Below are 121,896 nucleotides of genomic sequence, written 5' to 3' on the forward strand. Positions count from 1 at the left end.
AAACAGTTCAACAGACTGTTGGGTTCAAGCAACACATAATTACCAGCTTAAACCAGGATGAAGCCACCCAATTTCACCATTCCCCCCACAATGAAATCCCCCAGGGATGAGCTCTCGGCACAGAGCCATCAGTCAGGGCCAATCTGGAGCAAAGAGGATCTAAAACCTGCAATAAGCAAAGCCCAGAATAAAACCCAGTAAAACCCAGTAAAACAGGGTGGGCATTTTATTCACTAAGGAGGAGGAATGTGTTTGTTACGCCGTGCTCCTCTGTTTTCATTGCATTTTGCTTTGCCACTTAATGAGCACTAAAGAGTATATGCATATATATATGGGATTATTATGGGATAGGATATATATATATAAAGCTGCCTTCCTTATAAACACCACCATGGGTCTGAAGAGGTGGTGGTGGTGGAAGTTGGAAATGTCCGCTGACCTGATGGGGTGGGAGGGATGGAGAAGGGGTGCTTCCAACTTCAGATCCCCTTGTAATTCAAAAAAGTGAGATTTGGGGTTTTTTCCTTGCTAAATCCCAAGTCCCTACTTTAACAAAACACAGCCTCCCCTTCTCTGCTTTTTGGTTTGGGTTTTTTGTGTGTGTGTGTGTGTGTGTAAAAGCAGAGAAGCCTGGCTTTTATCAAAGGCCTGAATGTGCCTTTGTGTCACTATAACCAAGGGGAACCAAACCAGGGGGGTGATTGTGCTGTTGTTCCTCCAGATACTCCAGACCTCATGTGTCTGATCATCTCCAGCACGGCCGTCTGCCCCCAGCACCGGGGCACGACCGAGCGCCCAGGGATGCTGCGAGGCACTGATGCACTCTGACCTTATGTCTGTGTGAAGAAATAGTTTAAGGACTGTGAATCTTTTCACTCTGAAATGAAACGGAGTTCCTTAAAGTTTGGCTTAATTCACATTAAAACCACCTTCAAGAAGCTAAAATACAGTGCTTTTATCGTTAAAGTCAAAAGTGGTCTGCATAAACTCCTGAGTCAGAGTTGAACACCCCTTCTTGGGGAATTTAACCATGTCTTTGGAATTAAAATAAGACTTTTATACAGTCCTGATCTACAAAATGGATAGATCCAAAAAACAAAAAAAAAAAGAAAAGGTAGCAGAAAAGAAAAGCATATGAATCTTCTTGCCAGGGTCAGGGCATCTCTGCCTTCACATCATGCTCCAGCACGGGATTGACCTGTGCCCAGGACGAGGGCAGGGGCAGGCCCACACAGAGCAGTCACCCCAATAATGAGGATGACCCCTGATTCAAGCCTTTCAGGGGTGGAAAAGCTGTGGTTTAGGATGCAAAGTTTAGAACACAAATTTAAAGAAGCAAATGAACACAAGAAATCCCTGCATCTGGGGCACAAACGAGCATCATCGCCCACACCAACAGCACACAACTCACTATCAACAGCATGTTTCCCATCTAATCCCTCTCCGATACATAACCAGCCATTTTCAGACAAGCTAACAGCAGCTGCCAGTAGCCAAAAAGTCAGGCTTTCTCTTAAGAAATGGGACATACTTTCCTTACAATTCCTTATCAGGACCTGGTTTTGCCCTCAAGTGCCCCAGGGATGGCACATTAGTCTCTTGACAGGGTCTCTGCGCAACACAGTTGAACATATTTAAATGTTTGCACAATAGGGACACAGAAGCATGATTATTTGGTAGTAGTTACTGCCAAAGCTTCCCAAAATATGAAGCAGATCATATCAATACCAACTGTTCTCATCTTCCAGACAGATCCGCTGGGGGGGAAAAAAAAAAGAAAAAGAAAAAATCTGTTCAACATCTCATCCAAGCTCTTCAATCTCTCTTAGCAGTGAAGCAGCACAAACCTGCTCTATCCTCCTGCACCAAGTGCGCCGCGCACTGGAGTAGCACAAATGGGGACTGCTCAGAGACAGCACAAAACGGGGAGAAAACCCAGACAAACTCGAGCCAGAAACATTTCCAGATGTATTGTACTGATAGACCTCATCTCTACTAGTGTTGTTTTTTTAGAAGTCTGACCACAAGCATACAGATGGTTGGGAACTCCATCGAACCTGTTTAATTTTTCTTTGTAAATACTTCCCTCTCCACGACATACTTGCTGGGAAGCCGCCCAAGAGCCGGGGGCATGAGGGGTAAAATTCTTCTGTGGTGCACAGGGCTTGAGTTTAAGAGGTCCACCCAGGGGCCACTGGCCTCCACGTGCTGCTTGTACAGACATCGACCATGTTCATGCTACGAAGAGCCAGAAGCAAAGGGAGAAATGTGGGACTTCTTGCAAGTGCATAGGAAACATCAGACGTGGGCTGGAGCCAAGTCCATCACTGGAGTTGTCTTGACATAAATGGTCCCAGTCAACTTGTACCAAAGGGGACCTTCTGATGAATGAAGTCCCATGCCGTCGGGGGTCGGTTGCTCTTGCCATAGGGTCACTCAGGGAGGTTAAAAAGTAATTTGTGTTACCCAACCATCCCCAGGTTTTTCTTGGCCTTCAAGTCTTGTCATGACTGCAATAATTTTGAAAAAATAAACCATAAAGGGCAGCTGCCATTCAGCAGAAGCCAAGTTCTCTTAATGTCTTCAATAGTTACATAAATACACCAAATTTAAAAGTGTGCCTGAAACATGAACAACATTTTCATATGCAACCAGCGCAGCCCCAGATCCCTACCCCAAAATTCAGTATGGCCTGCAAGACGAATGTGAGGTCTTTCACAAATACCTCCCCAACTCCAATTTGTAGAAAAAGATGGACTTCTGGCACCAAATTAAGCATTTAACCCAGTGACAGGCTCCCTGGAGCCCCCTTGGTGAGCCCCATGGCTGCACTCAATTCATCCTGCACATGCAGTTTCTTCTCTTTCTTGCCCCACTAGGTCACCTGAAAAAAAACAAATGAGCACATACTGGGGGGGGCAGGGGGACATTCAGGACCTGCCATCCCCTGCATGTCTATCAGCTCTTTGCCTCGCTTGTACAAAAGGCTGTGAGCTCAATCCATCTGCCGCAGGGATGAAACCCAAGAAGCACGTTGTATTTGCACAGGCTGCCAAATCCGAGTGTCCAGGCGTATCTTGGCACCAGCGATTCTTCTGCCACACGATAAAACAAAGACTGATGGTGACAAACGAAGAACAGGTGGAGGTTTAATTAGGTCACTAAACCACATGAATGCAACCTGCAAGGCGGCATTAACGCAAACGCGTGTGCCCACCATACTCGTGCTCAGGGTGGAAAGCCACAGCCTGCAGAGATGGTCGCCTCCCCCCAGGGCTGGGCGCTGCGTACAAGTGGTGGGATTACCATGGGTTCATAGCTGGGAAATGACGAGAATTGTTGTCTCTTGGGTCTGATTTAGAAAAGCAGAAAGAAATCCAGCCTTTTCACTGTCTAGTTTATCATGGCAGGACAGGTGCAATTAAAAAAAGATCAGCAACTGAATCTGTCTGCTCATGCTCCTTCTCCTTGTAGTGTGTCACCACGAGGACCCGTCACTCAGAGACTGGTTGGTGTACCTTGTGCACGTGCGTGGCGGGGTCAGTGCCATGGTGGGTTCCTGCACATCCAGCACCAACTCCAGCCAGGTACAGCCACCACGGCTCTGCCCCCCCCCACCCCAGCACCCCAGGGCCAAGGGACCCCAGGGACACCACTGCAGCAACGCTGTCTCCAGACTCCTCACAACCATGGATGGACAAACCCGTAGCCAAATCCTCCCCACTGGCTGCTTTTAAAATAGCTTTTCAGTGATTTCCTACAGCCAGACTGGCTTCATGAAAAATGGAGGTATAGGAGTACTCACTCACACGGCTGCAGGAGAACTGCCACCTCCTTAACACACCTGGGGACAAACCTGCTGGTGTCACACTGCCTTCCCATAGAGCAAGGTCTGGGTGCTCGGCGTATCAGACATGATACGTTAAATAATTTCACTGCTGATCTAGTTGCTGCAGTAAAGGTAAACTCTGGATTAAGACTGGGATGCACCAAGATCAGCAGCTACTAAAGACTCTGACAAAAATTTTCATGCTGTGAAATTCCCACTCACCTGGGTTATTGCAGCTTCAGCAATGAAACCCTTTGGAAAAAGAAAATCCTGCCTCCTTCCTTCTCAAGCCAACATCCCAAGAAGTTGTGTTATAGAAATGTTTCATGATCTAAACACATTTTTTCCCAAACTTTTTGGAGGTGTGACCCACTCTCATTCTTTGCCTTCACTGACTCCAAGCTGTGCCTGGAAGTTATTCACTGTATTTACAGGTTTCCCCCTTTAACCTCTTTGCATCTTCCCAGTGAACTGTGACACATATTTTGAGAAAATAGACAAAAGTTTCCTGCTCTCTCTTTGTTTTTATGTCCAAAATAACACCTGTGGCCTTAAGTATGATCCCAGCCTTCTGTTTTAGGTTGGTGGTGGAGGGGCAAGAGAACTGCAGTGACCCATGCTCATGGCTGGTATTTGGATTCACACTCTGATCCTCATAAGCCAGGCAAGCCACACTTCTCAGTGAGCAACTGTTCCAACATAATTACTTGGTTAAAATCCTACTAGACTCTCAGCTACAGCCAGCTGTGGGTCTCACTCTCCAATTCACTTTCCCCTGAAAATATGATGGTCAACGGATGAGCAAATTTGGCAACATAAAGGTATGCTATTCAGGTGCTGGAGTTCAGAGGAATACTTTCCTTTAAGGAAACTATTTAACAAGAGCTGAAAGGGACTCTCTTGCCCAGAATTCTGTAAAATAACCCAAAAGCTACTGATAGATTTGACCCTTGGGGATTAATTTCAGCCTTTGTTGCAGTGACACAAGTGATGGAGATTTGGCTTAAAGTGCACTACACCTACTGCCCCTGCAACCCTACAAAGTAAAACAAATGACCGCGTCTTAGAGCAACAAAACTGGAGCAAACAAGGAGCACCAGGGTAAGAGCAATGCTTCTGGTCTTTGAATGGCAAAACAAGAGATAACACCGGGTTTATGGATAGTCCAGGACTTCTCAAGTGGGAAGCCAAGGGCAGAGGTTGATGGGGCAGATGGGGCTGTTTGTCCAGCCTTTGCCTGGGCTGGTGCTCCCAGAGAGAGGCCAGAGGGATGGTTATCTAACAGTATCTGTTGAGGAATGAAGCAACACCCACCCAGTGCAGTAAGAGCAGAGGCGTAACAGTCATACGGCCCCTCTGCTCCGGTCTGATTTTGACTGCTGTTATCTACACGCTCCCAGACGCATGTGCAGGTGATCGTGCTTACAGTGCAGTGTGTATTTGTGGAACGCAAGTCATGAAACATCAGTCTGGAGCTTCTTGGTGGCAGAGAAATCAGGCAGCTCTTGCTTCGGGAATACCTCAGTGGTAGCTGACTGCCCAAAAATCATTTCTGTGCTAAAACCTGCTTCTATCAACACTGCATGAATGATAAGATCAACCTAAAGCATGCTGGGTTTGAAACACATTCCCATCCTGTTACACTCAGGATAGACAGGAGACAACAGCACTGCCAGCTCAATGAGACAGCATGGACGTAGGTACCATGCCAAGTGCAATCTATTTTCAATAATCAGTTCTGCAAAGCCAAGTCGCTGCTCACGTGGGTGACATTAATCCATCATTTGAACAAGAAAGAGGAGGAAACCAACTGGAAGCTGATGGGAAACTCCCAGGTGAGTCAGTCCATGAGCACTGAACCAACCTGCTTCAGAGTTTCCTCTCTGGAAAGGCAGCGCTGAAGGGGCTGGCAGCAAAAAATATCTGTGCCTAGATAAATGACTTCATATGTCGAGACAAAGATAAAGTTACACAGAGCCTCTCGCAGAGGATATGGTCATCAGGTTTATTTTTGTAGTTTTCATTACACTCAAAATAACTTTGGCAGACTTAGAAAAAATAAATTTTCAAAGCCTTCTGCCATTGATGTCACCAGTTTTAATTAATTTTTGCTGAAGTGGTCTAAAGATGAATGCTGCTGGGAAAGGGCTGGTTCCTGGTGTACTGCTCTGGGCCTCCGTGTTCAAATGCCAGAGCTGCACCAAACGCCACCAGGATAAATACTGCCGCAGTCTCACTGGGAGATGGCTCCAGCCCATTTTCCTGCGCCAGTGGTTTTGAGGCCAGACTGCTTTGTAGCTCACACCTCTGACTCCGTGTCAGAGGCGCTGCCAGCTCTGGGAATAACACTGGTACCACACTATTTCCTGCCTCGGAATGTCCTGGCCACATCCAGCATTTAATGTCACCTCAGTAGGACATTAAATGTCACTGCTGGCTGACACAGCAGCTGATCTGGTAGGGTATTGTTTGGATGGGTGTTGAGCAGAGGACATGCCTTCCCTCGGATGCCAACGTGCTGGGGAGCTCGGTTTGAGAGCAGTCCCCAAATTCCCAGACTCAAACCTCCCCTTTGCTGCACACCTGGCTGCCGCTTGCCGCTCCCTCCACGACCATGAGCTCCTCAACAGGGGTGCAGAGCAGTGCCAAAAGTGGCTTTGTAATAGAGAAAAGCAAGCCAGCGTGAACAGAAGTCCCCCTGCCACTGCCATGACACACCTGGCTGCTGCCACAGCACCAGCAATCCTCTCTGGGCACTCGGCAACCCACAGGGCCATGAGAAATCATTCTTCTACTTTCAAGAGGGACTTTGGGCTCCTTCCCCCTTGCTGGCTGGCACCCTCCAGTACACAACACATACATGAGTCATGTGGCTGGGAGGAGATGCCAAACCAAGCAAGACTCCCTCTCCTCCATTTATCTCCATCTATTGCAACCCCCTGACCCATAGGTTTCGATTAACAGAGAGTCCTGAAGCCACAAAATCAGGGCTCCCAAGGATGAGATGGGGGCCCACCACGCTGCAGCAGCTGCTTTCCGGGACCTTCTAGTAAGAAGGTGGAGGGTATCGTGCCCATCCCAGGTAGCTCCCGGGAGAAGGCGGCTGGCGGCTCCCGCACATGTGGCGTGCAGACACAGCTCCAGATGTCCTCGGGGCCTTCCACAAATATCCAAAAGGGACTGGAGAGCGGTCACCAGGAAGGAGCTGATGGAAGGTAGCCAGCAGTGATTTCTATGCTCAAAGAGCATTTTTCCAAAAGCTGCTAAGATCTGCAATCAGTTCGCGTTATTGAAGGGGTAAGATTCAAAAACATGTTAAACAGAAAAGTAAGTACCTGCATTTAAATGGCACCATTTGTCAAAAGTCCTTCCCCGCCAGTTGTTCTTCATTATTTAGATGCTTTAATGCTTGGCTTCTGGCTCATTTTTTAAAATCTGGGCACAGGTTTTTCTGTGCAGGAGATAATTCTGATTGTGTTTGTAAGTTTCGCGCAAAAAAATCCTGTTTATACTAATACTGTAATTATAAAGTCCGAGCCTCCTGCGGGCAAAGTCAGACTGAGAAAGTAAACCCTGCTGAAGCAAAGTGACTGTCAGGGTATGGGAAAGTGAGGCAAGGAGGATTTAGGAAACATTTTAAATCTTGAAGAAGTTGTAAAGCTCTTTGTCTCCTAAATCATAGAAATTACAGAAAAATACTGAGTTTTAATGGCTTCAGTAGGCAGAAAAGCATCTCTTGAGGTGACAGTAAGGAATACCTCAGACGTTTAAGCTCAGTAGATGCAAAGCAACTCAGAAAAGCAGAGATCACCACTAACTTAAAAAATAAATACTTGCTTTCATTTGATATTTTTCCATATCTATTTAACTATTTTGAAGGACTCATGACTCAGATACGCAGCACTACAGACCCAGATAGTGAAGATGTAAAAAGAGAGCAATAATAGAGAGCTGCTATCATGCAAGAGCACGAAACAAAGAGCCAGCATTAACAGAGCTCAGCGCATCCCATTTGGCCTGCTGGAAAACATCTGCCGTTTGTCAGGACTACAAAGCAAGCAGAGCCCTCTCCTCCTTGATCTCTAGCAATTAGGGAAATTCTGTTGTGCTAATTACCTGGGGAGACAACGTGGGGAGAAGGCAGATAGCGAGTGACACTTGAAGACAACATTTACACCAATAAAAATTAGGTAGATATTTCAAGTTGCTAGGAACCACAAAAAGTACCGTGCCAAACTTCCACAGCAAGCTGGAGAAAGCAAATCCCTGTGTATAAAGTTAGGGCCAAAATAATAATAATAATAATAATAATAATAATAATAATAATAATAATAATAATAATAATAATAATATATAATATATAAATAATAATAAGCACAGCAAGAGAACTTCTGGAGTTGCTGAGTCTGCAGAGGTAGGGAGGATTTCAAATGATCGGCTTCCCCAACTACACATGGTTTGAATTGCTGAGAAATGGAGCAATCCGCCGTCCTGCAGGCTGGAGTACCACTCCGCTCTTCCCACTGCCAAGCCATTATTGGGAAATATTTGTCACATATTAACTGGAACATCAGATTACTACACTGAACATTTAACACTGTTTTGTAATATATATACGTTCAAAAGCATATGACACTGTCTCGGTGTGAATTCAAGATGAAGACAGGGGCATGCATCATCCAGCAGCCAGGAAATTTGGAGTTAAGGCTCTGGAGCGCAAAGCCTGTGGAGGTGCTGTTAAATAAAAAAGCACATGGAAACACAATGCGTACGTTGAAATACACACTGCAAGAGCAGCCGAAAAAGATGGAGATTTTCACACCCTCTGTCTGCAATATAGCAAGGACCAGCTGCTGGGCAGGGCATTTTCTGCGGACTGGGGCTTGTTTTAAGCCTTTTAAAACTGGATTTAAGAGGAAACATTTGCTCTCAGGCTCTAGCACGGTGCAACCAGCACCTCGAGCTCTTGAGGGACCTCCTCATAGACCCTGAAGACTTCTGGCATGGCAAATACTGTATTTAACGAAAGCCTTTTGCACCTCAGGTTTCAAAAGACTGTGCGTAAAAATACAAGGGGGAAAATAAAAAAGACTCCTTAAAAAAAATAAGAAGGCAGCCAGAGCCACCCAAATGAAAAAGTGTTTTCAAGTGTGGAGTTTTAGTCTTGCTTTCAACCCATCTCCTAGTGCTCATCAGCTGAAGGCTGTCCTAAATGCCATATAAACAAGTGTTCCTGCACCTGCTGGATTTTATCTTGCAGCGAAGGCTGTGCGAGGATCCCACCAGAGAAAGAGGCTGAACATAAGGGGACGAGGTGCCTCCACGCAAAATATTACAGGCCTGTCTCAGGGAATGACAATAATAAAAATATTGAGCTGCTGTTTCACAGCGAGCCAACATATGGGGACAGCCTGTCCTGGGCCTGCCCAGTGCCAGCAGCACGCAACCGCTGCAGCCCCATCCCAAATAGCTGGGGGGGCCAAAAGGCCACGTCCTCACCGGAGCGGGGTCACCACCCCCCCCCCCCCCATCACAGCATTCTGGAGCCCAACCCGCACCTGGTCCAGCTGCTCCAGATCCCCGAGGATGCTTTCCTCTCCCTCAGCCACAGAAATGCCCAAACCACAAAGGAACCAAAGTGACACAAAGTTGTTGTCATCATCTCCCCCATCGCTTTGGTTAAATAAATAAAGCAAAACAACTCAACTCCAAGCAGCACACAGATGCCGAGAGCAACTACGGCGACACCTTTTTGCAGTATCTCCCACATCAGAGCCAGAGCAGCAATTTTTTAAGCTTTTTAAAAAAATTATTAGTATTTTTCTTGGCAATTGAGATACCTCCATCGCCCTGACGAAATGGCTGGGCCCCCTCTGCCGGCCACCACCCCTCTGCCAGCTCTGCGGCGGCTCTCCGCAGTCCTGCCTGCCCCAAAAAGCCCTGAGTGTCCCATTTTAGAAGTCAGTGCTGCTTTGTAACAACCCAGTTGAGCCCTATAGCCAAATAGGTGATTTACTGCAGAGCACAAAACTATGGGTCAGTTTTGGGTTTTTTGGGGGGATATTTGTTTTGTTTGTGTGTTTTACAAACACTGATTTAGGACTTCGCTGTAGTCAAAATAACTTGAGCCTCATTTAACTTTTAAATGGATCATAGTCATCTTGTCCCAAACTGCTTTTAATGTGTAGCAAGTCAATTTTATCAAAGCAGACCCCTAAAAACAACCCCCACCCCCTCAGGCTCCCAATAAACCCCAAATTGACTCACTTCAAGGAAAAACAGGTCTTGTTTAGCACAAGCCCAGCTCGCAGGGCAAGCTCTGAGCACGCGGTTTGCTCCTGCCACTGCCTGTGGGTCTGCAGGGCAGCGAGTTCCCCTCTGCCCAAAGAGGCACCGAGGGAGGGACCACACCGGCCTGATGATGCCCACAGCACCACTGACAGCTCTTCGGTGGGCTTGCTTTAAATCCAGTGATAAGAAGGAAGTCTGCTTAAGCTTATCAGGGTTTCTGTGGGAGGAAAGACCCCCAGCCCAGGCGTTTGGGATACCCACCAGCTTCCAGCTGCCCCTGAGGAGCAGGAGAGGGGCTGCAGGAAGGGCTGCCAATGTTGGCCATGCTCCCTGCCTCCCCCTGCCCGTGGGCAGGGCTGGCAGGATCTCCCCATTTCCCCGTCCCCTCCACGGGGGGATTTTCTTTTCTCCAGGGGCTGCTTTTTTTGGTGCATGGAGGCAAACTGAAGCTTAGCTGTTAGTTTGCAGTCTGGCGTAGCTCTGCAGCAAATGCCAGTGAGGGCCACAAGCTCTCAGGATGTTCCTGAACCAAGCTCTTTAACTACAGACCAGAAGGCAATTCAGCCTTCTTCAGGAGAAAGAGGAAAAAAAAAAAAAAAAAGAAACACATGTAAAGATCCCTTTGATTTGCTCAAATCTAGCTGAAAGGCTTCACAACAGCTTGGCAGCACATCCTCGCCTTAGCACAGCACTCAGCTCCCCAACGGTGGTAGCCAGGAGCAGCCACTGATGCCACAACATTTCCTACCCACCGGGAAATCACTTTTCCTTCCTTTGGCTCACAAATTACTTTGACGTTCATTACTAATGACTGTAACAAGTATTTCAGCAGCACGTGGGAAAACCTCCCCTCTTCTCTCTTCCCCCCCCATGCAGCAACCGGCAAACCCAATGACCCAGAACAGAATTGGGACTTTCCTGGCCACAAAGGAGCCTCTTCAATCCCAATTGCTTTCTGCAGAGCCTCTTGACACTTAAGCACACCAGTAGTGCCCCAGTTGCACAGACCGGAGCAAGATGCAGCCCACAGAGCCCCGTGAGGCTGATGGACTTGGTTGGGTCTGCGCATCAGAAGGGAGAAAACTGATTTGACCAGTGGTGTCCGAAGAGCTGAAAATAAGCATGATTTGTGTCTCAGCTGATGGGGTTTGGTTACAAGGCAACGAAGCACACAGGGCACCCGTAGGAGCCTTCCAGTAGAAAACCAGCGAGTACAACTACAGCATGTAATGTAAGAGCATCGTTACTGAAATGTTTCCAAGGTTATTGCACATAATCTTATGGAGAAAAAGTCCATCTTTTTTGTCCTGTGAGTATGGACTAACGATGTGTGTTCTGGTAGGATTCATATCCAGCATGGCAGGAAAAATTGAGAATGTCCATTTGCCTATTATGCATCTACATGTAGCATTTAAGGTTTGTTTTTTTTTTTTCTTTAAAACCAGAATTGAACTATTGGCTGCCTGCAAGGCTTTGTAACATGCCTAGGCATTCTCCCTCATCAAAGTACTGCACATCTTTCACCCATCTTTGCTACTTCTGTGAAAAGAAAAAAAAAGAAAAGAAAAGGCTTCAAGTGCCTCTGCCCAAAGTCATTCATGCTGTTCAGTATGACAGCAGAGCACTTAATGGAGCATTTTTATAAATGAGATTCCTTTACAAACTAATCTAAGCTGTTTATTGTTTCCAAGGAGCATGCACTTCCACAGCAGAACAGGAAGTTTTGACAGTTTAAGAAGTTCATTAAACTCTGGGAGGAAATTTAAACAATCAGTGACAGCTTTCATACAGCAAGGCAGCGCTGGAGAAGTCGCTACCCTCCTAAAAGGCAGAGAGGCTGCAGCTTTTAATTATCACACTTGCATTAAGCCCCAGTGATTTTGTTACTACTTCTAAATTGTTTTGGCCCAACACCCAGGGCTCACAACCGAGTAAAGCTATTCACTCTTTTATTCTTATAGCCAAACATCGCTTTTGTCCAAACCTCAAACTCCTTTATCTGTAACCAGGCCAAAGCAAGGCAATGGAAGAAGTTAACAGTCTCAAGCACAACAGAGTGCTTCAGCTTGGAAAAAAACACTTATTAAGACATTTTCCTTGATACGGAGGAATATATAAAACAGGAGAGGAGGGGCTCAGTGTCATCGGTCCAGCGAGCAGGTGGCTTCTGGGCAGTCTGGTGTTGGCCATGCCGGTACGTTTGCACCTACCTGGGGGGCACATGCAGTCTGACGGAGCCTCTCTCACTGTCCGCAGCTTTGCTAGTCCTTCACCCAGTTTCTGTTTAGAGGAGGAATAAAAATAGCCATTTAGAGAGTACATTATATCTAAATGCGGATTGCACATGCATGCCAACAGCCAAACCATCCAGCACGCTTCCTTCCAGTGAGAGGTAATAGTTTCATCGTGTTGCGTTCAGCCTCTTTGAATAATGCCCCACGCACACAAAATATTAAATGATTCTTAGCAAGTGGCCAGTCTACAACCCTCACACGGGGCAGGCAGAGACTCCTGCACATCCCAAAAGTCCCTGGAGCCAAGCACCGTGGGCTGGATTCATCCTGAGCAGCCATTACGAGTCCCATATTCAGATGTCAGCATCATCTCGGCAGCCCCTCTGCTCCGCCACGGCGGCCCCGACAGTGAGGCAAACGCCCCGGGGAAGCCCCACTGCAACCAGCAGCAAAGCTGCTTCCAAACACCCTGGAGTTTACGTAGCAGGGGGGTATTTTCACAACAGATGTGACCTGATTTGGCTGACTTTGTACTTAAAATCCATGCTATGTGGAGTAATACAGGTTTCCCTAGAAGATGGATGAGGAGGTGAAGGACAGTGGGGTGGGCACTGCCAGCGAGACTGGGGTGCTCACCCGTCCCCAAGTCCACCCAAAACCCAGTGCTTCAATCTCCGAGGTGAAAAACTTACCAGTGGGACAACTAGAAGATGTAAAAATTCACAAAACTAAAGTAATGTCTACGTGGCATATTGCAGACAGATGTGAGCGCACTCTGCCTGCTCTCTAAGCCAACCGAAATGTTCGTGCCTGCATTTAGGACACTGCCAAGCCCAAGTTAATAAGCCCCGATGACAGGTAAGTTGTATGAGCTCAGGCATAGCGTGTCGTGGCTGGGGCAGCCCAGCAAGGATGGGAACATCCCATCTTCACCCGCAATCATTGCTCTCTCAGTCCTCCAGGAATGCCCTGTCTCACCTAAAGTATTACCAAGAGAGAAACCAATAATCTGATAACTGGAGCCCCCACATTTCAAAGAGAGAAAATTCAAAGTACTTATTGAATTCAGGGTGTTCAGACTTGAATTTTATACAGCTGACGACCTGGTCTGTGTTTAAATATTTGAACACTGTAGACTATTCAGGAATTAGGCTACCTGTGAATTAGGTTATTTTCCTTTTATCCAGGGGATTAATTCCCCCAGACTGTTGTTGAAATCCTATGCATTCCTTTCTAGCTGCTCAGATGCGATGCAAAGAGGTCCTGAAAGTATCAACATGGTTTCATAGCACCTGACAGAGAAGTTGTCCTAAGGGAAGTATAAATACCAGAGCAATCCAGCTGCCTTCTGCAAAACATATGCTTTCCTTGAGAAAAAGTGGCAAGAAAGTATCTAAAGAGACTTTTCTGACAGCCACTTGCAATCTACATGTTAGAGTCACTCAATTTTTATCTGTTTATTTTTAAAGTAATTTGGATGATGAAGATGCTCGAGGAAATGAAAATAAAATAAGCTCTTCCATCCTTTTAGTTCAGCAGGCATCACTGGGAACAGCAGAGGAGATCTGAATCCTGGAGTGAGTCCTCTGTTCTCCCATTGAATTGTTCTTGTCATGAAACTGATTAATCTGGACACTCTCTGCCTACTGCGGACAATAAATCCTTTGTGAACAAAATGGTCCAGCTTTGTTTACAACAACTGGATGATTCTATAATCCTCCCATTAACATTTTCCCTCCAGTATGAAAACTACACGCTTCGAATTGGGGCTTTTGATGTAGAGCAAGTGGAGATGCTGCCACGTTTGGACCACGCTGTTGGAAATGTTTGGAAGAGCATCACAGCAGGACCCTGCAGCACGTCCCGCTAAAGGAACAGCCAAGGGAAGGGCAAGGTCCCGCCATATTAAAATCTGCAATTTTTCCAAAGTTAGATGGATGCTTGTCACAGGGCCAAAAACTAAATCCTAGTTGTCCAAATTGGCTTTCACTGCCTTAACTACACACTCACCCTTCCTTTATTATTTCCTATCCTCTTTTACTTGCCAAATGTTTAAACAACGCTAAAAGGAACAGAGCCAGCATGTTGGTGTTGTATTTGCTGCTCTTTATAGGCAGCTCTGCCATAAATTACACCAGCAAACCCCTAGGTTGGTATATGGTGTAATGCTCTTTGGGCAGTGACAGAGAACAAAGTATGCTGGGTCATGCACAGAGAGCGTATGGAGCTTTGGTTTCGCTTCTGAAATATTGTGGTAAACTTCAAAGGAGGACCAACACAGAATTTAACAAAAAAACTGACCCCAGGCATCAGTTGATGTTCATGATGATGGAAATATTCTCTTGCTCTCCAGAAACTCAGGCACAGAAAGGGCAGAAGCTGCCTGATGAGCGAGCGGTCTTATGTAATGGAGTTTGGTCAAGAAACAGACACTTTCTGAAACTTTAACATAAATAAGTTCATTTGAAATAACTATTAATAGATAGCACAATCACTGCCATGCATTCCTTGAATCTGTTACTTGTTTCAATATTTGCTTTCGGTATTGACAAAACTTTGGTCATACTAAACGTTTCAACAAGCTCACTCTTGCATTAGAGACCCAATTATGTGGTTTTGCTTTATTTTCCCCTGTACCATCTCCATCTGAGCGTTCCCAGTACAAAACAAGCTTTCCACACTTAACTAAATCTCAGCAAGAGGTTGCACATGATCTTAGGCAGTGCCACAGAGACCCGTCCCATTGCTAAGCACATTTATTGGAGTAATTGGAACAGAACCACTGCCACGACTGGCAGGCTAATTCCTGCCTGGAGAAAAGACGTTCACTAGATTTGGTGATTACGCCTCACAGGCACCCCTCTGCTCTGGTATTCAGGGTTTTCACAGAAATATTTTTTCACATTTCTCTTTTATCGAGGCACATCAATGCAACCAAGTTTCCAGGAGAACGGCCACGCTGCGGCGGTGCCAGCAATACCCTCGCCGTGACTCCAACGGCCCCGCGCGGCACCACGAACTGTCTCGCCATCCCCCCAGTGCCGCCTCCATCCCCCCCTCGCACCCCTCACAGCTGGAAAGCACTGCACACAAAATACATTTGGGCATGACTGAGGCTCCGTGGCTGTTAATGATTTTAATGCAGCACCGTGTTTTGCACCCCAGTCAGGCCATTAATAAAATCCCAGTGTAAAACCTTCCCCAGATGTCAGAATCGATCACTCGGGAGCGTCCTGCGGCAGCCCCGTAAGCTGAGTTGAATCTTGCTGCAAATCCTGAACTCCTGTTTACACAAATCCAGCAAACCAACTGTGGGGTCTTCAAGCGTTTCCTATGAGTGATGGGAGCCCTCCCCGTTCCCCTTGCCTGTAAAATCCCCAAACCTAAACACCAGAGTTTGGGGAAAAAAAACAGAACCCTGGGATCAAGTGTAACTTCTCCCAGAGATTTGGTTTAGTTATGCAGAAGGGCATCACTGTGGATAATTGTTCTCTAAGTAGGACAAATCTTTTAGCACAGCAATCTTTAATGAGTAATTTCGGAAAATCCTGGAATTGAAAGTGAAATAACTAGTTGCTAGTCTTCTCTACCCGCCATAAATCAGTTCAGCACTGCTGGACCACATGATACTCTGTGAGGGACAGTCCAGGTAAGAGGGATGATGTTCATAAATTCATAACGAGGAAATTATCGTCCGTTACATCCAAAGATAAATTGTAATTAAGTACTCGGTTACCTTTACCAGTGAATGGCATGAGGGAAAAGCCGCGTGTTCGCAACCGCTGAACTGCTCGTCTTCCCACCTGGGGCGTTTTATTTTTGTTTTTCTAAATCAGAAAGGCTGCGCCTCGCCCTACAGCCCGATCCACGGAAACGGCCAGAAAAAGGGGAGAAGTTTGGCAAAAGGGAGGAAGTCTGTCCGAAGGGGAAGAGGAGCCGCTGACACACGGAGCGGGGCCCGAAGCGCCCTCCTCGCCCCGGCGCGGCCGGTCGGTCCGGGACAGCCGGTCTGTGGGTCCTGCTCCCCCCCGCCCGCCCGCGGGCGCTGCGCGGCCGCGCAGCCAACTCACCTCGCGGAAGAGCTGCTCCACGCGCGGCCGCAGCGCGTCCAGCAGCGGCCCGGGGCCGGCGGAGCCCCGCTCCTCCAGCGCGGCCAGCCGGCCCTGCAGCTCCGCCGTCTTGGCGCCCAGCAGCAGGCAGACGGCCACGGCGGTGAGCGAGAGGAGCAGGCACAGGGCGGAGGTGGCGGTGCCCGCCGCGGCGCCGGCGCCGCTGCCCGCGCTCATCGCGCCGCGCTCCGCGCCGCTGCGCGGGGTCCCGCTCGGCTGCCGCCCGCCTTCCCCCGGCGGCGCATCCAGCGCCCGCCCCGTGCGCTGCGCGCCCCGCCGCGGAAGTGGGGCCGGCAGCTGCGGAGCGGCCGCTCTCCTCCGCTCGCCCCGCCGGCCCCGGGTCTTAAACGGAGGAAGCGGGGCGGGGGGGGGGGGGGGGGGGGGGGGTGGCGGCTCCCCCCGCCGCCTCCCCCGCGCTGGGGAAGGGGGGATGCTCCGAGCGCGGTCCGCCGCCCCCCATGGGGGGGATTACGCGCAGCAGATCCCACCCCGCTGCCCGGCCCCCCGCGGAGACCGCTCCCCCCCCACCTTCCGACCCTCCCCTCACCCCCCCCCTCCGGGGTCCCGGCGGTGCGGGGCAGGGCAAGAGCCGCTCCGGGGTGCGGGGAGCTTCGCAGAGGCTCGGGGGGGGGGGGGGGCGGGGGGCAGCCCCGCTCCAGCAGCCGCGCAGGGCAGCGCTGCGGCGGTGGCGGCCGCGGAGCGGGCGCCCTCCAGCGGGACCGGGACCAGGACCGGGACCGGGACCGGTCCCCCCACCCGCCGGGCCAGCGGGCACCGGGCTCCGGCCCAACACCCCCACCCCGGGGCATCGCGTGGGAAACGGCCTCTCCTCGCCCAACGAGAGCGACCTGTAAGATCGCACCGCTGGGGATTTTTGGGGCCCCGCCAGGACTGGGACCTGCTTTGGGGAAGAGGCCTCAGCCGCCAAGCCCAGCCGTGCCTTGTAACGCACCGATTTTATCACGGTAAGGTGCCCCATCTGCTTTAGGGAGGCTTTGAATGAGAGCAACTACCCACATCTAGAAGTACTTAAGTACCCCCAGACTTTGCCCAACAGCCTTGCTTTTTCCTCGCTGTTAGAGATTCCATCACGTCAACTCTTAACGCACCTATAAAACATCCTCGGATAACTCAATGCCTGCCTAGACTCCAAGGACATAGTCCACAAACCCATGGGTACTCTTTGCCTCCTGGCCATAGACCCTGCCCTTATAGGAATAATTCTGACTTCTAGGACGAGTTCTTACTTCTAGAATAGATGAGTGAAGCCCAGGACAGAGATAGAAAATGTTACCAGGAGGGGTGCCAGTGTGTTAATAAAACACACGCACACAGCTAGACTGCCACGCTGGGTACATACGCTGCTTTTTTGTAGCTGCTATTTCCAAACCAGCTTACCAGGCAACTCTATCACAAAGCTTTCCTGCTCTGCTTCACGTGCCTGAAAATAAAACTTCAGGTTTTCATGAGCAACCTTTTCCTTACCTTTTTCTCTCCCTCTCCTTGCTATGAGGCTGCTAAGACTTTGCTGACAAGCTCTAGATCGATCTGCGTGCGCACGGTACCATCACTGTGGGGGAGCTTCTAGGGCGCAAAACATCTTGTCCTAAAATGTGTCCACGGGCCCTGAGCCTGCCTTGCAGCCCAGATACCCGGAACCGTGACAAGAGGAAGGACTGAGCACCACTGTGACAGCCGAGCGCCCTGCCCTACAATTCCAAACCCCTGTCTTGACAAGTTTAACCCGCAGCTCAACTCTTCCCCTGCCCTGCTCAGCTTCCAAAGTTCTGGATCTTGTACGTTCTGTGCACTTCAGAGATAAAGCCTGCTCTGTTCCCTTAAAAAACAGCTTTATTTTGTCCTACCATCCATGTTTAGTTAAAAGTGTATAACTGACCTGTTATGGAAAAGCAGACCCTTGGTTTGCCTGGCCAAACCATTCACAGATTTATTTAGGTTACAATAGCTAAAAATCTGAAACACAAAGATGCGAACAGATCTTTCAAGTCATTTACCAACAGCTATAGGCACTTAATATTAGCTTGATCCAAACACATAAAGATGACAAACCACCCTGCTCACATCCATGTGTTAACAAGACAACGGAGGGGGGTGTGTGCGCGTGTGTGTGTAAAAATCTCTTCCCTTGTAAAGCCAAAACCACTGAGGGCAGCTCAGAGCAGGAGGAATCGGATCCGTTGGCACCTGGCGGCTGCTCAGCTGCCAGCAGCGCTGGGCTGCTTCACCGGGAGCCCGGGGATGCTGGACATGTGCCCCTTCCAACTAGAACTTCTTTTGTACATACTCTAAGGCCTGCAAAACCACTTGGCACCTCCCTGCAGATGCTGTATTAATCTTCAGATTGTGTTTTTTTAAAGTTTACTGGGAGAAGGAAAGTGTATTTAAACAGGCTTTTATAATACATTTCTTTTTTCCTAGCAAGTATCTTCTTTAGGCAGTGCATTTTAGTAACATTAACAAAGGCTAGAAGTACTCCTTAAACGGGAGAACACAACCTTTCCCCTTCTAATTTTGATCAAACTGTTTTATAGTTACAGTTTTATAGTTATAGCAGCACATAAACTTTTTTCCCCCCCATCTGCCTTTGATTTGCATAGCTCAGCTGATACGCTCAGCCAAGCCCTGGCTTTGCCTCTGAAGGTGTGGAAAGTACCACGGGGAGGAGCAGAGGAAAGAATTCACTCCTGTCCTCCTCAGATCTGCCGAGCTGACCTGGATGGTACCAACTGTTACGTTTTTCTGTCATGCAGAGAAGAAACAATGATGTGAACATCAACATCTGAGGGAGGGGGGTGTCTATTATGAGATATAATCAAGCCCAGGAGGTGGCACTGGTTACAGAAGATAAGCTTTCAAAGCCTCTCCCAGCTCTATTCCACCCTCAAGTCAGAGATAGGCATGTCTGGAGCCTCTTGCAAATTAAGCCTCCTCCACATCACTGGAACAAGGACATCAGTTTAAAATCTTCCTGTGCATTAGGACTTACTCAGCAAGCACAAAAACTGAAGCCAGGCTCCTGTGGAGTTGAAACAATTCCGTTTCCTTCCTTAAAGGCTTGCATGGTAAAGTCAGGACTGAAACAAATGGCCAGAACTTGCTTACTGCATCTACACCGAGAGCCTGAATGAACCCTTCCATGGAAGCTTCCCATCCTCCTGCTCCACAAACCATCCGCTGCGCCAAATGGATTAAAAAGCATTGAACAAGACTGAGAAAACATCAACATGGGAGAGCAAAAACTACCCAAGTGCATTAATGGGGCTTGGAAAGTAGGACCATTATCTTCCCAGCTCAGCACCCGAGTTCAGGAGTCACAGCCGAGAACCCTCCTCCTCCCTCTTGTATTACATCCGAGAACAGTGGTTCTCAGGTGCCAAAGTTACTTATCAGTAATTAGAGATCAAGCTCCACAGAAATGTGTATTTGAAGACTTCAGAATTATCTTGTTACTATTGCAAGAGAAGGGCTTAAATACACCACAGTTCTGTGGCACGCAGTATTTATCTGCATTTTTCTCCAGGGGCAGTACAACCCTTCCAAAAGCTTTATCAAGAAAATGCTGATCTTGAATGAATCAAAATATTGTAAACATGAAATGTTACTTTTCAGACCTTACAAAAAAATTACCTATAAATACTTAACATTGAAAGCACCAGGCAAGTTTCCAGAGACTAATTAGCCAGCCAGAGCACAATGCATGCCCTTTTAACAGAAAATCTGGGAAAAAGGTGACCCACAAAAGAGATATTTAGAATATTCACTGTTTTCAACCATGTTTCAAAATGCCATCACAAGGTATTCGACAGGATGACTGGGTAGCCTTAACCCTTCAAATCTTTTCTTTATGACTAATAAAAGGAAGCTAGTTAAAAACATTTCATGTTTTCCAAACTCGTTCAGCTAGTCCAGACTCCTCACCTGAAGTCAGATGCTTAACTAGCCCCATCTGCAAAAGCAGAGGGGGTAGTTTCAAAGAGGAAACTATTTTCAAAAATGAAAATTACTTTTATTTTTCACTTTGATACCCATAAGACTACAACTGTTCAACAAGGTAAACATAACAGTTATACAAAACATATGTAAATATTTACAGACTTAACTGTACAAAATAATTTAAAGTTTACAAAAGTTTCATGCAACCTCTGATGACTGACACAGTCTAGGAAATCTCCTTGAAGAAGCATAAAAGATCTTTGAATTTATTTATTTATTGGTTCAAAAAAAGGATGCTGCAAGGCTTCATCAAGAGTAATTCTTTTGGCTGGATCATATTCCAGCATCCTGCGAACAAGGTCAAACAGACTTTGATGTTCTGTGTCTTGGCAATGCATGAATTCCTGAAAGAAACAGAAGGCAGTATTTGAGAGAGATCCTTCACAAGTGCAAATCTAACCACGTAATAGAAGTGTTGTTTCCTACCTTTAAAGGCTTACAGCGTCTCCTAACATATCGTCCCGCGGAACTGTGTTCATCCCAGTCCAATTGGTCATGGTGAAAATAATGCTTTCTGCATGACAAGGAAAATAAATTTAAGATAGTGTCAGTACATGAAGTGGGAAGATGCTTTTCTAAGAAGTTTTGAAACACCCTAAAAGCGTTCCTGCATATCCCTCTGCATTTGGGAGCTAACATCTCTTTTAGCTAATATTCATTCAGAGACACCTGTTGCTTTTATATTACCACTGTCACAATACTTAGAAAACAAGTCCTTCAGTATTCCAATCACCAAAGCAGCCACTGAAAACATATTTTCCACTACTGACATTTAAAGAGATGGATGTTTTCAGGTGTTCCAAGAGAACAACTTGGTCTCATCTGCTAGTAACAGAAAGACAGCTTGTCAATCTATCAACTTTTTAAAAACACTTCTTATAAAATCTGTAGAGTTTAAGTGGTTAACAACTATTTAACAAAATCAGATATTCCCAAGTGTCTTTAAAAAGTGTACTGGCAAATACAGGAGACTACTAGTGCAAAGAAAGTTCTGAAAAACCCACACCTCAGCATCACATTAACACTGCTTCCTAAGCAGGATTTTAGTACGTAAATACTATCTGAATCCATTCCAGTTGCAGTTTCCTAAGTTTTTTTTCTCATTTTTCAAAATGCATTGCTAATCAGTTGGACAACTGTAATAAACTAAATACATCACCCAACCCAGAATTACTGGAATGCTACCGTAACACGAGTTACAGGATTATCCAGGTCAGCTGGCAAGAGGACAACGTATTTCAGAAAAAGAATGGACTATCAAATCTCATGTGGTCTGTATTTTGGTCATACGGGGGTTAGGGGAGAACCCTGTGCTGGCTGCTTCTCCTTGCAATGGAAGTGGGAAAGTTCTGCTGCACGTAGTTATCTTTGAGGAAGAGGGAAAGATCACCGAAGCACCTGTCTGGGGGATATGATGGCACAGTGGAAGAGGCTGGCAGCTGTATTAGCAAGACAAGACCCTCTTTTTCATCTCAATATAAATCTTCTGATGACAGCAGGTTCTTTATTCTCACGGTTTATAGAAAGATGGGTGTCTGATACTGTTCTGGTGACCATACCGAACTTAGCTTTAAAGACCTAAGAACATTCATACTCAGTTACTGTTCAGGAGACTGGCATTTTGGTTGCTGGCATCCCAGACTAGAACCAGAAAAGGACTACTCACAATTATTTAATTCATGTAAATCTGACACAGTTTCTTGCAATAGACTGACAGGTAACAAGAAGCCTGGAAGTCTCTTTGTTGATCTTCAGAAGCCCACAGCTAGCAACGGAAACTTTAAAATTTCTTATAATAGGAAAATATTAGGCAACTTACTACTTCTGTAATGAACTTACCTGGATTTCTTGATCATGTGAGATGGCAGAGGCCCCAGTATTCTTTCCATCATTGCCAAGTGTTCTTTACTATCATGCGTCTGTGGAAAGAACAACAAATGCACTTAACACATTTTTCTACTCTCAGCCACTTGGTAACAACACTCATCTACAAACAAGGTGCTTGCCAAAGTACCATCACAGTATCTTTATGCATGATCACCTTAAATTATTAAAAATAAATTATGCAATGCAGTTTGTTATATAGCACTTTCCACAGTTAAAATGGCCCCTGAACAGAGTTCATACAGCAAGTTTTGTAGAAGTATGTTTTCTTTACTCTTAATTCCAGCAGTATCTTCACACTCTAGACAGGCTTCATCATACAAAAAGACAGAACAAATCATCTTAAAAAGTCTGAAGGAGGTATCAAAGACATCTTTTCATGTATGTATGCTGCCTTTGCAACCTCATCTATATAGTCCTTAAAAAGCCTGTGAGGTTATGCCTTTTACAGTAACAGTGAAGTAGATGTCATTGAAACACCAAAATCCATAGTCTGTAACAAAAACGTTCAAATTTCACTTTATGTACGTACCTGAAACACTGTAAATCCTAGGTAATACTCAATCAGAATACAACCAATACTCCAAACATCACAAGGCTGGGACCATCCCAGTGCTGCAAAATAGGAAAAGTTTAAGTTTTACTTTTTAATACGTTCTCAAAACCTGTAATCCACAAAGCATAAGCCCAGTTTCTATGCATTTACTGATCCCCATTTCCCCCCTCCACACATCTCCCCAAACCTGGTAGGAAAAAGTGGGAAAGGAACATGTTTGGACTTCTGGTTTTAGAATATTCTTTTACTGTTTACTCTCAAGAATTCTAACACCACCATCTGTGGGAGATGACTGAATTATCAGAACCATGACCAACTACTCCAGTTTAGGAAGTAAAGACATCTGGATGAACTGCAATTAACTGCCAGAAGTTTTAAAATCTTTACTGACCTAAAATAACCTCAGGAGCTCTATAATGTCGTGTAGACACTAATGTGCTGTGATGCTCATCATCAAAAGTTGCACTTCCAAAATCAACGACTTTGATGTCTGTGTTTTTTAAAGTGCGTTCATCTCGCTTCTGCAAGAAAGTCAAAATGCTGTTAGTATTTTTTAAAAGCATGCTTAGGCAAAAGGTATTCATCACACTGTATTTATCTTCAAAATACCAGTTAACATAAAATGCTAAAAATTAAAACCTATGTAACAAAATATTCTTTCCAAATACATCAATTCCTATTCAGCTCAAGCTCCAGGAAAGAGGAATTGGTAACAAAGTGATTTAATCTCAATACTCGAAACAGCTGAGTAAAGACCTTTCTCAAAGTAACAGAGCTCCTCTCCTCTTTTGTTAACCTTCAAGTTAACTTCAGTTAGTTGTTACCTCTGTCTTGTTTTTTTCTGTCTATTGGTGCACACACTCATTTATATAATTTTAGCTCTAAAATAAAAGATAAAATCAAGCCTCATGCATAAACTAGAGGCAGTGGAGTCCATACTGCCTTCCTGTCTCTAACAAGTTTTTATACTCTGAAAAAAGAGCAGCAACGTAAAAAGAAACTTGTATTTCTGCCAGCGCTAGAAGTGATTTGTGCAGACAAGTTCTGACCCTAATGCTGTGTCTCAGTGTTTTCTTAGATTTAAAAAGGAAGACACTGGTCAAGAATAGTCCTATTCAGGGCCCATGCCAATTATAACACTGCCTGATGATCAACATCACATGTTGGTGACAAACAGAAAATTCATTTTAGCTATTAAGCCAAGGACTGGAAAACTAACAGGCACTTCAGACTCCAGGGTAATCAGAAATCAAGATCTGACATTACTCTCAAAACACAGTGATGCTTTAAAGAAAGGGATTCAAATGGCTTAACAAATATGAAAGAGAAAACCTGGCTAAATTCAAAACATTAACACAATGCTCCCCATGAATGCCAGAACTTCATTAAACAGCAAAGAACTTCAGTGATCAGATGAAACAGTTTAGTTCAAATCAGAGCAAAGTTACTTACTTAGCAGAAAGTTAATACACTTCAAAGAGCACAAAAAAAATTTTAGGAAACATAACTTATCACTTGACGTTTCTATACTTTTTTTTTAAAGAAAAGTTCAGATGAAGACAGGATTATCCCAATTCAAGTTGGAAGAAACAAAGAGCAAACTTACCATTTTGGCATTGTACTTCACTATGTAATCAGACTCCACAAACAAGATATTTTCAGGCTTTAAATCCGTATGAGTTAGTTTATTATGGTGTAAAACTAGAAGGAAAAAACCAGAAGAGTATTCCATAATTAATACATTAATTTCCTAAAGGGAGAAAAAAAAGAACATATTTGATAAAAGTATTGATGTTTACTTACAGTTGATAGACTGGCAGATTTGGTAAGCCATATTTCTAATGTCATTAATATGAAATGGCAGAAAGCTGTTTTCCTTAATAAAGTCGTAAGTACTAAGTCCCAGTAGCTCAAAAACAATGCAAACATGGCCATGATGATCAAACCATTCCAGCATCTGGACACAGCGGCTTAAAGAAAAAAAAAAAACAAACCACAAATCAACCCAAATGAAAACTCAGTTGTATTGCATAATTATCTTCTGTAAATCCTTGGTATGCTGACTATTCTGATTTTATACTTACAAAGTGCTGCTTGGATCCATGGTGTTTAAGTGTTCCAACACCTGTATTTCTGAACGGGCTGCTTCCCGGTATCTACCAACATTTTTCACAATTTTAACTGCTACGTGCATTCCTCTCCTTTAAAAGAAAGTGAAGCATCACAAACTGGATCAATTATTGTTAAATACCTACAACCCCAAAGCAGCTCAATCTTAACAAAAGAAATACAGGAAGATTAAAGGTCATACCAAATTACGAGTTGGATTAGGAGAATTTGGCTTAAGCACACTGAACTTAACCAGGACTGTTTTTACAAAGAAATGTAATACCAATCTTTCCTTTATCAAATACTCATAGCATATGCAACATTAACTACTCAGTCATTATCTCATCTAAGGTAGAATAAATATCAGGAATTCACCTGCAAGATGATTAAAAAAAATTAACAAAGTTCTCATCTGAGGAAAGTACTGAAAAAATGTAACAGTTTTTCATGCAACTTGCACAACTTGTTCAGTTTTTTGTCCACTGCTTCTATGGAATCAGGGGAATTGAATAACTTATGAAGTTTAGATTCTGAGTATTTTGTACTAGTGAAAACTGACTGCACTCAGTGTAACATTCAAACTGTAAGGCTATTACTTAAATGGAACACAGATACACAGTTCGTTGCATCCCATTCGCTCTTAGGACAGTTTTTAATTGTCTCTATAGAGCTATTTTGATTCTACTGACTTAAGAATACTGTCTGCCCTCACGACACCATCTCAAGCTCCTGAACAGACTTAGCCTGTGAAACAGAATTAACAAACAAAAGGCAGAGGAAAAAAATACTAGAAGCATGTCACAGAACTGCAGATATAAAACATGGGTTAAAATAATCTGAGTTTTAGTGACTGGCTACTGGAGTACTGTGCAGTCAGAAAAACTTCAAAGGATAATTCTGATTATGGAGATTGAGGAAAAATTTACAGCTCAAGCAATGGCTTTCATAAAGAACCAAAATTACTTTCTCAGCATCTCACTGCATCATCTTTTAAAAGTCAGTCTCCCAAACCAATTCTGTACTCTTTACATACCCTCACATTCTCTAGTTATGGCAACAGCACTTCTAGAACCAACAGAAAAACATAATGAAGCAAAACATAGTTTTCCTTCTTAAAAGGGGCAGATGACATCTGCTCAGTAATTAGTAGTTTTCACTATGTGGTTATACAGCTTGCACAGAAAAAAAGTATAGTCATAAAAAGGGTTATTTTTGAAAAAACCCGCTCCAGGCAAACGTCTCCCTGGACAAATGTGGTTAAGGAAGTTTATTGTTAAAGACAGATTCTCCAAAGCTTAGAGGAAAAACAAAGTATTTCCCTATATACTATCTTGTATAAAGTCAATACCATCCCAAGGCCTTTCACAGAGCAACAGAAGGAACAAAAAGCATTTATAGTATTGGGAGAGAGGACTGAAGAACCATAAAAACAATCGGGGACACACATGGTATCACCAGAAAATCCTTAAAAATTTTAAACCAGAAATGAACTTATGAGGTAACTCTCAAAACCAGCGCAATTTTTTTCTTAAATATACTGCAATACGTTATTTGAACTGTGACTTTCTTTTAAAGTAAATGTCCATGAGCTAAGTAGTCTTTTGTCATGAGATCCACTTGAAGATAACCAACACTTACATATCATGATCTATGCACTCCACTACTTTTCCAAAAGCTCCTTCTCCTAAAGTCGCAACAATTTCATCTAAAAAGAACAAACACAAGTTAGAATTATAAAACTACTTAAACAAGAATGAATATTATTAATGTAGATTTAAAAATGTGCCATTACAAAAGCATAATTACTTTAAATCTCAGCATCTGAATGCATTATTTTATTGGAAGGTGTCATGAAAACAGTTAGCCAAAAGACTATCTCTTGTTCTAATCTCAAGTTCATTTACTAATTGGAACTTTTGAACACAGTATTTAAATTCTACAGAAAAGAAGATATGCAAAAAAACAAAAAAGCACAAAAAAAACAGAACAAAAAGAGCAATGAAGATTTCTTTAGCCCCCCTCCTCTGACATACTATTCTAAACAGATTTTTTGCTGAAAAGTTTTTAAAAAGTGTTGAAAAATGTTCTATACATCTTGCTCTTAGAACGTCTCCACTTTCACAGATCAGGTGACCCTCCTCATCATCCTCTACACTCCTGGATCTTTTCCTTCGGTGACTCTTCTGGGAACGGCACCAAGATCGTCCAGCCAATCAATATATCAGAGTGAATTCAGGGCAGAATACGCAATTCATTCAGCGGGGAGATATTCAGGCATTCAGTTACACACCAGGCCACGAACAGTTGGCAGGAGCAATTTCAAATTCAGTCCCCAGAAATTCACAGGGCACAGTTTATGTTACAGAAGAAAAACATGGCAAGGAACAGATTTTCAGATAAATACTTAAAGTGATAAAGCAACAGAAAAAACAACACAATTTTGACTCTCAAACAGTGGCTTAACTGAAGACAGATTAAGAATGCAACATCACTATTTCTAATACTTTGCTAGCAAATAGCAAAAAACAGTATTTATTTACATATCTAAGCTTTCAGTCAGGTGAAACATTTCTATTTTTAAAACACACACTTCATATAATCTAAACATAAAAAAAATCATGTAATTTTACTTCCCTCGTGTTTAGAGAGAGAAGAAAAATTATTCTGAAGTCCTTAATTTGCAGTTTATAATCTAATACAACTTGCTGTTTTCTTGCAGAAATGTGACATAAAACACCTGGAGCTGAAGATGTATCAGTGGGCATCATGCCAATACTGAGAAATTCAGAGAGCATGCCTTCAGAGAAGGCAAGCAGCAAACTTATCCCATCTTCAGTAAGACATTAGCTGCCCATAGCCAGGCATGCGGCTTATCAAAGGTTTCTGGAATCAAGTGTAGAACTGTAGAGCTTGTTCTTACCAATTTACCAGACATGCACATTTCATAGTTTCAATTAAGCTCACATTAAAAACGCATGTCACTTCAATTACTTTTACTAATAGGATGTATAACACAGTCTACCTGAAAAAGCATACTTCACTAGGCTGTAAAACTAAAGTGACAACTGTACTTTGAAATAAGAGTTACCTGTTTTTGAGATAACATTTTTCAGATTAATCCCAGTGATCTGAACCACCAGCCACCTACATTCCCATCGTATAACTAGTACTGATGATAATCCCACCCCCCACCCAACACTCTGATCCAAAAGTCTCAAGAAGACATTTATATGCTCACAAATGGACTCAACTACAAATCCTTTTTTAACATAGTATTTCTTAAAATAACTGTGACCAGGAATTGAAGTTCTAGCACTCACTTAAGTAGTCTATTACCACTAATTCATTAATAATAAAGTTAAAAATTACTCATACCGAATGTGATTGGTGACTGGAGCAATGATGCCTCTTATGCTTCCTTTTATGACTACTTTTCCTGCTCCGACCAGAGGATTTGCTATAGTGATGATGGTGACTCTTTTCATAGTCTCTGTGATAATGCCTGTGGTCATATACTTCACAGAAGTCATTTCTGTATTCCTCAACATATCTCCGGTCATGATGGTCTCTTTCATTTATGGCTCTATCGTCCAAATAATGACTGAAAATATATTTTAAGTGAATGTTCTCCACTTCAAAAACTTGAGGTTCCAACAAGATAAGTGACTTGAGCTGAGTTAGAGTTACATAGTATCTGTCTTTACACCAAGAATGTTTTCTAATTGACTCCCTCCCCAAAAATAGTGGAGCTTTTGATGTTACTTTATTAGGAATCTAACAACATTGTCAGTCTCAAATACATAGCAGCCATCCAGATGAACGATTTATAATCCATCCACAGTTTGCACAGTAAATAAGAGACTCCCTCAAAAAGGAGAAACACTCCCTAAATATAGCGAGCAACTCAATTACAATCTCCAAAGTTACATGATAAAACACTTTCAATACAGCAACAATCCCCTTCCATGCTTTCAAACTTGAAGTGTTAGAAAAGAAAAATAAACCCTGGGACTGAGAGAAATAGCACTGATTTTAATGCTCTGCATCAAACATTAAAAACCTCAGAGAGTATGTGGATCTTCTACACAGGAAAAAAAACCTTTAAGAAAGCTGCTGAGGCAAAAATCCCCCATATTGCTGTACACCTACCCCTTCCAGCATTTTATAAGCATAAGTATGAGCTCTTAAAAGAATTCCATGGGATCTTCTCAAGGAAAAAACAGAAAAACACATCTTTCCAGTGAAAGCAGTGTGGGAGAAAAAGCAAACCACCTCCAAATTAGTAAGAGAAACTCATACTTACCACTGTATTAAAAGATTAAACAAACCTTCTCCTCCTTTTGTTCACATTAAGTAAATGAAAAGGCATAGTTTTTACTTGACATTTAATACTGAATGTATTCAATACCAATACTTAACTGACAACAGTGAAACAAACTAGTAATATTTACTTGTTTTTATTAAAGACCTTCTATTTATTTGTTCAGGTACTATGTTAACAAAACCAACTACCTCATGAGCTTGTCTTAAGTGAGCCAGACTTAAAGAACTGACAATTTTGGGCACTCCAAAACTCTTACCCTGAAAACAGATTTCTTTTGGACATAAGAAACATTAGCACTACTCAATTCAGAGTCTTATACCTTTCTGAAATGTGATTGGGTTTATAGTGCTTGCTTTCTTGTCCACTGCTGTGGGACCTTTTCCTGCGTTTACGGCTGCTGCTGTGCTTTCTTTGATCCCAGCTCTTTCTGTCGTCCCATTCAGGACAATGAGATTGTTTTGAATGCCGCATCTGCCACTGAAAAAGAAACAAATCAACAAAAACACATAAAAGACGAGAGTATTACACTGCTGTTTATAGGTGCAAGTCAACTACTGTATTTTAATCCAATATGACAGAACTAGAAAGAACCAAATAATTCTTTTTCCTCAGCTTCCCTCAAATTCTTTTGCTTTGGCCAGTAGACATAGCTTTCTCATCCTAACACTGTAACAGTTACGAAACACAAATCAAGATAAAATGGGCCGACTCATCTTCACTTAATAGCTTCAAACATGTCATTAAAACCTGTTTTAAATAAACCCTCAAGTGACTAAACAGCATCATTTCCTTGAAGAGTCTTCTGTTGAACCTTAATCTTCAAACACCCTCTCCAACAAAACCTGGATTTAGTTCTTCATATTATATTGTACAAAAGTTATTACATGAAAATTTAAGTACGTACAACCAGTCTAAAAACTTCTCACAAATCTATTTATCAATCACTGTTAAACACACACTTTTTAAACTTTTAGCAACAATCACAGTGAACTCAAATATATTAACACATTATTAACACATAACTCTGGGCTACTATGAGCCAAGCCACAGTTTTTGAACCCTATTAGCATGCAAATATGTGGGTGTTTTACAATTCAGGTGATTTGCCAAAGACAAAACCCACCAGCTTCCGTTGCTGGATGTTATATGCAGGAATTCTGTGTTCAAACAGGTACATGCACAACTGAAAAAAAAAAAAAAAAGGAAAGTAAAGCACAGCTGTAGAATTAAAGAGTATAACAAAACCAACCCTTATTTGTTTACTCTTCTTTGGCAGGAGTTTTTGAAAATAAGCTTACATATCTATTTCAGTATATTCTAAAGAATTAACTAACACAGGACAAGAAAAAGTTTCCACAGTAAGCAGTAACAGCCAGAAAAGTAGTTTAGAAACAAAGCTAGCACTAAAAAAAAAAGATTGTGTAAATTTAAACAGAATTATTCCTCATTGGTTGCCTCTATACCAACTGGAGGTACTAAAAACTAAACTTTGAGAACATGTAAATGGAAAGCCTGTTCTGATAAAGAGGTTTTCCGATACTTTCATAATATTTGTGACAAGCTAGTAGTTGAAAAAACCCACAATAGACACCTGCACCTTTTTTTTACAGAAACCTATTATTAAAATACAATGCAAACAGCATGGCAAACTGCAAAAATAAGTAATTGGTGCACCCTTTGAGTCAACCATGATCTAGGTCTCACAAATATCTTATTCACTTATGATACATTAATAAGAAATAAAAATACTAATGTATCAAATGACAAACAAAAACGCCTGAGGGATCAAGACAAAATTAAAACCGATTAGTGTTTCATTTACATGCTTGAATTTCTTCTCTTCTTACCCAGCTCCAAAGCCACTTTTCCTCTATTTTCAACTTATGTAACTCAAATTATGAAACAGTCAGGTTTCAGTCACTCTACTTGGAGGTAAAGAGTTCCACACACACATTCAATTATAGGTGAATTGAGGATTTTACTTATTTCCCTTCCCCATTTGGCAGAAAGCAGGCTGCACTAAGGCTCTGTAGTGGACAAATATCTAAATAAAATCGCCATTTAAGTGCCCTACAGAGAGGTGCTTGGGGATGGAAGGATGGACATCTGACACAAAAAACTGGAGAAAAGATTCAGCTGAAGAATAACTACTGCTTAACTACACTCAAGTGCACACAGAATTACAGCAATTAAGACGAAAGTTGCCAAGTTTTGTCCCTAAAGGAGCCAAGTAACTGCAGATGAGGAGGAAATTGTTAGAATTGGTCTGTGCAAGGCCTGAAGTGGCCACAATCCATGTTACAGTAGGAGCCACCTTAAGATTTTTTTACTATTATGCACTCCCTCTAAATTTATGCATCAAAGCACTTATGTAATACTGACAGCTGACATGAACATATGCATTCCTGTAGCATGTGGTCCTAATCCATATCACAGGCCACTTTCATTCCCACATTTTGCCATAAGGTTTCTCAAACAGGAGCCATAGACCTTTTGTAAAAGATCCATACGTAAAGCGCCTCAGGAAGGCCACAAAAGTCCTGCCCTAAGCTGCCTACACAGCAATTTCTAAATGTCTCTCCTCGAAAAGTTGGCAGCTGTACGGATCGGAGGAGGTCAAAGGCATATTCTTTTGAGATGACCAAAGTCCGCCAGGCCAGGCCAGGCCTGGGGTACAAACACACAAGAGCAGATCCTACAGAAGACACCCACTACCCAACCCACGGCCACGAAGTCCACTTCCAGACCGGTCTTCCTTCGGGGGGGGGGGGGGAGGGGGGAGGAAGGGGGAGGGAGGGGGAGGAAGGGGGGGGGGGGTGTGTTAAGGAAGGGCTCATCTCTGTTGCCATCTGGGCAGGCGCCAGACACCTCCGTGCAAGCTGGGCTGAAGAGCCGCGTTGCGCGGCCCCCACCTCCAAAGTACCCACCGCACACGAGGCCCCAGTTATGCCCGGGCCAGCGCCCCCCCCACCCCTCCGCCTTCGCCATAGGACACCCTGATCGGGGGGGTTCTGTACCGAGGATCCCTTCTCCCACCCTTTTACCTCCTCAATCAACCCCTCACGCAAGGCTCTACGCTCACCCTGCTCCCTGGGCCGCAGAGACGACGCGAGCAGCCCCCCTCACCAACCCTCTACGTCCCCTCCGCTTTCACGGTGCTTCGGCCCCCCTAGAAACGTAAGGGAAAGAGGAAAATAGAAAAAAGAAAAGAGCCCGAGAAAGAAGGCCGCCTCCACCACTTACAACTGAAAAGAAAAAGGCGAGCGAGCCCCGTGTCCGCCCTGCGCACACAAACAAAATGGCGGCCGCGACCAAGCGCGGAGAAACTGCTTCCTCCTCTCTCTCCCTCTCGCGGCTTCTGTGCGGCGTGACGTCAGACGCACGGCACAATGGGCGGGCGTAGGACAAAGGCCGCCCCCTAGCGGAGGTGGGGGGAGGGGCCGAGCCCGGCCCTGATAAGCGGGGAGGGGACGGCAGAGGCCCCGCCCCCGAGCCCCGCCCCGCCCCTGAGGTGCTGCTGCCGCCACAGCCGCCATGGCGGCCGCTTTGAGGGGAGCGGGGCTCGGCCCGCCCAGCCCAGCCCAGCCCAGCCCGCACGCCTCGGCCTGGACCCTCCCCGCGCCCCTCTGGGGGGAGACTTCTAAGAAGCTTACGGCCGTGAAGGCTAAGGACCCAAATTCAAGCAGCGAGCTCGGGTTCAAAGGCTACCGCCGAGCTGCAGGGCCGCCCTCTGGTGCTGAGTGCTGCTTGGTCAAACAGGTGGAGCGGTCCTAAAACCATACCGCCAATTAATTACTCCTGATGAACTCACCAAACGTTGTGTTTAAGCAGTTCAGTGTCCAGGTTGATCACACTGTTAGGCCTGGCTTCATGCTCACAATGTTTAAGAGTAGCTTGCAGGTAAGTCTCAGGGGAGTTGTTACTCCATGTTGCTAACAGGCTGTACAGTAAAAAGCTAATAAAACTGATTATCCGCCCAAGCCCGCCAGTTGTAACCGCCCCGTTCTCCGTGAGTAATTGCTCTGACAGCTGAAAAGAGTATGTGCGTTGCTGAGAGCAAGCAAATCGATGTTTCCTAGTTTGGGGAGAGATGCAGGAGGTGCTGCTGGTGCTCCCCGCAGATTTGGGGCCGAGGAACGCAGGGTGCTGGGCCTTACGCTGCTGGTGCAAGGCCTGATTCATACCCGTAGAAATGTATTATGGTGAATCAAGCTTAGTCATATGCATCCGGTGGGGACAAATGCTTGGTTGCTCCAAGAAAAGAAAACCCTGGTGTCACAGGTCTGAATTAATGCAGTACTGTACAGTGCAAAAATATTACCAACTCCTCTAGCAGTCACTCAGAGACTTTCATAAACTCAGAGAGATTCTTTTAAAGTAAAGCAAACCCAAAATGAAGGGAAAGTGGAACTGAAACAAGTTTCAAATTTATTAACTCACAGTGTTTTATCTGGGGAAAATTGCAAATCTCTGAAGGGTAGTGGATAAATTGAAAAATTCCTGAACTCAGTGACACTTTCTCGGAATAATTTTAGCAAGTTTTACCTATAATACAGCAAGATTTTGCAACTGAAGCAAAAACCAGAGTATCTAATGTATAGCGTACTTTTTACTGAACAAGTGCTGATGTTTTTTTTAATGTCAGTCCTCCAAAGTATTAGCAAATGATACTAAAATGAAGATGTATGTTTGGTTTTGTGGTTTTAAATTTTTCATTAAAATTTGTTTGCCAGTGAGCTTAAGATAAGCATTTAAATGTGATTTGCACTAGAGTGAAAATCCTGTTTCTCTTCTTTTTTTTTTGAGAAACTAAGATATGGAGCATTAACGGCTGTTTGTTGCCACGTGGTTTTAAAAAAGCTTTTTACCTCATAGTCCTTGTTGTATACGAAATCTGTCAGTGCCAAATATGGCTTTGGTGCCAGTGGTTTACTCTTTCTCATTTAGCATGTAAATGTTTGGTTATTATTTATAAAACTAGCAATAACATCTGCAAAGTGTTAAGAGTTTTCCCAACATCTACTGATACAGCCCCTGCCTGAGAAATCCTCTCAGACTGCAAGCAGCAGAAAAGAGATAGAGGGATAAAATTACATATACAGAGAGCGAACATGCACACGTGAACATGTGTGCAGAAGTGGTGTGAACATGCAGAAAATATCTGTTGAGCTGACATTAGCCAATTGTACCAGATAATTACAGTTTCTCACTGATTTCTTATTCCAAGAGGAATGTCTAGGAAGGGTATCTGGGTTTTATGGAAAGTTTCTTGCTGAAAGGCTGATGACAAACCAGTGGCTGGTATCCCTGGCAGGGCAGAGAAGATGGGATGTGACAGGATCACATTACCTGCCTTCCTTGCCTCACTGCCTCTTCTAGGGTTTTACTAGGTCTTACCTGTGCTATTTTTGTCTTCCCATATAAATAGAAGACAGGCCCTCCGACAGTGTATAGCAGCTCAGGGACAATTTGGGGAAGTCCCATTTAATGGGAAAAAATAAGCTAATGATGAAGGCATTATCAGAACTGACTACCTTGAAGCAGGAAAATTTTGCTTCTAGGGTATGTTGGTTCTCTTCTGTCGGGAAGAAGGATCATCAGCCTGCAAAAGAAGGCATGGTAATAACTATTTTTCATTATGAAAATGCAATGAATGGGAGCTAGTAAAAATTTACCATTTTCAGTCAGAGGTTTTCAGCTGACAATTGAAAGAGGAACAAGTCTATCAGAAGTGAAGAATAATTAGCTTTTTGTTTTGAACCTTTGTGAAGAAGAAAAATGGTATATAAAGGTTATACCACCTTCACATCAAATATACATAAACTAAAGAAATTTTGCTCTGAAGCAAAAGCCTTGCAGCAGATTTTATAGAAAGTAGCCTCTATAGACAGATTGCAAAGCAGTTTCAGCTATTGCTCTTCATGCTAAAGAAAGTGCTTACAAAAATACCTCTATAGACATTAAAAGGAAAAACAGTATTGAAAGCAGTTAATTTTCCTTCCTGTTCAGGAGGTGGCAGTGGAGACCCAGCAGTAGAGGAACATCAGCTGGAATTTAAGTGGTGTCTCAGAGGAGGATAAAATCAGGAGAAATTTACTGGGCACAGCCGGGTTATATAGTGCAAACAAAGCAACAGCCCCTCTAGAAATGGCCATTTTAAAGAAAGGAATAATCTAACGGTGAAGAATCGAATTAGAGAAATTTAGTCTTTACAAAACTGGGAAGGAAACTCATTTGAGTGTAGTTATAGCTACTTCTGCTGTCAACCCTTATGGTATTTACTGTTGTTTATATGAGATATTTCCTTGTTTAATTAGACTTTAGAACACCAAATGTCTGCACAACTTGAGGAGAGAGTAACACACAATGCAACCATGTTTTAGATTGCTTTGTATAGCAGAATATGTTACAATTCAGTGTAATTATCCTGGCGGGACACATTTGTGCATGTATGAAAAGCTACATTCAAAACATTTCCTTCAAAATGCAATTTTGCATGGTCCCTCTTTCAAATGCTTTACAACAGTAGGTGATCCATCCTCACAGCTGCTATTCAGGAAATGTAAATGTCATTCAGTTTTCTTGTTGTTCAGATACAAAATTTAAAGTAGGGGTTGTCTGCCTTGCCCAAAGCCTCAGAAAGACTCAATGGCAGAGCCAAAAAATCCTGGCTTTCAGTACTTCTGGTGCTGTGCTTGCTTTCTCTTAATTAAAGATGTATTGGTTTTGTTTTCCCTCCCTCTGGTTAGTGTCAGAGGGTGGTTGAAGAGTACTTGTGTGTTGCTCTTAGTTGTTTATGGATTTCTGCACTTCCATGGTTTGGTTTTTATACTGATGGAGAGAATTTCATAGATCCCCTCAGCTGGGTGGTACCAGCTGGAGCTTTGCGTGGGAGCTCAGGGACAGAGTAATGACAATACTGGCTGTTTATAAGGGACTGAACTGAATGGGGATGGAAAAACCACCAGGAGCATTTCTAAAATGTATCAGGGAAAATATATTATTCATTTTACAAATCACTGTAACTACTGATCAAGGGACCTAGTGTCCTAGATTGTTGTGGCATATGTAAATTCAAAGAGATAACAGGAGCTTGGACGGGTGAATCAGCAGAAAGGCAAAGCAAGAACCCACTGACAGTAGTATTTCCACACCATGAGAGTTTATGTTTGAAAGGGGTAATTTTCAAACAGACTGTTTTGCAGATTATGTATTGGAATAGAAAACCACAAATATTCTGCCAGGTCGAAAAGAACAAGACATGGTTATGGCTCAGGGACACATTTTTCTTGTTAATGAGTTATTAGAATTTTTCTTGGAAGAGCAGTGACCCGGAACCTTTGTGTGGGTGTGGGCACTTGTGTTCATTCACATGTGCATTGGTGAAAAGTTGTGGCCAAATAACGTGATGGTTCACTCTGACCTGTGACCGGTGGGAGATTGGAATGGCCTACACTGCCCTCGGCAAGTCCATACATTGTATTAAGATATTAAGGGCAATCGAAACACAATCCCTTAAATGGCTGGCAGATTGCCACTCAGGCAAGATGTTTTCACTCTGGTGTTTAGACTGGTTTTTACTTCAGTAATACACAGTGTGATTGTCCAGCTGGGATCACCTTGGGCTGAGCTGACCTGATCCATTCCCTTTTATTGCAAGGCTCACAGGGACGGCTGAAACTTCAGCTCTTCTCACTCGGCGGCACAGCTGAGCTTTCTGAGGATTGAAATGTTTTAGCCTAATAAAAATTTGGGGGCTTGACACTGGTAAAGCTGAATAAGCTACAGTTTACAAGGCAGTTCAGCCAGATGACATAACAATCCCTTTTGGCAAGAGCTCCGACACTGTGAGCAAGACTGCTGTGCTGAGAAAGGGGGTTGCACGTCACACTTGTGCAAGCTTTGGAGTCAGTGGCACTACTCACATAGAGCAGAAGTCCTCACTTGGTAACAGCAGGCAGAACCAGGCTGTGCTGAATAGAAACAACACACTCACAGAAGCAATGTGGTGCAGATGCCCAATGTTACATCAAGAAAACTCCACCACTTGAGTTTCACCTCTGGGCCGCTTTCTGCTTTATTTAAAAGAATTTTAAGCTACTTGAACCAAGGATGTCTCTTACTGTACATTATTACAGAAATGGGTCCCTATCTCACTAGAAGCTCTCAGTTTACTGCCATACAAATAATAAAAGAACACATTTAAACATCAGTTGTACCACGAAGTTTTATAGGAACAGACTAAAAATACTCAGGCCCAGACTCAGCTTTTTCCTCTCATTATGAAGAATTGTTGAGTCTATGACTCGTATCTGGAAAAATACTTATTATGGGAACTGAGAGAATTTGTCTCTTTTCCTTGCAGTGTACGTGCAGTGCAATGTTCTGAATGTGTGAGGATGAAGAGAGAAGCCGTAAAGTGGAAACAAGAGGAACAGCAGAAACCACAGGTACTTTTGCAACTACATGCATATTCATGAATTGCCATGCAGTCAGGGACATCTTTGTATTTTTGGAGTTTCAAAGCAACACAAATTTCTTTACAGCCTATTCTGTAGATTTGTAGTTGTTGAAATTGCTACAACAAATAAAACCAAAGAACAAAATCCACACAGCTGAGCCTTTTTTTTTTATTATTATTATTCTTATTTGACACTCACATTACAAAATTTAGAAACCATAGACAGTTCAGGCAAACTGTTAAAACACAGTATAAATTAGGGGGGTTTAATATATAAATTCTATACATAGGTAAGTTAGCTTGAACATGACTGACAAAAGGATTTCATAACAATCTTACCACAACTGTATAAAAAGGCATGGGAATAGGATGGGCACTATAATCATGAATGCAGGTTAAGACATTTTCCACAACAGCTATAAAGCGTAACAATGACCATGCTATTCTTGCAGTGGTTATGTGGGGTACAGTATGCATATTACCATTAACATTTTGCAAGATCTATGTACAGTCACAAAATCATAACAGCCGCTTTCAAGTAACCTTACTGTTTCCTGCCTGTGCAATTAATAAAGTGTCAGTATTCGTTCCGAGGACTTCTAACAAAGCTACGTGGTTTGAGTATTATGGATGGTAGAGGGATTTCCATTTGACCTGAAAATGCTAATCATAACATGGAATTGCTTAATTTAAATAAAAAGATACAGGAAAAGCACAGCTCCTTGTTACCATCGCTCACATGATCAGTATATACCAGTCTTTTAATCTGTATTTATTTCCTAGCTTGATTCTTTTTAAAAACTAAAATGATAATTTAGTTCCCATTTTGCTAAGCACAGTTGTTAAAAGGAGTTACACCAGAAGAAATGTAGAACTAAAATTTGGATATCTTTCTGGGGTAATTTTTTGAAAGAATGTGCTTCCCAGGGAACCCTGGACATGTCATTCAACCTTTGAATTTCTCAATCTGAAAATAAGGACAGTTCTGCTTACCCATTTTTACTCTGTGTTTTTAGGTCGGTGAATAAATGTTTTAGAATAATATGTTCTTGGAGTTTAGGTTTAAGACAGCTGGTACTGTCACTAAAAGTGAAAAAAACCTTAAAATCTGATTTCTCACCTTTATAAGCTGATGAACACTTGCTAAGAGTTCTAAAACCCAGAGGATAAATTATTTTCCATCCGTGTTGCGTACTAGCAATAGTCTTCTTACAGACAGACTCCTAAGGGAAGTACTTGTACATTTGTAAGAATCATTATCTTGAAACACTTGAATGTAATAGCTCTGTGCATACACCTTTCACTAAGTTTTAATAATGAGGAGGATTCTGTCGGAACAATTCCTTCTAGTTCAACACGAGGGCAGACTGTAAGTGATAACCCAGCTTGGGCTGTTACAGAAATACACATGATGTCAACTGTCGAGACTACAACCCCCGTTTTCTAAACTCTGTTTACCCACGGGCCAAACATTAAGAAACCGTCATATGTTTAGTGGGTTCAAAAAGACTGGAATTTTAGAAGCATAATAAAATAATGAGAGCAGTGATATAGTACTGACCAGTAACAGTTCACTGAGGAAGTCACATTTCTCTGAAAGGTAGCTGGACTATGGAATTTTCTGGTCAGAAATCTGCTAAATGGGCTTTGCACATTTTAGAAGGAAGTTTCCTGTACAGATACTTAACTTATAGGACTCATGAGCTCAGAACTCAGAGTCTTCTGCATTCAGGAAGGCCTGGGAACATTGCCGTACTGCAGTATTAGTCTGGGTTGGCAGTTTTAGGGCCACAGGGATGAAGGGAGAAGGACTCCTATTCTATTATGACAGCTCTGGAGGATGATTATAGAGCCCTTGTATAGCAGAGGACTAGAAAAATGTTCCTATGGCATTCTGCAAGAGCTGTTTATGGAGCAAAATACCTCTTCTGTGGAGGGAAAGGCATCAAGGGAAGAGCAAGCAGTCTAAGCAACTCAATTTACAGCATTACAGTTTGCGTCTGGCCACAGTGCAAGGCAGGGGATCTAGACAGGAGTTACTCATACTTAGCTTTTTTCTGTAGCTGAGGTTATAGCCTGAGTTTCAGTGTCTTGCACCCGTGCAGAATGTATGAAATACCACCCACACAAGCTATTAGCTTCTTATTTACATCTTGCATAATGTAAAAATGCAGGATGTAATGCCCTGTATGAGCATTAGCTTAACGTCTAATATTTTTTGCATATCTGAAAACATGCAAAAAGAATTGTAAAAGAAATTAATACAAAACAGATTAACCTCCAGGTATGTTCCATCAAAAAAAAAGTAACTTGTTTGCTGCCTCCTCTGCTCAGCTCAGCGCTCAGCTGCTCCACAGAGAGCAGGAAAGGGACACACTAAGGCAGCGTGCTCTCCTTCCAACGTATCCAACATTAAAACAAAAGTACTGATACGGCTTTCTAGGTCAGTACTTCACTGTATTCTCTGCTGCCTTAGCCTGCCCATCTGCCATTGATAATTGGAAGATTGCACAGGTATTTTGTTCCACTCTGCTGCCATGCTCTGAAATACGAAAGTTAACAACCATCAATGTGTTTCTCATAATCTTTTTAAGTATTTACTTTTCCATGTTGCTTAGATCTTAAAATCTCTGTCAACTAAGTGACAGATTCTTCACTGTTTCAAGTCCTCTAGAGGAACGAACCTCTTTTAGTTCAAAGAATTTTCTTGTAATCATTCTGTTGGATGGATAAGGAAGTAGGCTTTGTCCCAGGTGAACTTCCAAGAACTTCCTACCTTTCAAAAGGGATGCATCCCAGCATCAGAAACCTAGGAGTGCAGGCTCAGATATGAATTTGCATGTCAGCTTTGTACAGGATCATCTAATCATCTCTGCATCCCCCTGTTAGTGTATGTGCTGCCATATGGACACCAGATACGGGTGTGCTGTTCCCCAGCCACAGTTCAATAATGCCCTGCACCAACTACTGAGGTAATTTCACTCAACAGATTATGTTAAAAAGGACAAAAGAAAAGAGAGTCTTTGGCCCACAGGTGAACCTCTGAGCAGTGGCAAAGGGGCTTTTCCCTGTTTCCTTGTCACTCCCTAATCCCATTCTGCAATTACAACAATGGAAATAATCAGTTCACAATCAAAGGGGTTTTAATTTCCAATGGAAGAGACACCTGAGACAGTAAGGCTAATTTCTACCAGTCTAAAAAGAAAAAAAAGGTTCTTAAAGCCAGAAAGTCAAATTTTGCTCTCAGACATGAACTAATTCATTGGATCAAATTCAGTCGTTGAATTTGCTGCTGAAACTTCAACAATGTCAAAGAAAACTTTTGCCTAGGCTGGATTTTCACCCTATTAAGTGAACCTGCCCATTTGAGAGCTGCACCTGGCTCAAAAGAAAGGCCAGGGACTATACCAGTTGTCAATGCAATTTAATCCCTATGAATAACTTAAAACTCTATTATAGCTAATAATTGTAGGACTGCTCCAAAGCCTATCAAAATCAATTGGAGTTTTTTCTCTGGCACGTTGCTGTGCTTGGGATCAGTCTCATTCTATGGAACAGTCATTGTTAGGTCAGATACTGTTAACTGTGTAACATTTTTACACTGATACACATAACTATCTTTTCTACTAACATTTCTTTTTATTGGTAACTCCAATTACATATTCAGTGATCTGAGCTCTGTTCTAAACTGGACTTCGTCACGTGCAAACCAGTGCTCATGTGCTTTAAAAAAAGGTGCGTAAACTATTGCAACAAAATATGATGAAGTAACCAAGGTATGAGTAAGGGACTGGCTTGATTTTAAGGGAGTGATTATCTTATCACCACTGACCACATCATAAAATATTTTCAAGCTGAGAAAAATATCTCTACGCTTAAATTGTTTCTTCTTTGAAGTGCTTTAGCAGCTGTGTCCACACTTTGTTAAAGTGCCATCTCGGCAGTGGCTGGGATCACAGTTTGCTTCCAGATCTGCATGTCCTCTATCCACATGGAGAGCTTCCAGCCAGCTGTATGACAGGATTGTGTTAACTGCCTAACAGAGGGCAGAATGATAGCCTAAGCTCAGTGTACTCTTGTGCGCAGCGGTCTTGTGTGCTAGACTCATTTCAAGAGTTTTTTGCCCTCAAAACTGTCATGCCCAGCAGACCTACATCCATCAATCTTTAATTAGGTAATGTGATTGATGCTGATGTGAAATTGAGGGCAAGATTGTATGATTAAGTGTCTTTTGAAAGGCATTGAACAAGTTCATCTACTGACTTCAACACAAGCTGAAGGCACACAATTCCCTCATTGTTTTTCACTGGACTTTTTATCTAGCCCTGCTTTGCAGAATGGCACACTCAAGAAATGAAAACATAGGACTTTTGCTACCACTCTGATTACACTAGAGGAGGTGCAGAAGTGATTTCATGTATTTGGGTCTTTTAAAATATACACAGAAGCTAAGTTAATGCTTCTGAAAGACTATCATACAGTCACATCTTACTAGCTTAGGGTTTTGATACTAACACTACAGACCTATAGGTCTAGTTTTGCTCTGTTCTCTGTGTAGCATTAATTCAAGCAGCTGTCAGGGAGGCCAATCCACTGAAAAAAGTGGAATTAGAAAGCCATGACATTACTACTAGTAACTTGTCTAGATGTTAGTCTAATAACTACATGCCTTACAGTGGCTTAGTGCTTGGTGTTAAGTGATACTGCTTTCTTTTCAGCATGGTAGGAGTTCTTTACACATTTATAGCAAGAAAACTGGAAGTGCTTTTTCTCATTTTTGTGTAATGTTAATACATTTTTGGAAGAAATCTATTCCCCAAATTGTCAGCCTTTGTTTCAGTTGTACTCGCGCTTTGTAAAACCTGTTGGTGAAGCAAGGCTCTAACCACTCTCCTGTCAGGAGTTGTACACCCTAGTCAGGCCAAATACTAATTACAAATGCAACTGAAAGCTGTAATTCAAGGCTCTACACTGCTTCTATTTAAATCAATAGGATTTTAGGTAAGAAATCATATGAAGACAAGCTATGATTCCTAAAGTCTGTTTTTTAAAAAGTGCTGTCTTCTCATTTTAAGTTGTTCTGTACTCTCATCTCCAAGCCATTTTGCAAAGAGCAGCCAGCATCTCTGGAGATCAGATGCTACGGATCAATATGCCACAAACCTCTATAAACCAATAATTGCCTCGGTAGTCACCAAGAGATGAGGATGTTTAGTACCTCTGAAAAAAGACCTTTTAACTGTGTGACTACATAAAGGCTTAAAGATAATTTGGTGCTTCTGAAAGTCCCACTAAGCCCTTAATACCTACCTAAATCTGACCTTTATGCTTCCATTTTAAGCATTGAAGTTTGAAAGTTTTGGACTATGAAAGTGGTTTAGTTTGCAACAGTGAAAAACTTTATAAGATCTACTTTAACTCATACTTACAAAATTGCCTGAATTCATGGAAGGTGCCCAAGAATATATAGTATTATCACAAGAAATCACATTTTGATTCATCTTCAGGGTGTTATAATCTCAGCTGTACCAGCCTCTATTGGCTCATTAGGAAAGGAGTGAGGGTTTGCATTTTAAGAAGCAGGTTTGAAGAAAGGGCCCATCCACTTACATTGGGTTTCAGATAAATAAAAAAATCACTTCCAGTATGAAGTCACAGTGTGCCTATTAAAAAGATGCAGACATTAAGAAAAAAAATGACCATTTAGCAAACACACTTAGGCATTAGCATTGTTGTAGATAGGTTTATGGTTATTGCTCTGGATTTGGTTGGAATTTAACAGGCTTTTAATGGAATCATTTTGGAAATGGTTCTGCTTGAAGGAATGGCTTTGTGTGCACGTTTCTCTCAATAGCTCTCAGCTCATGCACAAAAATTAACAAACAGCATATTAACAGTATCACCAGAATAGTGATCACTGCCTGACTGGAATGATATTGTACCATCCTTACACTTAGTTCTTCCATTCAAAGCTTGAATAAACACATGACATTTTTATGTTCCCCCTGCTTGAATTTATGCGCTGACAGACCTATATGAAAAGGAGAATTGAAGTTCTGCCTCAAGCCCCTACGTATGCAAATCTAGAAGAAACTGTCCTGCTCATCTCAGCAACTGCAAGAGCAGTAGATTCCAGGTGGCTATGATCCAGACTGCACAGGTTTTCACAGATCATAACCCAACGTAAGAACTGCACTGCAGACACTACAAACCTTTAAAATATCACATAGAGCATGTCTCAGGCTGCTGCACTCCCGATCACCTCAACTGTCAGAGCTGCCTTCAAACACTGGCTCACCAATGCCTCACATTTCAACAACTCACTCAGGCATGGGTAACTTTTGAGGCCTGGTGGAGGGCAGGAACAGTTCCAGTTTTCTGGCTAAATACACAGGCCAACACAGACAGGTTTTGTGATTAACCTAATTTTTCAAACCACTACAGCCACTTGGAATCCCTCTGTACTGAAATAAAACTATTACTGATCTCAAAGAGAGGGTTATGTCCTTCTGTTGTAGACAGAGAAAGACTGGAACATCTGAAAAGGCCAACATCAAATCAGTAATAAAATACAAAGTTCAGTATCATGTGGCATTTAGGTTTCATTTAAGCTTTCTGAGGTCTCTTCTGGGGCAGGTAGGAACATTCCTTGCACATAACAGTTAGTCTACTGTTAGGGCTTAGTTTTGAATCTAATATCCATATAGTTCATTATCATTTAATATAGGAGTTACAGTAGCACCTTGATTATTGTACAACTTTAAACACAAGACATAGTCCCTACTTCATATTATCTGTAAGGAAATGGTGAACATGGTTTAGATCCTAAAAATAAAGAGAAAAATGGTTATCTGCTCCTGAATGACAAATTCTTTAGTGCATTCATTCTAGTCTGAAACCCTTTGTCTTTTCAAAGCTTATAATCTAGTTCCCAAATTCAGAGCAATTAACCCCTCCTCCTACCCTCTTAGTATCATGTTGCAAAATAAACAGTACTGTATTAATTGAAACCCGACAGATTTTTTTTCAAATAGTAAAGCAGTATCTTTTTTCTTTAAGTGTGATAAAACCCTCTAAAAGATGCAACTCAGCATCAACAAAACTAGGGAACAGACTACATACATTAAATAGAGGTAAGTTGAGTCCAGAGTTATTTGCTGCTTCAGTTCAGCTTTAGATGTGGTGGTGGTGGGGTGCCTTTAAGCAATACTGTCTACACTCTGTGCCCTCCCCAGATCTGCCAAGATTCACAGTAAGAAAAGCAACAACAGTGGTGGGAAGAGTAACTAAGCAATAGTCATACTTCAGATTGTTCTCTGTAAAAATTCACGGGGTTAGTACGACTGTCCCATGCTGATGTGGTCTATACGTGACATACGCGTATACATACGAGTGAGTGATGTCAGTTTTCATCCGCTGGAAGCTTATACCTGTAGCAGTCAGTGCTTTGTTCAACAAGGCTGGGGGACTGCTAATGTAAGATTAAGTTCTTTCTTCATTCAGCAATTAACCAGATTGCTGCTGTGTCTGTGTTTGATTTAATTTTACAATCCTCAGAGGGTTTAAAGAGCTGCTGTCTGAAGCACCTGCTTCTGAAATATTCATGTGTATTTTTTGCTTTCCTTTTTTTATACTTTTCCATTTTATTTTGCAGTACCATGGTTCTCCATGCTCCTGATTTTCTTACGCTTTCCTTCAGAGGCAAAAGTTACAGTGATCCTGACGCAGTTTGGGCACAGCCACAAATAGTCTGTTTGTCCTTCCTCTTTATGTCTCATAGTTAGAAAAGCGTCATTGTGCACACAGTTCTTTTGATTTCAGTGGATGAATCCAGTTCATCCATCATGTTAGGCAGTCAAAAAACCCAACAAAAAACTCAAACAAAAAAATTGTCTAAATCCCAAACAGGCATCTTTGGAATCAGTAGTGCAAAATGTTTGCGGATTTCTTTTCCTTGACCTACTGCAATAATCTCTTAATCTTCAAGTCTTTCCTAAAATAGTGGATCTGTAAATTTAAAACAGAAGAACAATGAAAAAAACCAAACACAAAGGTAGGTTGTTTTTTTTAAAAAAAAAAAAAAAAAACACTCTCTTCAGCTTCTCACTTACACCAAACCATTATCCGGTTAACCTAGGGCATTTTCCATCTACACCAGCCTCCTTTGCATGGGTGCAGCACTGTATGAATGCACAAGTGGAGGGTATTCTTTAAACAGTGGATAATTTGAGATTACAATTAGCTTTTATCAGTGCAGCCTCAGTTCTGTAGATAAGTCTGAAATGGAAAAGACCTCTATCTGAGGTCACATTTTAAATGCCAGCACTTTACAAGCTTTGACTATCAGTGCAGCATTTTGGAGGTACTTTAGAAATGAGTTGATAAATGAGTGGTTACCTCAAGGATTTCCACCTGTCTTTTTCTGTCTGGTTTTCTGGACTTTCACTTTCATAGGAAGCCAGATACAAACCTGGAAAAAGTAAATATGTGTTATTCCAACAGCAACAGTAGCCCCCTAGCTCTCTGCATTCTTGTATGTCCTATATTATACCACACAGCAAGAGAAACTTTAAAACTTCATGGTCCCCCAGGTAGCTGGTAATCAGTAGAACACCGACGTTTAGCTCACATGTCTACCTTTGGAAAGCTGTTAAGTTAATTTTGATGGAACAGTAAAGGAGCCCAGAGTTAAATGGATACAAAGCACCCTCAAAAGGAGCCCAGAGTTAAATGGATACAAAGCAAGAATGAGTTACAGAAACCAGAGAAGGAACACAGTAGAAGAAAATAAACAGGCCTTTTTTTTCTGCAAAGCTTTGCATTGTCGGATGCATTTTATGACACCAAAATGTGTCTAGGCTATGGAGTCTCCTCTGCAAAAGCTGGCAATGCATTAATATCTCACTGTCTTCACAGAATTTTTTTTATGTAGGCTGTTATTTGTGTTCACACACATTTCCTCATTTGACTGTTTAGCAGTGCTTTATTTTTTAATGCTGGAACCATCTCAGTATTCAAGTCTGTGCTACAATTCAATTGCATTTTAATATTCAAATGTTGGCCCACTGTTCCGCCACGCTGTGACAAGCATAGTACAAGCTGCATTTCACATACCACTGCTGCATCTCTCGAATATATATTCTCCCACCTTTTACTCGGTGCAAGTCTTTCTGCTCTGCACTTCCCCTGGGTACAGGGGAGGCCTCCTGTGGCTTCTGCAAAGGGCATCTCATGAAAGCAGTATGAATATAGGGGAGGGCAGGAGAGAAAAAATCTGCAAATGATTAGTGGGTTGAGGTCACCCTTTCTTGGTCCAGCAGCCTGAAAATTGTACTTTTATCCCTGACTTCCACTTTCTGTCCATTTAGAGCCTAAAAACAGAACAAATGCCTCCATCCTATCTCCTTTTGATATGTATTACTTTAATCACATTAATTATTCTATTTTGGCAGTCATTCTTCTTAGGATTTAGGCAGGATTTTTGAAGCAGTATTTTGTGTTCTGAAGCAGTCTGTGAAATAAAACTGCCTGGTCTGATTAACTTGGATTAGTACAGAAAACTGCATATAGAATCAAGAAAAAATAAACCAATGCCAGTATAGCTTATGGGAATATAGCTACAGACAATTCTGTGCATGACAAGGTACCAAGAGGCAACTGACACAAACTAATACAAAATGACAGAGTCTGACATGCTGGATACCAAATTGAAGAGGACAGAGAAGTATAAAAAGACAATCAGAGAAATAATTTCAGAAGAGGGCTTTCATAGCTACAGCTTAAATTAATTACTAGAAAAGATTTTCTTAAAAATTCTTTTCCGTAGACAACATATTTCTTTGCCGTAGTGGAGGAGGTCAGCTGGACTACCATTGCCTTGGGCTATGTTCACTGAAGAGATGACAGTGTTGGTTTGTGGAAGAGATTAGTTCTGGCTCCATCAATCACAGAATGGGTGGCTAAGGGACAGCTGATATTCATAGCACTCCATGACATGGTTGTGTGGCCTCTTTTCATGACTACAAAAATAGGGCCACAATGGCAACTTCCAAGACAGTGCCTTATAGAGAAGTTATGGACAACAGAAAAGCAATCAGGCAGCAGCTTCATGAGCTAAATGGTTTTATTTACAAAAACACGTTGACAGACTAGGGATAAACAAGCTGCATGACAGGAAAGCTAGGAAAGAACTGGGACTGGTCAGTGAGAGAGATCACCAAAGCATGGATCAGGGTCTCAATTAGTAGTGACGAAGAGACATATTTTCAGTGATTAGAGATTGTACACAGTCTTACCATCTTCAGTAAAAATGGGAGCAGTATGCAAGTAGTGGATGATGTTAGGGTCTTGTTCAAAGGGACATTCCACTTGCTTCCATGTTATAAATTCTCCTACTTGCTTAGCCAGTTCCAGAAATTTCTGTAAAGATAAAACCACTCCACTCAGATCCAGTAAGATTATCTCACTAAAACAGCCACATCCAAGCAGAAGACCTGGATCCAGGATCCCTCGTGCCAACCACAAGGACATTAGGAGAAAATAGCCTTGTATGTTTTAGACGGATACATTTTCACAGTTCTTTCACAGGGGAAAGAGAGAGGAAAGGCTGTGCTATGTTTCTTCTTACAAGCTGCCTCTGTACCTAAATGAAAATGTATCCATGAACAAAGTTATGGGTTTCACATATGTACTTAAGAATAGGGGACATAAACCTGGTTGTGACAAGAGGGAGCAGAATTCGATATAAATTACATGAAGTGGAGTGACTCCAACGCCTCACAGCTCTTTAGGCCTTCTAACAGTTCTGATATAATTTAAGGTGATGCCAGGCTCAAGTGTTTTATGCATCACTCACTATCTCACAATGCCAATAACCAAAGGAGAAATTTAACGCAACCAAAGTGATGCTGAAGAAATGATTTGAGAGCTCAAGAACTATTTTCTCACTGATATGGGGCAGTTCTTTTGGAAGCACCCCATCTCTGCCCCTCCAGCCATCGCAATGCACAGTACGTACGGAACACCTGAGCGCTGCACACCGCCACTAGCAACAAGTTGTACTAGTGCAAAACCACCCACTCCAGCAGAGAACTGGGGTTACTCAGGATATGTGACTATACTACCTAGTGCCAGGGTTGTGGGGGAATATAAATCCTTCTACTGCATTTATCAGAAATTCTCCTGCCTGTAGGTTTAACAGAGAAGATTACACATTCAAATCCTTACACCAGTGGCACGACATTTACCTCACGGACACAGTGACTCCATACTGCATACGTAATTCTGCTTGTATTTTAATTTTTCTTTAATGACCACAAGTAATTTCTGTCTTTCTTTGCCAAACCCCTTTATTAAAAAAGAAAGGGCTAAAAAGACAGATAACAAAGTATAAAGCATTTTATACTGACTTGTTTATGTAAGTACGTAAGAAAAATAGTTTTCCATATTTCCTAAAGAGTAATTTTCCCCTCCAAACCCTAAGTATAGTCATTTATACTGCTGACACTATATTTCTAGCAGCCAACTGACATCAAGCAAGTTATGCTTGTAATGTTTATATAAAATATGCATATTAATTCTTTTAAAAAACATTCTGGGATTGGTTTAACCTTCACGCAGTCACTTCAGATCATCCATTTTGGCATATTTAGTCTTTGGTTGTCTGTACTGAAATCGCAGGCAAACGGTCTCAGATAATGCTATCAGAATGGGATAAAGACATTTTTCAGATCTTACTTCAAAGTTGACATGTCCATTTGGAAGGCGATTAGCACATCCTTCATTCAAAAAATAAATGTCTTTGATCAATAGGCTGAAGAAGGGGATCACAATCTGTGAAGAGAAATGACATACCTATTATCTTTCCAGTTCAGTATTTTCTCTGCTTGAAAGGAGAACCCAATCAGGACAGAGGAGAAGAAAGAAATACTAACTTTTCAGTGTGCTATGCACTCAAAAAGCAGTACAGTGACAGGCAAGCAAAAGTACAGTAGGTTATAGAGACACCTTCAGTCATCAGGAGAACATACGCTGAAATGAACAATGTTCACTGTGCAGAATAACATGACTAAGAAAATGCTAATAACTTATTATTGTTATTATCAACAGTATCACTGTCTGATGACATGATCAGACAGCAAAGAGCAAAATAAAATTGCAGAACTCTTCCCTTCTCTGTTGGATCTTTATAAGCAAAGGTGTTGCATATAAAAATTGAGCAATTTAAAGAAGCTGGGAACCAAAGAACCAATATTGTCCCTGAACAAGGAAAGACAGAATAAAATTTGATGAGCAAGGACTTGTCTACAAACAGTTAATCAGGAGCTGTTTCATTTTCAACAGCTCAATGCATGGTTATCTCTTGAGGCATGTAATTTACTTCCTGGTGCCTGATTAGTACAACCTGCTTCTCCAAATTAACCTGCAGACAGTAGGATTGGAAATACTAAGTTAGTTGACAGGAAACTGCCAACAGTAGCCAGAGAGATCATTGTAGCACCCAAAATAAGCCCTGGGCATCATCCAGGGCAAAGTGGCATAGAGCAGTGATCCAAGCCTTCTCTCTAACCTATCAGTCAGGTCATAATTTGCTATGGAAAAAGTCTACTTCTAGGTATGACTCTTGAAATTAATGGAATTACAGCCGGCATAAATTTGATGCCAGATGTTCTACAGCAGAACGACAGTGCTCCTGAAGTGCATCCCCAGCACTTCAGCAGAGACCCAGAGTGCAGCAGACTCCCTCCAGGTCCCCTCGTGCCACAACTGAAAGGGAAAAAAACCCCACCAACCCCAACCCAGGGCTCCGGGATTCAATATTCAAATCTGAGTCTACCCACCTCTCCAGCAGTGGCACTGTGATAGAAAAAGGCCACTTTGAGGGTTTGAGCTATAAGGTCAGCAGCAACCTCTGTGAGCATTTTTCTGTGGCAGCAACACCTTTCTTTTAAGCCACTAAGAATACAGTTAATCACCATGAATTAAAGGAAAGCACACCGCATGGTAGCGTCCAAATGCTTCCACTCGTCTATTTGTAAATTAACTGAACTGTAGCTTGTAAGTGTGCACCAAAGTTAAAGTGCCTTCATGGCATGCAAGACCAGTCAGGGGAGCTGGTGACAGCAAAGCAATCCTTTAGTTAAGTATTTAATGTTGTACTGTTACTCCATCTCATGCTGTGCATCAGCTGTAACGGGATATGAAATGGACCTAGAACAGGATTGGCAGCTGTTATTTTCCAGTCTACAGCCTTCACGATGCAACAGTGAGTGTGAGTAGGTGTGAAAACACTCACTGAGGCAAGGAGTCTACCAGTCAGTACCAACTCTTGCTGTGAAAATGGAAGTCAATTTCTGTTTCAGCTAAAACACCACATGCAGTAAACTGCTAAAGATCTGCTTCTCTGCTGGCTTTTTTAAGGGACAGCCACAGATAAACTCTGTAATGTCAGTGCAATAGCCATAAAAAAGCCTGGACTGACACTCCAAGAGCCACTGGCATTATCCTGATACATCCCACTGATATAATATAGGAATGGAAACAAAGCACAGCCTAACCCCTCAAAATCCTGAGCCTTCCTATCAGGGTGAAGTGGAGCAATTTCTAGTCAAACTGAGCTAAATGTGTTTCAGGATTCATTTTTGTATCATCCAAACTAGCCTGATCAACCTGAAATAAAGAATACAGTTCAGTCTACGTGGTTTGTTTTCTACCAAATACAATGACAACTCTGGAACCAGTGTGGTCTTATAAGGTGGAAAGATACAGAGAGCTGGAGCCAGACACTGATCCCCAGCTAGAAATTACTGCCAGGTTCTGTCTACATTATTTTTTGCAGGCAGATGCGAGCTTGTTTTGCCCTGCTCCACACTGCCTGGGAGCTAGGTCACCATCATTAGTGGTGCTAAACATAAACGAAAAGCCTTGCTGAGAGGGAACGTATATGAATGTGGGCTCAGTGCCATGCTAATACAGCTACAAAGCCACCAGTGAGCTCAGAGCATGGGTAGAGCTTGTTCTCATCTGCATCCAAAAGGCGTCAAAGACATACCCTAGGATACCAATTCTCTACACATTTCCAGCGAATTTCTGTCTTTGGGTCACTATTTCCCCAATAAAAATATGTTACCCTGTATGTTTTGTTTTCCAAATTTCTGTAGGAAGAACAACAAAAGTGTATATAGTTACACTCTGATGTTGGCTTCAATCCAGGCACTTTGCTAGCATAAAATCTGGGTTAGTGCCAGAAACTCTTATTTCACTCCCTTTTGATTCCCCCCCGCCCGCGCCATCCAACCCACCCACATGCTGAAGGACAATTGCCTCCTGCAGAAAGAAGAAAGCTAATGAGATCAGACATGTTCTTCCTCCATAGTATCAGACGGCAACAACACGCAGGACTGCACTGTACATACTCCCAACATTTCAAAGCCAGAGACATGTCATTAGCGGAACACAGGGCTTCCCAGTGGAATGACTTAATTTTGGAGGTGGTATAAGTCAGCTGACTGCGCAGATAAAACCAGACGTAGTTCCTAACAAGTACATCCCTCTGAATTCTGCATGAAACATCAGCCCTTCTTCATTACCAGTTCTCTCACCCTGCACTTTGGCAGGTTTATTTCTGCCGCTGTATAGCATCTCTCAGCTTTGAGTGCTGCCTCGCTGTGCCTTTTTACAGGCCTGCTCCTGAACAAGTAATGAGTAGTTATAACTATGCTGTTTACACACTGAGAGAAGGGCCAGATCACAACAGTGCAGTCTGAGGTCAGGGGATCCTCCATGGGTACACCGAGACCCTTCTCCTACAGCCTGTGCTGCAGTCTCGCACCAGCACCCTGAGGATGAGGGTGGAGCAGGCAGTGCTCGTTGTGCCAGAAGGCCGGTGTCCCATGGGGGATTTGGTGAGAGGTGTGCACAGAGCAGGAGGAGGGAGGGTGTCCCAGGTCACTGGTTCACCCTGTCTCCCTCTGAGGATATAATTTCCCTGAGCTGTGCTTCTGTTCAAGTGCTGTGCAAAACTCAGCAGCCAAGACACCAGCCCTGAGGAGAGAAGAAAGCAACGTTTCTGGTGAGTCTGCCAGTTAAATATTAGCTCCTCTGAGCATACGGGCAGTTTTTCTTCCTGCGAGATGTAACCCAGGGCTTAGTCTGTTGGTCTGCGACAAGAGCGCTCCTTCCAGAGCACCTTCCTTCTCAAGCAGATGGACTGAGGCCCAAAGCCTCCATCTGTGCTTCTGGGGTGGCCACTTGTCGAGAAGAGGGGCGGAGGGGATGGGGATCTCAAATGCCTGTAAGCACAATTCAGTTTGAAGATAAAAATTTTCTTCAGAGTGAGCTTTGCTACAAGTTTGCCAAGAAACAACGTAACATTTTGTATCAAAAGAGTAATCATGTTCTTTCAATTGTATTCAAACTCATTAAAACAAGTAACTGATAATCTTGTTTATAAAAAGAAACAAAATTCCTTAATTCCTACAGCAAGAATTACATGATCTGCTGTATCTAACACTGTAAAATACCCAGTATGAGCAGCTACCAAATCATATCCTTGAGCATTTTCTTGAACCAATGTTATCTACACAAGGGAAACAGAATATGGGCTTTTTCTTACATAAAATAGATTCCTTTCAATCTAATAACTTCTCTGCCCTCAAACTTAACCAGCTAGGGGTAGAGAAATGACAGAGATTGCTAACTTCCACAGGAAATGAAGTCAAACAATAAAACAACTGGTTTGAACATGTCTGATCGTCGCAGAACTAAACTGCAGAAGCATCTCAGAGTGGCCAGTCCTCATTGTGGTGTGTGAGAGTTAAAACAATTTGTCAGTCACAAAGATCCAAAGCTATCATCTCTTCTTTGCACAGAGAAGGGCTTTTCAGAGCAACTCAGAGTACTCCTGTTGCAGCTGAGTCAGCCTGTGACCAGATGCTGATCTCATTTCACTGTTAAGTGCTGTGAGATTCCATTAGCTTCAGCAGATTTACATCAAATTTACAGGGATGTGAGATTAGCATCAGGCCTGGCTCCTCCAGCAAATGAATACTAAATTCTATATTATGCTTGTTCATGTCGTATCTACTGTACCTTAGCCATGCTCTGCACAGAGATTACCTATTTATGACTACGTGCAATTGTAGTGTTAAAAACAAACCCTCTTTCATAAAACAAAAAAAGTGAGGATTGACTGGAGAAATAAGAAAATTAATAAGAAACACACTGGGGCACAAAGCAGGAGGATCCTGCATTAATCTCGTCAATCTCATTTTTGCAGCATCAGTGACATTTCAGAAAGCTACGTATCTGCCAAGAACACTGATAAAATACTTCAATTCTTGCTCACCAAGATGGCAGGAACAACCAAATGAAATGAAAATTCACGAGGACAGAATTTCACCCCAAATCTGATGCAATGGATTCAGACCAGACTTCTTTGCAGGACTTGTGGTAAGTCATCTTTCCCTAATATAAATGGAGAACAACCTCATCTCGGAGTGCTGTGCCCTTTGCTCTCTATCTCAAATCACACACTACACAATAGGGGCTTGTCTGCACAGAGGCCTGGCTGGCACAGTTGTAACAAAAGCACAGTTCCACCTGGGCCTGCCAGGCTGACGCTTCCTACCAAAATAAAAGTCATTTTAGTCTGGAATGCCTGTTCCATCAGGTTTATCATTCTAAACAATGTGAATTTTCCAGGGATATAGAGAAGCTTGCAACTGAGTCCTCCATGCTGTGTGTCCTGACCTCTCCAGCTCCCCAGTGTCTGCGAGCAAGTCCACAAAAGCCCCGTGACCCATTTCAGACTCCTTTCAGCCACAGATTTACATTTCCAGTTGCATTTAGCAGTTCTCGAGCCTCGTGCTGGTGACCCATGGAAGGGAGGAGAGCATTTGCATGAAGCCTTTGAGCCACCGACTCCCAGCAGCACACACCATCCATTTGGAGATAAAGGGATGTGGTCACACCTACCTTCTCCCTGTTGCTGTGTGCCGTGAGGGATCTGTGAGCAGCCCCCCGCAATGCTGTTCTGTAGTTATAGAAGTTACCAGTAGGGTCCATCTGGTGCTAGATACACAAAAGAGACAAGCTGGTTAGATAGAAAGCGACCTGCGTTGTCTGAAGACAACTCTACCCTCAGTTGTAGCAAACCCTGAACAGAGCTTAGCTTACAGCTTCAAAAATCCACATACACACAAAAACCCATGAACTAAAGATACAATGAGAGATCTACAGACCATTGCTGTTTGTACCTTTGATTTTTCTAGTAACAGCTTACTGAGCTTTTATGTGAAGAATAAGGACTGCACATTTTATATATGCCAAATCCTGGAATCCTCAACACAAAAAACCACCTTGGGCCTTGTTCACTCAATGTCCAAGGTATAGCTTGGGAGCTTTACACTCAGCATCATGTCTGTGGCCAAACAAAACTGTCATCAGTGGAAGCACCATGGCTTCCATATAGGTTCATCTTTTTTGTTTTTTCCCTCCTATTTGAGTGCTCCAATTCCCCTCTACATATCAGCAGCTTCACACCTTCCTCACTACACCTGGGAAACTTCAGCCAGAATCTGGCCCTCTGCCTGCGAAACATGTCTGTAAGCATCTCATACCTGGATAACAATGCGAAAATTCACAAGTAAAAAACATCCAGAATATAATTCAAGCAGTGTACCTGCACCTTTTTTTTTTTTTACCTCAAGAATGAAAAATTTGGCTGTTTTCACTTTTGACCAAGTCTTCTTTAGCCTGGAAACTGGACTCATGTTCATTCCAGCTATGAGTGAGAAAGAATAAAAGAGAACCATAGATAAGAGTTGGGTTTCCTTTTTCATCTGTGACAGCTCATGGAGAGACCTGGTCAGAAGCTGTACTTACAAATGATTGCCATCAGCGAATTAAAATTCCCTATGTTAAAGCACTCTCGGGCAACATCAATGAAGAATTCGATGACTTGTGCTCGCTGTTTCTTTTTTGCAGGCTGCAAATTAAAACAAACGAATATCAGTAATAAGCATATGCAGAACTGGAGGGCATCTTAGGTGTTTGTTGCATAAACGGCAGGGGTCCGTGCACAGCTTGGGCCATCTGCTATCAGTCACTGACCCTAATTTTGTTCCAGCAATCCAGTGGATGCTGGTGACTGGCAGTCTCTAAAATCAAAGCTTTCATTGCAGTGACACAGAAGAAATTCACGGCAATTCCCAGGCTCGCCTCAGTTAATGTCTTAGCACTGGAACAGGCAGCCCAAACAGCCCTGAAGCAGCATCTCCACTCCCTGCTGGCCTCCCTCAAGTCAGCGGGCACATCAGCACAGACTTTCCTAAGGGCAGGATTTCACACCCATATAACTGCAGCATCTTTGTCCCAGAAAGACTTTGTTTCACTGCATTAATCCCCTTCCCCTCTTCTGGCCCTCTGAGCAATATGGCCAGGCCAAATGGTAGCTTGCATTTTAAATACACATTTTAATTGAACTGGAATCACCCCACCTTTATCAAAGATGATCTTTGATAATAATGGTAATGCTTTTGAGTCACAGGCTATCTGGGCTGTTTATACTATTACTATTCCTCCCTTCCACACCCTTTTCAAAGTAGAAAACATAAATTTCATTTTGATGGGGGCCAGGTTAAATAAACAAAAACCACTACCAAGTTAAAAACCAGCTATAGTAATGGGCAGCAGGACAAAGAGCCATGCAATGGGAATTCACAAGCACAACAGAGCTTTAGGATGACAGATAACAAATACTGCTCCACTAGAATCTTTTCCAGCAGAAATCTCACAGGATAATTCAAGGCATTTTTTCCTCTCTTCTTCCCTGCAGGGTTCATTATTCCACACTGTGCTCCTACTACATCAAGAGAACAGGGTATCCCCCGTGTGTTGCCAGCTCTGTTTTGTAATATGTTTGTCATTTATCAAGTTGGTTCTGCAAATGCAATATTACTAAAACTTACCGTCAGATGCTTAGCTAGGTCATAAGAAATAAATCCCCAGGTTTGCTTATTAATGTACAAACTGGTACTTCAGGCATGTGGTAAAACACGCCACCTGCTTTTCACTTACCATGCAAATTTCTGTTGCTACCAGATAGCAGAGTCTATTGAACCATTTCACATAGGCCTCAAGGTTACTTGTCTTCTTCTGTTCACTGAAACAAGTCTGGGGAAGAGAAGAGCACAGAAAGATATGTAACTGTGTTTCAGTAGCTGCCTGATTGCCAATATAAATACTACACCAAGGTAACACATCTCTCATGCACATGGAAGACTGTGCATTAAGGGGCCATTCTGAAGTCAGTGGGTAGGTGGGTGGCTGGCAGGTGCACAGGCTCTAGCTGAGTGTTTCATGCTGCACAACTCACACTAGGCTTCAGAAAACTGCCCCATTTTGCCTGCAGCAAGTGTTCACTAACACAGTCTGCACTGACCCTTCTTCACTGAGATATTAACAGCTGGGGCATTGCAGGATTCAGACAGCAACAAGAATATGCAGAAAAAGTAAGACAAGCACAGTCTTCCATGGCATGCTCAGTTTGTGCCTTTGATTCCAGGACTTCCTTCACTTCAGTAAATGCAATCACCCACAGCCCTTTTCTGGAGGGGATAGACCATAATTTAGTGAAGCAATCAAGAGATAAGCAAGAGAAAACACAGTTCTAGTTGCTTCTTTATGGAAAAAAAATATTTCCCTTACTGAGTTTCCAGGATAATAGGCTCTCTAGTGATGAGCTCTGCCTTGATGGCAGCTCTTGAACAGGTCACTAACATACCAGAGATGTTTCACTGATAAGAGCCAGTACAAGAAGCACATTTTTCACTTTTTTATGTGAAACTTAACATAAATTCCCATAACCAATACAGGCTGTGGGAGCAGATACTTGGCTGAACTCTTCCAGTTCCTTTAACATCAACAGATAATTTGACTTCAGCAGAGTGACAGGGCAGTTCACACAGCCTGAGGATGTTGCCTGGGATTATGAGAATTCAAGTCCTTTTCCCAGCTCTAAATTCTTAGACACACTTAGACATCTAGGACACACTGCTCTCTAGAGTTCACGTGATTTCTTTGAACATTCATTAGCATCCGCTAGAGGGTATCAGAGAATACTGATTTTTTTGTTTTATTAAGATCATTTCCCAGAGCTACCATAAATACACGCCACTAAGAAGAAAATCACAATGCATAAACACAGATCCATTAGTGTTAATGGGATTACCCATATTATGTAAGTTAAACAAGTGCCTAAAACCCCTTAAGAAATGGGGCTTAACATGATTCCCAAGGTAATTCAAAGTAAGAAAATATTCACCTGTGATGTGATTCTGTATACAGGTGTGTTTAGAAACAGAAATCACAGTACCATGCTACAGAGCACATCTTAACAAGCCTGAAATTCCTAGCCACTTTATGAGACCACATATACAATTAAAAAAAATATATTTTCACAGAATCACAGAATCATCTAGGTTGGAAAAGACCTTGAAGATCATCTAGTCCAACCATTAACCTAACACTAACCATTCTCAAAAAAGAAAAAAAAAAAAGAAAAAAATAATTTAAAAGCATATTTTAAAAGCATCTCAAAAGTAAACGTCAGCAAGCACCCTGTAAATATCAAACAAAACAAAGGAAACCCAAAGCAACCCCAGTCTACCCATAGCAGTTGCTTGTCTTGCGCTCTGTAGTATTTTTTGTTCCTTGTTATAGCAAAAAGTACACGAGAGCTAGGTTTTCTTCTGAATATGGTATTTCCATCTCAACACTGCTGTCCTGTGCCAGGGCATAAGAACCACAGCTAATACCACAAAACTTGTGAAAAATGTGCAACTGTTAAAAGTTGAAACAGACTGCTTTTTAAAGGTTAAGCTTTATAAACGGCAACAATATTTAGCACCTCCCTAGCATCTTCCATCTGCAACTCAAAGTGCTTGATAAACATTCATAAATGAAGCCTTTTGAAGCCCTTGTGCAAGAAAGATGTTTAATATGATCTCCAGCTGGAGGGGATTCAGACCAGACCCAATTCCCTGTGGTTAACAAGGGTGCTCTCTACGGGTCAGGGGACGATATGTTGCTCCACGTAAGGTTTGTGCCGCTATGTACAATGTTTTGCCAGGTCCCACACGATCCCTTGGCTATACCTTGCTGTGGTGTGGAGGCTCTTCTAAATCATTGCTGGGACCTCTGCTCAGCACAGGCAAAGGGTGAAGAAAAGTTCCAGACTGCCTCTGCTTTCATCAGCCTTGCTGACTTGAAGCCCAATAATCTGTTAGTGCCATGTCTTGTGTGAAAATGTTATGGCAGTTTTGCTTTAACTAAGTAGATCCTCCCGGGGGAAGACATTGCCATGAATTTAAAAGGCAATGCAGTGGTGCATTCCTGCTTTGCGCCTCTTATTTTCTCTATTATTATGCACTTCATTGAAGTCACAGAACTGTTACTGGGCAGCACCTCCGTGTTCAGATTTGCATTTGAAGAACATGCATAACTGTCAAATAGCTCGTCATAGTCTGTCAAGATGATTTGCTCGGATTTCCCATCCTACCATTATTTTCAGGCTCTCTGCCTCTCATTTTAATCCTTCCCATCCACCTTCACTGATGTTTCTGTATGTTTACTTGGTAACCTCAGTTTCTCTTCACATCTTTGTGCTATTCTGTGCTGGCCCGGCATTTGCAATTCCAGTCACAGCTACAGCCGTTGTGAGCACATTAGTTTATTACTGAACATTTCCTTCTTCCTCTTAGCATCCCTTCCCCTCCATGGCTTTATGTAATTTGATTTCACTCACTGCTGCCTCCCTCCCACTCTTCCCAAATTCACTCAAATTTAGTGCCCTCATTTGATCTCTTTCATTTTACTTCAATACAGATAACGAGGACTGTTTATTTTCAGTCTTGTCCCTCATGTTTGCAGCAGGTTGCTGAAATCTCACTGTGGCTGGTTTGATATTTCATATTTCAGACACATCTTTGCTACCTCAGTGTTCCTTCCTAAAGAATGTGATCAATGTACAGAATACTTGAAACAGCAGCTCTGTCCACTCCCCTCTCCCTGAAACCAACTGCAGAATCTCCACAACTCCAATAAGAGAAGGAAAGAGCGCAAAATTGCCCTTTTTATCCATCCATCCATGCATCCATGCATCCATCCTTTCACCATTACAGGCTATTCTGGTGCTCTTTGGGCAGCACTATAAACAGAGGTCTTCTGTTATGTTCAGCATCCAATGATGAAATTCTGCCACTGATGTATGATCTCAGTGGGAGCCCATATGCAGTTCTGGGGAAGAATTTTCCACCCTCTTTGTTTCTGAGAGTATGTGAAATCTCCGACTCTGTCTCTCCAGCCAGGAAGTCTCTTTCCTTATTGAGGCACTCACTGAAATGCTGCTTCAAACCCCACTGGAATCAGTGGAAAGACTCCAACTGGCTTCCACAGACTTTGGATGAAGCCCTGATCAGGCACTCCATTCCCTGCGGTGCTTTGGGTTAAAAGCTATTGTGTAGAGAGAGAAGAGTATGTTGATTCATGACGCACTGACTCATTACTGTGGTGTCTGGGCACACACTACGAGCATTACATCACATCCAGAGTCCTTACGCCTTCAGTGCTGGGAACAGACATTCCCTGGTTGTGTACAGCCACAAGCCATCTGCCCTGGTCAAAGCAGGTTAGGAGGAACAAGCCAGGAAGCAGAACATCAGGGTGCTGGCCAGTCTCAGACTAGGACATACTCTCACCAGCAAGGAATGGCAATGACCTGCCAGTGCAAGCTCTACCAACAGGTCCCATCCTTGCCGTGACCATACAGGTCATCAGTTGGCCTGGCCACAGTCAACATGTGCCCCAGGCCCTGCTCTTATGGATCTCATCACATCAGTTCATCTAGAACAAACAGATTGCAGGAAACACTTTGCATGTGGACAAATCATACCTTGGTGCCATCCAGAGGGTCTTTGTGTACAAATGCCTGCACAAACTCCTCAGGTCCAATGTGACTTAGCCTTTCCTATTAGAGTGGGGGAAAAAAAGAGAGAGAGGAAGAAATAAGAAAGCACCCCAGAATCTCTTCTGTTTCTCTTGGTAAGATATCCCCATTATCTGTCAGCTCTGAATGGCGTTACTGAACTGGTAGACAGCCAGCTAGCACCAGACATTAAAATTCATAAGAACAATTAGAGTTATTTCGGCAGAAAGAAGAAAACGAGAATAAACTGTCTCATTACTGACAAGCCACAGTAAGAGCCCTCTCCACTGTGCAGAGAGAAAGGCGCTGGACACACAAGGACCCATCTGGGAGTCAGCAGACCTCAGTTCTGTGCTTGGCGCTGCCACAGACCTGCTGTGGTCCAGCATTACTCAACAGCCTTGTTTGCCAGCTGTTAAAGGCTGTGATCTGGCAACCATAGCCATCCATTGCTCATCTGCACACACAGTGCCCTGACCCTGCCTCCCTACCCAGCGAAGCCTAGGTGATGCCCTGGGGTGGTGGCTCTGTGCCGCTGGGGAAGGGAGGCACTGAAGATACATGTGCTTACATTAAAGGCGTTGCTTACACTGTAGAGTGTCCCAGGTGTTCACCAAAACAAAAGTCAATAAAGCATCCAGATCTCTCTCAGTAAAAGACAGGCCATCTCTACCAGCTCCTGAACAAACCTGGCAGTTCCAGCCCCACCACTGGCCTTCTTAATAGGCTTTTCAATTCCCTTAAACACGTTTATTAGAAAAAAAAAACATTTTCAGTAGGTTGCGGGTCACAAAGGTATTTCAGAGGAGGTATTCTGGAATTCCTACAGCCCAAACTTAGGACACTCAAGCAACAATAAAATCAATGGTAGTTTTGCTTAAGTGAAAATTTTATGGCTATTCCCATGCTATTTCTCTTGGCTTCTCACCTTGCCACCGATAACTGTACAGGACTCTTACTAACAAATAACTGTTATTAAACAAGTAGCAAATAATTCTTACTAACAAATAAGCATCAGACACTTTTAATGCAGAGGAGTTGGCGTACTGGATGCAGTAAGTGAAAGAGAAGGTAGAGACCACCAATTACAGCGAAGTGGAATGAAAACCTCTGGCTGCATCAGTTTTAGAAGTGCAGTAGTGCCCTGGTTACAGGGAATCCCCCCTTGGAAGACAGTTGTACTGTGGAGGGAAAGAAAAGCAAGAGAAGAACTCCAGGCAAAAGGATTTCTCCTCTCTGGCTTAAGCTATATAAAGCAAAGAGAGACAAAGTTACATGTTCTGAAAACTAACCAAGGTGAGATGATGATCCTAAATTTGGGGTTTCTGAGCTATTCCACTTCTTGACAAATAGAATATCAACTACCTTCAGAATTCCCAAGGCTAATTCCATGATATTCACTCCAATCCACAGTCCATTTCATAGTTGGTTTTTCCAGCCTTCCTCTCAAGGACGAACACTGTCTACAGGAGGACAGGCAGCAGGGAATCATTACAGCATCAAGAGATCTGCAGATGGCAGCAATGTTTTGTTTTCCTGTGAACATCCAGGAGGTCTACGTGGAGGACCTGAACCTGGGAGAAGGGTGTGCAGCACAACAGCCTGTCCAGCATCTTGGTGCTGCAATTGGAGCAATTACCATCAAAAGCTTGTTTGAGAGTGGACTGCAGTCCAACGAGGGAAACAGCAGGACTTCGTGTGGGTGGTATTCCCACACCCTTCTATGTCCATGCACAAAGTCCCAAAGGGAAGAATGAAAAACACATCAGACAACTCAGACGCTTTGTGTATCTGTAGGAATGGACCTGAACTGTTAAAATTTCTTCCAAATTAATAAAAGGGCTAATGACCAGCCATTTCAATAGCACCTTCAGGCTGTGGGGCTCAGAGCACCTTACAGAAGTGAGAACCCCTTGACTTTTCTGGGACTTGCATTTCACAAATAAACAAGCTGAAAAAGTGAAGTGACCCACCCCAAGATGCACAGGAACACTCTGATATACAGCTTGCTTCCCAAGCATCTCTCAACCTGTCAAACCCTGCCTCCTGTGCAGTGCTGATACAGCACAGGATGTGCTGCAGCAGTGCAGACATTTTTTGGTTATGTCTGGAATACTTAGCAGCTGATGGCTTAAAATAATATCTCTGACTGCAGAAGTTGGGAACCATTCCCACTTACCAGCTCCACATGTGTCAGCTGCTGAGCCAGAGTGTAAGGGTCACTGCAGACGCTCAGGATTTCTCTCTGAATTGACGGAGGTTTACTTTTAAAGGCAACCAGCTTATCAGAGACAGCAGCACTGATCTTGACAATCCCTTCTTGCCCATGGCTGAGGGTTGCAAGCTTCTGATTCAGGGTTTGCAAAAGCTGATTCATCTTCTTCCAGTAGGCCTGGAGAGACAGGGAGAGAAAGAAACATAAACCACTCACAAAACTTGACAAAGGAGTGTTTTTATGCTGAATTTTCCCTTCTGCAAAATACTCCTAAGCCAGCAACAGGTTACCATTTTATTTTCAACAAGCCTATTTCAGAATAACCAGTTGGCTTAATTACAGTTCTGTGCTCTGGACCACAGAAACAGACTGCAGTCAAGAGAAGAGGCAGGCAGGACTGGTGGGTTGGGCTGGCACTGATACTCACGTATTCCTGCCAACATCAGGATCAGAGGAGAGGTAATGCTACAACATGAGTTACTGCAGCTTTCTGGAGCACAGCAGCATTCGGTACCTATCCTTTATGTCAGCTATGTGTTGGCTGAGAACTCTACCTGTTAGTGGTGCCTAGTCAACTCTTATTTATTAGGAATGAGAAATGTTTCTAACACTACGCTCTCCATCCTTTTGAGCTGAAAGTAGAAGCATGCTGCTACTTGCTACCCAGTTGGAGTGGTCTGAGCATTGTGTTTGAGGATTTCGTATCCAAAATGTTAATCACTACTGAAGGAAGCTCATATCATATTCCAAGCACAGCCATGTGCTCAGCAGGATGATCATTACTAAGTTGCTCAGGTTGTTCTCAGAGCTGGAGCAGCTCTTTACAGACAATAAGTGGAGCTGCTGGCCATGGAGAATGGGCAGAAAGAAATGTCTTCAACGGTCACTTGGGAAAAGACTTTGCAGGCTGGCCTACTACCAGCTCCTCTTCCAGCACAAAGACACACAGTGGAGAGATCCTCCGGCTGCTCACAAGTGGAATAACTCCTCACTCCCCATCCAAACAGAATTTAGTAATGTCAAGTTGCCAGTAACATCAGTTTGTAATCTGTCAGTGTGAAACCAGAGCTGGCACGGAGCCCTCTTCTGTTACATCTGTACTGCGCAGCAGATGTGTACCCTGGCACCCTCCACACAGTCCTCATCATCGCAACAGGGACTTGGCCGGATTGTGCCTTCCCATGAAGGCCAACACACACCTGTGTCACATCCCAAGCTGGACACCACCCAAGTGAAGTCTTGGGAAGTACTCCTGAATCCCATGGTTTAGATCCAGCCTTCGTCTGCTTCAGACTTTTGTAGACTGTGTATAGTCTTCAGTGTCAAGCGCTGACAGCACCCATGTTTTAGGTGTTCAAGATACCAAGTGCTCTTCTCACCTACACAGGGTCCCATCTGCACACTGGAAGTAGCATCTACTACTACTTCACAGTGAAGGGTATCATGCTTATGTCTACCCTGCTTCCATTACAGTCTGAGGCTGGAAACCTTTAGAACATCCCAAGTGCTTCAACATTTGCTGCAACACTTTGTATCTTTCATACAGGTTTTCTAGCAGAAGGTTTCACATTGCTGAGGAACCTCTCATTTCACTCAAGGAAGATGCTCTCAGGCTGGGCTGGAACACGGGCCAGATAAGCAGGATGTAGTCAGACTTTTTTGCAAAATAGAGCTGATAAGTCTGAAATGAAACAAATACCTAGAAGGCTGGAGGGACTTGTCTTGAAGAATGACAACACGTGTTTTATTTGGAAGCAAATCACACAGGAGGAGTGAAAATTGAGTAAGGAAGATGTTAAAAAAAAAAAAAAAAGAAAAGAATTTTTAGAAAATAAAAAACCCATTCTTTTGGTTTTCATCTGTTCCTGATGTATACTAGCTCCAAGCAAGAGACACTACTGGCCTTCTTCATGTAAATCCTCATTCAAACAGATGGTCACACTTTTGATTTACAAAGACTGCTGTGGACCCAAACCACTGACCACCATCTAAATATTTCTCTGGTTTACATCCAGGTGTGTTTGCAAACCTCAGCATAGCTTATGAAGTGCTATGAATAGAATGTTATTTTTTAGTGGAAACTCAAACAGCAACATATTTGGTATTTTGTGAACATATTTTGTAAACAGGGGAATTAATTTTGGGAGGCTGGAGGGCGGGCACAGCACTAATATCCGAGCTTTCTACTGAAAGCATAAAACATTTAGCTAAAATCTTTTAGCTGAAAACCCAGTTCTCTTTCAAAATGGAGTTTGGATGAGAAATCTTTGGACCAGCCATGTCTGTGCAGTATCAAATTCTTCACTGTTTGGATGAAAAGCCAAAAAGCAGCATAAAATTGCTTGAAAGACATGCATATTAGCCAATCTTTTAATAAATCCTTATCACGAGATCTAGGTTCACCTAGGTTTGTAGTGAATATGACACAAAAATACAGACAGTAGTAAACAAAGACTCAGTAAGCCAAACACCTAATCAAGAATTAAATAAGAGACACACTTAATGGACACAAAAAAATGATTCAGAAATTAGAGCTCTTGAAGAGACTCACTGAAAATCAGTTGGGTACACCCTTGCCTAGAAAGCTTTTCTGTGCATGTTGGGGGAGAAATTTAAAAAAAAAATAAATCCTGCTTTTGCCCTTTTAAAACCATTTCCTGCCTATGTTCACTAAGTGAAGACAGCATCATTCATTACCTTCAACATGCTGGTAATTATCCTGCCATGAAGTGACCCCCCATTGTACAGGGGCTGCATGCTGGACTCTATCAACCAATTTCACTTCACTGCCACATTAACAGTCAAAAGAAGCATACTACTGTTCAATATTTAAAGAAAATGTTTCGTTCTTAACTGGGAAAGTTCCTCTGAAGACAGCAGGCCTCAGCAGGTGGCTTAGGAACTCAAATTTTAATTAAAATTTCTAACTCTAAATGCAAATCACAGCACTTACTAAGAAATGCTTCTCAGCATGGACACCTTTATAAGCACATCACAGAGCCTTTGGAAAGTGGACTCTACAAGGACAGGAGCATACACTGCAGGGGAAAATCCTGCATTGACCTACATGGACTAGATGACCTCACAAATCTTTCAATCTTTAATTTCTATGATTCACAACAGGAACAACTTTCTTCCAAACAACTAACAGGCATCACCACTCTTTTGTGCTGTCCCTTAAAAAAGAAAATTTGCATTTGTAGGATATGAGCTGTTTCTTAAATTACTTTACTGATTTTGTTCAGGCATAAGTGACTGTCCAAAACCAGAATACAGTGCCTAGTAATATTTGAAAAACAATGATTTGAACCTAATCTAGTCTGAGGCCCCCCGGAGCACCCGTAAGAATTGATACACAGCTGTGCACACTCCAGAGCAGAGGTGCACCACTTGCTCAGGTTAGGCAAATAAACTATTGTTTTGTATGCAAAATGTTGATTTTTAGCATTTATGGCTCTTCACCAGGACAGCCACTGCTTTTCAAGAGCACCCGCAAAGCCCCTGTTCTCTGCACTTTTGGCTGGTTCCTTCTTTCCAGCGGGCATGATTTTGGTGGGTCTGTATGGTTTCTCTCACTTCAGATGCTGAAGGGCTGCAAAGCACCTTTCTTGGTGGTTGGCAGGAGAAAGTTCATTGCCTCTTACCCTTGAGGAAGAAGTTTTATTGCTCCTGCCAATGGAATCGAGGCCACCTTGGTTCTTTCTGATAGCCCTTTGTGCTCCCCTCACCTCCATCAAAGTGTCCCCATCCCACCCCTTCTCTCACACACGCTGGCCAGCCCAGTCAGCTGATCCATTACAGCCTGAAGATACCCCAAAAGTGCCAGCCATGATGCCAGCCCAGCCCAAGAGCAGCTGTTTCCATTTCTCTTGTGTTTCCAGTGGGTAGGAGGGTCCAATTTCATTCCCATTGTGCTGCAACCCTGCTGATTCCTTCCCTCGTCTCTCCACCCCTCTCTTTCTCAGCCTCATGGGTATGTGCTGGTTGTTCCACTGAAGTGCACCCATCTGTGGCCTGAAGCCAGGCCTTGATGTAGACAACGGAACTGAATTCTTCCACATCCCATGGTTAACCTAGAAGTAATTAGAGACTCTCTACGTACTATTTGCTCTTATTCTTATTATTTTCATGGACTGTGTGGTATTTTTTCATGTTTCTGAATTAATTTATGGGGTTCACCCACCTGAATTTGCAAGCAGGTCTGAGAGACTCCATTCACTGTGTCCTACTCTGCCACACCCATGGCTCACGCATATGAACACCAAGACCATAGAGCCATCTAGACTGAGTTTCTGCCCAGCAGGCCACACACCGCTGTCTTCTGTCACTTTCATGCTCCCAGAGAGGCTACATGTCCATAAATATTTGTATTTTCTTTAAATGTAAGGACCGTCCCTTGCTATGTCACCATATCAGCCAAACAGGCTGGATTCAACAGGAGCTATCGCAGCCCACAGATCCCCCTTTGACGGGGATTCCAGTAGCATTAGTAAAACGGTGATCAGGGTCTGCTGCTCTGTGCCTGCTCGCCTCCTGTCTGGTTCCCTGCTTTACAGTAGCAACCAGCCCAAGCATAATGCCTGTGAAATCTTCTACACAGGACAGGAAGGAGTAAGCCAAACCCTTGTTAGATTCACGATGAAAAAGATGCAAAGATTGTTTCAAAAAAATTACCAGATTGAAGACATGTCAAGTAAGGAAGGGAAAATTAGATTTTGGCACAGGTGAGGAAGGACATAAACAAATAGAGGTGAGACAAAAAAGGACCATGAATGCCCTTAGAGAAAGGAAGCCATCATCAGGTACCTTCAGGCAACTGATGATCTTTTTTAGCTCCCCAATGCTTGACAACTGCCTGTCTACTCCACTGCTCATTCACTAAACACCCTGGAGCACTTCTTGAGCCACTGCTTGGCCAGGATGGTTGGTCTCAGGTCACGATACTTCACTCTGCTAGACTATAACTTGGGAGATCACAGCTCTGTTCCTATTTGAATTGTGACCACCATATACAATCTATGTTACGCCTTCAGATCTTCTGTCTGTAAAATGGGAATGTTGTTATCTTACAATTCGATATGCAGTAGATAGATTCCACTGATCACTCCGATGTGTCCCCATGTCACTGCCACAGGAGTACCAAACTGAGAGATGTGGCTTTCAGGGAAGCTACTACAGGTTTTAACCACTAGAGGAGAACAAACCTGTGAGAGTATCCACGAAAAGGCATGGAACAGAATGTGGCAAAAGGAAGAAAAGGAGGAACCAAGTGGGAAAATGAACTTAACATCTTCACACAACATCCCAGGTCAGACATCCTCACCTCATCACACGGGGCTATCCTGTGAATCATGTCTTTCAGATGGCCAATCATCCGCTCTTCCTGAAAGTCATACGGGAATGTCTCTGTCCACTCTGTCAGCAACTGTAAGATTTTGGGTCCAAATTTTCTGATCCGAGCCTGAAATGGAAACCAGAATGATGGACAGTGATTGAAATGTGTTTCCTCATTAAAGTCTCCCAGCAAATATGTATGTCACTGAAGAAGGGGCCAGATTTTCAAAGAAGGCACTTAGGGTTGCACCTGCAAAATCTGCACGCATGCAAACAAATAGTGTGGTGCACAAATGATACCTTTTGGCATGGAAAATATACCAGAACTTCAATGCATGCACAGCTGCCTGTTTTACATGCAGATTCAAGTATTTTGCACACGCAGTTGGCCAGTTTATGGTTGGATGGACATTTTGTTGGTGCAACCTTTATACCTTTTTTGAAAACATCTGGCCTTTTTGTTGATTTGAACCATATGTTCTTCCCTTACAACCCTCCTACATTTTCATCCATCCCTGAAAAACTGATTGGAATGTATTTCTTGACCAACAAAGAGGCATTTTTTGCTTCTTTGCTTTCTGGCTGTATGAAAAAACTGCTAAGTGACCAGTGGCAGATGTAACATGAGAAAGAAAAGACGGACAAAACACCAGCACTTCAGTAACTTTACCTGGGCTACTGATAATGTTGCTCTCTTCCCACATGAGCTCAAGGTCATGATAGGACAAGGACACCCACTCACATAACACACAGCTGATGCCCACTTTACTTTTGGTGTAGATTAATCTGAGGATGCAGCAGTGGGGAATAGTCAGGAAGATATGGGGCAAGGAGGGAAATGTGGGGAAAGGCACCATTGGTGCATTAGTGTTATCTCAAAAGATGGCCAGTGCAGCTGCTTCCAAAGCTTTCATCCTCCATCATCCAAGAACATGTGAAAAGGAAATTGCGTTAAACAAACTGCATTTTTATTTACAGAAAACACAGACCAAAACAAATAGCCTTCTTCTGCATCCTACGTACCGTAGCTAAAGTGTACCCTGTAATCAGGAAAAATTATACTCTTGAGCTCCACAGCTCTCTGCTTTTCAACCAAGGTGGTTAAAATGCATATTTCAGCTTTCCACCAACAACAGGTTTCAATGAACCACATCTCTAAAAATAACTGCTGTCAGCTAGCATTAAGCTCACGCTCAAAGACCAGCAGGTGGCTGCTAAAGGGAAAGCTTTATTTGAAACTACAAAGGTCTGGGGAGACATTTGCTCCAGCTGTGTAAACTGCTATTACGATTTGAAGGAGAGGACTTTGTGCAAGTCACAGGACCCAGGGGATGGGAGGTCGCTTGTGTGCAGTTTCAGTCAGCGCCACTCTCAGAAACACAAAATCAGCTGCGTCCCACCAACTCTGTGTTACTACAGGCCAGTCCAAAATGCAGATTCACTTCAGGTGACTGGGAGTTCTTCATTATAAGATAATGTTTCTCATTTCTTGCAAAGCTGATGAGCAGTGACACTTGGCAATGCTTACATTTTAATCCTCCTAAATTTGCACCTGCCATCGCATCGAAGAACAGAACTCATCACACCTTGGAAAAATTGTTTTGCATGGTGCACCTCCTACAGGTATTTCTATTAATACCGACTGTATGGACAACACAAGGATCAGATTTCTATGCAGTCTGGCTGATCGCTCTCCATAGTGAGGGCAGCACTTGTTACTTGTGCAACCAGTTGCCTGGGCAAAAGCAAGCACATGTGGTCAGATGTTGGTGATTCAGTATTTGATGCCAAAAACACTGTTTCGAAGCTGGAAAGGCTGATCTTGAGAAATATTTCAGAATTTTGGGGTTTTTTGAAAGCTGCAACTAATGCACATTCTTCTCCCCTCCCCTGCACTGAAGATGCATCTCCTGCTCCAGGTGATCTACTAGACAGGTCTTCATCAATGCACCGGGCAGAGCTTGGGTGGAATCCAGCGGGATCCATCTCCACCGCAGTGTCTGTGGGACTGCCAGAGGATGCACATGTGTTGTTACACACTGTATCAGTCTGCACAGTCCCTAGGGCAAAACAGGAGGAGTGCCGAGGCAGTAACAGCTTGGCTTTTCTCATTCTGTTAGCTTGTCACAGCCTCACTACTGCTTCAACTCGTTCCTGGTGTGCCAGAGTGCGCCGCTCTGCAGCACGGCCGTGCGGACCATCCGTCAGCGCCGGCAGCGGGAGGTTAGTGGGTAGCTGCATGCTGTTACGTAGCGTTCAAAGTGACAGGTAAGGCCAAGAGGAAATATTACTGTACCAGAAGCAAGAAAGCAAAAGGGCAGACGCATTAAGTAAAAATGGGAAAGAGAGTGGTGTGTTGACATCTGCAGTTGACAGTGTGTGAGGTTTATGTCCTACCTCCTTGCATCCCGCAGGCTTCATCAGAGCCTTAAAGAAGGAAAGTCACCTGGGAAGACTGAGGCAGGGGAAAGGGAAAATTAGAAGAAGATCTGAAGCAACTAGTGCCTGGGGCACTGCTCTTGGACATGAATACTAGGATACCTCAGTGTCAGGATCACAGCGGCAACCATCATCCTTTATGAGAAAGTTTCATTCATTCCAAAGGGAGGCAAAGGACACACCCCAGAGCCCCAGAATTCTCTGTGCATTGAAAATACCTCACATTTTTCTGCTGTAAAGATAAACTAACCTTGTCCAGCACGGGGTCGTCCAGCCGCTGCTGCTCAATGCACTTGTGACAAACTCGGGACAAAAGCTCATGGGGTTCGATGAAGAGTCTGGAACTCAGCAGGAATGTAAAGATATAGGCTTTCTGTGGGAGAAAGACAAGCAAACCTGCTGTAAGCAGCTGCACAGTGGGTAATATTAGCCATAAAAGCCTCAAACTCCACAGTTTTTACACTTTCACTGGGACAGACCTTTATGTCTAAAAGACATAAGAATTCCTGACCCTGAAAATGAAACTGGTTACAGTGGGTGCAGGAGGCAGCAGCATCTCCTTCCTCCACAGCATCCACGTCCAGCCTTCGGTTGCTCAAACCCTGTACAAACATCCAGTGAAGCCAGTGCGTAGGTCATGCTACAGGAGTGAGCCCAGGTACGGGAGACAGCACCACCAGGGCTGCATGGAGGCCAGCAAAAGCAAAACGTGTAGACACTCAGGCGTCTCTGTTGTACTGAGTTGTGAGCTGCAGACGCCCCCAGATTAGTCACATCTTGCTATACCCCTGCAGGTCTCACCCAACTGGTTTTAAGGAATATTTCTTTTATTCTACTAACTCCCCAGAATTCATTTCCATCATCCAAGCCACATCATATGCAGTCCCGCAAGTGTGAAGCTGTGGAAAGCAGGCCTGTTGGATAAATCCCTGGATTATTTAAAGTATTCCAGCAGCGAATTTAAAATATTTGCATGAATCCTCAGTTGTTTGCATCCTGACCCCTCCTGGTGCCTGAATTATCTTCTTTCCCCCAGACCTAGCCATGCTCCTGAGCAGCAGGTATAATATTACATATCACACATTGCTTGATGAAAATCTCACAGCCTTATCTGTCCATTATTTTTATTGCCTTTCTGTTCTTTCTTTTTAATTGATATGCTTCTTTATTACTTATTTTTAGCTGATCAGAAACTGAGCTGCAGGTAATTTAAAATATACTGTCTGCTCTGCATTGATAACTTTTGTAGTTTTCTGAACTGCCCAGAAGTCAATGCTTCTCTGTGCTTCGAAACACAAGCCTTTCCATAGAGATAAATTAACACTTAAAAGTCTTCCAGTCAAGCTCCGTCCTGAATTCCACCGGGATGTGCAAAATCCAGTGAAGTCAATGGTTCACAGAACCATAAATCTGCTTCCAGTTTAGATCCTCACACTGTCGGTGAAGAAACACTGCACATTCACTGATGGAGCAAGGATTAGGATCTGGACTGTGCTGTCCAGTGACTGCAAAGTTGGTGTGAACGTAAGCCCAGGTAAATGATGAACCCATCAGAAGGAGCGTCTCTGTTGTCACTGAGGGAATGCTTTGCACAGGCAGACAAACCTGGATGACTTCAGCAGCTACTGGAATTCAGCTAATTTAATGCTAGTTCAGACTTGAAGTTTTTTGCTTCAGTCTTCATCTAAACCTCTCTGGGATGCACTGCTATTTTTGAAGTGCTCCAACTGCTATATCACCAATTCATCATCACCACAGCTTCTCCTCCCCCAACCCCCTTCTCTTATTTAAAGCCAGTATCAAGTTTGGGATCTGCTTTTTCATGGGAACAATTATAGAGCAGTGAAACAGCGTTTAAAACAACGCATCAGTTTACCAAGCTTTAATTGTATGCAGCTTTTAAATTAGCCCTCTTAATTCAAAATTTAACACATTTTCACTTTTGTGTAAAGTGCTGCCCCAATTCATCAAAATTAAACTGTTTATTATACTGTGAATTGCTTACTTCAGGGTAGTAATCAGTGGTAGGTATCAGATGCTGGATTAGAGCATCCAGAGATGCTGAGGTAAGGTTTCCATCCTGGAAGATCAGTCCTCCTTGTTCATCTTCTTTTGAAGTATGTAGATGAGGGCTGAAGCCACATGGGGTAAACATGCTGGTAGAACTCAGCGTTTGGGGCATGCCTTCCTACAACAGAGAGAAACTCAGGTCAGGGACAAGATCCATCAGATTCACAGCCACATCTGTCTTCTGGTTGATTTGAAAAACACAAGCCACTAATGAGAGCTTCCTGTTCACAAAATTAAATGATCCCTTCACTATAATCTCTTTTATTGTTGTCATTCGCAGATCGTGCCTGTGCGGGAAAACACACAGGAAAACAGGACATTTTGATTTATACTTTTGGGGCAGAAAGTGATGGCAGCTACTTTGGGCTCCCACCCCAATCAGGAGTGTCTGTGATGGTTCCCTTTTTGCTGCCATCCCTGGTCAGTCCCATGTAGGAGAGGCAAGATACTCGGGACTTGAATTCAGCAGGTTCCTGAGCTGTTCGTTTGAACCTCTGTCCCCCTGAGAATGAGGCAGGGAGAATTTAGGGTGAGAGAGGGAGATAAAAAGGGGTGCCACCTAAGGCTTGCTCAGGATGGACCTTCAGAAATGCTCTGTGGCTCCCACGGGACAGAAGAAGCATCAGAGTGAGTGACAGGGTAGAAGCAGGAGCAGAAGTCAGCTGGAGGAGGATGGAAAAATGAAGGGAGTTGGAGGGAACAGAGAGCATGGGAACTGAAGAAGAGATTAAAGAGCAAGGAAAAGAGAAATGAGGAAGAGGGAGAAGGCAGACACCTGCACTATTTTTGGAGCCTGAAGTTAGTCAGTCCTAGATCTATACTTAGGTACCAAATAAATGTTTCAAAAAGATCCTGAGCTCTCATCGACTTCACTAGAGATGCAGTCCTCAGCACATTTGAAAAGGAGGCCAGGCAAACTCAAGAGCGTGTAGCCCTGTTTCAAGCTCCCCGTATTTCAGTTCTCTGGGTTCTTTGGGTTGCATTCTAGGCTCCATCTCAATTTTGTGGCTTACAATCGGCTTTAAATGTTTCTTCTGCTGCGTAAAGTTGTTTTGTTCCTGAACTGGTGCAGGGGGATGACAGATTCTGCCTTGAGAGCTTTAAAGCATCTGCAGCTGCCTCTAAAATCCCCCCTAGAAGCTGCTCCACTCTCAGCTAGAGGCAATATTATAGGATGTGGACTGGGAAAAGAACAGTGCACGCTCACTCCCAGGACAGCAAATGCATCATCCAAAGCAAGGGACCCCTCTGTGACTTCACTATTTGCTTCTAAATTTGATTTTACTTCGTGCAAGGGAGGATGGGAAAGAGATGACGGAAGGGAAGAATCCTAGAAGCAACCTCTACTCCCCTGGAAGAACTTCTCCCAGGACTCCAGCTCTCCCTCCCGAGCTTAGCCCCTCTCTGCTGGAAGAGCAAGACCTGCACCCCACAGCCTGCTGAGCTGGCACCAACCTCCCATGTAGGAAAGCACAGGGCCCCACGTTGACACTGCCTGCTGCTACGCCTTAGCCTGCTGGTGCTCAGTCACAAGCAGTCAGCAGATAGGCCTTATTTTTTGATATCTTTCTCTGCCCTTTTCTGTATCCTGTTGCGTCTGCTTTTCTGCCTCTTCACCATCCCATACAACTTCAAAAGCTGCCCCATGGATTTGGCTTAAAAATTTGTGTTTGCGTTTCTCCCTCATGTATGTCAGTAGATGCACTGTGACCCAGACAGTCAGCTTGGCTTTAGTTACACGTACAGCATGTTGTAATTACTCCTGCAAAAGCATCTCTCTGCCTGGCACAACCCATCTACTCCCCCCAAGCTCAGGCTGCTGCAATGTGCCAACTCAGATCAACCCTGGGCGGCCAAGGATGAGAAGGGCAGCGTGCCTGTAAGCCAGGCAGGGTGTGAAGCCCTGGGAGAGGCTGGGAGCCGGGTCCCAGCACTGTGGGAGATCAGGCTTTACGAGGAAAACTTGGGTGACTTCATCCTTCAAAGGAGGGACCGTTCCGCAGGAGCCAGCGGTTTGGTTACTGTGGCTTATCTCCTTCTGAGAGGCTCACACGGGCTGGGAGTGCGGGCTGCCTCCGTGATTTGCAATCAAAGGAAAAGAAACCAGAATGTCAAAACCAACAAATTCCCGTCTTGACTGAAAAATAAAATAGATGTCAGGGATTTTAGTTTAGTTTAAAGACCAGAGTATCCATCTGAACGTCATCCCGGCCAGAATGGAAGTTGAAGTATCTAGTTTTAATGAATGTGCAGATGTGCCTGTTAATAGGGCTCCAAGAGCAAGTAATTGCTGCTTTTTGTACACAGCTCAGACTCTGTGTAGTAAATGGGAAGGACTGCCAAATCCCATTTGTTACTTCTAACACACTCTATGTTACATCTTGTTTCTATGGCAATAATCCCAAGAAGGATCGTGTGTCCATATAGATCAGGAAATAAATCTCGTGGACATATATCTGTCTAGATGAGGAAAAGAAAAAGTTAAAACAGCTGTGAACTTACAGGACACATCCTGGTTTCAGCGTAAAACAGAACTCAAAGTATTAATTTATTCAGTGCAATCCCTCACCATCAATGCCAGTTTTATTATCAAATAGAAATGTATCTAAACAGGATATTGCCTGAACTTTTGTATCTCATTACATGAGAAATCTTGCCGAAATACATAGTAATGCTTCTTCAGAAAAAGTTACCTTTTTTTTTTTTTAAACTGAATAAAACCAGCTGTACAACTGTCACCGAAACATCCCTCCTGGGTATTGTTAAGAAATTAAATTTGACTTTTTATTATGAAGTTCCTGGTCTAATCTCAAGTTTTTGGGCAAGGCCCGTGTCATATCTGAGCTGGTGCTGGTTGCCACCGAAGATGACCTGAAGGTTTTAACTTCATGTCTTTTTGCTCCTTGTTAAACGATACTGTTACATTCACAGCAGGATGAAGGCCAACTGTACAGAGATTAAAAATCTCTTGCACTACTAAACTTGGTAATAACTAACATTAATATTTGGCAGACAGGAACTGAAGACAGCAAGTTCTCTGACCGCAACACCTAATTTCTTTTTCTGTTCATGCAATTTCCAAAGTACTCTTTTCAAAAGTACTAAATAGAAACAAGATCTTGTTTTAAAAGAGTTCAAATGTGTGATTGCCTGCAGTAGGTAGAAAACAAGGTTATGCTGTCAATCACTTGCAGAATACAGAAACAACAAGGGAAGCACTGAGAGAGGAAAACAAACAAGCAAACAACCTCAAGGAGATTTGTCTTACTGTACCGACAGTGGTTTGGATGATGGAAAAGGTACACAGTGTAGACAGAGCCAGACCCTTCTCAGAAGGGCACAGTGACAGGATGAGAGGCAACACCCCCAAGCTGCAGAAGGGAAATTCCAGTTGAACGCAAGAGAAAATCCTCCCCTGAGCACTGTGTGAAATTGGAAGAGGGGCCAGGAAAGGATGTACAATTTCCATCCTGGGAGATTTTTAAAACTCAACTAGACAAGGACCTGAGCAACCTCAGCAAAATCTGAAGTGAGCCCTGCTTCAAGCAGGAGCTTGGACAAATGACCACGAGAAGGTCCCTTCTGATTAACTTTTCTGTGATTCTAACACACATCTTTCTCCTACTGTTGCAGTATTGCCCCATTCTGGACTTTCTAATATAAACCATAGCAAGTAAAAACTGACTCCAGATCATTAGATATTTGTAAAGAAGTCCATGTTGGGCGTAAAAACTTTTTTCCAGTTTTTCTGGAAACAATAGCTCACATGTGGTAAAAATGGCCCAAAACCTCACTTGAAGACCACTTGGACTGAACCTGAAGTCAGTGAGATTTAAGTATGTGAAAATTCAGCAGGTAAGTGCTTCTCTGAACTTTAGTCCAATCCAACACACAATGTTTTGCTGTTCCTCTTGTTTCAGAAGGAAATCAGACGCCAATTTTAACTAAAATTTGCAGGATGATAGAGAGATCTCAAAAGCTGACTTCTTCCACATGCCATAGCGCTGAGCGGCTGGTAGAGGAGAAAGATCCAAATTAGTGACCTTCTGGGCAGAGAGCAGCAATATGAGCTGACCCGTTACTGGACTCAAGAGGACTTACATGGAGGTGAGAGACCTTACAAATACATCAGCTGAGGGAACGGCATCCACCAACCTTGCTAAGTTTGGGGAAATCTAATCATGAAAGAAAAAGCCTAACTCCCAAGTTTCACAAGTTCTGCTGCTCTTATGTGTACTAAGACCTAGAAATTTCCACGTACTGGAGGGCTGGTGCCCAGACTTTCCAAATAGATACACACTGGTCCCAAAACCAGACTTCATGCTTGTGGGTTCAGAAGGAGCAGAGATGCTTTGCTAACAGCACACAGGCTCTGGTGGCATTGACAAAGGTAAAAATATAATGTGTGCCTTGAAAAACCACTTTGATAAATGGTGCTCTGGAGAGTGCTACTGGTGAGGAGATCTCAGTGAAAGACAGGCTTCCACACCCCGCCATGCAAAATGACTGATGATACAGGTGGCTGCACACATACAGCATTTAAACTGTCTCTGTGCTCTAAAGGACTGAGACCTGGAGATGTGAAAATGTCTCTGCACCAGTTAAAAAAAAGAAAAAAGAAAATTCAAGGTCAGAGTGTTTCTGGGACTGGTCTCCATTACACAGGACCTCCCATGTGGGAGAAGGCAGGGCATGTGGCTTCTTCCTTGCCTACAGAAAACCAAGGTAATAAAATAGAAGAAAAAACAGACTGGACTCAGCAATGACATCTGCACAAAGGCAACATAAAATGCTATTGAGCTGGTACGGTAGCATTTTGCATTAATTTTACCAAAACGTTATCTCCACCAGCAGTGGCACAGTGCAATCAATAATCCCAGCTCTGTGCAGGTGGTGCTGAGCAAAAAGGCACAAGAAAGGTCCCTCCTCACTTGTTGGGGCACTTTGCAGTAAGGTGTCCTCGTGACTCTCTAGCCCCAAGAATGAGGAGGACAGCAGTGTCACACTGGATCATAGTGGGCTCCTCAATGCTCTCCCAGATCTTGGGGTTGTGCGTTCAGCCAAGGATTCTCTGGTTGGTAAATGCAACAGCTCAAGCAACAGCTTGTTCAGCTGTGGCTTTTTTGGATGATAAAGGTGGGTTTGCTGGAAGTGAGCCCATTGCCACTGCAGACAAAATGCACTTCTGGGGTGTTATGGTAATTACTGGAATAGGGAATCTTCTCCTGCCTTTATTTCTACATCTACTCTTTTTTTGCAATTCTTTCATTTAATCATTCATCATTCTTGGCTTTTATTGGCTATTACAAAGTGCCTTTTCTTGATATGTTTTTAATACATTTCATATGTTCATAAGATTGGGAAAGAAATTAAAAAATAATGGCAATACACTGCTTTTTAATCTTTCTCCACTGGCCAGGACAGCTCAGATTCCAACAGTGATGAAAACAGGCAATCCATAGACACTTCTCACTACAAATTATGCTGCTTACACAAAAACATTTAAGGACTCAGTTCCCTGAGCCAAAGCATGAAACCAAAGGATCACCAATGCTTGGGAGAAAAGCCACCCACAAACTATGCACCTATCTACATCTGCGAGTGCCCTAAAACCTCTGGAAAACCAGTGCCCAAACCTGGAAACTGAGCAGGGCATGGCTTAAAGAAAGGACTGCCTAACCATGCACATAACATGGGCCCACCAACCCTGCAGCAAGAGAGGTTCAGTGTGCTGGAGGATGGCAAACAGGCTGCCAGCTCTGCCTTCCTGGTGCCAGCCAGGTGACCTGCAGCAGAGCCACGAGGGTAAATACCCCACCAGCACTCCCCAGCTCCACTGCCTGCTGTTACAAATGTCCCCATGGCAAGTACAGTTAATGCTTACGTGGACATGAAATGTTCAGGAAACATTTAATGTGTTTTTCAGTGGCTTTGATGTGATAAGTGTTTTATCCTTTATCAAAAACTTAATCATGCTGTTTACTTTTGATCTTCATTTCATCTCTGCCTTCCATCTGCTCTGCCTCTCTCAAGGGGAAACAAGAGCTAGTACCATGTGACGAATGGAGCAGGGCTGCAGACTTATCTTCCCACCCACTTAACTTTCAGATTAACAAAATAAATAAAACCCTTCCCACTTCAGGGATGAAAGGCACAAGCTTTTGACAACCTCCCACCAGAATTACAGGAGCTAGAGAGGATGGTAAGGGAGGGTGTGGAGGCTGGGGTGTCCATCTGTGCCATGAGGGAGGTTCCAGTTTCACTCACTGTCCTGACTGTGACAGTGGGCTCCTCCGTACAAGAACTCAGGATGTGCAAGTTAGTGCTCAGTGAGCATGAGCAGGGAATAAATCAAGGGTACGGGAGACTCAAGGTCAAGCATAATTTGGCAAGTCACAGACTTCAACAAGTATACCTAATCTAGAGTGAGTTGGACTGGTTCTTACTCCCATCCAGGAACAGAGTGGGAGATGTCTCCCATCCCATCTCATCCTGTAAAAGTCTATTTTGACTGAACTTTCACCAAAACCAGAGTTCAAGGAAATTAAGATGGTTCACACTAAAACATTTTGGAAAAACATCTTGGAGAATTCTTGGCCAGTGTTAGTAACCAAACCTATTATCCAACCATCACTAATCTCTCTGTGAGACACTGGAAGAGATTTGCTGAAGGATTTGCTCTGCTCCAAAAGCATCAGGAACTAAGGGATGGAATAGCAGGAAAAGAGAAAGAATCATGAGCAACCAGCATCTTCTCTAGATGGACGTTGGCCCAAACAATCTAATTGGGCTCCAGCTCAGAGCAGACACAGATCTCTTCTCCTTCAAAGTTTAGTTGCAATACCACCAAACCCAAGGCCCTGTTTGGTCTAATTCACATACAGGTGAATCCTGCCCCAAACAAAAGTCACTACTGTGATGGACAAACAGGACAGGAAACTGGAGCCAAAGGTGATCTACTTAATGCCCCAGGTGGAAGAACCACAACTCCCAGTCTTATTCACTGGGCTTTGGGGTCCAAGCTATAACCAGAGTTACCATCTAGGTAGCCTGGAAAGGACTTTGACTCCTAAACTGAGACTTATATTTTTTTTTTAATACATTTCATATGTATTCGGTAATGACCAAAGGAGCAGAAACAACTGCGCTGTGGAGCGGGCTGCACACCAAAGGCGAGTTTTGAACCCTCCCCATTGACAAATTCACAGACAGCCTGAACACACAAACCACAGCCAGAAGGATTTAGCTGTTTGTAGATGCATTATTTGGCATGAAGACACTTTTATCAATGATGCTTCTCGTCTTTGCCACACGCTCCCTGCGGGTCAGGGCACGGTGTGAGTCCTTCAGTTGTTCCCCACGAAGCACTCACTTTCTGCCCCATCCCCTGGGGAACAAACCCGGGTCCATGCTCTCAGCCAGGACAGCATGAGACACAGTCGAGTCTCATCTGTCTCGGTACCTGCCCACTGCTGTCATATAAACCCTAAAAACCGGTGGGCTTAGCAAAAACTTCAATAACAGATGCTCATTTTTCTTTACATTACTTCCAGTAATTTTCCAGCTATTCATCTTTGCAGACAAAAAAAATTTCAGAAGATAATCATAATGAGTTAAAATTCAGATTCTTCTCTATTTCTTTTGTAGGGAGGGAAGCAGAGGAAAGAAAGAATTCTAATGTTTCAGAAAACAAAAGGAAAACCACTGCAAAGTAATTGCTTCCAGTTGTCAAGGCCATGGTTATAAACGTTTTTTTCAGCAAGAGTACCTGGCATTAACAAACTCAATGCATTTGATGCTAATGTAATTAGGAAACTGGTAGCAGATGTAACTTTCTTTTCACCTTTTCAACAGGCCATAAAACATTCAATTTACAGTCCATGAAGTTGGGAGATTGCAGAAAACTCAACCTGTCAATCCCAGTACTGTTGGAAATAGTTAAATGAGCAATATAAGGAAGCTACACAACTTAAAACCACAAAGGAATCACAGGGGAAAAGAATTGTGGGATGGGAAAGGTGGGGAAAAACACTTAACTGCAATATTCTCCAAACTCAGTAACAACGATTCCATCGCAATGCAGGCTGGCTCCCTCCCCTTTCCCACCCATTCCTTGCAGCAGCTGAGGCACTTTACTGAGATCCCCATGAACGAGTTTGCAAGAGCAAGTGAATTTAAGGGGTTTGGGTATCTAATCAGAATTAGACAATTCTATTTCTTTTGATCCCACCTCGTTCTCAGCTCTTACTCATCTCCCCTCCCAAATGACTTCCCTAAAGAATTCACCCCCACAGTCCTATCCGGTGGATGTTCCTTTGGATGTTGGAAATCAGGAGCGGAAGGAAAACTCCTGAAGAATCTAAACCAGCAATCACAAGAAGCAACTTTGGGTGCAGTAAGGAAAAGGAGAGCAGAGCAGTAGAGGGTCAGAGGACAGCTCTACGATGTGTTGTGGTGCACAGCACTCCAGAGCAGGGCAGGGATGCGGGCCAGAAGCCTCAGAGTGCCTGGAAAACATTTTTCTTTGTCTTCTGTAAAATTTCTTTTGGGGCGACAGAATTTCACTACACGCCTGGTTTGGCCCAAACTGAAGTGCTCCAAACTGTCCTGGGAGTTGCTGGAGCCTGAAGTTCAGGTGAGTGCTGCTGCCCATCCCCGTTCCTGGGGAGGAGGTGAAGCCTCAGCCCTCAACACAAGATGGGGAAGGGGATGCGTTGGGGAACTCTGACCAGGGGAGAACAGAGCAACTGAGCTGCCGCCCTCATGGGGCACTGGGGAAGCACCTAAAGCACAAAGCCTCTTCATCCAGTTTTTCAAGGAAAAACCCAAACCAAAGTGACCGCTGCTGTAAGAAGCAGCTATGAACTCACACACTAAGCAATTCTTGACAGGTTTCCAACTTCCCCATGAAAAAATATTCTAATCCAAAAGAGTAATTCCAAAGATTCAGACCAGAAAGTGGACCCAGCACCTCCAAACCAGCATTTACATTGCCCCAGAACATGCAGAGAAGCCCTCAGGTCTCCCTCCTCTCCCTGCTAGCACTTGGGCGAGTCACGGAGCAAAGGCTAATGTTCATGGCAGGCACAAAAACGATCCCGGCTTCCTCCTCTGCAGCAAACCTCCAAACCAGAAGGGCCTGGTGCAAGTGGCGCCTGCAGCGTAACTTCATTCCCCTAAAGACATTGCAATGTGACAGGAAAAAGATTCAACTCAAACCCCACAGAAATTACTGGGCTCTGCATCTCATGTATTTACTCCAGGCTAGAACAAGAGCTTTTATTCTCCGAGATATGCACATAGCTGCATTCAAAGCCAGCCAACAGGACAGGCACGTGTACATCTACCAGCTGAATTTTTTCCATCATGTCAGTAAGAATGATCACAGCTACTCTTGTACTAGAGGTTTATGAGAAATATCTTGCAGTCAAAACACTACAGTGAGAAACCAACTATGCTAACCAATTACCTTGAAATCTGACTGACATGCCACAGAAAGAGGCGCAATTTATAGGTAAGGAGGCATTAAATCAATTACCAGCACGGTGCAAGCAGGAACAAGGTCACCTTGCTGAAGGAATATTTCTGTTTATGCTCATGTCGGAGTATTTTGTTCGATAGAGAAAAATGAAAACCTGATTATCATGAATTTGGTAGACTGGTCTGAAGTAGAATATAAATCAGAAACGAGAAGATTTATGGCCAATTAAATTGAACTCCAATCAAAATCCCATTCAGGCAACAGTTCCCTGGGGGCTTCAATTTGTTAGTGCCACATTTTTTTAATAACTTTCTTTTTCATGTAACATCAGCAATAATAAAAGCCCTTCAATAACAAGCAGAGCCACAAACACATTATTTATCTTAAAATGCCATCATTGCCTGGAATCAGAAAGCATTGAAAGGACGCACCGTAATCACTCAGGAACAACTCCCCATAAAACTGCAATGGGTGTAAAGCTTTCTTCTTAGTCTCGGAACAATTTCTCTTTTCATTAATCTGGTTCAAGTTTGAAGTATTTCTCCTGAGTAAAAGCGAGTTGGCATTGACCCTGGCATGAGACTGAACGCAGCCTCTGATGTCTCAGACCCCTTCCCAATATTACGTGTGCACGTGAAGTACAGGGCCAGCAGTGTATCTGTACCTCATCATTATCAGATATTTAATATTGTTAGAAGGAGAAATGCCTACCAATATATTCCAGATGCCCTTGACAGTATTCAAATGTACGCTAAAGGCAGCAGTCTGGAGTTCTCTCACTTTAGGCTAGGAAATCTATTTTCTGCTCTAATGTGCCTCTCTCCCCTTATGCCTCCCCCCTCCTCCTGAGTTCCTGGTAAAACCCTCAGACAATATAAAAACTATTCTGGAGTAAAGGATTTTTTTTTTTTTTTAAAGAAAAATCTATCTTTTTTTTCCTCAAGGAAAAGAAGGATTTCCTTTTCCTTAAGGAAAGAAAAAGGCTAAATAGAACATAAACGGAACAAGGAAAATTAGAGTGCTTAGAGTAGGAATGAATTACTGTACCTTTTGTTAAAACACAGACTTGCAGTATTTGCCCCAAGTGAAGTCAGAGCTCAACCAGGCACGGACAGAGAGGGAAATCCCGGAACAAAACCATGCAGGCAGCGTTCCCAGAAACCACTGACATCAACAGGAGCCTTTTGGCTCAGTTCAGTCGTCACTGACGGGCCACCACTGTGACTGCCTGGAAATCAGTCAATGCTTGGATTTTCATGCTTAGACAGTAGAAGTTATTTAAGGATAACTAACAGTTGTCAACCTGAAGGGCTGTGCAGTTTTGTAGGGCATCCATGCTGCGGCATCATCAAACTCACACTTATAAACAAGAAAGCTGCTGTGGGATTTAATATCTAAATACGCAGGCATGACATCACAACTGCCTTCAGACCTCAGCAGCCGCCTCCTCTCAGGAACAGCTTCTTCCAGGCCAAACCTGGAGAAATCAGAGCTGCTTAAAAGCAGCATGGCAGAGCCTGGTCCCTGCAACACTGACAGCTTTGCATGAGCAAGGACGCCTCTCCCCATCTAAATGAATGCTGTCTCCACTGCATGCTGTCAGAATTACAATGGAAAGCCCGTAAATAAAACAAAAATGCAGACCTCAGTCCTCCTCTCATGACATCTTGGTGAGAACAAGCCCTGACAGGAATAAAAAACCTCCCACACTAAGCAAAGCAATTCTGCTATTTATGCAGAAGGAAGAAGGAAAGCTGTATATCAAACAAATAATTACAAGAGCAGCTTTATCAGTCCCTGCTGATTACTCTCAGCTCGGTTTGATGATTCTGCCAGCGCTCCGCAGGTTGTTCAGAGAGGTGCATGTCACAACATTTCATTTGCAGTTCTTTCATTTATTAGCACCTACTGCTACCTGTCTCTTAGTCAAAAATCTTGGCATACATTTAGAAATTGGTCTCCTGGAGTCTGTCAGGGAGGTTTAAAAACCTATAAATCATATTTTTATATACACACATACAACCTCAGACAGACTCCGCACACGAATATGAATGTGAAATGATGTGTTTTGGGTGTTACATATGTATATGCAGTTATACAGAAGCACACACATTTTTATGTAAGTCCACCTCCCCTCCCCAATATGTAAATACAGGAATTCAAGTTACTTGCTTATCACTGCTTCAGTTTGGGTGGGACAACATTTCATTTAACTCTTTTTTTCTTCCCAAATTTGCTAAAATATTCAATGCAAGAGGGTCTAATCTTTATTTCAGAAAACACCAGTGCCTTCTGAAGGGCAGCATAAGCTCTGACTGTCACCAATGTCAATTTATCACCACTGTTAATTACACTGTATTTGAGCAATGCTCAGTTACCAGATTAGCACAAATGCCTCTTAGATTTTGCTCCTAATTGCCATGGTCTGCAGGCATCCCTGAGATTTACATCCCACTGCAAGGCATCCTTTGTGGCAAGAACCTCTGTGCTTTGCTCTGCAGTGCCCAGCCAAGGGGATGGACAACCAAGCACCCCATTTATGGTGCTCACATCCCCTATCCTCAACTCACCTTGAAGAGCTGCACACAGGATTGCGGATGGGAAAACTGAGAGGGCAGAGCTGAGCCCATCAGTGATGGATCCGGCCACGCAGGCTCCCTAGCTAACTCCTCCCAAATACGCCCTCAGCCCCGGGCTGGAGAGGCACCGCTGATGACACTCGAACACAGGACTTCACTCCCTACCAGGGAAGACCAACAAAGCACAGGGGATACACCAGTACAGCCAGTATCAGCATCTGGTCTTAGCTACAGATTTGGGTTATTTCATCCCAGCATCCCCAGGGTGCTCCAGACTGATGAGCAGGCTCTTGTGCTCTATGGATGACATATGGACGCGTCTCCCTAAATGAAACGAGCTCATGAGTTTCTGGATTTCCCCTTCTGGAGCACCATCTGTGCCCGCTCTCAGTCCTACCACCCGCTACCGCGGCGTGACCCAAGGCAGCCAGGCACGCGCCGGCGCTGGGGCGCTCGCCAGCCCCGCGCTTCTCGCGCAAAGCGAGAAAGCAGCAACGTCATCTGTAGCTGTCCCCAAATTTAAACATGTTCACGCTGGAATATGCTCAGCCCACTCAAGTTCAGCCTTCGTTTGGGCAGGCAAGGAGACTTCTGGTGATAGATTTTCTCTGGCTGCGTTATGTATTTAAAAAAAAAAAAAAAAAAGGAAAAAAGAAGAGACTCTGCTGACATTTAGGATAACACAGCAATTCTGTAATTGGAAAATAAATCCCTCAACTCCAGAAAGAGGAAATTTCAGCTGCAGCACAAGCACCACTGCAGGTGAAGGCGCTGGGCCCACGTGGGTCCTGCTGGGGCTCCCACACCCCAGGGAAGCACCGTGCTCAACCCCGACCACCTCATCCCCAGCAGGCAAGGGGCTGGGGGGAGTCATCTCCGAGCTGACTAATTGCTCATTAGCCAAAATTAACCCTGCAAGACAATTCTGTGATCACTGCTAAAAGTCTGTCATTAAAAGGGACCGCAGACATTAGTTCTTTGCTTCCTATCAAAGCACCAGCGATGTGATGCTCTGATTTTGGGATCAACAATCTGCTCTTGGAGAAACACAGGAATCGAATCACCTGTACCAAGCTGCCCACGGCGCATCCAGCTCACCCGTCTGCCTCCGACACTGGCCACCAACGGCTGCATCACAGAAAAGGACATTGAATGACTCAAGCGTGTCCAGAGAAGGGCAATGAAGCTGGTGCAGGGTCTGGAGCACAGGTCTGATGAGGAGTAGCTGAGGGAACTGGGGGGGTTTAGTCTGGAGAAGAGGAGGCTGAGGGGAGACCTCATGGCCCTCTACAACTCCCTGACAGGAGGGTGCAGAGAGCTGTGGATGAGTCTCTTGAACCAAGGAACAAGCGATAGGACAAGAGGGAATGGGCTCAAGTTGCACCAGGGAAGGTTTAGACTAGATATTAGGAAGCATTTCTTTGCAGAATGGGTTGTTAGGTGTTGGAATGGGCTGCCCAGGGAGGTGGTGGAGTCCCCATCCCTGGAGGGGTTGAAGAGTCAGGCTGACATAGAGCTGAGGGATCTGGTAGAGTTGAGAACCGTCAATGTTAGGTTAATGGTTGGACTAGGTGATCTTCAAGGTCTTTTCCAACTGAGATGATTCTGTGATTCTGAGCAAGGGGCAAGAGCACTGCAGAGGGCAGAAGTACAATGATTTGCTCACTACAGCAGCCTCTTTCTGCTTGCAAGTAGTTAGAGCCTAGTTCATACCCTGAAGCATGAGATTTAACATCCATCCAAAATCTGCTGTTGTTAGTTATTCTTGGTGTCCATATAAAAATTATAACCTTCAGGAACCAGCAATCAGAAGACTTCCTAGAGCTGTGGTAGGGAGCTCAGTGAAATACACGTGTGTTGGAGGAGCTGACCTTAAATATTAGGAGATGAATTTTTTCTTGGCATCATTCCACTGATTTTTGTGGTATAAAACCCAGGGGTGAATATGGTCCAAGATATACACAAAATGAGCTAAATTCTGAACTGCACTTGCTGACCTCATAACTCTTCAGCAGTTGAAATGTGGGTTACAAAGCCAATTTCCATAAAGGACATGTTCAGTTAACAGTGGGAGACTGTGCTGACTCGAGCTGTGTGAGCATACTACTGAGATATTTCCCACATAATCTACATTCATTCCATACTTTTTGGAAATGCTCCTCAAAAGATGGTGTCAAGGGTGCAAATCCTATAGATCAGAAAGATATGTGACCCGTCAGAAAGCACAGAGCTTTTTTAACTCATTATTCTGGTGCTTTGAGAAGCCACAAACAACACACATGGTTTTTCTTCCTCCCTCAACCTCCGACGCTGCAGGGTAGCAGCTTGTTTAGCATACAGGCAGCCCAGACGGGGACACACCCCCCCCCCTCTGTAGTACTTGAAAAAGGACATGCTATACAGGGACACTGAAAATCCCAACTTCTGTCTATGGATAGGGCCCAACATAAAAAGTTATATTCATTTTGCATATTGCTTGAGCAACAATGGGGTTTTTAAAGCAACAACTACCATTGTTACGAAATTGTACTATTTTAATAATATAATAAGCTACCTGATACAAAATTTGAATGTACACCAGAGTTGTTACCCTGTGGCTAAATGTCTCACCCTTATTTAATCTTCTAAAACTCCAGACCTGCACAGACAGAGACATACCCAACAGGACTTAAAACACTGTAGGGGAATTTCTGGTAAAATTATGCATGTACAGATATGCAAATATGTAGGATTTGCAAACTAAGAGTCTAATGCCACCTGTAATCTCTCAGGCCCATAGATTTATACATGCAATTGAAGAAAACCCTTGACTTGCCACTCTGCATGGGAAATTGGATGAATCACATGCTCAAATTAGGTCTGTCATTACCTCATAGCTGGGGCCATATTCTAACCATCTTATTTCTGTTTGGTGGCCACAAACTCAACAAGCCCTTGAAATCAGTGTGACCATTGATAAAGTATGCTTCTGCTTCATGTGGCTAAGGGGAGTCATCTCTGCTCCCCATACATACAACTGATAGCTCATGTAAATATTTACAGCAACAGGTTAGATATCACATTTAAAAATTAAGTCTCTGGTATTTGCAAATTTTCTAGGAGTACCAATACCAAAACCAGAAATATGCAACTCGTCTTGAAACATTTATTCAGCTAAATAATAATTTCAGTTTGAATAATTCTAAAGGAGCCGAGCCAGCAGGCTGTTTCAAACAAAGAATATTGATGGGAACAAGCAAACACTGGCTTATGCTCAATTTAAGGCAATAACTAGAAGAAACATACAGCCCATTGTCAACTGGATATAAAACAAGTAGGAATATGCGATAGGAGGGAGAGGCCTCAAAGGGTACTTTAGTACCACTTAGAATTTAAGTAACAATAGAGATCAGTGGTCAAGACATCAGCAGCATGTCCAAATCTTGCACGGATGGGTTCCCAGGGTAAAACACCCTGCACGGACCCAGTCTTTGGGAATAGGACTCAGGTTGTACTCACACAAACATTTACTGTTGCGGGAGTTTGCAGAAAGATGGACACGGGACAGGTAAAGATTTCATTGCTAAACGCTTTGCTGGGATGTCCCCAGCTGCAGCTACGATGAACACAGGGTATGAGAATCTGATTCAGAAACAATCTGAACTCCATAAAGGAAAAACTGTGGAAGTGAGGAACATAATGAAGTGTGCAGCATTCAATGCAACCAAGACATGGGTTTCAATGTTGGTTTGTAAACAGTACTAATTAGACCAGAAAATATAAGAATGGCAGAGACTCACACAAGCCTTCGTTAAAGTTTTCAGCAGTACAGCTGAGTTGAATCGCCACACACAAACAGCAATGCCCCTCCTCCTGGCTGCACCACAACACTACACCTTAGACGCAGTGTATGGTTATTGTTCTCTGGGATGGCACTTTAAGATCCAGGATGCTTTCCTTGCATTTCAAATCCCCATTTCAGCAGTCCCTGCTGTACTTTTTGATGGCGCTGAAATTTCACAGTCGATATTTCCTTAGCGACACACAAAACTACTGAGAGAATCCATTTAGGAGGGAACCGGGGAGGTAACCAGCTGGAAACCCATGATGAAGGAAAGACTACTTGTTACCTCCCTGAGGGAGATGGAGGAGAGTAAAAGTTAATGGAAGGATAATCAGGAACTCTTCAGGGATATCAGTTTATAGGCCAGGAGCATATATAACTGAGACTTGTTTGCATATCAAGAGACTCCAGGAGAAGGTGTGACAGCCAAATGCAGCTTATGAAAATATGGCTATCTGTAAAGCCGATAGCTTCCTCGCATGTGAAAACACAATCCTAACGCTCAACTTGGCAAGTGAAGGCTAAATAACATCAATATGTCTGTTTTGGGCAGCCTGTACAGTGAAATCGCTTATGACATTTACAGTGTTTTCAGCAGACATGCCTGGGACTCACAGAAACAAGCTGGGTTTGTAGGGATTTCAAGGATGCCTGCTTAAAATATCTACAAAAATGAAATACTCAAGCTTTAAAAAACATGGTGGAAGTGGGTGCTTTTAAATGGTCAGTGAAGAAGAAAAAAAGCAACTCAGATTCTTCAAATCCACCACATTATGCTACAAGAACAGGACAAGATCTAATTCAGCTTTAGACAGAGCTCTGGGTATTTAAGTTCTTCAAAGAGTTTTAACATATTAAACCAGAAAAGCTGCAGTGTCCAAAAGCACAGCAGTGATTGCTATTTACCTACTCTGCAAACACCAAAAGCAGCAGGTGTCTATGGTCATACCACCTCACCTGGAGACCTCCCTGAACCTCAGCAGGGCCAAGAATCACCTGTTCATACTGGCATGGGAGCCCTGTGGGAAACACAAGGAGTTCACGCATATCTGAATTCCTCCCATACTGTAATAAGCATCTCTAGAAGATAATACTTGAACAAAGTATCTGTGAAGATCCCCCCCTTCACACCAATACTCCCCCTCGCTTCCATTCTGCACATTTAATAATCCCCCCCAGCTAGTTCCTGCAAGTGTCACCTTACCTCGGCCAGATCTGTACCCTGACCTTCCTGCCAAGGCCAGCACAAAACTCTCCTCCCCTTCCTGCTCAGGACTGGCTGGCAACATCACTACAGCCTATTAAACAGTATGAAAAGGAAGGACTGCTAAAAGCCTTTCATTGGGCTAAGCAATAAAACACAGGATTTTATTATTAGAATTTGTTTTGTCAAAAAGGAGGATATTGGCCAAGATTATCTCAGTCTGTTTTGTGATCATTTCAGTGAAATCTTTCGTGTCGGCCAAATCCAGAAATGTGTGGGAAATTACGTTATTAAGCTCATTATGTCTCTTTTACCATACTAATGACCAATATTATTCTTTATTGTCCAGGGCATTTTTAAGTGTGTGCCTGTCATTCATAAATATATAATTGCTTTCTTGTTTATAATTTTTATTAACATAGGGAGTATTTAGATGGCTACCACATAATTACCTGGAGAGAAAAAAGCAAAAAGTTCCATCTTATATATGGTACAATTCACCAACATTTTCCAGGTCTGTAGTCCATTTTACCAGCCAAGTCATTACTCAGTGGGAATTCAATTCCAAAATTCCAAAATCCTCTACTTTTAAAGCATCCCTTTTCATGTCACATTTGCTCTTCATTCCACTTCACTGCCACACCACATACGACAAGAAGATGGAGTCAACAGGTTATTCCGGAGCTCAGTCTGTCGTCATTCAATGCCCATTTCTACAAAAGCCTCCAGGAGCTTCCAATTCTAAACGACCCTCCCACAAGGAAAGGCTTTGGTCCAGCACAATGTCTCCATCCTCTCTAGAATCCTGTGATTTTTTTTTTTTTTTTTCTCTCTCACATCCACAAAACTTTGATAATTTTTACCTCCTCTAGGCAGTTCAATGACATGTTTGATTTGCAAGTGAGTTCAGGCAGGAATTTTACCACATGAGTAGTTTTGCTATCTGCATGCATTTTGCTATCACATCAGTACTGGCTTTCTTCCAACCAGGAGACTTCGAAGACTCATGAAGAGGTCTTTGTATTCAGACCAAGCCTTCTGCTGAGCTGTGGGCGCTATCTGCAAAGTGACTCTATGAAAATGACATCATTGTGTGGCAAACGTGTTCTTCCTACAGTAAATTTGTTTGGCATGCAAAGTCAAAACTGAGCTTTTTCAAATTGTCAGCATCTTGAGCTCAGTCCTGCAGCTAAATACCAAGTTGTACTCTTTCTACTTCATGTCTCGCACATCAGCAACAATACAAACTCGGCAATCAAACCTGAGCTGGCGTTTTTTGTGATGACTCACAGAGCTGCTTAAAATACAATGGCTCTCCCAGATCTGGGCTGGCTCAAAATGGCAGCAAATGTATCAAAGAGGTGTCTCTTAATTCCCCACCCTTTGTTCAGAAAATTAAACACACACAGAGGAAAGACAGATGCTGTAATGGAGTGTGTGTTTTACCCTCGTTTGTAACCGGTCGAGCTCTTAACTAATGGGGCTTAATGTAGTTGTACGTTATGATTTCAGAGGGGCGTCTTTACTCTCGCTGAGTTACGCGCTCCATGAGTAGCAGTAACAAAACTGCTCACTCACCAACGGAAGCACTAAGGCTGGAGCGAGACTCTAAGTTAAAATGACATTTAGTAGTGTAACAGCCACATCATCTCACGATAGAGGCTCTTAACCCATAGTAGGCTTATTTCTAATGCTGTGTTTGTCACAGGTGACATCAAGTTACACGCTCCCCAGACAGCAGTGACACAATAGAGAAACTTTCAGTCTCTCTGAATGCAAAAATATTTGTCCTTGTTGCCCAGCAAAAGATGGCAACCCCAGCCCAGCATGTGTTGTAATCACACCAGCACAGCGAACCAAGGGAGAGGAAAATGAAAGCAGCAAAGAGATAGTGCCTACCTTTTGAATCAATTTATCTTGGGGCATGCCTGTAGCCCTCCTCTGCGAGACGCCGCTGCTGTGCACTGGCAACATCTCTAAAGCAGTCAACAAATATCGACCTCTAAAACACCAGCCAAGCTTTTCTGTATGAACCCTGGATGTGACTCAGCGTGGGAATACATCTTCAAAAGCAAGAGTTTCAGACAGCATTCTCTTAAAAAAAAAAAAAAAAAACCAACCCTCCCAAAGAAACAGCTCGTTTCAAATCGCTCTTCCTTCTTCCTTTTGTTTTTATTTTTAATTGCACCAGGAATGAGCTTTTTGGGGCTACTATTTTAAAAGTCTAGGCCTAGGAGAAGTTCTGCCAAGTCCTAGCAAAACATAATGTAATTTTAAAATTACAGTCTGACAAACTGCCGCCTTGAGAGAACGATCATCTTCTAAATGACTGGGCAGGCTGTCTCAAATCGCTGCTTTACATGAGCTAGAGAAGGGGCCGCAAGAATGTGTAGTGGTCACTGCTCTAACTTCGTGCAGGCCCCGGACTTCAAAGACATCTGAACATCACTACGTTGCTAATGAAAATCCCAGGGAATTGCTCTGCACTGTCCTTGCTCAACCTGAATTTGGTGAGGATGGTACCAAGGTAAGTCTGTTCGTGCCTTGTTACAGCTCCAGATTGATACTGCACAGCTCCATCAAGTAACAATAAATCATGTCTCTCAGATATGATTAAAATACTTTGTGTTATTTAAATCTGAGCTGGACTGAGCACTAGAGAATAGTACACAGAGACTGGGCACACAGAGAGCAGCAGCGATCACCTGAACGAGTCTGATGCTCTAGACAATAATCCAGATTCAAGCTGGAGGTGGAACTGAAAAAGCAGTGACATATTATCTCTGGGTCTCACCAGAGATGGGAGAATCACCTATTTTCATTCCTCCAAACCCTTTGCAGCTTTGAGACCTGCCAACAATAAAGCACTGCCAGCAGGAGCAAAGTAGTCCAGGATAACCCTACAACACAGTTCTTCCAAACAAAGGGGGGTGATGGGCAATGGCACCTCCACTATCAACCCAGGCTCTGGAATCCCACTCAGCATCTCTGGGACCACAACATGCGGGGAGGACTTGAGGAGCTGTCAGAGGGCAGAGGAGACACAGCACTGCCTGCCCTTTGCTCCACGCAGCTGTACTGCAGGTACCCAGAGGATGCACAGGACAGGACACGACCATAAAGAGCCAGGAAGCAGCTGGCTGAAACTGAACCCAAACTTGAGAGAGACATGATGCTACTCGGCAAAGAAAAGCGGTTTGGACAAAGTTCCAGCCACAATGCTGTCTTTTAGCCCAAAAGAAGCCTGTGCCCTGCAGTCATCGATCCTGGGTCCAGGCTGAGGGACAGCGTATGACGTTCTAGCCACATTGTCGACAGCCTTGCTGGCAGGCAATGAACAGCTTTTTTTGCTGGATGCGAACCCACGTCCTTCAGCTGACTTCCCAGAGGCCTTCAGACTTCAAACCTGTGTATCACCATGTCCCTGTGGCCAAGGCCTGTGCAAACTACCCCCAGTGCCACCTCCCAAGGTGCAGGACCTTGGAGAGCCAACACCAGCAACGCAACCTGGGGCCACCTGCACCACAGCTGCTGCCCCCAACCAAGCAGGGTGAGAGGGCAAAAAGCAAGAAAAATACGAGCCTGGGGAACATTTGATAAAGGCACAACTCTGAATTTGCCTGGGAGGGAAGGGCAAATTCACTGTTGATAGTTTACATACTTGAAAAAAATTCAAACACAGCAAGGCACTGCAACCCAAAGCGGGCGTGTGTCCCTGTCTTCCAGCTTTAGCAATCTACAGAGCTCTACTTGCTGCCGGCTGTAACCTAGAGCATTAACACTGTACAAGATTTATGTTTAAAGCATATTAGTAACACTTTTTAATGATGAAGGAGGCATTTTAGCAAACAGTAAATTCTGCAGAAGCTCTGTTTGGCAGAGTTATCAATAATCCTATTAATGACAAGGTGCAATTTACAGCAAACTGGCAGTGGAAAGGAGATACAGGACTTATGTGAAACAAAAAGATAATACAATATTATTCCATTGACTGTGCTTTCTCTTAATTGCCTTGTTATGTACGCTCGGGGCACACAATCTATCAAGGATGAAGTTGTTTGTTCATAAAGCAGCACGCAAGAGGTTTTTAATCCAAGATCCCTCTAGCTGCATTTCAGGATTTATTTCAAAGTTGTCCTTAATTTTTCTATTTTATTTAAGTTTATCCTGATATTAGCAAGCACTCCTCTGAAAAGAAACTGCTGTGCTCAATTGTGCTACTTGTTCCAGATTATATGACCGCTTACTAAGGCTTTACTCGGTAAAACTGCACGAAGAGACATAATTTGCAAACCAGACTGCAGATCTCGTGTCACTCTTCCCTGTCCCCAGATTTGCGGAAGGGCTGCTGGCCCTCAGGACAGAATCCAACTAATACTCATTTGTGCGTGTCCAAGTGACCCGTGTTCAACGTGCCAGGCTCAGTGCACATATCATAACCAAGGCACCAGGAATAACCTTTGCACAATTATGAAGCAGCTCTACCAAACTGAATGCCATAATTTTAATGCAACAACCAAACTTTACCATAAGAATGTATCTATCCTATTAACACATGAAAAAAAACCACACTGGAAACTTTCAAGATTGTAGAAAGATGCATTTGAGGTTTTAAACTTGTTTAAACGATTTGCTTTCTTTTCAACATTAACTCATCTTCAGGTGTCCGTGTGGGAGGACAGACAGATGGTTACTCAGCTGAGGAACTTGAGGCTGTTCTGTCCTTGTACAATTGTTAACAACCAGCAGTCTGGAAAGAAGATGGGCTTCAGACCGGGCCAAAGTCCAAATACAGGAGAAGAGACTGTGGAAACGTTTAAGGGAACTGCTCACATCTAGCTTTTGTGTGGTTTTGTATCAGCTTCGATTCCCAAGACTCTCACAGATGGATTTGGTCATTATGCCATGAACAGCTAAAAAGCCCAAGGTGCACATTTTTATACCATATATAGTGCTAAGAATGTAAGCTACGCTGGGAATGAAGATGATGATGAATGAATTTATTTTATTTGTAGTTTTAATTATCGGGTAAATTCCATTTACCACCTAGAATGTGAATGTTTTATTACAATAATATGCCTCCGGCATGAAGCCAAGACAGAGCTTCCAAGCAAGGGGGAGGGGGCATTAAATTGTGCTGGCTGGTGTTGAAAGCACTTGACATTTCTCCATTTCATTTCCTAGGTGCAACATCATAAATAAGCTCAATAAACTGTTGCTTACAGCCCTGGCCAATTTGAAACCCTACCTGATAGATTTATTTCAAGTATACTCTGTCCTCCAAAGCTGCTAGGAAACAACAACTTATCATTGCCAACCTGTTATTTCTAGACCCGACATTGTCTATAGCATCAGCAAAGCCATTTCCAGTGCTTGTTTGCAAAGCTGCTGAAAGTGACTGGAAGCTGATGGTTGCCTGCACTCATTGCTGAGGACACAGCAGATAAGCTGAGTGACATTTAGCTGTCCTACATCACTTGCACTGCCAAAAATGGAGACCACAAAAATGCAGAAATAGATTTGGAATTTTTCAATTCATATTCCACAGTTCAGGAGAACTAGACAATTATTCCTTGCTTAGGATAATAACATTGACCTTTTTCTATAGCTCTATTCACATAGCAACCAAGTTGACTTGCACCAGAATAATTCAAAGTTTCTCAGCACTTTCTCTTATAAAAGCCATCAGCTTGGCATTACCTGCCTCTGGCAAACACAGAGCAATAATCAGCTGAGGGTGTTTCTACAGGTGTGTACTTGTTGAAATACACACATGTGGCTGGCATCCTCCACACAGATGACTGATGTTAAGAGGACTGGGACTTCCCAATTTGTGGAGAGCCTTAAAGCAAACTGCAAATGAGCCAGTCACAGGCCGCTCTATTAGTTCAGGTACACAGTGAAATCAGTGAAACCAATTCAATCCTGGGATCTGACACCCTGGTGACCAGCAGTGCAATTGCTCTGTAGAGCTGATGCAAGCTGGGAGCTCACACCACAAGAAGCATTTGCAACACACACCTATTTTTGGGTTCTCCAACTCAGAAAGCTATTTCACACTCATGCTGTTGTGCTGCTGTGGCTGATATTTCAGTTTGCAAATCAAACCCTACCCTGTTCATCCCCTGACAAGGCCATTTGCCACCCACCACCCTCTGCACACCCGGAGTCCTACAGCAGCATTTCCCTCTCACGCATTCAATGCAGCAGTTTGGCCTCTGATCCCAGCTGGAGCTGCTGGGCAGAGGGAGACAGTCCAAGAGATTTCCATGTTATCATGGCTCTCCATGAATGACTTCAAAGGAACACACAGATCCTATCTTCTGGAGATTAGCTGGAAGTGTACCGCCTGCGCAGGCAAGCTTGTTCCAGTCTTTTATCCTGTAACTTGCAGGATCTCCATACAGCAGAGAGAATTCAAGACCACATTTGCCAAAGCCTCCTACACTGGGTCTGCAGGATGGTCATTTCCAGCTGCCAGAGCTATAGAGATGATGGGACAAGACTTAGAGCCTCTCCTACAGGACAGAGAGGTGTTTATTCCAAGGTACACAGCAATCACCATTGTTTTGGTTAATAAGCATTCAAATCTTGTCCTGTTTTGAGTTCCAGAATTACTTTTACTAGTTAGTTTACACAACATACATAATTACATTTCCATGAATACAACCCCCATTTCCTGTCGTGCCTTTACATTCAAATAAACAGCTCAGCGATACATAAATGCACATCTGAAGGATAGCAAGTCACTGGGAACTTTGGGTGCATCCTCACAGGAAGGAGCTTTGGGGAAAAGTGGGGAACAGGAGCTGCACCTGCCATGAACAGTAAACAACACTACTTTGAAAAAGTATGTGTGAGTTCCTGTGTGCAGCTGTGAAGCCCAGGGGAAGCTCCATACGCTGTTAGATCTCTACTTAGCGCTGTCAGACACAAGCTGCTGTGAACGGAGCTGGACAGTCCCCGCTCACAGCTCTGTATGAACACAAGTGCTCTTCCACAAGTCAGATTTCCAGCAGCATTGCAGCTGCAGCAACTGCCAGAGATTCAATGAAGTTACCCACACTAACGCTTTTGGGTGCACTTGTGGATTTTCCCACGTGTCTCCATGTTTGACAGACTCTCTGGATTCCCAAACATCCTACCAGGACAGCACTGGAGAACCAGGGACAGAGAAAAGGCACATTCTCCATACATTTCAGCCACTGGAGAAGTTATCAGAGGGAGCTCAGTGAAGGAAACATAAGCTGAGCTTCACCCCCACATCCTGCTCATGCCAGCTGGAAAAGAAAGGATAGGGCAGAGAGAGAATAAAAATCACATGGTTGCGGTTTTCTCCCAACAACTTCAGCTGGGTGTACTGGCAGGCTCCAGGCTGGGCTGCTGACTGCCACCCCAGCTCCAGGAGCCAAACTCCCTTCCCTCCTCCCAGCCCGTGCACACTCAGGGTGCCTGGCAAGGCCTGCCTGCGGGGTGTTTCTGTTTCCTCACGTAAACCAAAATGTAAATGAACCTCAGAGTTGCAGGGTGGCAAAGATAAAGATGGTGCAAGTTTCCCCTCTCCTGGATGAAACCTTGAGTCGTGCCAACTGGTGCTGCATTATGCACCTCTCAAACTGCTCCAGCTCTGCATTAGCATTCTGGAGCACAGCTTTATCCTCCTGCCTCAGAGACCAGCCCCTGCTTTACATAAATCTTTAATGAAATGCTCTGCCTCAAGCACTGATGCCTATGAACAAAAGGCAGAGTTGAAGGAAAACACAGTTTCACCTCTGAAAAACCAGAGCAGTTCTACAGATCGCACATGGAAATTACACTTGCAACACCTCTGTGGGATCCCTGAAGCACCACGGAAGAGAAGATAGAGCATCAAGAAAAGTGAGGAGCTGGGAATAATTGTAAGTACTTTCCAGAAAGGCAGGGAGGAGAGTCATTCAGCTGTGGTACATGCTAAAACACAGCAGGACTGATCCAGTCTCCCACCACACACGTCTGGTTGATGGACATGCGGGAGGTTGTAAGGCTGTGTGTGCCGGGTCGCCGGCATCGAACGCTCCACTGCAACGAAACAGGCTTCCCACTGATCAGGAGACTGATGTTAAAACCTCGAGACTTAAAAACACACGCACAAGTCTATCAACTTTATATTCCCTCTGGGATTCCAAGTGATTATAGTTAAAGCTGTCAAGTGTTTCAAGTGCTTCTTTCACGAATTTAAAGACTGTAAATGTCCATCTCCCCCCACAACACAAAGTAGAAATAAGAATAGAAACTGAGAGTGTACTGTTGTCAATCAGGACTAGGAATTGTGATTTTAAGATAAAACCAAGTACCATGAAACTAAAGATAAAATTGCACTGGCTGGCAACACAGTGCAATAAGCACAGTTACAGTCCTGATGCAAAACAGTGACCAGGAGATGTTACAAGGCCCACAGAGCTGAGAACGCAGGCTGCAATGCAAAGACATCAAGCATTTAGGGCTTCATACTGTAACACTTGATTGATGCTTTCCAAAGCAGTCTACAGGAATTAGAGCCCGTATCTTCCATTAATCTTAATGGAAAATGTTTGTTTAAATCCCCAAGACTGCCTCGGAAAAGAAGTGTCTCAGCTTCACAGTCTGGATTGGATGCCTAAATTTTCATTTTTAATACTCACATCTGCATAGAGGCCCCAGGCCAGTAAATCATTTAAACACATGCTTCAAAATGCAACAGCCAATAAGGCTACTTGTGCTCAAAACTAAGTAAACATACAGATGTCCCATCCAGCAGAGTTGGGGTTGCTCACATGGTTCTGTGTTTTGCCAAACTGGTGCCTAAAACCTGCCGAGAGGCTGCCATAAAGAAGTTACCATTTTGCCAACAAATGCCATAGTGTTACCATGCTTATTCAATCAAGACAAAAGCCAATGTCAGAGTCATACTCTGAGACAGACTAGTGTCTTTGAGACATCAATTACTTGTGCACCTCAGCCTTTACATACATATTTTGGGCTCCCAAATCCAGGAGCTGAACTAAGTTGAAAAACTGGACCCGACTGAACATTTTTCAAAAATCCCTTTAGTTTTTCTGTATCACATAAACAGCTATTGTGAGGATTAAAAATAAAGCAAGAAACCCCTCCAAACCCCAAACCCAATACCTTAAAGGAACAGCAATGTGGTAAAGAACAAACCCTCCTCCCCAGCTAGATTTCAAATACACAAAATACAGAGGGCTTTGGCAATTCAAAATCCCTTCAGCTTTGGCTCCCCTTGCCTCTGCAAGACAGCACAGGATGACCAGGGACAGGAGCTAAACTCAAGAACTTGAGCTGAGTGCCCAAACATGGCATTGTTACGGCCTTTGGGATAAGGCATTTTGGGAAGGATCACCATGAACATTTGGACCTCATCTCCAACTGGGGAACTGAGGGCTCCGAAAGCGTGGAAGTATTTTGATCCCATCATCTGATTCTCACTTACCCCAATCCTCATAAGACTCTGACAATAAATTAATGACTTCATGCACACAACATTTTAGCTTTTTAAAGCCAAACAGCTATTTGTGGCTGCATTTTGAAACTCGGAACCCAATAATAATCATATAAAAGCTCAGCAGCTTCCATTTTCAGGCACATCCAAGGTAAGCAATAAGGAGGTAAGACGGCAGTTGGATGTTAAACTTAATCTGGTGCAACCATGCACATTGTGAAGAAAAGATCCTGCTCCCCCATCGCTGGCTGTTGCTTTCCTCGCAACAGAGACAGCAACTGGCAGACAAGCGGGGTCAGTTTGTTCAATCTCCCGATCTAGCAGAAAATGAACACACCGAGAGGTAAAAAGCCCTCCAAGGACTGCTCTGCCCCTTATCAAAACTGAACACTGCCCACAGGATAAGCCCAAGGAGTCTGCTCCCATCGGACACAACCTGCAAACCCAAGGCAAGGGAAAGCGAGGAGATGCACAACTCCAAAAGAGGAAAGAGGCTGTTCCTTTTGGCATCAGTTCATGAGTAGGGTAAAACCTTCAAGCCACGCTCTTGGTGAGCAAGTGGCATCCAGCACATGTGGGGGAGGAGACAAAGTTGTGGTTTTTTGGGGCTAGCCAGCAGAGGCAGATTTGTAGAATAATACATAACCAGCACACACAGAGATGCGCACATAAAAATCACAGCACGCGCTGGCAATCTGCATGAGATTTTCTCACAGCTGTGCCGAGAGGCACACTCAAATGGAGGGTGCACATTTTGCCTCCCCGCCGTACAGCTGTAAGCCTGGACGAAGTCCTGCTAAGCACAGAGAAGTGCCATTTTTCATACCAAATCCCTCCCCCCTCTCTGAAATCCTCCGTGTATTTTTGTAATTTGGAAGGAAGAGCACATGTGAGAGAGAGGCACGAGGCCTCACCTACCCAGCATGCGTTCGTGGTTAGATGCTGAAGGTACGGGGACGATTTGCATGGGGGCAGCAGGCTCGTGCCAGCAGGTACCAGCCACAGCAGCTCACTGCTGGACAACTGCACAAACTGCCACCGCCCTCCTCGGGTGGCTGTCACAGTCTGAGCTATGTCCACACTGTCCTAGAGGGACACTCAGCTAAACCCAACCGAAACAACCTTTTACTCATTGCACTGGTACTGCCAGCAGAGAGAAAGCAAGCTCTAGTATTTTCTGCAGCCCTTCACCCATCATCTCTCTGGTAAGGTTATCACCCTGGCTCTTCTGCAGGTGAACACCTTTGGGACCCACATCTTCCCAAATATACACAGACCCCTACTCCTACATTACGGCAAGACAAGGACTAATGTGAACAGGTACTCGGAGTCACAGCATACCCTGCATAAAGAATGGAGTTCCCCTGAACTCATTTCTGTGTGAATGACAGCATCATTTTCAGAAAAAGCATCTCATCTTGATCCCTCTGAGTAATTGCACTGATTGGAGTCACCGGTAGATTGCTCTATGGCTCATTGATTACGCTCACTGTGAATAATTGCATTACTAAAATAGACTGGCTCAGGCACCACTCGAAGACAAGTCAGAGCAGTCAGGGATGGCAGAAGTGGTGCACCCACCTGTACGAGGGCCACCCGAGCAGCCTGACTCCAGGACAGTAGACAGTGCTTGTACAGCTGCAGAGAGCTGACCTCCAGAAGGTCTGCAGCTCATCTGCTCTTCCCTATGGCTGTATCTTGCTCCCGAGTGGATGGGCCACTTCATGCTGTGGTCCCAGACATGAATTTAGTATGCATGACGGTGTTCCTGAGGGCAGCGCCTACGCGAAGCAATGCTAAACATGCTGACAAAGGCAAGGGAAGTGACCTGGAAATGACAAAGAGAAGCAAGGCAAGGAGCAAAGATGAGGTGGCCAAGAAGAAACGTTTGCACGGTTATATTGATAAAGCCCGCTGAGGAAAGGTGATGAGTTTTGTCTGATAGAGTTGGTACAGAGCAGGCATTGCTAGGTATCTCTGGTTTGGGCAAAAGCTCTGTAAATTGGCAGCCAGAAGATTAATCTTGTGCCGCCCAGAAGTGGTGGGGGCTACACACAAAAGAAGAACAAACTGCTTTAGTTTTTCATCACGTAGAATATTACATCAAACGGCAGAGACGCACTGTCCTGAGCACAGTTACAGCTTCCTGGCAGCAAGCACAGAGCTGCCACACAATTCTGAGCAGCTTAAACTGTAATTCTCAAAGCTGAGGTCCCTTTTTCATAACAAGCAGCAGCAGAAAAAAATGTTTCTAATATGTGGAAGGAATCACTTGTAAAATCAAAGATCAATTCTAAAAAACTGAAGAGCTACTTTTCATGACAGATGATGTTTTAAACACTGCAAGAGAAAAGAAACTTCCCTTAAATAGGTGCCAGTTAATTAATGAGATTTGGTAAATGAGTGCATTTTCTGCGCAACAAACTACAGACTTCCACTTCCAAAGTACATTATGTTAAATTGGACAAAGACCCATTATTCTGGAATAAAAGATTGCCCACTGGAGAGTTCACACTAAAATAAGTATTCCAAGAATATCTTCATCCAGGAGTACAAGCAGTGTATTTGCAAGTGGAGACCAAGCAACCTTTAAATACACTAAATATCTCCTAAAGGAATCAGTACTGTCAAAGATTAGCACTTAGTAGCCAAATTAAACACGGTAGCTGGGCCTATTGGTTTATACAAAAGCTCAGGAGACAGAGGGATGAGCTGCCTCTTGTGAATATAAGATCCTCAGGGCAGGTGTATGCTCTGTAGTATAAAGTCATGAACTGGCTCTGTACCCTGCACTACAGCACGCAGCCATCACATCTCTCAGCCTGTCTCGGTACCCTGGGACCACAGAGTACTTTTATTTAAACAGTGAGCTACAGTGTGAGCTGGTTTGCCTGGAGTTAGCTTAAGCATTCAGGCACCGTGTCACATTGCGGGGCATGGACAGGACAGGGTGAGCGTCCCTAGCGCTGTGCTGAAGTCCATGGTGGACTTGGCCATTATCATCAAACAGGTGAGCCCATGGCTTGAGCACAAGATAGTGCCGGAGGCCACAAATGGGATGTGTGCTTCCACTCCACACTGGAGGACACAGACATGGCAGCTTTCCATCAGAGTCCCTCAGACACCCTAAACCTGCTGAGAGATGGCAGAGGTGTCACTAACAAAGTTGACAGAAGAGAGACCAGTCACAAGACCAGTGTGGTTTATAAGGACTCTCCCCAGCTCAACCTGTAACACTGCCAAAGCCAACTCCTCCAAATTCCTCCCCAAACCTCGCCTGTAAAAGCTTTACACCAGCAGGGCGCTCAGCACAGATGAAGGGATGCTCACCAGCAATTCACACAGCGGGCCCCTAGGCAGGTAAGTCATTTGGGATAGACACCATCTCAACCACACACTCCAGGTGTCCGTTCCCTAGACCAGCAGATGATAATCTTTAGCAGACTATGTACTACTGACACAGAAAGACTATGCAAGTTATCCTCTGGAATAACAAGCATCAACCTTACCTCCTCAGGAGCATCCCTCTGAGCTCTCTTACTACAAACAGCCAAAGTCAACTCACCAGGATGTCAAGCTCTTGACTTTCATTATGGTAAATTATTCACAGCAGAGGTGTCACTTTAGCAGTGCAAAATTCCTTGCCATTATAAATATTTTCATATCATGACTTTCCTTCTCTTATACCTGTGGAGTCTTAGACCACACTGGTTTCTTCGTGCTTAGACTGTGCATAGCTGTTCCACATAGAGGACAGTCTCCATCTTACTGGAACACAGAGCAAAACTCACAAGAACCCTCTCTAGACCTTCAGAAAGAAGCATTAATATTCATTTCTTACAGCACTTTCAGTGATTTTTTCCCAATCCCCAAAATAAACTTCCCTTTCCTACCAGAAGACCCAACTATGCACACACTCCACCTTCAGTATAATCAATATATTGATACAGAAGTGAATGCCTTGCAGTACATCTTTCTACTGCTTTAATACCCTGACTTTTCCCTATGGCCATTTGAACTAAATCCATTCTAAACCTTAACTATATTTCTGTGCCAATAATTCAGAATTCAAAGGCTTTGCATTGCCAATTACACACATGCACGCACATACCTAGATGTGCATCTTCTGTTAATACTTTAAGAGATACTTGAATCCTTTAACGCTCTCTTCAAGGCCTTTTGCTATTTCCCCACAACGCTATTTAGGCTACAAATTAACCCCACTGAAACATCACTGTTGCCTAATGCTTTTATAACAGCAGACAGGACACTCCACCTTCTCGTACACAGGTATGAAGTCCTGGCTTGCCTATAACCATGTTTTTGCTAACTTATCTAGGGATGAAAACACACAGTTATTCACAACTCCACTTACCCATGTCTGTTTCGACAGTTCAGAGCAGGAGTGCTGAGCCATGTTACAAGCATCATCACTTTTTCTTCAGTGATCTGTTTGGCATTGTCAGAGCTACTAGTTAACACAGATTTTGCACACTAATAGAATGACCAGGACTGTACAGCAGCAGGACAGCAGACAGGTATACTACAGCAGCTAGGACACATCATGCCCCTGATCTCCTGTAACATGCCACCCCTGAAATGGTAGCAGGGAGGAGCACTACTTTCCATTTCCAGACCTGGTTTCATGCTGTCACCCACCCCAAGGCGTGGACGTGGGCAGCAGATTAACCTGTCACAGACAGGATATGGCTGCAGTCTACAAAGGGCTTATCCTCCCCACAGCTTGTGCCAAAATAGCTGGGGAAACACAGTGGAGACTCCAGCACCTGCATGTTCCCCAGAGCCTCAATTTACAGCCAACCTTCCAAGAAGCTACTTGTATATCTATGAAGTCTTCAGGACCATATTGACTCTCACCTGTAGGTGATAAAAGGAAAACAAGAGTAGAAATAGTCCCTTCCACAAGCCCTGGCTGCCCAGGTATTCTTGCTGGTAGCAAATGTTTGACTTCTCAGTCTGGGTGGTTTTTAAATTGAAGTCACCTGCAGCATCCTCTTTGGGAAAGCATTTCCTAATGTGCTTTTGTCCATTGGGATAAATGCACATTTCTGTGCTCTGGTTAAAAATTGAGACTTTTTCCTAATGAAGAGAACTGGAACTTCTATGTTGCATAAAGCACTACAGAAATGAAAACACACGTTTCCTATTATGAGCATGAAAAAAGAAAAAGAGAAACCTTCTTACATAAACATGATAGAACAGACGCCCAAGTTGCATACTAAGCATTTTACAGCGGTTTGGGAAAGAAAAGAAATACAAAATTTGAAGTTAATATTCCTCACGGAATGAGATTAAAGATATTATTTTATGCCCTACTTGAAACATCATAGTAATTTTCATCTGCACTCATAAAAATAAATCAGAAGCTGATCTTCCATGCATTAAAATTACCATTTCATGCAACAGTCACAATGTTTCTGAGATGTATGTGCCCTTTGGAACTCCTGCCACAAATAGAGCTGAATTTAGGGACTGCTGCATGCACAAATTTATTACATCAATTCTTTCCAAAGGAGGATATTGTCATGTACAAAGTACAGTGTGGGCAGCTAGAGAAAAGCATCCAGCACTGAGTAAAGACTCTTACCTTTCAAGAGGTAAATAATTAGAACCAAACTCAAAAAAAAGATCCAACTGCATGACACTGACTGTTGGGTGACCAGCAGAGCCCTGTCTGGAGCACACTCGCTACCCAGACATGAATTAATGAATTTGCAAGCAGTCCCCCTGTCCGCAGCTCAGCCTCTCACAAAGGTGCTCATTTGCAGAGCAAGATACAACTTGCTGTTAGAGAGAAGTTCAATATTCGTTAACCAAAAGAGCCCCCACTTCACGCTGCTGCCTGCAGTACAAATCATCTGCCCATGGGTTTTGTCAATCCCATCACCTGCTGTTTTGTGAACGCTGTACCTAGAGACACCGTGCAATGCATCAACACTCCCAGCCCTCAGCTGGGGCATTTTCATAGCCAGAGTCCAAAGCTGGGAATCAACCACTTTTTGAGTGATTCAAATAGAAAATGCTGGTAAGACAAAAGGTTTCATCTCAAATTTGCATACAGCAACTCATCCTCAAAATGGTTCCCTCTTTGAAAAAGAGCTACATCAAAAGGGAGGCCCGAAGCGGGCAGCTGGGAGATTTACTCCAGGTCCTCCCAGGGAGTCTACAACAGGCTTGCAAGTGCATGCTTTTCTTTTTCAACCCAGGACAATAATACATTCAACTGTGCTAAAGCAAAATTGTCAGGCACACAGATTTAAGGAGATAATACCGTGAAGGCTCAGGGACTAGATATAATCATAAAAAGATGCAGGCAGAAGCTGCTTCTTCCTCGCTCTTTGCTGCCAGTTGTCTCCATCGTTGTATTGGATGGGGAGGGCATAGCACAATTGCTTCAGAGGAACAGGCGCCTGGGGTAACCTTTTCCTCAGCCGCCTGTGGCATACTCTCATGACCCAAATCCAAACCCAGATTGCCCCAATCACCTCTGCTCTTCTGGCTCAGAAAACCCTGGCTCTGGCCACCAACGCAAACAGCTGCACGAGGTGTGTGAGGCACCAGATGTACAAGGGTTCGCTCTGCTGTAGCCAACACTGTCAGGTAAAAGTCTAAGTTGTTTAAGAGGTCTAAGATGACCTTTCTTAGATTCTTCTGTGCCCACATTTCTACTACTGAGCTCTGCAGTAAGTCGTGGCAATGTGCAGATGACCTGAGCAGCTCAGTAAAGCCATGGATGGGAAACACCTAGGTATAGTAGAGACCCAATACTACACAAGCTGTCAAAAAAATCTGCTTTCAAATTTCTGGAAGCCATATAGAAAAGACCTTCATAGCCATCTGTTTGGTCTCTGTAAGCACTCGGTCCCACTGGAAAAACAGATCTGGCAAACTGGAAAGCCCCATAGCCATCTTTCTAACAGCACATGGGCTGAAGTCAGCTACCCCAGTGCTGGTGACACTTGGTCACACATGCTTTTCTCTCTCAACTATATGCTGCAAAATGCTCTGTTTAAGACACAGCTATGTCAGATAGTCTTGTCACCATCTTCCAAATAACTCATACGAATGTCTCGCATTTTTCAAGTGGTGTCATAAAACGTGGGGCTGCACATGCCAAACACTGACATATTTCACTAATACAATCCAGTAGCAGCATATGGAGAATATTTATACAGCTCTTTATTATTTTTTATGAAAGGTAAACGACCCTTTTGGTGAAATGGTGACTTGCGCTGACAGCATCTTTGTTTTTATGAAAAAAAATACCAATGGCAGGAGGGTCGGGGGGTTTGCAAATCTAACTCATGGGTACAAATTCCTCTGATCCTGTTGTAGGAAAAACATTCTCCTCTTCCCAAGATTTTACTATCATTTATCTTTTAAGCTGGTCTTGCTAAACTAGTTACTTGACACAGTAATGAGTAGAATGAAGAAGATACATATAAATAAAATCCAGATATTGACTGAGTCTTGAAACACAAGTTTCCATGATTTAAAAGTCACCTCCTTGACCTGCTTTCATATCTTAAGGTCAATTACTTCTAAATGAGGAAATGAGTGATTCTGCTCATTTGGGCAGAGCTAACACTAAGCAAAGTTCACTGCATGCACTAGTCTGCCACAGCATTCCCAGGCCCAGGAAGCAGTAAGATTTCAGATGTCTTCCTAATTGCTGCTTTACTAATTGGGGTGGAGGAGTTTTGTCATGATCTTAGCTGTTGACGAACAATTAAGTAGTATGTGGCATTAATTCCTTCTTGATCTACTGAGGAAAGCCAACACGCGTTCAAATTCAAGTGAGAGAAACCAAAGCTAATCAGAGTAATGCAATATTCGCACACGTTGTCTCACCAAGTGGAAAGCCAAGGAACCAGCACCAGCTCCCTGCAGTGCCAACAGCAAGGATCGCTTCAGCGCTTCCAGCCCAAGCTGGTAAAATACCAAAACCCCAAGTCTTTGCACTTGCACTCTGTTTGCTGACAGCGATAACTCTAGACAAGTCCCATAATCTCACTGTCCCTCTGTTTCCGTCCAACAAAAGTGGATAACAGCCTGTCTCTAACGTGGAAGGACGTCTTGATAAATGCACTAATTACCACCAGACACCCCACCCAGCAAGTGAGATAGAGGCCATTTATTTGCCTAAAAATCTTCTAGTTATAAAAACACTGCCAGAAAACTCTGCAAATCAAGACCCTGGAATATGATTTAGTTAAATCAATGAGAATTATATAATTAATTTTTAAGAAAGCTCAAAACTAAACAGGAAATTGTTTATATTGACCAGCATACAAAATGCTTTCATGTGCAGAGAACAAATGCAGTTTTATTATTCTTAGCACTGCAGAAGACTCTCATCGAGCCGCTGGGCAGTACCTCCGCTGTCGAACAGCCCATGCAGCCCAGCTGTACCTCCGCTGCTCCATTTGTCATCTCAATGCACCATTTGTTCCTCAGAACACAGATCATCTTACACAAAGCAGTTGTCATGTGTCTTCCCAGTCCCTACCATCTCAAACACTTTACACATTCCTCTCCACATGTGCTCATAAAAATCACTTACCATAAGAGTTTTAAATGGGGCTTGTCAAAACATCAAGATAGAAGGTGTGCAAGACAGAACCTCAGATTTCTTGTGCTACTTGCTGAAACACCCATACACACAGCCTTATACAATAGGCTTTTCTTTCCACAACATACCACAGAGATATTTGGACGTGGCTTATAAAGGAGAAGAATCCTGCCGGGAGGGGAGGCGAGAGAGACACAACAGTCTTAAAAGAAAGCTTCACGCATGTAAAAGTCTACAGGAAGTAAAACCTGGCTATCCGTAACAGAAACGATTAGAAAGTGATTTAAAGCAGTTTGGAAATACTGTTTCAGTGGTTGGTTGAACACCACCTTTAGAATACAAACATTCAGCACACTATTTATAGTCCAAAGGGAAAAACTCCTGATTTCCCCTACCCAAGCACAGCAGGCCAGTCTATTCTCAGTGAAGAACATAAATTTTGAGCAACTCCAATGGACATGAACAAGTCACTGGATTTATCTCAATTTAACTGATTTCAGGAAACTTTAGAAGCAATACTCAAGACAAGTGCTCTCAATCTCAGAGACACTCAAACTCCTACTAGACCTGCTATTGTGTAGATAGCAATTGCTGATTTATTGACTGCAAAATGCCATGGATCAAGCCTTAGTATTTGCCAATATCTCTGCTGAAATTGGCCTTTAATGGTCCAATCCAACTCCCATTAATGAGAAAGGAACAACACCTATTTTCTTTAATGGAGTTGAATGAAGTTGTAGCAGTTAGCATCGGATCAGGAAAAATAAAACATTTGGACCAATTAGTCTTACTGGCTGCATTTTATCTGATATGAAAACTTCAAATCTAGGGCTACAACACAGAAATTATACTGCTGTTTACAAATTAAAAAAAAAAGTTAAGAAGTAGAAATCCACCTCTCATTCACTCGGGTCTAATTCAGAAGTAACCCTGGCGAAGCCAGGGCATCTCCAGGAACATAAATACAAAGTGACAGGGAAATCCAGCCTACTATTCACATCACATATTTCATGCTTCTTTCTATTTCACAGTAATACACCAAGTTAAGCTGCTTATTAGATGGGCACATTCTCCTAGCCGGACTTGTATTTTATGCTGGGCTCACCATCAGTACCAACTGCCCTTTAATCATAATTTTGCTGTCATTTGTGGTTCCATTTCGGAGGGTACTTGTTTTAATACACAAACTGGATAGCTGTTTGCACTGCTATACCCCAGGAGAAAGAGGCGCATGAGTAATACCACGAGGACTTAGTTGTAACCATCCCTATCTATACCAATCTCTTGCACATTTTTCTAACACACTATACTCTCAAATATTTCTGCTGGCCTACATGACGCTGTGGCACGTGCTTCCAAGCCCCACAGCACATCAATTTGCAAATAATGACCTTCCTGAAATGACCTAATAACATCTAGTAACGGAGAGAACAACACGGTTGTTGCACAGAAGGTCTTTCACAGAATGAAAACCACCAAATTTTTACTAGCAGAATCACAAATGGACACATGGTTCTCCTCTGATCTATTTATTTTTAAGAAATGCCTCGTATCAGTTAATGAAGTTATCCTAGGAAACAAAAACAAGCCCAAACCAGCAATTTCAAAACACACACTGCTGTCTGGCAGCTTATGAATGAAATGCTCCATAGGTATGCGTGTACATTTATAATTTACTACACCACATTAAGAAATAAGACAACTGCAAACGACAAGCTGATGCTCTCCCAGCTGTGTACACTACGTAATATCTTCTATCAGGGCTTAGCCAGCCTCACAACCAACTTCTCACTTCTGAGACAAACAGAAGGATCTAAATCATCTCCAGCAACTGAGTAACAAATGGCAGCAACTCTGCCTTTATAAAGTTTGTATTGTGGGTGCTTTAAAACAATACACACTGAGCATCTGAAATGCAGTTTAACATACGCACACGCCAGGAACAAAAGCACAAATCCTGTCCCTGACGCACAGAACAAGTATACGAGGCTTGTGCTGGCAGCCTCCAGAGGCTGAAAGGATCAGAAATCTCTCCTCCCTCCAGCTCTTGGCACGGCAGCAGCCAGGAGAGAAGCTGCTAACCTTGTCCTCCAGCAGTGCTTGGAGATGGGGAGCACTAACTGCACCTCTCCCTCCATCTCCTCTCCTTGGAGCAGGACAGAAAACGCCAAGGGATACTGCTCCTTAGGAGGGACAAATATCATGGCCTATTGCCTGCTTCTCACCTCTCACATCTTGTGTGCACAAGGCACAAGTGGTCCAGCTATGCCAAAGTTCACCCCAGGTCCCAAAAGAGAAGGGTCTTGTCTGACCTTGAGCTACTCCAGACCTTGCTTTCAACCTGCATCCTGAACTTGCATAAAGTCCCTGCTAATCTCACACAGAGGCAGACAGCTCATGTAGGACCAAAGAGTCAAGTACTCAACACGGCAGTAAGGAAACAGCTAAATAACTTACAGCCTGTAGCCTTGATCTGCAAACACCCAGGTTTAGATACTGTCCCTACTGACTTATGAAGAACTGCTCCCATGCCCCAAATTACTTAACTATTTAAAATATTTGCAAGATTACAGGTTTAATATACATGTCAATTTGTCATGATAATGTATTTTAAAGAGAGCAAAGTAAAGAAAGTTCAAGCCCTGATCTTCCAAACCCTGCTTGCTTCTTGACTTGGTTGTGTTGGATGTGATTGACACACTAATCATTCTTAAAGTGACAAACTCATTTATAAAAACAAAACCAACAAAAAAACCCAAACAAATCACAAAACAGCGCCAAACAAACAAAAAGACCTTCAGCATAGAACTACTTGATTTACTTGATTCTGTCAGGTCAGGACTCTGCTCATGTACCATAACCCAAAAGGATATGTCAATAAGCCAGATTAACTCCTCTACCTGTCTTTCACTTTTCCTTTTCTCTCCCCTCCCCTTTTTCTGCCAATAGGTATTGTACCTTATCCTGACTGAGAAAAACAACGGACCCCAATTGTGTCTGTGACCAGGTGACAGAGGAGGTCATGTTAGAGACACCTAAACATCTCCAGCTATTAAAACCACTGGATTTGCAGCAGCTCCAGATGTTACATTGCAGGAAAGAAACAGGAACAAGCTGCTACTCAAGTAAAAAGCACAGTCACACTTCATAAGTGAAGAGGCAACACAAAGATTTTAAAGCTTCATACCCAAATCCAAGGGCTGCTGCTTTCTGAAGACACGATAGCCAGAACATGATGGTGCGACTGCAGGATCAGCCCCTCTGGAACACGGCACCAAACTCAGCCAGCCCCACACTTAGCTTTAAGCATGCTCCCAGCTCCGGAAGAAAACTCTAGATACAGTTCTAAGCACATAACTAATCCTATGAAACTTAGGGAGATGTAGGCTTTTCTCTAAGTACTCAGCAGGAGTAGACTCAATAGAAGAACTGCCTTGCTGATTCAGGCCTCACGCAGTGACTGGGTCACAGGATAATTTACACAACACTTTCACATACTCTTGATCTTTCAAACTGAATTTCTCTATTGGAACCACCTGCACCCATAACCTTGGTGAGTTATTTCACACTGTGTTATCAAATGGCCAAATCATAAGTGACCCACGTAATTGTAATCCCAAACTCCTTTCTCTGCATGTGGATAAGGAAGCTCTTCAGCATTTCAGTTCCATGAACAAGATGACAGATTTGAATGAAGTGATGGAAAAAATCAGATCTTAACAGCCATCTTTGTTCTCTGCAGACCCATGGAGTACACACAGCATCTTGCCTGTGATCTGGCTTCAATACATCTAAAGTCCCCTGGCAGCAACTCAGGGACAGCCACTGAGCCCTGGGGCTTTCAGAGGGCACCTTCTCCAGCCCACAGGGCAGAGCAAGGGACTGTGTGAAGATGCTCCTGAAGTCCGCTCTCTTGCCTGACTTCTATAGCCCTGCATGATCCTCATTTCTATACCCTCTCCTGAGCCCCAGCCCTGCAGAAAGCATCAGGCCTTTTGCCAGCACCAATGTGGAACACTGCAGCTTCTTGTGGCTTTCTCTTTTATCTGCTTTAATTTGTGGAAGATATGTGGAATGTGAGCCCCAAGCCCAGCTGACCAGGCTGTACATAGTATATGATGTTTATACACATGCATTGGAACAGACTATATGCACACGTTCAAAATTGCTGTAATCAGGAAATGAGCCATGAAATGTGTAAGCGATGGCACATTAATAATCTGTTTTATAGCTTAAATTAGAATCTTTGGAATTTCACAGCCAGAGACTTTTAAATAGGTCAAAAAATGTGGTAATCACACTTAATGATCACACTGTGATACGCACTGCATCAGAGCTAGGAGTGAGGAAACCTGAGCAGAATGGATATGAACTACTTGCACATTCAAAAAAAGCATTTAATGAACCTCAAGTGATTTTTATACCAAAAACAAAACACGCAGCCCAGGCAAGAAGTTTTTTGCTTTTGGTCCTGCTCTTCAGAAGTGAGCTGCAAGATTCCATATGATCAGAGAGATCAAATGCTGTGCCTCTACACCTTCCTTTTAGTGGGCATTGAAGATTAGCAAAGGCTCCGGACTTGACCACTTACAACTAGTGAGCATTTAAGTGGTGGAAAGAAAGCCTTCCCCAGCTGAGGAAAACTGGTTTATTACTGCACTTGCCCATGCACATTTCACCCCAGGTAAAGTTAAAGCACATTCCTAGGTATGAGCTTTTTGATTTCTTTTAAACAAAAGAGCAAGAATCAACAGACCAATCACAGTAATCTAGGCTCCAAACCAGGGAAACCCTTCACAATTTTTCTAAGTTTAGACACATGCTTATGTTCTCTTTACACCAGTTTGACTTTAGGTACAATAAACCTGATGGAAAAATTGTGGAAAGAATGAGAATTTCAGCAAAATAGACAGTTGCTGCTAATTAATCCTGTCCTGTCAAGCTGCTGACACACAACCAAAAAGGTAAACCAAGAAAAAAAATACACCAGCTATATTCTGTGGAAACAAAGTCAATGTTTGTCTACTGTGAAAGTACAAAGTCAGCAGGGGAGACTGCTTGGAAGCTTGTAAGAAAGCAGGAGAGAAATGTTTTTTTGGTTTCTTTTTTCCTCTAGTCAAACTTGGCTTCTTCTAAAAAACAAAGCAAGGCAAAAGATGAAAGGCCTTCTTTTCTGAAGCCAAAGATGAAGGATACAAAGAATACTAATGACTAACAAGTCTGTCTGTAAATGCCATGAGCTTAGCTGTAGTAGGGACAAAAAGGAAGAACAGCACTGCTATTAACTAATGAAGTTTCTGATCTAACGAGCAGTGATAAAGACTGATTGGGTCATTTATGGAAGGGAGTGTTAGTTCAGAAGAACACAGGTTCCCTACGGAGGATAAAAGGAAAGAGGGAAAGATGCCATTATATACATGCAAAAGCTTAGGATGGTTGTGGTTCATTCACAAAGCACGTAAAGGTACTAAATTCCCAATTAGGGTTTGTCTGTCCCTCATGCACATTTGTAGGCACAGGTACACGAACGGCTCTCCTGCGGGGAAGCTCGAGAATTGTTACAAACTTGTTACTTGCCTTCTATTACAAAACATTGGATTTTGATGAATCACATTTCCTAAAGGAAGACTTCAAAACACACAGAAGCTTGCCTTTGTCGTGGTTATTGGACCCGGGGCAAGCCTGCCGGGCCACCGCAGCTTCCCAAGACCCCGGCATGCCACAGCGGTCCAGGAGGGTCTTACAGACAAAGGACAGAGCAGCAAGGGAGGCAGGCGCCAGCCTCTCATCTCCACACTGCCCTACAAGATCAGTGCAAAGCACGTTCCTCCATGTTTGAAGTTTGCCCGTTCTCTGTCGAGAAATTCTTCTAACTTAAAGAAATGAAGCACAATATAATCAGGAATAAAAAAACCAACTCAGAGCCAAAAGTGACACGACGCAAACTTCAAATTTGGAAACTGATTCATTTGCCAGCTCATAGGCATACACACCTAGCGTGTCTATATTTATATGCATGGACTCAGGCTCTCTGCTCTGTGGAGGCATTCTGAGTATTTTTAAATCAGTGAGAAATCAAGAATCACTGCACTTATAGGAGAGAAGATGGAAAAATCACCCTTTCTCTAAGTTCCAACCATTCAGGTTACAGGAGTCTTGACACAGGAGGTCTCCTTGCAACATCCAGCAACACTAAGAGCCAGGACGGATACAAAATTTTCTCTGAGATTCTTTCCCTTGACAGGCTCGCTCCTGCAGACAAACTGTATTTTGGATTGAAGTCTGATTCAGTAGACGATATGAGAAGCCTTTATGTTGGGATGGAAATCTGGGGAGCATTCTGACCGTGTGAAAGATGGTAACGTTTAACCAAGTACTGCCAGAGAGCTGTGCTGGCTGCCCCTGCCTTACAGGGCTGGGAATTAAAAGCTGCAAGTTCAATGCCCACCTTTGTCCATAACCCACAGTGGTCTCAGCAGATCACCAAACTCTCTTAGCATCTCCTTCCAGAAAATGGGGGATAACAACACGTATCAGCAGCATCACAAAGGTTTGTTAATGTAAGCGCTTTATAGATAAGGTACATCAAGACAGCAGTTAGCAGAGGGACTTGGGGCACAGACAGACGTAAAGCCAAAGTACTCCTATCATACACTCTCTTTAGACAAGCATAGCAGCAGATCAGCTCCCTGCATTTAGTGGTTGTGGGTTCCATCCTTTCAACATACTGAGCACTCTGCCTTTGATCCAAAAAATGAGTCCGAGGAGAATATTCACATATTTCATGTTAATCATATGCTTAAATCCTCTGAATCTATAAAGAGGGTAAAAGAGAAAAGCACTCCTTGGCTCCAAAACAAACACAAATTCCCAGAAGTTATATTTAGGACATGAGCAAACATTTGGCCAGCAAAGGAAAGGCCTTCACTACACACCTGCTAAGCTTCTGCATCCCTGAAGAAACCTGCAGGTGGGAAAGGTGTCCGGAGTGAGCTGCTTAGACAAAACATTTCTAACATAACCAATGCGATGCAATTAGAGAGAAGCACCCCAGAGCATCTGAACTACTATTCCACAGGCAGAGCAGACCTTGAGCAAGGAAATGAGAAAAAAAGAATAGTTTACTAAGTTACCACACAGATTTAAACTTATGGTTATGAAATCATTTGTTACTATTAATTCCTTCATTTATTAGCTGTCTACTGTGAGAGTACAGGCACTGCCACACAGACCTCACAAACACTATGTGCCTTGCAGCAGCCATCAGCAGCACCTAGAAAGCATCTTCTCCTAACTCGGTATCAGGGAGCAACAACACTAAGCAGAAAGGCACTGGACTCCCCTTAAAGCCTTGTCCATTCTAAGTACACACTGCTCCCTCTCATTGTAGCTATCTGAAACATCTAATTCCTTTTTACATCCTTTGCTAAACTCCTGGCCTAGCTAACGCCCTGGGGCTATGAGTCTCCTACTCGCTGGCTGGGGTGTCCAGAAGTCTCTGCTCTGGCACCAACCCCACCTTGACTCGTTTCCTGCAGGTGCATCAGCCAGCGGAAGGGACACGGCGCTCCTGGTGCACAGGTGAGCTCAGCACAGCAAGAGCTGGTACCTGCAGCATCAGGGTGCAATGCACTGAGCTCCACACAGGCACAGACACACTCCTGCAGAGCAAAGAGTGCTTCAAGCCGCATCCATGACGGCAGCGCGGACATATCCCTGACCAGATCAGCATCTGCAGCCTAAACAAGTGAGTGACTGCCAGAGATTATTTTCAAAACTCTGTTAAAAAGCATGTAGCGAGAAAAGCGTGAGGCAATTAAAGGACCACCATCCAGAGCCTGATTGCTTTAGCAGATCTGTAAACATTATCCAGCTTACTCACAGCAACATCACGCTTTGCCAGCGATGCGAAAAGGACAAATCACTCTCTCACCAGTGTAAATCACCCAAGATGCTAAATAAATCTGCTAATTATTTCTAAGGATTTTTAAAGAATCCTTTAAGATTACTGTCCCCAAATTTGATTAAAACATTTTAAATCTTTGCAACTGAATATCCTTAGGTGAAGCTGACTTGATGTTATAATAGAAATGTTTTCTCCTCAACTGTCTTTCTGTGGAGTGTGCTGTATTTTAACAGTACTCACCACTGTGTGTATTAATATTTAACCTAATAAACCAGAGGGAGCTGTATCAGTCACATATTACAAAGGGTTAACAAGGTAATTACCTTCCTTGGTTGGCTGAATTAGAACTATACAAAATGCCGTGCCTCAGAGGAGGCAGAAACATATTCCTATCTTCACCTGCTGTAAACCAAGAACGACAAGGGATGGAATTACATCAGTGGGTGAGGCTGTAAGAAGTCCAAGGGAAGTTAACACAGCAGCAGAAATGCTGGTTTTGTTTCTCCACCTCCTTTGCAAGACCTTTGCTGTCCCAAGGTTTGTAGGTACCACTGAACACCACAAAGTTCACTGCTATTGCAACTCATCAGCATGGGCTGGCAGGCCCCATCACTGGGAAACCCTCTGCAGAGGGCTGAATGCCCCAGAAGACAGAACCATGACTTCCTTTCTCACCATTTTCCTGGGGGAAGCAGCATTGTCTCTCATGATGGGGTAAGCGACAAGGCATAGCTCCAAGACAGTGCAGTCTCAGAGCATCTCTGACAATAAGCTAAGACCTCTTAGACATCTCTAATACCACCCAAGAGGACAGCTTGAACAGACTTCACTGCCAGGCACCTTCCCCTGGCTCTACCCACAACCACTAAATGCAGGGAGCTGATCTCCCGCTATGCTTGTCTAAAGAGAGTGTATGATAGGAGTACTTTGGCTTTACATCTGTCTGTGCCCCAAATCCCTCTGCTAACTGCTGTCTTGATGCTCCTTATCTACTCCTCTGCTCTACCATTTCTTTGTTATAATCTATAAAGAGCCGGAGGGTAACAAATGAATGCACTCCTCATCCTCAGCCCTCTACCCTGTCATCCTTCTCCATCCTACACAGGCAGTGCACTCCTCCTCCCATCCTTAACAAAATAAGCAAGATTTAAAGAGTCCTGGAAAGCAGGGCATCAGCAAGGTGCATCTTGCAGTGCCGAGGGCAGAGACCTCTCCAGGCAGGAGGTGCCACGGCCTGCATCACAGAGCACAGGTATCCCACAGCAGGAGCTGAACTTGGGTAAGGACTGCTGGAATACACCTTTTGTGCTATATCGGCTTGAGAGCAATAATTAAATTCCAGCCTAATTTCCTTCTGATCTACAGCTCTAACTCCTGAATGACTTCCGTTAAGTCAGTTACGTGTGGTGCTACTCTGGATTTTTGCCTTAAATAAGGAGCCCATGAAGCTACTAAAGCAATGACAATTTTTTATCTATGAAACTCCTGCCCAGGAAATCTCCTCTGTGGAATATAAGGGTCAGTATTTTAGGTTTAGATGTGCCACCGCCACCCTACTCTGAAAACACAGGGGCAGGGAACTGTATTAAAGGACCATCAAGTCTAGAAAATACAATCCGAGCACAAATGGTTCCTCCTCTGCTCATCTCCCGGTGTTTCACGCCATGCCAGAACCTCGCTGAGGGACCAGTGCGGGTCCTCACACAAGCCACCAAAACACCCCAAGCTATACAGCGTCAGCCAGGAACACCCGGGGTATTAAAGCCATCACTGACACACGCGGTCTGGGCAGCTGCTCCCACGTCCTCTTAATTAGAAACTACGGACACGCTCACGCTGTAAGCACATCTTTGACATAACATGGCATGACAATTTCTTCAGAGTCACCGAAATGCAGAGCATACAAATAAACCTGAATGCTGAAACCATTTCATTGTTCCTAAGAATATGCACGTTGCACCTGTTACGACCAAGGGCACTGCCTGTGCCTTGGAGCTGATTATTTCAGCCTCTAACAAGCTGGTCTGTCTGGGAGGACTGTTAAATTCCGGGAGTAAATAAAGCACAACAAAATTATTTTAAAAGAAGAAATCATTACCGAATACACAGAGCGAGGTCTTCAAACCCAAGGTAAAGGAAACAATCCTCAAACTGACATTTTTCCCTGAGCTTCTTACAGCCGCTGAGTCAGTTTAAATCAAATTTAGCTGAAAGAAAATAACTCCAAGATTGCTATTGCTGAAGTCCTACCCCGAACCAAATGTTTGGGAGTCCAAGCGCACACCCCCACCCCCCCACCCCCCCCGGCCCGGGACTCCGACCAGGGAGGAAGGCAGGCGGGACGCCCGCCGCGACACAACCGGGGAGCGCTCCCCCAAACCCCATCCCGGCAGGAGGGACCGGCCCGCTGAGCCGACGCTCCCGCAGCCCCCGGAGGGAACCGGAGCCGCAGGGAGCAGGTGGCCGAGCCGGTCCCTGCAGCCCAGCCCCGGCGCCGCCGCCGCCAGCCGGGGCCCCAGCGCCAACACGCGTGGGGCGCCGGGGGGGGCGATTTTTACGCGGAGAGAGGGAAACGGAGGAGCGCGGGAGAGGGAAGCAGCATCCCCGGCTGCGGCAGCGCGGTGGCGGGCAGGGCGCTGGGGGAGGGGACCGGCACCGGCCGCGGCGGGACTCACCGAGCTACGCGCGGCTGCTGCCCCCGCTGCCGTCCATGGGGGCGGCGGGGGGACGGGAGCCCGCTGCGGGCGAGAGCCGCCCCAGGATCCGCCGCATCTGCCCGCCGCCGCCGCGGAGGAGGAGGAGAAGAAGGAGGAGGAGGAGGAGGAGGAGGAAGAGGAGACCGCGCCGCACCGCCCCGGAGCAGCCCGGCCGCAGAGCGCCGCCTGCCCGCCGCGCCCGGGATGGGACCGGCTGCGGCGGGGGGCGGGGGGGGGCGGCCGCGGGGGCAGGTGCAGCCGCCGGGGGGGCGGCGCGGAGCCGGGCGCGGCCCCGGGGCGGAACGGGACCGGCTGAGCCCGGGGCGGTGGCGCCGGCGGCCGTACGCGGTAAACGGAGAGACGCGAGGGGGGGGGGGGGGCGTATCTAGAAGCGCCTGTGCATAACGTGGCCGGGTGTGAATCCGCCCCGCGAGGGCTTTTAATGAAGTACAGATGTTCCCTAATATAATTATATCGTCCTCTTCCTGATAATTGGCTCTGGCAGTCGTGCTGATCGAAATCCCCCCTCCCCACGCGGCCCCTCCTGCCGCTCCGCGGCCGCGCAGAGTCGGAGCCTCCCGTGGGACCCGCAGCTGCGGGAGGGCCCCCCTTTCCCCCCCCCGGACCCAGGACCCCGCTGCCCTGAACCCCGCATTTAGAGACCTGTGATTCCAATGGAGCCTTTCGGCTCACAGCAGGTGAAAATAAGGGGCAACATGTATTTACTTATTTCTTAAAGTGTACGGCCTTGGAAAGCAAAACGACTGGGCTGCTTGTAGGAAGGGAGGACAGAACATCCTACTTGTATAAATGAAAGGTTACGACAGATGTTGGCGAAGGGCCATCTTATTGAACAGGAGCACAACACCGCTTTAGGATGGCAACAGAGGATGAGCAGGACCAGCACCCCCCCCTCCACTGCTCCTTCACTATACCTGCGCTCTCAACGGGCCAGGTGAGCTGCAGCTGGTTAAAACACTCCAGTTCTCCTCAGTTTGGTTCCTCTTTAGAGAAATTGCCAATGAGGACACGCTAATACAAGCCAGATGTGTGGGCGTTTTATGCATGTATGTGGGGAAAATAGATCAAGCCCACAAATTCATCTTGCAGAGGACAAGCAGCCAATGCAAGGTAATGATTTCTAGTCACTACAGGCCTCAGACCAGACTTCTTTCACCCGATGACTCAAGGCTGAAACGCAGCCGTGCCATGCCTGCTGACACTTGGGCACTGTGAGGAGTGTAAATACTGCAGATAAGCAGGATTAGGGAATTCTCCTAGCCCAGGGTTGCGGAGGGAAGCAGCAGACCGCCTGCACATCTGTACCTCTCTATACGTCAGCCCAGGCAGTGTCTACGGGTTGGGCATTCCTGCGTGTTAACACAAAATGCAGGTTGGAAGTGAGCTCCCCCACCCCTGAAAGAGAGCAGGTCCTGCCTGCCCGCCCCTCTTACACAGTCCAGGATCTCAGCCACCAGCTTCTATCGACTGCTTTCTGTTTTAAGTGAAGGCAAGTGACTACAGCCCTTTCAAGCAATGACCAACTTCTCAGCCCAAGCCCACAATAGTAAGTCACCTCCCATTTTATATTTACCACTGGTATCAAGATAACACCTGTGGACTGAGAATCATTTTGTACCTATGCAAAGGACTTGCTCTACCCAGAAACTGAGGCTACCTCAGCATTAATTCTGGCCTCAAGCCCATGCTCCAAGTCTGTCCCTTTGCAGGTTTTTCCTCTGGAACAAACTAGCCTCCAGCCAGGCAAGCTCAGCTCCAAGAGGCTGGCTCTGCAGGCCAGGTTTAAAGACAGATAGAGACACACTGAATTGCATACACAGACACCAGCCCTCTGCACGTGGGTCTCTACCTTTTCCTCCTCAGGAACAGTAAAATGCTCCTTGGTTTTGCATCTGTGCTCTGCAGATTTCTGAAGGACACAGGCAGATGGGTGTGTGTGTGTGTGTCTCACAAGCTGTGTGTGGCATGGGGCATCCTTGGTTTGCCTTCAGTTGGGCCCCTTTGGGGTTTTGCTCACCCTCTAATACCCCCATGTCTGTTCAGAAGACAGGGAAGCTTACATGATTACAGAGATGTAAGTGATGCTGTATCTTCCAGCCACCATTTTTCATATGCCTGCTTTCTGCAAAGGTGTAATGTCAGAAGCAGCTGGGTGTATTCCCTGAGCACAGATGCCACTGCAGCAGGTGGCTTAGGAGGCAGGACAGGGATAAAGAAGCTAAGACTATCCTTTCCTCCAGTTTCACTTCAGCCATGTTAGAATCTTTTCTTAGAAGGATATAAATACAGAAGAGGTGAGGGAAGCACAATATCAACGCAACCTGGAACAACATGGCTTGATCCAGAGGGCAGGCAGCCTGACAGACTGATTCCACATTTCTCTCTTAAGGTCTTTTATCTAAATGTTAGCTTTTTTACTTTAAAGACCCATCATTATTACAGGCGCTCACTCAGACTTCCCGATCTTCCTCTAAAACCAACATAGAAATAGCTTCAGAGAATTATCTAGTTTAATTTTCCCTCAAGACAGATGCAGGAAAACATTCACCCTAAATGGGGGAGTCCTCCAGTTTATGAGCTGTTGAGTGAAGATACAAGTAGACTCACACACTTACCTTATTGGCAACATTCTTGTTTTTCTTATGCTTCATGGACCTTTCAGCAGGAGTCTTCTCCTCCCCCCAGTTCTACAGATCAGTAGTTTTCAGCTGTTTCTCATCGACTTAGTTTTTCTACCATCTTTCCAGGTGTTAAGCTGATAAGTGTGATTTCCAAGGATCAGCTTTGTTGAAAAGAGGAGGAACAGTATACTTACTCCTCTCTGACCTCTGTTATATTTCCCCGTCCTCCACCCGTTATTAAAGGTAGATGGTTCAGAGCTGGCTTCAACTTGTTCCTTAGATATTCCAGAGTAATATTCTTCAGGCTTTGCCCGTTTCAGTGTACCTTTTGTTTCTGTGCCCCTCTGCAAGTAGGTACATGTTGTTTCCTGGAGCTGTTCTCCTGGAAGTAGAAAACAGGGAGGCTTACTGTAGAATTCAACCAATAACAGGTCAATCATTGATTTTGCTCTTTATTTCATTCCATTTTAAGAATAAATGCTTTCTTAAAAGAAACAAGGTAACGTAACTGTTTGATCCTGAGCAAATAAGAACAACGCCTTTTTCCTCCGGGTATAAGGCACCTGTCCAACATTTTATTAACTTTGCTAATTGCATTAAGCATCCTGCAGTGCTGAACAGTCCTCAGCTGTTAATTCCCA

The 121,896-nt window shown here is 43.8% G+C and overlaps 2 protein-coding genes across 3 annotated transcripts; both read right to left on the bottom strand.

Annotated features, from left to right (window-relative positions):
- Positions 1 to 20,468: 20,468 nt before the first annotated feature.
- CLK4 (CDC like kinase 4) lies at positions 20,469 to 32,719 on the bottom strand. 2 transcript variants are annotated; one of them, XM_074838158.1, is made up of 14 exons: positions 32,594 to 32,719; positions 30,474 to 30,533; positions 29,670 to 29,827; positions 28,402 to 28,627; positions 27,119 to 27,209; positions 26,665 to 26,731; positions 25,002 to 25,118; positions 24,721 to 24,887; positions 24,524 to 24,618; positions 23,309 to 23,438; positions 22,894 to 22,976; positions 22,317 to 22,396; positions 20,904 to 20,991; positions 20,469 to 20,821 (listed from the first exon to the last, which is right to left on the bottom strand). In XM_074838158.1, exons 2-14 carry the CDS (start codon positions 30,525 to 30,527, stop codon positions 20,684 to 20,686), a joined length of 1,494 nt encoding a protein of 497 aa, XP_074694259.1. In that variant the 5' UTR covers positions 30,528 to 30,533; positions 32,594 to 32,719; the 3' UTR covers positions 20,469 to 20,683. The 2 variants fall into 2 exon arrangements, with proteins under 2 accessions (XP_074694259.1, XP_074694260.1); XM_074838159.1 differs by lacking the exons at positions 27,119 to 27,209; positions 28,402 to 28,627; positions 30,474 to 30,533; positions 32,594 to 32,719 and having other exon boundaries at positions 29,670 to 29,753.
- Positions 32,720 to 37,960: 5,241 nt separating this feature from the next.
- On the bottom strand, positions 37,961 to 121,470 carry RASGEF1C (RasGEF domain family member 1C). The gene is made up of 14 exons (XM_074838482.1): positions 121,250 to 121,470; positions 72,789 to 72,971; positions 71,034 to 71,156; positions 68,334 to 68,471; positions 62,975 to 63,187; positions 60,763 to 60,837; positions 56,889 to 56,984; positions 55,695 to 55,797; positions 55,514 to 55,593; positions 54,786 to 54,881; positions 49,548 to 49,643; positions 48,107 to 48,230; positions 46,209 to 46,281; positions 37,961 to 45,818 (listed from the first exon to the last, which is right to left on the bottom strand). Exons 1-14 carry the CDS (start codon positions 121,283 to 121,285, stop codon positions 45,794 to 45,796), a joined length of 1,461 nt encoding a protein of 486 aa, XP_074694583.1. The 5' UTR covers positions 121,286 to 121,470; the 3' UTR covers positions 37,961 to 45,793.
- Positions 121,471 to 121,896: the final 426 nt, after the last annotated feature.

Source organism: Strix aluco, chromosome 13, assembly GCF_031877795.1.
Source record: "Strix aluco isolate bStrAlu1 chromosome 13, bStrAlu1.hap1, whole genome shotgun sequence".
In the NCBI taxonomy this organism is placed as follows: domain Eukaryota; kingdom Metazoa; phylum Chordata; class Aves; order Strigiformes; family Strigidae; genus Strix; species Strix aluco.

What these genes read in the sequence shown, in the direction of transcription:
- CLK4 (XM_074838158.1), bottom strand. Translation starts at nt 30,527, where the DNA reads ATGTACCTGTTTGAACACAGAATTCCTGCATATAACATCCAGCAACGG. An exon ending in CCAGTCACCAATCACATTCG is followed by an intron (nt 27,210 to 28,401) that starts GTATGAGTAATT and finishes TGCCGTTCCCAG; the next exon opens with AAGAGTCACCGAAGGAAAAG. An exon ending in ATGGATCCAAGCAGCACTTT is followed by an intron (nt 24,888 to 25,001) that starts GTAAGTATAAAA and finishes TTTTTCTTTAAG; the next exon opens with CCGCTGTGTCCAGATGCTGG.
- RASGEF1C (XM_074838482.1), bottom strand. Translation starts at nt 121,285, where the DNA reads ATGAAGCATAAGAAAAACAAGAATGTTGCCAATAAG. An exon ending in ACGACCCCGTGCTGGACAAG is followed by an intron (nt 68,472 to 71,033) that starts GTTAGTTTATCT and finishes TTTCCATTTCAG; the next exon opens with GCTCGGATCAGAAAATTTGG. An exon ending in ACCCTCTGGATGGCACCAAG is followed by an intron (nt 56,985 to 60,762) that starts GTATGATTTGTC and finishes TCTCTTCCCCAG; the next exon opens with ACTTGTTTCAGTGAACAGAA.